Below are 144,179 nucleotides of genomic sequence, written 5' to 3'. Positions count from 1 at the left end.
TTCAGACTCATATCTCTAAGTGCTTCTTGGACACCACCTCTTGGATGTATCCCCTCACTTGTATCATCACAACCTATTCCTCTTCCAGTGCTCCTTTATCTCAGTTAATGACACCCCCAGCTACCTAGTCACCCTAGCCGGAAACCTAGGAATTATCCTTGATGACTTCTCCCTCACTTTCTACATCAAACCAAAAAACTGAGTCTTTTGCATTTCACTTCCAAAATATCCTAAATCTGTTGCTTCTCTCATCTGTACTTCTATTATCTTGATCAAGGCACCATTTTCTTTAACCTGGACTGTTTCAAAAGCCTCCTTCTGAAGCTTCTATTTGGCATAAGTATTACTCCCTTTCAAATCTCTCTACATTCAGATACAGTACTTTTCATATCACAAGTTTGATGGTCACTACATGTTTTAATCCTTTAATGATATATTAGGGTTAACCCAGAGCAACAGAACCAGTAGGAGATAAGATTTATTGTAAGGAATTGGTTTACATGGGTTGAGGCCAGCTGGACAAGTCCAAACTCCATAGGGCAGGCTGTTATAAAGTGCAGGGTGGAATTCTCAGGTATAGCCTGAAGCTACTTACTGTCAATAAGCAGAATTTCTTCTTCAAAGACTTGGTTCTGCTTCTGTGGCCTTCAACTGAACCAAGCCCACTCAGATTGTCTAGGGTAATCTCCCTTACTTAAATCAACTGATTATGAACTTTAATCTCATTTACAAAATACCTTCACAGTCTAATCTAACAACACCTAGGCTATGTTTGAGTGAATAACTGGGGACTATTAGCCTTGCCAAGTTGACTCATCAAAAAGACCATCACAAAAGATTTCCTGTGCCATTCAGATAAACCTCATATTTCTTTAAAATACCTGTTTGTAATGCCTGTCCATCCTGGCATTCATCTTTCTGTCCAAGTCTGGCCTCGCTGCCTTCCCTCACTGGAACTCTAGGGTTTAGTAAAGTTGAGATCCTTTCATTTCCAGAATGTGCCTCAGCTCAGTTCAGCCGCTCAGTCGTGTCCGACTGTTTGTGACCCCATGAATCGCAGCACACCAGGCCTCCCTGTCCATCACCAACTCCTGGAGTTTACCCAAACTCATGTACATCAAGTCGGTGATGCCATCCACCCATCTCATCCTCGGTCATCCCCTTCTCCTCCTGCCCCCAATCCCTCCCAGCATCACAGTCTTTTCCAATGAGTCAACTCTTCGCATGAGGTGGCCAAAGTACTGGAGTTTCAGCTTCAGTATCAGTCCTCCCAATGAACACCCAGGACTGATCTCCTTTAGGATGGACTGGTTGGATCTCCTAGCAGTCCAAGGGACTCTCAAGAGTCTTCTCCAACACCACAGTTCAAAAGCATCCATTCTTCGGCACTCTGCCTTCTTCATAGTCCAACTCTCACATCCATACATGACCACTGGAAAAACCATAGCTTTGACTAGATGGATCTTTGTTGGCAAAGTAATGTCTCTGCTTTTGAATATACTATCTAGGTTGGTCACAACTTTTCTTCCAAGGAGTAAGCATCTGTTAATTTCATGGCTGCAATCACCATCTGCAGTGATTTTGGAGCCCCCCAAAATAAAATCAGCCACTGTTTGCGCTGTTTCTCCATCTATTTCCCATGAAGTGATGGGACCAGATGCCATGATCTTAGTTCTCTGAATGTTGAGCTTTAAGCCAACTTTTTCTCTCTCCTCTTTCACTTTCATCAAGAGGTTTTTTAGTTCCTCTTCACTTTCTGCCATAAGGGTGGTGTCATCTGCATGTCTGAGGTTATTGATATTTCTCCCAGCAGTCTTGAGTCCAGCTTGTGCTTCTTCCAGCTTATTCCAACCCAACCTCCAGATGTTCAGGATGGTTTTAGAAAAGGCAGAGGAACCAGAGATCAAATTACCAACATCCACTGGATCATAAAAAAGCAAGAGAGTTCCAGAAAAACATCTCTTTCTGCTCTATTGACTATGCCAAAGCCTTTGACTGTGTGAATCACAGTAGACTGTAGAAAATTCTTCAAGAGATGGGAATATCAGACCACCTGACCTGCCTCTTGAGAAACCTGTATGAAGTTCAGGAAGCAACAGTTAGAATGGACATGGAACAACAGACTGGTTCCAAATAGGAAAAGAAGTACATCAAGGCTATATATTGTCACCCTGCTTATTTAACTTCTATGCAGAGTACATCATGAGAAACGCTGGGCTGGAAGAATATGCCTATTCTCTATCTAAAATGCTCCTTCTCTCTGGTTCTCTACTTTACCTAGCTAACTCTCAGCTCATTCATTCTTTAGGAACCTCTCCTCACCTTTAGTCTGAATTAGGACATGTTGTTCAAAGCTCCCTTAATATCCTGTATTTCTTTTATCATGACATTCATCACATTTTATTGCAGTTTCTTGTTTATTGTCTGTCACCTTTGCTACAGAGTAAAATGTCTCATCTCTGTATTCCAAGCATTTAACAGAAGTGCCTAACATATAATAGGTGGTTCTCAAATACTTGTTGAATAACTAGAAGAATGAATAAATATGGCTTTATTTCTTTATTAGAAGTCTGGTTAAATTTACGACTATAAGCTGTCCATACATTAATTAGGAGTGTAAAATGTATTCCAAATCAAACATATCTGACTTTAATTTTTCACTATTATCAGTCATCCAGATACCTTCTGTTAGACTGGGTAAAAGAAGGGTAGTTGCTAAAAGTTCCTCTTTTTATAAGTACTTATACCCTTATAAGAGACATGAGCTATTCATTTGTTCATTTATTCAATATATATTGAGTAGTTTCCACTCACTGTTACAGGTTCTAAGCATACCGTGGTGAGCAAGACAAATATGTAGCTTACATAGGAAGTGGAGACAAGTAGTAAACCAAGTAACCAAGTAGTAAACCAATAAGCTAATTTTAGGCAGTGATAAAGAAAGTAGTATAAACAGTGTAATATGGCAGTGACTAGGACACAGAGGTGGGATTGAAGTTGAGGGTTAGGGAAAGCCTCATTTTATCCATCAATAAAATGAAGGTAGTATAACTGGTAAGAAAATACATTTCCCATTAAAGTGAGTATGTGCATATTATGTATCTGTATATTCACTTGTTCAGTTTTAAAAGTAACCTTTCTTTCTATGGATACATAAACTGAGGCTCAGGGAATTAAGTAAATCAGCTGAGGTCACATACAGCTACTAAGGGCAGAGCTGGAATTCAGCTATTGGCCCAGTCAATCTGAAACCCATGCTGTCTCCACTGTGTCAGACCACCACCCAGAAAGAAGGCCTCACGAGGAAAAGGACTGCTTGTGTCAATGTTAGGTTCAAGTAATCTATTCTAATATTTTTTGAGGATTTTTAAAACCTATATACTATATCAATAATAAAAATACATGATACATAATATAATACATACATTATATATGATGCTTTCTGTTTTTCAGGCCTCTTTTATTTTCATTATTATCCTGTGACCACTACTAATTAAGATAAAGAGTCCATGTAGATCATTTGAGAGTTGAGAAAACTGAAATAGGAAATTTAAGTGATTTTGCCGTGATTACACAGCTCTTTAATGGATATAGACTAGATTCAGTTCTCTTGATTTTTAGTCAGGTATTGTCTGGTATTTTTTTTCCAGTATGTCTATGAAAAACTTATTTTCTTTTTAAGTACTGAATTTAAGAGGTTAAGTATTAAGTCCAAATCAAACCTGAGAATTAATTTTAATTTTTCAGGCAAAGTGCCAAAGGTTTGTTCATTAGTACTGGCAGCTTCACTGTTAAGAAACAAAAAAGAAAAGAGAATAACAGGGAATAAGAAAAAAAATGTTATGTATCTCATTAAATACTTGAGTCTGTCCTTTTTTTTCTAATTTTATGCAAGTGAAAAAAGGACACCCAACTGCAAAGTCTCTGAGATGCTATTCAAATTCAAGTACTTCTGAAATACAAGTATGTGATAACTTATTATCTGCAGCCTATGAGAAAGTCATTTTTGCTTGTTGCATTATTCTTGATGACATATATGTTTTGTTTTATAATTATCAAGGGATTAATAATAAAAATGGGAAAAAACTTTTTTATGTGTTTGCCAAAAGAGACTGTATTCCCCTATTTTCCAAAAGTCAGCTGGGCCTTATCAGCTTTGCAAAATGATGAATGAACGCCTTGTTCATTATTATTGCTTAAGTCATTCTTATTTATGCCAGTAATTCAAGGATTATGTTTTGATTGTTCTTGAGAGATGAAAACACTTTCTTGCTGATGAATAAACACTGCCACTTTTAAAATATTTGTATGCAAAATGTCTTTAAAGCCATTATGAAATGTTTTGCAAAAGCATTAGGAAACTGTTTTTTGAAAGGCACTTTTTTCCCCCTACCTTCTCTTTCATGCTAAGCAGTCCAGTTGAAAGGCCTTTCAGAGTTAACTTGTTTAAGCAATACCAGTGTTTTAGCGTAATGAATAACTTCTTATAGAAGACAATCACACACAGTTCAGCTTGCCGGTATTTCTATTTTTGTGCACCACTAATGCAGGGATTCTGTGGTAGACTCTTTCTTTGAGAAAGCTGAAGCGATCAAAACCCTGATTAACCTCTGATATTCACGTGGTGCTCTTGATCTTGAGGACTGCCGCAGTAACAAAGCGTTAATGGCAGCCATATGCTTAGGGTATTGTGGGTATGGGTGACCCAGATGTGAACTTGGGGGTGACTGATGCTAGCAGCTATTTGTTTCAGGTTTGGTGTGGAGATTACTGATGAAGAGTTTGAGTTGCTACTTGACAGAATCCCCCTTGATGAAGATGGAAATGTCAGATACCTCCAATTCATGGCCATGTTTGATTTGTGATACTCCTCTTTCACATTTTATAATTCCTTAGTAGTTTTCCATTCTTGACATATTTAACTCAGAGAATGGACCCCCAAAAGGATTAGGATTATTTAAAAATTCTCTTGATGGATTTGTATCTCATTTATTAATATTTTACAAGTGAAAAAGTTTTTCAAAATAGTGATGTTAACAAAAAAATCTTTTAACATTGGTTCATGGCAGTTCATTTAAAAATATTTAATGCCTCAACATCTGAAAAATGGACATTGAGAAGGGATAGTGTGACTCAGATGACTAAGAAAGAGGAATGTAAACTGTGGAGTTGGGAAGAGACTTGTAAGTGGCAAAAGTCAAGTCCTGGAGAGGGACTTTCTCAAATTGCACTAAAGAGCCTCCCACCCCCTGCACTGACTGACCTTTTGCCCCCTCTCATGCCTCCCAAATATTGTCCATTTACAGGAATTCTTACCACTTCCTTCCAGTGGGGTCCAGCTTGGACAGTAAAGTATAAGGTTATTATCAGTGATTGTGTTAAAAGCAGAACAAGGATGCTTTCTAAAATATTCCCAGCCTTGGAACTTTCCTGGTGGTCCAGTGGTTAAGACTTCATCTTCCAGTGCAGGGGATGGGGTTTGATCCCTGGTTGGGGAGCTAAGATCCCAGACACATTATAGCCAAAAAATCAAAACATAAAACAGAAGTACTATTGTAATAAATTCAATGAGGACTTTTTAAATGGCCTACATAAAAAAAAAATTCTTTAGAAAAGTAAAATATACCAGTCTAAATTCCCTCTCATGGAACCCAAGGTTTTACTGTTTTCTAAAATCTTTTATTTCACAGAGTAGTTGAAGGCTGAAGTATTAAAAGTCCTGATTAGTATTGACCATTATTTCTCAAATACTGTAGGGATATTGCAGTCCCAGGCATCTGCTGTTTTTGGCTGAGGTCATTGAAAGGTGGTCTCCTTCTTCCTAAACATGATTCTTTTCTCTAAGGCAGTTTCAGGAAATAACTATCTTCACCCCATACATCTCCTACACGGTCCTCCAAATCACAAAACCGTACTCTTTAACCATGAAACTCATTCGTCATTTCCTGTTAGCTCTTGATAGCAGAGTAGACTTGATTTGACTTGAAGGGCATAACGAGACACATCCCTCCAAAATTATTTTCCATCATACCTATCATAGGGCCTTAAATTTTCACCTTTAAGGGATCGAGTCAGAAGGTGCTGGTCTGCAGAAGAAGCTGTTAAGATACTAATATCTCTGAGAGAGGTGACACTTTGTCAGTTTTTAAAGTTTAATATTTCCCAAAGTGTATCAGGGGAACACTAGTTTCATAGGATGGTCAAAGCTCTCACCCTTAGAAAGGTTCTCATGGCCAAATAAGTTTGAGAAACTTATTAAATGAAGTTTCTAATTAAAGTTGAATGAATTTGTTTACTGAAATAAAATGAATGCTTCATGTAAGTGTCATGAATCTCCAAGAGGGGAAAAAACAGATCCTAAGACAAGTTGTTTATGTCAGTGATGAGCCCAAGAAGTACTAGTAAGGTATCAGGGAAGTGAGACAGGGAAGGGAAGAAACCCATATAGGATTCATTAATGAGCAAGTTATTGGTGTGGGTGTCTGGGGCTTTGTCCCACCAAGGACCTCTGGGAAACTATATAGAGCTTCCTCAGAGCTGTGCCAGCTTAGGACTAGCAAACTGGAGTAGATCTCCATCAACTACCATGTGCCATTGCTTGAGGCCTACTTTTGGCAGCATAAATACCCTCAGTCAGTTCAGTGCAGTCACTCAGTCATGTCCAACTCTCTGCGACCCTGTGAATCGCAGCATGCCAGGCCTCCCTGTCCATCACCAACTCCTGGAGTTCACTCAGACTCACGTCCATCGAGTCAGTGATGCTATCTAGCCATCTCATCCTCTGTTGTTCCCTTCTCCTCCTGTCCCCAATCCCTCCCAGCAACAGAATCTTTTCTAATGAGTCAGCTCTTCGTAAGAGGTGGCCAAAGTACTGGAGTTTCAGCTTTAGCATCATTCCTTCCAAAGAAATCCCAGGGCTGATTTCCTTCAGAATGGATCTCCTTGCAGCCCAAGGGACTCTCAAGAGTCTTCTCCAACACCACAGTTTAAAAGTATCAATTCTTCGGCACTCAGCTTTCTTCACAGTCCAACTCTCACATCCATACATGACCACTGGAAAAACCATAGCCTTGACTAGATGGACCTTTGTTGGCAAAGTAATGTCTCTGCTTTTCAATATGCTATCTAGGTTGGTCATAACTTTCCTTCCAAGGAGTAAGCATCTTTTAATTTCAAGGCTGCAATCACCATCTGCAGTGATTTTGGATCCCGCAAAAATAAAGTCTGACACTGTTTCCACCGTTTCCCCATCTATTTCCCATGAAGTGATGGGACCGGATGCCATGATCTTCATTCTCTGAATGTTGAGCTTTAAGCCAACTTTTTCACTCTCCTCTTTAACTGTCATCAAGAGGCTTTTTAGTTCCTCTTCACTTTCTGCCATAAGAGTGGTGTCATCTACATATCTGAGGTTATTGATATTTCTCCCGGCAATCTTGATTCCAGCTTGCGCTTCTTCCAGCTCAGCGTTTCTCATGATGTACTCTGCATAGAAGTCAAATAAGCAGGATGACAATATACAGCCTTGACGTACTCCTTTTCCTATTTGGAACCAGTCTGTTGTTCCATGTCCAGTTCTAACTGTTACTTCCTGACCTGCATATAGGTTTCTCAAGAGGCAGGTCAGGTGGTCTGGTATTCCCATCTCTTGAAGAATTTTCCACAATTTATGTGATCCACACAGTCAAAGGCTTTGGCATAGTCCATAATGCAGAAATAGATGTTTTCTTGGAACTCTCGTGCTTTTTCCATGATCCAGAGGATGTTGGCAATTTGATCTTTGATTCCTCTGCCTTTTCTAAAACCAGCTTGAACATCCAGAAGTTCACAGTTCACGTATTGCTGAAGCCTGGCTTGGAGAATTTTGAGCATTACTGTACTAGCATGTGAGATGAGTGCAATTGTGTAGTAGTTTGAGCATTCTTTGGCATTGCCTTTCTTTGGGATTGGAATGAAAACTGACCTTTTCCAGTCCTGTGGTCACTGCTGAGTGTTCCAAGTTTGCTGGCATATTGAGTGCAGCACTTTCACAGCATCATCTTTCAGGATTTGAAATAGCTCAATAGGAATTCCATCACCTCCACTAGCTTTGTTCGTAGTGGTGGTTTCTAAGGCCCACTTGACTTCACATTCCAGGATGTCTGGCTCTAGGTGAGTGATCACACCATCATGATTATCTGGGTCATGAAGATCTTTTTTGTACAGTTCTTCTGTGTATTCTTGCCACCTCTTCTTAATATCTTCTGTTTCTGTTAGGTCCATACCATTTCTGTCCTTTATCGAGCCCATCTTTGCATGAAATGTTCCCTTAGTATCTCTAATTTTCCTGAAGAGATCGCTAGTCTTTCCCATTCTGTTCTTTTCCTCTATATCTTTGCATTGATCACTGACGAAGGCTTTCTTATCTCTTGTTGCTGTTCTTTGGAACTCTGCATTCAGATGCTTATATCTTTCCTTTTCTCCTTTGCTTTTCGCCTCTCGTCTTTTCACAGCTATTTGTAAGGCCTTCCCAGACAGCCATTTTGCTTTTTTGCATTTCTTTTCCATGGGGATGGTCTTGATCCCTGTCTCCTGTACAATGTCATGAACCTCCGTCCATAGTTCATCAGGCACTCTATCTATCAGATCTAGACCCTTAAATCTATTTCTCACTTCCACTGTATAATCATAAGGGATTTGATTTAGGTCATACCTGAATTGTCTAGTGGTTTTCCCCACTTTCTTCAATTTAAGTCTGAATTTGGCAATAAGGAGTTCATGATCTGAGCCACAGTCAGCTCCTGGTCTTGTTTTTGCTGACTGTATAGAGCTTCTCCATCTTTGGCTGCAAAGAATATAATCAATCTGATTTCAGTGTTGACCATCTGGTGATGTCCATGTGTAGAGTCTACAGTCTTCTCTTGTGTTGTTGGAAGAGGTGTTTGCTAGGACCAGTGCATTTTCTTGGCAAAACTCTATTAGTCTTTGCCCTGCTTCATTCTGTATTTCAAGGCCAAATTTGCCTGTTACTCTAGGTGTTTCTTGACTTCTTACTTTTGCATTCTAGTCCCCTATAATGAAAAGGACATCTTTTGGGGGTGTTAGTTCTAAAAGGTCTTGTAGGTCTTCATAGAACCGTTCAACTTCAGCTTCTTCAGCGTTACTGGTTCGGGCATAGCCTTGGATTACTGTGATATTGAATGGTTTGCCTTGGAAACAAACAGAGATCATTCTGTCGTTTTTGAGATTGCATCCAAGTACTGCATTTCGGACTCTTTTGTTGACCGTGATGGCTACTCCATTTCTTCTGAGGGATCCTGCCCGCAGTAGTAGATGTAATGGTCATCTGAGTTAAATTCACCCATTCCAGTCCATTTTAGTTCACTGATTCCTAGCATGTCGACGTTCAGTCTCGCCATCTCTTGTTTGACCACTTCCAAATTGCCTTGATTCATGGACCTGACATTCCAGGTTCCTATGCAATGTTGCTGTTTATAGCATTGGACATTGCTTCTATCACCAGTCATATCCACAATTGGGTATTATTTTTGCTTTGGCTCCATCCCTTCATTCTTTCTGGAGTTATTTCTCCACTGATCTCCAGTGGCATATTGGGCACCTACTGACCTGGAGAGTTCCTCTTTTGGTATCCTATCATTTTGCCTTTTCCTACTGTTCATGGGGTTCTCAAGGCAAGAATACTGATGTGGGTTGCCATTCCCTTCTCCAGTGGACCACATTCTGTCAGACCTCTCCACCATGACCCGCCCGTCTTGGGTGGCCTCACGGGCATGCCTTAGTTTCATTGAGTTAGACAAGGCTGTGGTCCTAGTGTGATTAGATTGACTAGTTTTCTGTGAGTATGGTTTCAGTGTGTCTGCCTTCTGATGCCCTCTTGCAACACCTACCATCTTACTTGGGTTTCTCTTACCTTGGACGTGGGGTACCTCTTCACAGCTGCTCCAGCAAAGCGCAGCCACTACTCCTTACCTTGGACGAGGGGTATCTCCTCACTGCTGCCCCTCCTGACCTTAAACATGGAATAGCTCCTCTAGGCCTTCCTGCACCTGCGCAGCCACTGCTCCCTGGACGTGGGGTAGCTCCTCTCGGCTGCTCCTGTGCTATCGCAGCCTGGCACTCTCCACCACTGCCCCTGACCTCGGACGTGGGGTAGCTCCTCTTGGCCGCCGCACCTTGGGCATGGGGTCCTCCCGGCTTCTGCCCCTGACCTCGGACGTAGGGTAGCTCCTCTCGGCCGTGCTATGTGCGCTGGTCACAGCCGCCCGCGCTATAAATACCCTGCCTCCCTCCAGATTCTGGTAGACCTTGTTGCCTGTCAGAGAATATCCTAGGCTGAGTCCTAGGTGCTTTTTAGTAAAAAGCCCTCAGTGTCAAAGGGTTCTGGGCTGGGAGGAGATATGGATAGGCCTTATCTAAAGGCAGCATCTGCTACAATGTGATTTTAGTATACAGCATTTTCCAAACAAACTTGACTTTCTTTCATGGAGCATCTTAGAGGCTAGTTTTTCACATAGCATAATTTGGAAGAGCTACCTTAGTTAGGTAAATTAACCTGCTAAGTAGTCTTTACCTTAGAAAGTTAAGATCAGGTGCCTGAGAAAATGAAGTGAAGAAGGCAGAGCATTTTAAAAAGTTCGGAACCTATAGAGAAAGACTCAAGCAGGGTAGTCCGGGTGGGGGGCTGGGGGATGGGGTTCCTGAACACGCAGAGGCCAGAGGAATGGTGGGAGGTGGTGAAGGAGGGAACTAGAAAGGTAATAAAGATATAGCTGATGTCAGTCTGGCCTATTCCCTTCACTTTTAAGTGAATCAGTCAGTTTCGTCACTCAGTTATGTTCGACTCTTTGTGACCCCATGAACTGCAGCACACCAGGCTTCCCTGTCCATCACCACCTCCTGGAGCTTGCTCAAACTCATGTCTATCAAATTGGTGATACCATACAACCATCTCATTCTCTGTTGTCCGCTTCTCCTCCTGCCTTCAATCTTTCACAGCATCTGGGTCTTTTCAAATGAGTCAGTTCTTTGCATTGGGTGGCCAAAGTACTGGAGTTTCAGCTTCAGCATCAGTGCTTCCAATGAATATTCAGGACTGATTTCCTTTAGGATGGACTGGTTGGATCTCCTTGCTGTCCAAGGAACTCTCAAGAGTCTTCTCCAACACCACAGTTAAGAAGCATCAGTTCTTTGGCACTCAGCTTTCTTTTATAATAGTCCAGCTCTCACATCCATATACGACTACTGTAAAAACCATAGCTTTAACTAGATGGACCTTTATTGGCAAAGTATGTCTCTACTTTTTAATATGCTGTCTAGGTTGGTCATAGCTTTTCTTCCAAGGAGCAAGTGTCTTTTAATTTCATGGCAGCAGCCACCATCTGCAGTGATTTTGGAGCCCAGGAAAATAAAGTCTCTCACTGTTTCCATTGTTTCCCCATCAATTTCCCATGAAGTGATGGGACCAGATGCCGTGATCTTTGTTTTTTGAATGTTATTTGAAGCCAGCTTTTTCACTCTCCTCTTTCACTTTCACCAAGATGCTCTTTAGTTCTCTTCACTTTCTGCCATAAGTGTGGTATCATCTGCATATCTGAGGTTATTGATGTTTCTCCTGGTAATCTTGATTCCAGCTTATGCTTTATCCAGCCCTGCATTTCACATGATGTGCTCTGCATATAAGTTAAATAAGCTGGATGACAATATACAGCCTTGATAGACTCCTTTCCTAATTTTGAACCTGTTCATTGTTCCATGTCTGGTTCTAACTGTTGCTTCTTGACCTGTGTACAGATTTTTCAGGAGGCATGTCAGGTGGTCTGGTATTCCCATCTCTTGAAGAATTTTCTACCGTTTGTTGTGATCTACACAGTCAAAGGCTTTGGCGTAATCAATAAAGCAGAAGTATATGTTTTTCTGAAATTCTCATGCTTTTTCTATGATCCAGTGGCAGTGGTGGTGGTGGTTTAGTTGCTAAGTTGTGTCTGACTCTTGCGACCCCATGGACTATAGTCCTCCAGGCTGTGTCCACGGGATTCTCCAGGCAAGAATACTGGAGTAGGTTGCCATTTCCTTCTCCAGGGGATCTAACCAACCCAGGAATCGAACCGAGGTCTCCTGCATTGCAGGCAGACTCTTTACCGACTGAGCTACAGGGGAAGCCTCTATGATCCAATGGATGTTGGCAATTTGATCTCTGGTTCCTCTGCCTTTTCTAAATCCAGCTTGAACACCTGGAAGTTCACAGTTCATGTAGGGTTGAAGCCTGGCTTGGAAAATTTGGAGCATACTTTGTTAGTGTGTGAGATGAGTGCAGTTTTGCAGTAGTTTGAACATTCTTTGGCATTGCCTTTCTTTGGGACTGGAATGAAAACTGACCTTTTCCAGTCCTGTGGCCACTGCTGAGTTTTCTGAATTTGCTGGCATGTTGAATACAGCACTTTAATAGCATCATATTTTAGGATTTGAAATAGCTGGAATTCCAGCTGTAACTGTATTTCTGTCACTTCCACTAGCCTTGTTTGTAGTGATGCTTCCTAAGGCCCACTTGGCTTTGCATTCCAAGATGTCTGGCTCTAGGCCAGTGATCACACCATCATGATTATCTGGGACATGAAGATCTTTTTTGTATAGTTTCTCTGTGTCTTCTTGCCACCTCTTCTTAATATTCTATTTCTGTTAGGTCCATGCCATTTCTGTCCTTTATTGTGCCCATCTTTGCATGAAAAGTTCCCTTGGTACCTCTGATTTTCTTGAAGAGATCGTTAGTCTTTCTCATTCTATTGTTTTCCTCTATTTCTTTGCAGTAATCACTGAGGAAGGGTTTGTTATTTCTCCTTGCTGTTCTTGGGAACGCTGCGTTCAAATGGGTATATCTTTCCTTTTCTCCTTTGCCTTCTCTTCTTTTCTCAGCTATTTGTAAGTCCTCCTCAGACAACCATTTTGCCTTTTTGCATTTCTTTTTCCTGGGGATAGTCTTGATCACTGCCTCCGGTACAGAGTCACAAACCTCCATTCATAGTTTTTCAGGCATTCTGTCTATCAGATCTAATCCCTTGAATCTATTTGTCACTTCTACTGTATAATTTTAAGGGGTTTGATTTAGATCATACCTGAATGGTCTAGTAGTTTTTCCTACCTCTTCAATTTAAGTCTGAATTTGACAATAAGGAGTTCATGATCTGAGCCACAGTCAGCTCCTAGTCTTGTTTTTGCTGACTTGTATAGAGCTTCTGGATCTTCAGCTGCAAAGAGTATAATCAATCTGATTTTGGTATTGACCATCTGGTGATGTCCTTATGTAGAGTCTTCTCTTGTGTTGTTGGAAGAGGGTGTTTGCTATGACCAGTGCGTTCTCTTGGCAGAACTCTGTTAGCCTTTGCCTTGTTTCATTTTGTACTTCAAGGCCAAATTTGCCCGTTTCTCCAGGTATCTCTTGACTTCCTACTTTTTCATTCCAGTCCCCTGTGATGAAAAGGACAACTTTTTTGAGTGTTAGTTCTAGAAGGTCTTGTAGGTCTTCATAGAACCATTCAACTTTGGGTTCTTCAGCACTACTAGTTGGGGCATAGACTTGGATTACTGTGATATTGAATGGTTTGCCTTGGAAACGAACAGAGTGGATATATAAGTGTTAATGACCGGAGACAGCCATCTAATTTTTTTTTTTTATTGGAGGACAATTGCTTTACAGTGTTGTGTGTTGGTTCAACACTTTACAACATTGCAATTCGGTCATAACTGTACATATATATTCCCTCCCTCTTGAGCCTGTCCCCCAACCCCAGTTCTTTACGTTCTTACATATATCAAGTAGCAGACTGTAGCTTCATTATTGATATCAACAAATGTTTCTACTAACCTGGTATTTGGCATTTCTTATCTCATTATTATTCCCATCTCACATGTGAGAAAACAGATGTGTAGAAAGATTAAGTAATTGTTTCAGATTATTAACTAGTGTTTATAACATGCCCCACATCGTGCAAAGAGCTATGCATGCATTATTTCATTTAATGGTACAAACCATTTTCCTAAATTCTGCTTAAATTCACTGATTGCTTGCCAAATGTCCACCTCATCTGCCAGACAGGATGATCAGACTTATTTCTTAATGTTGTTGGATAAGGGTCCCTGGACTAGCTTTCAGGAGACTTAGGTGACAGGAACTTTCATTTAATAACTCTGTGACATTGGTCAAGTCTTTAATGTCCCCTTGCTGTGGTTTTCTCATCTGTAAAATGAAAAGTTTAGCTCAGAACGTCTCCAAAGTCCTTTCTAGATCTAAAGTTCTGCCTGAAGCAGTTTAATTATTTTTTCTTCTTAATCATATTTATTCAAAAATTCTTTATATTGTATATAAAATATACACACATAGATTTCAATTTTTTTAAAAGACTTTATAGATAAATCTTCATGTGTTCCCATGTAGTGGTCTGGGGTACTTGTTCTAAAATTTTTTTCCTCTTAAGATAAACACCCCCAAAACTGCATTTAAATTAGAAAGAAGACAAGGATGAAGCAGTTTATATTCTTATAAATATTAATGGAGATTTGAAGGGGTTATTTAATATACTGAAATGACATTCTAGTAGAAATGTGTTTTCCTGGCAAATAGAAAGAACTAACAAAATATAACATTGAGATAGAAATATTTTAAAATCACCAAATCAAAATCAATACCATAAACATGTGTTGAATATTTTCTGTGTTTTCAGTCAGTCAAGTACTCCTGAATGGGGAAAACAAATATTTCTTTCAAAAAAATTATTTCCTTGCTAATTTTGTCATAAAGTTGGCATGCAATTGAGAACTTAATTTTTAAAAATGTTTTCATATGTGGAGGAAAGGAACAGAACTGTCAATGATTTAGGAGAATGAAGAACTGTAGAAAACAGTATATAGAACAACCAAGAGTATTAGAAATATAAAAATCCATGTCACTTTAGATTATTCTTTTTAACTTTTTTGTATGCCCTACCTTTAGTGCCCCAGTTTTTAAGGGCATACAGAAATACTCAAACTTCTTAAAGAACCCAATTAAAATTAATATGTTTCAGTCAAAATAGACTGGAAAAAAAATGTGGCCAAAAAATGACCAAGTCCATTAAAAACCAACAGTAGACTTTGTGATGTGCTCATACCAGTGTAGTTTCCAAGGAACCAGTGGAGTTGTTTCTCTGGGTTTGTGACTTAACTCATTCGTTTTACAGGCAGCCGTCCCACTAAGATACCATCTCCAAGGGCAGGAATCTCCTTTCAAAGTGTATATATATGGAATTAGGGACCAACCTAAGAGCCCTGTGGAAGATAGGGCTGTTCAGACTTTACCAAAGCCTCCACTGATTCTGGGAGCCTTTGCAATTGCCATGTTGTCAGTCATCCAAACGTTGGCTGTTTGTAAGACAAATTGCTCCTTTTGGATTAAGAAGAACCCTGTATTAGCTTCCTGGAGCTTCCCTAACAAAGTACCACAAACTGGGTGGCTTTAAATAATAGAAATTTATTCTCTCATCATTCTGAAGGCTAGATTTCTGAAATCAAGGTTTCAGCAGGGCCCTGCTCTCTCTGAGACTCTAGATAGAATCCAGCTTTGCCGCTTTCTAGTTTCTGGTGGTGACTGGCGCTCCTTGACATTCCTCATCTTGCAACTGCATTATTCTAGTCTCTGCCTCTGTCACGGGATGCTTTCCCTGCGTGCCTCTGTCTCTTAACTTTTCCTCTTATAAGCCAGTCATATTCTATTAAGGGCCATCCCTATTCCTGTATGACCTCACTGTAACTAATTATATCTCCAACTACTATATTTCCAAATAAAGCTCCATTCTGAGGTACTAGTGGTAAGGACTTCAGCATATCGTTTTGGTGACGATTCAGCACATGACAAATCCTGTTATAGACCTAATGTGCTTGGTGTCTTACAAATATTGCTGGGGAAGGCTCAAATAAGGCTCAGTTCCCATGTGTTCTGTTAGATGGCAACAACTATAGCTATCATTTAATGCCTACTACTTGTCAGGCACTAAATATTAATTCATTTTAGACTTCCCTGGTGGTCCAGTGCAGGGGGCTCTGGTTCGATCCCTCACCAGAGAACTAAGATCCCATATGCCTTGCGGCCAAAAAAAGAAAATTAACTCATTTCATTCTTATAATAACTGTATTAGGTATTTTACACTTAAAAAGCCTGGGGCATAGGAAGTCCGTTGCTCACTGTTACCCAGTTAGCAGTGGTGGAGCCAGTGTACTAACCAGCCTGACTGATTTCTAATACTACCCTGCCTCTGTGGACAATAAGTAGGAGTAATTATATTTGCACTAATCAGTAAGGTTATATGTAGCTGTCGAGTACATAAAATAAAAGATTTGAGATTGCAAAGAAATAATGTTTTCTGGCCACTGGTTATCATGACTTAGATCCAACTGACAACTTAGATCAAACTGAAATTTTCTTTAACTGTAAAATATCAGATTTCTAAGACTTAGCATTAAAAAAGAATGTTAAAATATCTCATTAGTGATTTTTATATTAATTGTGTGTTGAAATGATAATTATTTGGATACATTGAGTTACATAAACTAAATTTACCTGGGAAGCCCAGGTAAAACAAATTATTAAAATTAATTATACTTTTTAAAAAACTTTAAAATGTACAGTTAGAAATGTTTAAGTTGCTGTTTGTAAAATTTAAATCTCTAAATAAAATAACTTGGCAACTCCCTCCCCTAAAAGAGAGAAATGTTTAAATTACTTATGTGGCTTGCAATGTATTCCTATTGGACAGTGCTGAATTAGACAGCATACCTTTCCAATTAGAGTAGGCAGCATAATGAGAAGAAGGAGTTTTTTCGGTCATTGGTTGTCTTCAAGTAAACCAGTTCTTAACATCTCTGTGCCTTAGTTTCTCCATCTGTAAAATGTGATAGGAAACTTAAATTTTTCTCACCAATTTAATTAACAAATTGAGCAAAAGTTATTATGAATCATTTTGCTTGACGTTTACAGAAAGTAAACATCTGGGAAGGCAGGAACGATCTGAATAAACAGCTAATCTTGGTTAAATATGGATTTGAAGTATTTATTTATTATTTTCTTTTAACAAATTGATATGCAGCTTTAACTCCAGATACACAAACTATCTCTGTGGTGGAGCATCACTGTCATTTCTGGTTTTACAATTTTATTTTAATGATCATTTAACACATAGGTCTTTGAGGTGGCAAGGGCAGGTATTGTTATTTCCGTTTTACAGATTTAATAAGAGATTCAGAGAGGTTAAGATGCAGGGCTGTCACTCTTAGCTCTGAGGCTGATACTTTTCTGATTATACTCTCCAGATAATAAAAATCATACTTAAATTTTAGGAGTGGTAGTGTTCAGCAATGATTCCTCTCAGGAATGCAAGAGGGAAATAGGTAAATCAGTTGAGGTTAAAGCTTTTATGCTTTTATATGACATGATGAATTAATTAGTGTGACCAATTTTGACATAAATCAAAATCCCAGAACTTTCAGTCTGAAGTTTGCTGTGACTAAATTTGCCACAATGGCACCTTCACATGAATAAGTTAAAAAATGCAACCACTTAAGGAGAATAAGTTCAGACATTCCAAGTAACCTATGATTTTTGGCCTCTTATTGTTATTATTTAAATTAAAAAAGCAATACATTCTTATTATAAATATCCAAATATTACAGAAGTGTATTATATAAAGTCAAAAGAAAATTTGGAAATGCCCTCACCATATTCCCCCAAATCCAGCTTCAAAAATGACAGGCTGATTATAAATTTTAACATTAAAGAAAGCAACTTGTTAAATAGGCTGATGGTTCTAAAATTTTTCATAAATTGTCATAGTGTTCAATGTAAACCTTTACACGGATGAGATAATATTATTAAAAAATTTTCCATGTATACAGTTTGTTGTTTGTCCTTTATAACCATGTATTGGTTAAATACATATATCTCATATTCATCAAAGATGGCAGTTCTGCTAAAATTATATATAATTTCCAAGATTTTTTTCAAGCATTAAAAAAAATTGATTTGGAGCAATTATGTTCTCCAGAGATACATGTTATAAAAATCAGATTTTTTATGTCACAACTTCGTTGTGTGCTGAGCAGTTTATTATGTAGCTTAGAAAGATTATGTAATACATAAAATTATAGATGTTATTGGTACTGTTAAGATTTGTTTTAGATGGCAGAGAAATGGTATTGCTTTAAAGTGTTAATAATCCATGGAAAAGAAATAATTAGGTCAGAATGATGGTTAGAGTGTAATTTCTTTACCATCATTAGTTTATTCACCACAAATCATTTATATGTTTAAAGTAAACATGTTTATTCTATACATATAATTATGTAAAAATCATAAATGTATTTCTTCATAAAAGTCATTTTCCTTGTATAAGGGGAATTGTCTGTGGGTAAATACATTTGACCCTTAGGGGAGTCCCACAGTATATATAACGAGTCATAAGATTTTCTCTGATGGAAAGTATTTGAGTTGGGAGAGTATTTGAGTCACATCAAATGGGGAAGCCACTGGTATCTCAATATCATTAAGGAGATTTTAGAAATTTATTGACAAATTCTCTAATTCTCAACGTGTTATCTGAGAGCAAGAGGACAGTATTTGCAAGTCAAATGATAGAAGAATCTATTGTCAGACAATTAAAACATCTTCACTGAGACCTACCGAACTAACCTTTGTGTGGTCTTGTTCTCAGATGGAAATGGTTCCTAGAGACAGTTGACAGCATGAATTTTGAGAGAACACTAAATGTGTGTGGGAACTTGCAAAAACAAATCTAAAAAAAAAAGATTTAGGATCAGGGTTTTCTGTGCTACTTTTTTACCATGATGGGGTGGGAGTGGGAGCTGGGGCCAGGGGTTGGGGAGGCTCTAGAGGGAAAGGTGACGTTAGAGATGCTGGTAAAAGTTAGTCCTGGTCAAGCCTGGGGTGAACAATGACACAGTGTTGTTGTGGGCTGCCTCCACGACTTAGATATTCTTCCCATGTCAGTATAATCACTACTGGGAGGTAGCTCGATTAAGGATTACCATATCATTAATAGTATCCATGACTTTTGTTCAAAGGCTACTTGTGCAATGTTGCCTTGTGGATGAAGCGCCGTAATCCTCTGAGCCGCAGCTGTAGAGAGGGAGGCTCCTTAGAGCCGCCCACACTGACTTCCCTGTCCTCTCGGATCAGTTCTCAAAAACAGACAGAAACAACAGTCAACTCAAAGCCAGAAAAAAGAAACATCCATTCTACATTTCCACATTCATCCCCAAGCTTCAATCCCTGCCAATGTCTCCCATTCATCTCTTCTCTAACATCCAGATCACCACTCGGATGGTGGCCAGATTAAAGGGGAACAATGCAGTTTTAAATGTAAAGTTTGCATCTAATTTTTTTTTTCTTTGCATGAGAAAAAGCACATTGATTCTATGTGTCTGTCTAATGCTTAGCCTGTAGTTTGTCAGGTCTTATTTTCTTTGGCAACATGAGGCATGCTTGTGTCTCTCAACTGTCTAGGGCTTCTCAGTTTATTTAGTGAAGACACTTAACTTTGAAATTTGTGTTTGAGTAGAAAATTATATACATAGTTCATAAACAATGAAGCTTTACTTCATTAATATTATTGCTGCTAAGAAAACTTCTATTCCCGCTGGATCTGAGCACTGAGAAAAATCTGAAAACTTAGTGGTGGTTTAAAACCTAAGCAAACACATCAAGATATTGGGGATTGGGCAGGAGAAAATAACTGAGTGAATCACATTTGGTAAAACTCCAGGTGGTAGAAGACAAGAATGAATGTAAGCTTTAGAGCACATTTCCATTCACTCCCTTAGAAAAGGAAAAGGAGGATAAAAAAACCTTTATTTGGCATAGGAAAATATAAAAAGTAAAATGAAGCCTAGATTTAAATATCTTATACCTTAGTAATTACACCTTTATTCCAAACTAAAAGGAAGTTATACCTTGATTTAACTTATATACCATTATTTAGAAAAGAATTTTTGTCTTAATATTTTTGTCTCATTGCTTCATTTAAAAATCACATAATATTATTTTTTATAAAAAAAAAATAAAACAACTCTTTTATCTATCCTTAGTTGCTTTCCTCCTCCAAGAGATCTTCCAACCCAGGGATCAAACCTGGATCTCCTGAGTCTCCTACATTGCAGGCAGATTCTTTACCACTGAGCCACTGGGGAAGCCCCATAGAAATATTTCGATTATTGCCTTTGGATCAAAAGGTCTTAAATTATATCTGGTTGCCAAAAAGTTATGTTTCTATAAAGTACATGGAAAAATGTACTTTTTAATATCTTGCTTAATGGTAACATCCTCTTCCCATCTGTTCCTTTTTCTCTGGCATTGATATCCAAACTATGCTGTATGAGGTTATCAACATGTCTTTTCTAAGAGGCGTTTATTGGAATGGAAATTACCTAAGCCATGCTACCTGAAACACAATTAAGTACAGGAAATTTTACCTCTTCAACAGATGGAAAAATGAAGGACTAGTTTAGGCACTTTTCTAAGCTAAGAGCATCCATTCAACAAACTTATTCCCATTTGTCAGGAAAGACTTGACAGTGCTCATCAGAGATTTTAATTTAGATCTTTGTGCCATGAATTTATATTCTGAAGGGATGTTGTTTATGTATGCACGTGCTTCAGTTGTGTTGGACTTTGTGAGCCAATGGACTGTAGTCCGCCAGGCTCCTCTGTTCATGGGATTCTCCAGGCAAGAATACTGGCCTGGGTTGCCATGCCCTCCTCTAGGGAAATCTTCCAGACCCAGGGATTGAACACATATCTTGTATATTTCTCCTGCATTTCAGGCAGATTCTTCACCCACTGGGCAACCTGGGAAGTATTGTTTATATATAATGCTGCTTAATGCTGTATATAGTATTTGGACTACTTCCCTGGTGGCTAAGAGCTTAAAGCGTCTGCCTGCAATGAGGGAGACCCAGGTTCGATCCCTGGGTCGGGAAGATCCCCTGGAGAAGGAAATGGCAACCCACTCCAGTATTCTTGCCTGGAAAATTTCATGGACAGAGCAGCCTTGTAGGCTACAGTCCATCGGGTCGCAAAGAGTCGGACATGACTGAGCGACTTCACTCGGTATTTGAACAAAAACCAGGGAGATTGTACTCCTTACTATGAAAAACAATCTACCTCTGATCTTTGGTCAAGATACTACCCAATTCTAGTAAATAAACTGATAGTTTTTGAGGCATGGACCACCATTTCCATCCCCAGCACCTGTCTTTGTTGAACACCAGGAGCAAAACTAGACATTTCTCAACTAAAGAGTTATTTTTAAAAAGAGCAGGATTCCTCATGTAGATTATAAATATCTGAACTTTTAAAAAAATAGTTTTAAATATTTGGAAAACACTTGTAGGTAAAGGTAAGAACTAGCTGGAAGAAGAAAAGGAGAGCAGTCTTCCAAGGAAAAGACTTTAATATATGGAAACATTATTGTACTAAAATGTGGTACCTGTTTCTGTGAATGTAAATTGTGCATTGGTGTTTCATTCACTAAATGTTGTAAAGAAGTTTACAGATTAGGCAGAATTTTTTAGTAGTAGGAAAAATTCATAAGATTAGTAAAAGTGAAGGTGAAGTCGTGTCCAACTCTTTGCAACCCCGTGGACTGTAGCCCACCAGGCTCCTCCGTCCATGCGATTCTCCAGGCAAGAATACTGGAGTGGGTTGTCGTTTCCTTCTCTGAAGAAGATAAGACTGATACTTATCTTCTTTGGAGAAGATGATTCATACTCTGCTAAAATATAATACCTTTTGCAGTACAACAAAGTTGCTGCTCAGTGTTGTGGGGTTATATTTATTCAATTAGCACTAAGACATTCTTTGTCTTTTTCTCTCTCATTTTGACAGGCGTAGAGTGAAGTTTCTGGAGGCTTACATAATGTGTGATAACATCATTGCTCTGATGGCTTCTGAAAAGTGTGCTTGTATATTGTTTTTAAAATTTCTCAGTTTTAATATTGATAAATACTGATAACTATGATGAATGCAGGCATTCTGGACTGCATTCTCAATACATAATTATATATAAATAGTAGTTATTTAAATATAATAATTAATATTGTTATATTAATAATAAATATAATATATACCATATATATTTATATATGTATGTAAACTCTTACATAACTCAACCTCACTAACTTTAAAAGTGTGAAGAGTTCTTGGACCAAAATGTTTGAAAACTGCTGCTCTAAACCGTAAGCGGAAGGAAGTGCTCTTGCCTAAATCTAGAAGCTTCTGAACAGCTCTGTTAATAGAAATGTGTAAGAGTTCCCTCAGGAGATAGCTTGCTTTGTTCAGATGGGAAAAGTGTCAGGACTGGATGCTCTTGTGATCTTGTACATGTCAATTAAGTCAACTGAAAAATGGAATGGATGAATTCATGAGCCAGTGTTCATTGAGAGTCTTCTAGGTGCTGGGCACTGGCTCCCAGACAGTGGGGGCACGTGTGTAAGCAGCTCTGTCACTGCCATCTAGATGCTCACAGTCAAGTGGAGGGAACAAACCAATGAAGAGACAATGGTGATAGAGAATGGCAGTTGTATATGAAGTACTACAGAAATGCAGAGGGGTACCTAATCCAGGAACAAGGACAGGGGTGAGCGCTTTAAACTGGGCTTTGACGGACAGGTAAGAATGAGCCAGAAGAAAAGGTGAACAAGCACAGACATTAACATATGCAAAGACGTGAAGCAGTGTTTTTTTTCAAATGGCTTGGACTGCATTAGTAGGTCATGAAATCATTTTAATGTGTCTTGAGCAGCATTTAAAAATTAACAAAATAGAATAGATGTCAGACTACACCTCATATAAGGTGGTAAATATTCTTTCATGAAACATTTTCCCTATTGTATGTATGTATGTATGTGTATGGGGGAGGAGAAGACGCTGTACTGGACTAAATGTGAATATGTATTTTTTTTTTAATATTCCCTAATCTTCTCTTTTCTAGGCTAAATGATGTCAGCTCCTTAAACTTTCCCTCAGGACTTTCATTAATTGCTTTTTGTGTGCTTCTCCATATCAATTTTTACATCTTTCTTTTTTAAAAATTCTAAATTGGAGGATATTGTTGGTTGAAATAAAAGCTTTTAGAAAACCACCAGTATAGAGGTATAAGATGGAGCATTGTGTGTTCAAAAAACTACAAGCAATAATTCAATATGGGTATAATATGAGGTGCACAAAGTTAGTGCTACTGAAAAGATAAACAGGAATCAGATCATAGAGAGCTTTAATGACTTGCTATTGTAGTTTGAATATTATCCTGAAGGCAATTACTGAAAGAATTTCAGGAAGAAGGGTGACGAGATCAAGATGTATTGGTTGAACAAAAATCATTCTAGAAGCTATGAGAAAGATGGATTGAAGTGACAGTAATAAAATCTGATGCAAGGAGATCTCTTTTATTAATGCTGTTTAAAAAATTATGTGACTATTCCTCATATAACATTCTATTCTAGTTTATAGATACATTATACATTAGACTATAAGTGACATGAAGGCAGAATCTTTTTTAAGTGTTAGCATCCTCAAAACTGAGAACAATAGTCCTGTGTATCAGATGCTCAATAAATCTTTACTGAATGAATGATAAATGTATCTTCTTATATCCCAAGAAGATATTAATTATAGGAGATTATTTTAAAAGTTCTTCTGCTTCTTACACTTTCTCCATTGTCTCCCTTTTTTTCTTTTCCTTGCCATTTTATTTTTTATTATCTTGATCTTTCTTTCATGTTAGAGACTTTCCTAAATGTTTAATGGTCTATGTTCATTTATATTTGAAAGTAAAGATGACCTAGTGGGGTAGGATTGGGAGGTGGCAGGGAGACTCAAAAGGAAGGGGACATATATATACTTACGGCTGATTAATGCTGTTGTACACCAGAAACTAACACAACATTGTAAACAAATTAAACTCCAATTTTTAAAAAAGTAAGGCATTCAAGTCAATCAGTCTAATGCTCCCTATAGGCGGTGGAAGGATAGTGATTGTTGAAGATCCAGTCATTTCATTGGGTGACCACCCTACCCCCACCCCCAATTCTCTTGTGAGTGTCACTTTCTCCTGTATTGGCAGGCATGTTCTTTACCACTGTGCCACCTGGGAATCCCTTTGTGAATGTCACTTTCTTAATGGAGAATCTTCTCATCTTCTGCCTTGGAAATATATAACCCTAGCTACCAGTATTCCAGGGGCCAAATGGAATAAAGCACTTGGGAGTTAAACTATTAAGTGGGTAAACTTCCACTTAATTCTTGTATGGAACCTGACCTTGGGCCCTATTCACCTCTTATCTTTGAGTCTAGAACCTTTGCTGGTTCAATTTCTCTAAAGATCAATCTTTTTCTTCTCTTGTTTACAATGCTCAGATAATTAGATTAAATATGGCTACTTGGTTTGTGTCTTTTGATGTATGATTTTATTTTTAAAATCAGGTAAATTGAGGTATAATTTACATGCAGTAAGATTTACCTCCTTTCGGTGTATTGTTCAATGAATTCTGATAAATGGATACCACCATCATAATTAAGACCCACACATTTATTCTCAGTCTTTCTGGTCAGTCCCTTCCTCAGCCCCAGGCAACCACCAATCTGTTCTCCGTTCCCATATTTTACCTGTTCTAGAATTTGTCTGTATGATTTTAGCAGCAAGAATATATTGGAATAAAAAATAAGATGGGATGATTAAATACATGAGGAGCAGTGTTACTTAATGTCCTATTAAGGACATCACAGCGTCCTGGGTGTGAGTCATTGTGCAACTTTTGGTATGTCTGTCCAGTTAGTTCTTGTTGATAAGCTGTATGGATTTCAGAGAGATCTAGGAATTTAGGAACTTCAAGGTGTATCTTGCGGGAGGACTTTAGATTCTCAGAATGTCAAAGTAAATAAATAGCTGTCTTTTGACCTGCCTGTTTAGGAGCTTCCCAGCCACACTCTGTAATTTCCTAGCCCCTTTAGGTTGTTTCAGTGTGGACGGGTTAGGTGTAGTGACCAGAATGATCGCATACTGAATTTTCAACTATAAGGAAGAAGTCTAAACAAGCCAGAAGCAGAAGGACTTTATGAGCACTTCATTCCCACAGGGTAGCATTTAGTAACCCATTAGGATTAGCTTGATAGGCATAGCAGATATCCCAGGCTATCTGTACCAAGGAGGTCTATCAAAAGTGTTACAAATGGATAACCAGTTCTGTGCCAAGTCCCTTTTGATTTCAACAGCACCATGTATTTTTAGTTTTATCATAGTACTTTGTAGACTTTAATGATCTAAAGTAACTAATAACTTGAAATCTTCAAGGAAACTTCATTTGTCTCATTATCCAAATCATTTTGCAGCATTAGGAAGTACGTTAGTTTATTCCCAGAAAATTTATCTTATCTGTCTGAAGACAATGTACTTACTCAGTATGCATACTGCTTTTCTTTATATTTTTCTTTTGTGTTAATCTCAGGAGGAAACTCATATTCTTAGGATGTTAGCACTAAGAGGAGCCTTAGAGGTCATATTGTCCATCTTCTTTCTGGTACAGGGAAAGTATCTGAGACTCAAAAAAAGATGACTTCCTAAGGCCTCTGGGGGAAAAATTAATTTCAAGAGTTAATTTTTATGTGAGTGTAACTACTTTTCTTAGTCATGTAACATTTCTAAGCCTAAATTACCAATACATCTGCTCTAAAGCCCAAACCACCAACCTGTGTTTATTCCACCAGGCTATAAAGCATGTACTTTATGGTATTTCTTCACTGAGGACATTGCTATACACACATTATCTGTCCTATAGTACAACCACGTCACCTTTATCATGGTTATAAAATCATCAAGCCTGTCTCATCTAAAATATTCATTCAATGCTTAACTGCACATAGTACTAAGATAGACACTGTATTATGTCCATTAAAGAACGCTAGAGTACCTAGCACAGGTAGGCCTCAGTATTGATGAATCTAAGTCTGAATGTACATAATTTAGATTAAAAAGTCACATAAGACACTAGATAATATACTCAACTTATATATATCCAGCAAGTACTCTATTTTAAGAATTTTAAACTTCAACTTGTTTGAGAATTTTGTGTCTTGACAGAATGTTCTTCTGATTAGATCAGCATTTCAGGAACTCCTAGATGAACTTAACTTTAACCTTGTGATAATTCTCCAATCTTTGGGAAAGATAAATCAGATTTAGGAAATGAACATTTACTATGTATGCTTACCATTGGCTGCCTCACTAGGCAGCAGCCATTAAGTATAGTTCTATAAATCCTATTATTGAGATCACTTCCAAGATAGCAGCTGTAGTCATCGTTACCATCGTTGCCATGGCTACTGAGCATCACTGTATCCTCTCTGCTGAGGCCTCACAGACATGCTGCTGACAGCATTAGGAATTTTATTTCCTTGCTCTCCTCTTTCCTCTCATTTCCTGCAGAAACGATTCCATTGGCTCCTCTTTTTGTGGTAGACAGTATGTTGAGTTGAGATTCTATGCAAGGAGAAGAAACTTGACTCCTGTGTGTTAAGCACAAAAGAAGCTTTTTTCCATCCTGAAAAAGAAGAATGTAGACAGGCAGCTCAAAGCTGATATGGCAGCTCCCAGGTACTCTTAAGGACCCAGGCTGCTCTACCATTTTAACCTTGTTTTTCATCTTTTAAAGTCACCTCATAGGTCTAATGGCTGTTGAAGCTTTGGTCTTTATGTTCTCAGGTGAGGCCTGAAGAAGGGGAAAAAGCAGAAAGGCAAAAAGAGGATTCCTTTCAGATAAGTCTGTTTACCTTAAGCATCATTCCCAGAAATTTCACATAATATTTCTGCTTATAAAAATTTAGTTAGTTGGTTCAGTTGTTCAGTCATGTCCAGCTCTTTGTGACCCCATGAACTTCAGCACGCCAGGCCTCCCTGTCCATCACCAACTCCCAGAGTCCACCCAAACCCATGTCTATTGAGTTGGTGATGCCATCCAGCCATCTCATCTTCTGTCATCCCCTTCTCCTTCCGCCTTCAATCTTTCCCAGCTTAAGGGTCTTTTCTAATGAGTCAGTTCTTCACATCAGGTGGCCAGAGGATTGGAGTTTCTGCTTCAGCATCAGTCCTTCAAATGAATACTCAGGATTTATCTCCTTTAGGATGGCCTGGTTGGATCTCCTTGCAGTCCAAGGGACTCTTAAGACTCTTCTCCAACACCACAGTTCAAAAGCATCAGTTCTTCGGCGCTCAGCTTTCGTTATAGTCCAACTCTCACATACATACATGACTACTGGAAAAACTATAGTTTTGACTAGAAGGACCTTTGTTGGCAAAGTAATGTCTCTGCTTTTTAATATGCTGTCTAGGTTGGTCATAGCTTTTCTTCCAAGGAGCAAGTGTATCTTAATTTCATGGATGAAGTCACCTTCTGCAGTGATTTGGGAACCCCCCCAAAATAAAGTCTGTCACTGTTTCCATTGTTTCCCCATCTCTTTGCCATGAAGTGATGGGACCAGATGCTATAATCTTGGTTTTCTGAATGTTGAGTTTGAAGCCAGCTTTTCCACTCTCCTCTTTCACTTTCATCAAGAGGCTCTTTAGTTCTCCTTTGCTTTCTGCCATAAGGGTGGTATCATCTGCATATCTGAGGTTATTGATTTTTCTCCCGGCAATCTTGATCCAGCTTATGTTTCATCCAGCCCAGCATTTCTCATGATGTACTCTGCATATAAGTTAAATAAGCAGGGTGACAATATATAGCCTTGATGTACTCCGTTCCCAATTTGGAACCAGTCTGTTGTTCCATGTCCAGTACTAACTGTTGCTCCTTGACCTGCATACAGATTTCTCAGGAGGTAGGTCAGGTGGTCTGGTATTCCCATCTCTTTCAGAATTTTCCACAGTTTTTTGTGATCCACACAGTCAGAGGCTTTGGCATAGTCAATAAAGCAGAAGTTGATGTTTTCCTGAAATTCTCCTGCTTTTTTGATGATGCAGTGGTTGTTGGCAATTTGATCTCTGGTTCCTCTACCTTTTCTAAATCCAGCTTGAACACCTGGAAGTTCACAGTTCACGTACTGTTGAAGCCTGGCTTGGAGAATTTGTAGCACTACTTTACTAGCATGTGAGATGAGTGCAATTGTGTGGTAGTTTGAGCATTCTTTGGTATTGCCTTTCTTTGGGATTGGAATGAAAACTGACCTTTTCCAGTCCTGTGGCCACTGCTGAGTTTTTCAAATTTGCTGGCATATTGAGTGCAGCACTTTCACAACAACATTTTTAGGATTTGAAATAGCTCAACTGGAATTCCATCTCCTCCACTAGCTTTGTTCATAGTGATGCTTCCTAAGGCCCACTTGACTTTGCATTCCAGGATGTCTGGCTCTAGGTCAGTGATTACCCCATCATGATTATCTGGATCATGAAGATATTTTTTGTACAGTTCTTCTGTGTATTCTTGCCACCTCTTCTTAATATCTTCTGCTTCTGTTAGGTCCATGCCATTTCTGTTCTTTATTGTGCCCATCTTTGTATGCAATATTCCCTTGGTATCAGTAATTTTCTTGAAGAGATCTCTAGTCTTTCCCATTTTATTGTTTTCCTCTATTTCTTTGCGTTGATCACCCAGGAATGCTTTCTTATCTCGCCTTGCTATTCTTTGGAACTCTGCATTCGAATGGGTATATCTTTCCTTTTCTCCTTTGCCTTTAGCTTCTCTTCTTTTCACAGCTATTTGTAAGGCCTCCTCAGACAACCTTTTGCCTTTTTGCATTTCTTTTTCTTGAGAATGGTCTTGATCACTGCCTCCTGTACAATGTCACGAATCACGAATGTCCATAGTTCTTCAGACATTCTGTCTATCAGATCTAATCCCATGAATCTGTTTGTCACTTCCACTGTATAATCGTGAGGTATTTAATTTAGGTCATATCTGAATGGTCTAGTGGTTTTCCCTACTTTCCTCAATTTAAGTCTGAATTTGACAATAAGGAGTTCGTGATCTGAGCCACAGTCAGCTCCCGGTCTTGTTTTTGCTGACTGTATAGAGTTTCTCCATCTTTGGCTGCAATGAATATAATCAATCTGATTTTGGTATTGACCATCTGGTGATGTCCTTATGTAGAGTCTTCTCTTGTGTTGTTGGAAGAGGGTGTTTTGTATGACCAGTGCGTTCTCTTGGCAGAACTCTATTAGCCTTTGCCCTGCTTCATTCTGTATTCCAAGGCCCAATTTGCCTGTTACTCCAGGTATTTCTTTTCTTCCTACTTTTGCATTCCAGTCCCCTATAATGAAAAGGACATCTTTTGGGGGTGTTCTAGAAGTTCTTGTAGGTCTTCATAGAACCGTTCAATTTCAGCTTCTTCAACATTACTGGTCAGGGCATAGACTTGGATTACTGTGATATTGTATGGTTTGCCTTGGAAGTGAACAGAGATTATTCTGTTGCTTTTCAGATTGCATCCAAGTACTGCATTTCAGACTCTTTTGTTGACTGTGATGGCTACTCCATTTCTTCTAAGGGATTCTGGCCCACAGTAGTAGATGTAATGTTCATCTGAGTTAAATTCACCCATTCCAGTCCATTTTAGTTCTCTGATTCCTAAAATGTCGATGTTCACTCTTGGCATTTCTTGTTTGACCACTTCCAATTTGCCTTGGTTCATGGACCTAACAGTCTAGGCTCCTATGCAATATTGCTCTTTACAACTTCGGACTTTACTTCCATCCACAGTCACATCCACAACTGGGTGTTGTTTTGTCTTTGGCTCCATCTCTTCATTCTTTCTGGAGTTATTTCTCCACTGATCTCCAGTAGCATGTTGGGCACCTATAGACCTGGGGAGTTCATCTTTCAGTGTCCTATCTTTTTGCCTTTTCATACTGTTCATGGGGTTCTCAAGGCAAGAATAGTGAAGTGGTTTGCTATTCCCTTCTCCTAAAAATTTAGGCATATGGGTAAACCCAGCTCCAAGGGTGACTGGGAAATGTAGTCTTTTATTCTGAGTAGCAATATGCCTAGCTAAGCAAGGGAGACAGGTGGAAGGGCAGATGGATGTTGTAGTAACTAAGTGTCTACAACATATTATTTAGTAAAATAGTCTATCTGTATTCATGAAGGTTTTACTGTTTATAGTAACTAACATTTTACAGAAATAGTAACTGTGGACACATGATTGAGGCAACTAGCTCAGTAGACAGTCATCTGAATGTCCTCAGAGGAACTCAGAGATTGTTCTTATGTCACAGTCACAATATTTGCTCTTTATTAGAATGCTTTCCGTTATAGCAATTAAAACAATGTTTAACATAAAATCTCAAAAAGATATCCACTCTATATATTTAACGGAATCTTAAGGAATGTAATAGACTGAAGAGAAAATTGAGAAATCCAAAATACAGTAGAAGGCTATAAAAATAATTATTGGCTTCTTATGAAAGAATCACTTCAAGTATGATGGCTTTCTATAACCACCTACCAAATAAGCTTTTGTTAATTCTTAGTGAGGTTGAAAAAATTCTAGTACCAAGTTATATTCTACTTCCTACCTCTTTAAATAGGTTTGGAGAAGGCAATGACAACCCACTCCAGTACTCTTGCCTGGAAAATCCCATGGACGGAGGAGCCTGGTGGACTGCAGTCCATGGAGTTGCTAAGAGTTGGACACGGCTGAGCAATTTCACTTTCACTTTTCACTTTCATGCATTGGAGAAGGAAATGGCAACCCACTCCAGTGTTCTTGCCTGGAGAATCCCAGGGATGGGGGAGCCTGGTGGGCTGCCGTCTGTGGGGTCGCACAGAGTCGGACACGACTGAAGCGACTTAGCAGCAGCAATAATCATAGATCTTTCAAGATAATTTTCCTTGATGTTTTGTGCTGCCATTTACCAGCTGTCTGATTTTTGAAAGCAGATCTATTGAGGTATAATTTACATACATAAAATTTGCTCATTGTCAGTGTACAATTCAGTGATTTTAGTTAATTTTTGTAGTTATGGAACCTTCACCACTATCCAATTTTATAACATTTCCATTTGCTTTCTGTAAATTTATTCTTTCTAGACATTTGCTATAGATGAAATCATGTAGTATGTACCTTGTATCTAGCTTCTTTCCTTTATCATGTTTTCAAGGTTTGTCCATGTTGTAGCATGTATCAGAAATTCATTCTACTTAATTGCCAAATAGTATTCCATTGTATGGATATAACACATTCCATTTATTTGTTCTTCAGTTGATGGGCATTTAGAATGTTTCCAGCTTTTGACTGTCATGAGTAATGGTGTGGTGAATATTTGTGCACATATCTTTAGGTAGATAGGCAGCTTCATTTCTCTGGCAGATTCTTAGGAGTGAGGTAACTGGAATGTATCCTAGATTTATGTTTAACTTTTTAAGAAATGGACAAACTGTATTCCAAAATAGCTGTACCACTTTATATTCTGACTAACTGAAACTGAGAGTTTCAGTTTCAACATTTCCTCACCAATACTTATTATCTTTTTTATTATAGCCATCCTAGTAGGTACCTCAGTTCAGTCACTCAGTCGTGTCCAGCTCTTTGTGACCCCATGAACTGCAGCACGCCAGGCCTCCCTGTCCATCACCAACTCCCAGAGTCCACCCAAACCCACGTCTGTTGAGTCAGTGATGCCATCCAGCCATCTCATCCTCTATCATCCCCTTCTCCTTCTGCCTTCAATCTTTCCCAGCATCAGGGTCTTTTCAAATGAGTTAGCTCTTCACATCAGGTGGCCAAAGTATTGGAGTTTCAGCTTCAACATCAATCCTCCCAATGAACACCCAGGACTGATCTCCTCTAGGATGGACTGGTTGGATCTCCTTGCAGTCCAAGGGACTCTCAAGAGTCTTCTCCAACACCACAGTTCAAAAGCATCAATTCTTCAGCGCTCAGCTTTCTTTATAGTCCAACTCTCACATCCATACATGACCACTGGAAAAACCATAGCCTTGACTAGATGGACCTTTGTTGACAAAGTAATGTCTCTGCTTTTTAATATGCTATCTAGGTTAGCATAACTTTCCTTCTAAGGAGTAAGCGCCTTTTAATTTCATGGCTGCAATCACCAGTGGTATCTTATTATATTTTTATTTCCTTAATGACTAATGGTTTTGGCCATCTTTTAATGTGCTTATTGTGCATAGTTATATCTTTTTTTGGAGAAATATCTATTGAGATGTTTTGCTTATTTAAAAATTTGGTCACTCGTCAAGCACTGTCTATATATTGATCATTATAAATGCTTTCTATATATTCTGATATATCTCTTATGAGATATATGATTTCTACATATTTTATCCCAGTCTGTGTTTTTTACTTTCTAAAAGATGTCTTTTAAAGTGTAAAATTTTAAAATTTTGATGATGTCCAACTTACCCATGTTTCTTTTCTAGCTTATGCTTTTGATGTTGAGTTGTGGAAATTTGAGCAAGTTGCCTAATTTCTTCAGGCCACAGTTCCTTTGTTGATAAATTTGGAAGAATGATTCTTACCTCAAGGGTAACTCCAATTTAAATCTGATTTCCCTGTATCTGTTGAGAAAAATGGAACCCATAAGCAGAGACTGCAAATTCAGAGAAATTCTGTTCTGGGCATTTATTCTGTTCTTTTTCTGACTTATTGGAAAGGAGGAGCTTGGTATATGTAAAGGCTGTTGAACATATCTGCTGATCAGTTTTGCTCTGATTTTCTGATTCAAGAGATTAGGTTTACAGATGGAGGAGAATGAGCAAGATAAATAAAGGGAACCAAAATACACAGGGGTTAAATGATTGATGAAGTTGCCTGGGAAGGGCAGAGCAGGACGATGAAAGGATTATGAAGGGGCCTGAGAAACTTCGGGGTAATAGATATGGTAATAATCTTGATTGTGATGATGGTTTCATAAGTGTAAACATACGTCAGAACTTACCAAATTATACACTTCAAACCTGCTCTGTTTATTGTATATCAATTACCTTAACAAAGCTTTTTTAAAAAGCTGGTTTTCATAGCCATGAGGATGGCTATTATAGGGAAAAAACCCTGAAAACGACAAGTGTTGAGGAGAAAGTATACAAATCAGAACAGTTGTGCATTGCTGTTGGGAATATAATATGGTGTAGCCACTGTGAAAAAGGTTGGTTCCTCAAAACATTAAACATATAGAGAATCAACATACGTTCCAGCAATTCTCCTCTTGGGTATATACACAAAAGAAGTGAAGGTAGGGAATCAAATAGATATTTATACATCAATGTTCATAGCAGCATTATTCACAATAGTCCAAGTGGAAACAACCCAAGTATCTGTCAGCAGATGAATGGATAAACAGAATGTGGTACACATACAATGGGATATTTATTATTCAGCCTTAAAAAGAAATAAAATTCTGATATATGCTGCATCATGGATGAACTGTAAAGACATTGTACCAGGGGAAATAAGCTAGACGCAAAAGGACAATTATTACATGTGTATGCCCGTGGCAGATTCATGTTAATGTATGTAAAAAAAAAAAAGACAATTATTGTATGATTCCACTTATATGTGGAACCTAGAACAGGCAAGTCACAGAGATAGAAAATAGAAATTACCAAGGCCTGGGAGTAGGAAGGAATGCAGAGTTATGATGAGTCAGTGCAGCGTTTCTGTTTGGGGAGATGTAACATAAATAGATATTTCCATTTCTGGAAATGGATCATGGTGACGGTTGCCCAGCAATATGAATGTACTTCAGTTCAGTCAGTTCATTCACTCAGTCGTGTCCAACTCTTTGTGACCACATGAACTGCAGCATGCCAGGCTTCCCTGTCCATCACCACCAACTTCCAGAGTTTACCCAAACTCATGTCCATCAAGTCGGTGATGCCATCCAAGCATCTCATCCTCTGTCATCCCCTTCTCCTCCTGCCCTCAATCTTTCCCAGCATCAGGGTCTTTTCAAATGAGTCAGCTCTTCACATCAGGTGGCCAAAATATTGGAGTTTCAGCTTCAGCATCAGTCCTCCCAATGAACACCCAGGACTGATCTCCTTTAGGATAGACTGGTTGGATCTCCTTGCAGTCCAAGGGACCCTCAAGACGCTTCTCCAACACCTCAGTTCAAAAGCATCAATTCTTCAGCGCTCAGCTTTCTTTATAGTCCAACTCTCACATCCATACATGACTACTGGAAAAACCATAGCCTTGACTAGATGGACCTTTGTTGACAAAGTAATGTCTCTGTTTTTTAATATGCTGTCTAGGTTGGTCATAACTTTCCTTCCAAGGAATAAGTGTCTTTTAATTTCATGGCTGCTGTCACCATCTGCAGTGATTTTGGAGCCCCCAAAAATAAAGTCAGCCACTGTTTCCACTGTTTCCCCATCTATTTCCCATGAAGTGATGGGACTGGATGCCATGATCTTAGTTTTCTGAATGTTGACCTTTAAGCCAGCATTTTAACTCTCCTCTTTCACTGTCATCAAGAGGCGCTTTATTTCTTCTTCACTTTCTGCCATAAAGGTGGTGTCATCTGCACACTTGAGGTTATTGACATTTCTCCAGGCAATCTTGATTCCAGCTTGTGCTTCCTCCAGCCCAGTCTCGTGATGACTCTGCATATAAGTTAAATAAGCAGGGTGACAGTATACAACCTTGACATACTTCTTTTCCTATTTGGAACCAGTCTGCTGTCCCATGTCTAGTTCTAACTATTGCTTCCTGACCTGCATACAGGTTTCTCAAGAGGCAGGTCAGGTGGTCTGGTATTCCCATCTCCTTCAGAATTTTCCACAGTTTATTGTGGTCCACACAGTCAAAGGCTTTGGCATAGTCCATAGAGCAGAAATAGATGTTATTCTGGAACTCTCTTGCTTTTTCGATGATCCAGCGGATGTTGGCAATTTGATCTCTGGTTCCTCTGCCTTTTTGAAAACCAGCTTGAACATAAGGAATTTCGCGGTTCATGTATTACTGAAGCCTGGCTTGGAGAATTTTGAGCATTATTTAACTAGCATGTGAGATGAGTGCAATTGTGCAGTAATTTGAGTATTCTCTGGCATTGCTTTTCTTTGGGATTGGAATGAAAACTGACCTTTTCCAGTCCTGTGGCCACTGCTCAGTTTTCCAAATTTGCTGGGATATTGAGTGCAGCACTTTCACAGCATCATTTTTCAGGATTTGAAATAGCTCCACTGGAATTCCATCACCTCCACTAGCTTTGTTCATAGTGATGCTTTCTAAGGCCCACTTGACTTTGCATTCCAGGATGACTGGCTCTAGGTGAGTGATCACACCATCGTGGTTGTCTTGGTCATGAAGCTCTTTTTGTACAGTTCTTTTGTGTATTCTTGCCACCTCTTCTTTATATCTTCTGCTTCTGTTAGGTTCATACCATTTCTGTCCTTTATCGAGCCCATCTTTGCATGAAATGTTCCCTTGGTATCTCTAATTTTCTTGAAGAGATCTCTGGTCTTTCCCATTCTATTGTTTTCCTCTATTTCTTTGCATTGATCGCTGAAGAAGGCTTTCTTATCTCTCCTTGGTATTCTCTGAAACTGCATTCAGATGCTTATATCTTTCCTTTTCTCCTTTGCTTTTCGCTTCTCTTCTTTTCACAGATATTTCTAAGGCCTCCTCAGGCAGCCATTTTGCTTTTTTGCAATTTCATTTCCATGGGGATGGTCTTGATCCCTGTCTCCTGTACAATGTCACGAACCTCCGTCCATATTTCATCAGGCACTCTATCTATCGGATCTAGTCCCTTAAATCTATTTCTCACTTCCACTGTGTAATGACACTTAAATATGGTTAAAATGGCAAGCTTTGTATTATAAAGATTTTACCACAATAAAAAATGCAAAAAAGAGAGAATGCATGAAGTAATACATAAATTTAAGTGGTAATAACAATAAACAATGCATAATGAGAAGTTGATAAATCAACTCCAGGGATTAAGTTAGAAGTAGGCAGAGTCTGCTTCCTTCCTGGCTCCTATATCCTACCACTCACACCTATCAATTATTATAAATTTATTCTCCCACTTTTTCACCCCCCCTTGTTTTTAGGCACAGAAAATTATAAAGTGTAAAATGAATTGAATGCATTCAGCCTGGGGAAAAGAAGATTTGGAGGAGGTCATGGCAGCTGTGTCTATATCTACAGGGCTGTCAGGTAGAGGCAAGAGGGGGTTTATTCTGTGTGTTCCAGAGTCAGAAATAGGATTTCATGGGAAGCAAATATTTCCTGCCTCTGAAAAAGGAATGACATTTTAATAAATGAAACAGTCTGTCAGTGGAGAATACTCCTTAGAATGCTGGAAATGGGCAGAGGGAGGCTGGGGAGGATGCAGCGGGGATGGCTGCATTTGATAGGATGTTGGACCAGGTGGTCTCTGTATTAGCATCACAACAGGAAAAAGGAACTTTTGGCTGGGATTTTGAAGACTGGTTAATGAGGGAACTGTTTTCACAGACATGAACAAGGTTGAGGGAGCCTGTTAGGGATGTTGAGGTACCCAACAAGTAACAATCACAGGAAGTCTTCACCATTAGGCCTGAAGTAGCAAAGGGGGCAGTGCTGTTCAAAGGAAAGAAGTGTGTCTCTCTACTTACTACGTAAAGTGTTTAAGATTAGTGCCTAGCACATAAAAGTGCTATGTATAGATTTTTGTTATTATTACTAGGAACTATTAAATACTAGATAATACAGAAGAGAATAAAGCAGAAGATGCAAAGAGAATGGTGATTACGAGCATGATAGCAGTGGTAGGATTGAATCAGGAAGTCTGGTGAGCAGAATGGCTAATATTGGAGAAGAACCACAGGTTCTGGGGAAAGGGAAGATAGTAGCCACCTGCACCTCCTAGCATGTCAGTCTTCAGGGCAAATCAAATGACCTTTCAGAAAGTGCACTGTTATGGCCTGTGTAATGAGAAATATAAGGCTGAGCAAGTTAGAGTCCATTTTGCAGTAGTAAAATTATTAGTATGGATTCTAATAGTTGGTAATCATTTAAAGGCAAAAAGCAGAAAGAAATGATGCATAAAAGAGTCAGAAACAGAGTATCCAAGAACTCAGGCTCTGGAATCAGACCAGAACAAGTTCACGTCCGGCTCTGCATTTACTGTTGTCCAACCTGGGACCAGTTACTTCCTCTTGTTGATGACCAGCTTCCTCCTTTGGGAAATGGAAATAATGATAACTACCTCGTAGTTAGACATTTTGAGTCTGAAATGAAATTGCCTATGGTAATTGCTTAACACAATTCCCAGGACTTTCTAAGGCACCAGTGCACATTGTTGCTTTTGCTTACTGCTGTTATTACAGAAAAAGAGAATGAAAACCTGTGCAGAACTTGAGAAGGGGGAGTGCAGTAGAATATTGACACCTTCTTGCTTTTAGTTGCTCTGTAGGAGATCAGGGCTTGAGCTGTTGTTCAGTCATTAAGTCGTGTCCAACTGTGTGCAACACCACGGACTGCAGCATGTCAAGCTTCCCTGTCCAGGGCTTATAAAAGACAGGTTTCGAGTATCTTTGCCAGCGCAGAGTCACCCTAACGAGCAGCATCTGGTGGTGCCCTCACTGAACCAGAGCATCTGCTCGTGATCAACAAAAAGCTCTTGTAGCACTCAGTGAAAAACACAAAATATTTAATGATGAAATTTAGTATGTGAGTTATATTTAGTTTTGAATGATTATTTTGACATTTCAAGCTAGCAGACAGCGTAAATGGGTACTGATGGTGAATATTAATTGGAAAATTGATACTTCCAAAATTTTGTGATTTGTCTTCAGCTAATTCCTTCCTGAGCACAATCTATTCCCTGAACAGTCTTGTGGCACTGATTTTTAAAACAAGTCTCTTTTGGTGATACCTGCTAATTTCTGCCCTGCAATTTATTTCCAGTAAATCACACTTCATAGATTAAAAGAGAATAAGAAAATGATGGAGGGACTTCCTTGGTGGTCCAATGGTGAAGACTTTGCCTTCCAGTGCAGGGAGTGAGGAGGATCTGATCCCTGGTTAGGGAGCTGGGACCCCACATGCCTCCCAGCCAAAAAGCTAAAACATGAAACAGAAGCAATGTTGTAACAGATTCAATAAAGACTTAAAAAGGGTCCACATTTTGAAAATCCTTAAAAAAAAAAAAAAGAAAATGATGGAAATTTTCCTCTTCTCCCCTTACCCTGTAAAACATGTGGAGGTTTAAATTTTTCACCTGGAACTTTTTATAGTTACTACTCATTTGTAAATTACTTGCAGCATATAAATTAATAGATGAATGTCATTTTTTAAAAAATGACATGTTCTATCTTCTTATACCAGAAATAATAAATTGCTCTTTTCTTTAAAAAAAAAATTTTTCCTTGTTTGTTTTGTTTTTGGTTGCGCTGCATCTTTGTTGCTGTGCAGGCTCTTCTCTGGTTGTGGCAAGTGGGGCCTACTCTGTAGTTGCTGCGCTTGGGCTTCTCATTGCAGTGGCGTCCTTTGTTGCAGAGCACGGTCTCTAAGGCGCACAGGCTTCAACAGCTGCAGTATGTAGACTCAGTAGTTGCAGTTCCTGGGCTCTAGAGCACACGCTCAATGGTTGTGGCACAGCAGCTTAGTTGCTTCCTGGATCAGGGATCAAACCCACGTCCCTTGCACTGGCTGGTGGATTCTTTACCACTGAGCCACCAGGGAAGCCCCATTCTTTTCTTAAGTAGGTATTTTTGTAAAATTCACTGGAGTAAATCTCTATTTTTACTCATTATGTTCTCTGCTGCTGCTGCTAAGTCTCTTCAGTTGCGTCTGACTTTGTGCAACCCCATAGACAGCAGCCCACCAGGCTCCTCTGTCCCTGGAGTGGGTTGCCATTTCCTTCTCTATATGTTATTAAAATTCTCATTAGTCTGGAATAATGGGAAAGAAGACTCATCTATTCAACATGGAGAAAAACTTAAATGTGCCTCTTCAATACTTCAAATACATCACTATCTGTATGTGAATGAAAATCTAACTAGGAATAAACTATTAATACTTTAAAAATTCTGGTTCAAAGCAGTCATATATTACATTGAGATGTGTGGTGTACCATAAACAAAATAGAACTTTTAACGTATAAAAATTAATGATGGGATTCAGAGGATTGAGACTACATCCGAAGACTTAGTGATTATTTGAGGCTTTGGTTTATAACTGTTATTGGCTTTAGACCACTTATCCTCTTACTCTCAGGTATTTTGAGGTTTTTATTCTTTAGGCAGTTTGGTGTTTAGTGTCAAAATACCTACAACTTTGAAAATAATAGAGAATACATTATGTTCAGCAATGTAAAAAAGTCCTCTATATTTTTTCCTTTTCACCTTTTGAATTTAGTAGTTTGTTTAGTACTTGGGTGTTAATCTATCGTATTTTAGGGGCCAAGAATAACTGAATAGGTAAAATAAAATCTTGCTATTATATTTGAAGACATTTATCTTTGATTCTTCTTTATTTTATTTTTTTCCTTTCTCCCCAACTTGAGGAAAACTTACTTCTTTGTAGTTCAAGAAAAATTTCTAATTCATCTCAAGAGACAGCTACATTCTATAAAATGCAGTGTTTCCCAAGTCACATCATTTACTTAGCATCCCTTACCATTTGAGTAGACAGATTCCTCTCCGGGGACCTTTGCCTGCCATATATCTTTTGCAAAGTAAGCAGGCGTCTCTCCTTTAGGAGAACTCACTGGCATGGAGTTTCTGGCCTCAATATGTGTGGCTTCTTGTCTGAATCCCCCACGCTGACTTCTCCTATTCTCCCCCTCCAGAGGTCATGGCCGACACAGCATCCCCGCTGTGCTGGGTCAGCAGGAACACAAGGTGACCATTTTCTTTCTTCACTATTTGCCTAAACTTAGAGAAAATAATATCACTATTGATTTCACCCTCGGGTTTCCTCTAAAAACTGTGTTACTATACACAGTAATTGTTTGTTTTCACACCATAGACATGTCTGAAAGATAAAGATGAATTCTCTGCTTCTCTGAGCAGGATGTTGTTGAATAAATGAGCACAATACAGAATGGCTGATAAATTCTCCTTATTTCTTCCAAGAGTCGCATTGAGACTATTTCCAGCATGTGCAAGATCAAGCATCCATTAGACCCTTTCTATTTCTCGTAAGTTTTGTGTGGGTTTCCCTAGAACTTTAGAAGTGCTGTGTCCTCTTTCAAAAATTAAATTAAATTAACTAAATAGGGAAAGAAAAAGCGCTGCATTTTCTTGGGTTTCCCCCGAGGTTTCTTTTATCTGTTTAACCAGGGATTTTTCACATATTGACATAAGCATTCATTTGCTAATTTCTTGGACACTAAACTGTGTGGAGCCTTCCCCAGAATCTTGAATGAAGCTGTAACACTTGGGTCCTCGGGGCTGCATAAGTCCTGCATCATTCCCTGCACACATATGGTTTTTCCCTCTATCTCCTTAGATAAAAGTCAGTGCTGATCGCCTTAAGGAAAAGAATGAGTTAAATGGACCAATATTCTAGGCCTAGATGCGGAAAAAAAAAAAACAAAAAAAAAACACCAGCCTTTTCAGAAGGCCCTTAGCACCTGCAGCAGCAAGGTCATTTGCACATACATAAATAAATAAATTAACAATGAATAAATAATTTAATCCTGGCCACACAATGCCACCTTGCAGATTCGATCCTTTGCAGCTCCCAGTGAATTTGTCCATTTCTAATTCTTTTTGATGAAGTCCTCAGATACTTGCTGACTGTCAGGTTCATTTTTGTATTGTTTTCGCTTGATTACTTCTGTATGACCTGAGGTCGCCCTTAAAATCCACATCTCCCGTGAAGACTCCAAAAGGCCTTCTTTCTAACACCCTCCTAAACAAGGATGGAAAGTGCATGTCGTTTCTCCACACAAAAGCATGGGAGGTTTTTCGTCACTAGCCTCCTAAAGCAGCCCAAGTGCAAAAATAGCTCATTAAGGGGTACCATGTTTTTGAGGCCTGTTTATCCATGCACTTGGGTGTGCCTGTGGCAGGTCTCCCAGGTCCTGGAGGAGTTGGACCACCTCCCTTCTAACCCTGGTAGGCATCCTGTTGGTGATGGCACCAGGTCATGGTGCCTTCCCATCCAAACTTTTGCCGCAGGCTCTTTGATCTGAGGTCTTTCTGGTAAAAGCTAGGCCTTCATGGGAAGTGGAGAAGGGACGGGGAATTACTTGTTTCTCTTTTTTTAAGCTAGTTTACTTATTTTCTAATTTAAGCTAATTACTTAAGTTTTAAGCTAATTACTTGTTTTCTCTTTTAAGCCGAATGTCGCCAGTGCGCACATTCAGTTTAGGCTGTAAGCCCACCAGCAGGAGTGTCCTAACTCTCAAGTTTCCGTGATGCCCACATCTGGGCTGGGTCTGAACCCTGTGTTAGCTAAGTCTCCTTACACAGCATCACCACTGCCCACTCGCTCGGCATTCTCCCCACTACCAAGAGGTCAGCTTCTTTAGTGGGGGAGGAAAAGGAGATTGAGACCCTGTGTTGGCTGAATACAGTAGCCTGCAGTGAATGGGAACACCTTCCTCACTTGTTTTTATTGAAAAATGCTGCTGCTGCTGCTGCTGCTGCTAAGTCGCTTCAGTCGTGTCCAACTCTGTGCAACCCCAGGGATGGCAGCCCACCAGGCTCCCCCATCCCTGGGATTCTCCAGGCAAGAACACTGGAGTGGGTTGCCATTTCCTTCTCCAGTGCATGAAAGTGAAAAGTGAAAGTGAAGTCACTCAGTCGTGTCCGACCCTCAGCGACCCCACGGACTACAGCCTACCAGGCTCCTCTGTCCATGGGATTTTCTAGGCAAAAGTACTGGAGTGGGGTGCCATTGCCTTCTCCAATTGAAAAATGCACAGACTGTTAAAATTTCAAGAGTTCTGATAAAGTTTTCCATGATTTTTGACAAGTCGTATGGATTTTCAAAAATATATCTTTGTAATTTTTTTCTCCTTCTTCTGAACCATGGAATAAAAACTTGCTATATTTTATGGAGTCTTACACTTTTTACTGTTTAGTAAAGGTGAGTCTCTGGAGTATTTAAAGAAGATGCTAATGAAAATTGTAGTACCATGTGAAAGTTTAAAAAAGTAGGCTCCAATACAACATGGAAATCTATTGGACAATTAAGTTTTATCATCTGCATATGATAAAATTTGGGGCATGGATTTTCGTATATTTTAGTGCATTTCGGCAATTTTCCAGAAGGACGATTTACCTAGGCTGAACTATCAAAGCCCTCCAAGAATTTGGTTCCACTGTCTGAATACTATTAATAAAAAGGTAGTCTTGGTCTGAGATGATGTCAGGATTCCTTGTCAATGAAACCCCTTGGCTCAGGAATTTCTGGAAGGGGAACTTTCTGACCGGAGTCATACTTTCTCTGCTGATGGCCTTCCAGTTCAAACAAACCTTCAGGCAGCAGGAACCAAAAGTCATGAATTACATCAGTCTGTGTAGTTTCTGAGCCATTAAAAAAAAAAAACAAAAACCACAACCTTTCATCCCCTGAAAGATCGATCATTGAATGGTAATGACAAATAGGAAATATAACCTCAAATGCTTACATTACCAGTTTGTGTTCAGTGTGCATGTTTCTCCCACAATTATGCTGAACACTCTGAGACACTGGGGCCATGACAATTTCACATCACTAAAGAAAGAGACAGGGTTTTATGAATGATTATACCTTTCTTTTAAGGGGAGAGTTACCCAGTCTTTTTGATGAAAAATCTCTGTTGGCTGTTTCTGAGCTTTGTGAAAAGCAATTTATGAAAAGTCAGATGAATCTACACTCCCAGAAAGAAGACTATAGCAGAGACCCCCAGAAATGGTAAAACTGCTACAAACACATCACATGTTAAGTCCTAATAGCACTTCTAGCTTTTCCTTATTTTGGAAGTTATAAAACATTTCTAATTTACAGAAAAATAGAATGATATAGCAAGCACTTATCTACCTACTACTCAGATTCAGCAGACGTTAAAATTTTGCCATATTTGCTTCATCTCTTCAAAAAAAATTTACAGATGCAACCAAACCTCTTTTGGTCTCCCTTCCTAGATCATATTCCCTTCTGAGCCTCCTCAAGATAATTCTAGTTTTTAAAGAAACCTCACTTCCATTCTCTTCTTTTTTTTATGAGAGTGTGCTTTTTTTGGCTGCACTGGATTTTTGTTGCTGAGTGCAAGCTTTCTCTAGCTGCAGCTAGTAGAGGCCACTCTTTGCCGTGTGCAGGCTTCTCCCTGCAGTGGCCCTCTCTTGTGGAGCGTGGGCTCTAGCCCTGCAGACTTCAGTAGCTGCAGCACACAGGCTCAGTAGTTGTGGCATGTGGGCCTAGTTGCTCTGCAGCACATGGGATCCTCCTGGACCAGGGATTGAACCTGTGTCCCCTGCATCCACTGAGGGAAGTCCCCATTCTCTTTATTTTCATAATTTACCCACTAGACTCAAAGTATAATTTCAGTTTTGTAAATATACTGTGTATACACATGTACACAGAGCAGAGAGTGAAGAATGTAAATGAAAAGGTCAATGGTTGATTTTTACCAAATGTGAGATTTTTCTTCTGTGTCCTGTTGACCTTAAACAAATGGACTTTCAGTTAGTTATTCTCCAGCAAAAATGGACTTATTTGGGATCAACAAAGAATTGCATTTCTAGGTCTGTAACCGTGGTGAGCCAGGAGCAAGCACCTGCACAGCAAGGAGAGGAGAAGAGGAGAAAAGTAAGTTGGAGTGAGGAAGGGGACTATCACAAGCAGAGTCTGTTGGAGAAATTGAGAGGTCCAAGTATAGTGGCTCTTCACTGGGTGAGTTGTGACAGTCTCCTATTGGCTAAGCTCTTGTCAGGCAAGAAATGGAGTCTTTTTCCTACTGGGCTCTGCTGACTTCCTAGGGCATGAGAGCTCCCGCTTCTGGCCTCATGACTCTAATTGAGGTTTCTGTTTATTAATTTTTACAGTGCTAGGTGGCAGTAGTGGTAAAGAACCTGCCTGCCAATGCAGGATACCTAAGAGATGCGAATTCGATTCCTGGGTTGGGAAGATCTCCTGAAGGAGGGCATGACAGTCCACTCCAGTATTCTTCCCTGGAGAATCCCATGGATAAAGGACCTGGCAGGCTACAGTCCATAGTGTCTCAAAGAGTCAGGCACAACTGAAGCAACTTAGCACGCATAGTACTTTTATTTAATTTTTACATGTTATCATACGTCATATGTTTAAGTAATGACAAGTAATTATAGAGTAATAATTAGGTATCATCCCTATAGCTCAGACAGTAAAGAATCTGCCTGCAATGCAGGAGACCCAGGTTCGATCGCTGGGTTGGGAAGATCCTCTGGAGAAGGGAATGGCAATCTACTCCAGTATTCTTGCCTGGAGAATCCCATGGACAGAGGACCTGGCAGGCCACAGTCCATGGGTCACAAAGAGTTGGACACAACTGAGCGACTAACACTAATTAGGTAGTAAGTAATGTAAAATGTTATGAAATAATATCCTTTACTATTTCTAAAAATAAAAGTATTATATCATATGGAAAAGTATGTCAAGGCTCTTTCTAACTCCTAAGACTGTGATAAGCTTTCCTGTACCTACTCCTAACTTCTTGATTGCTTCCTCAGCCATAAATCAGTATCAAAACTATCAGGCACAGATTTAAACCAACAAATAGATATCAAACTTGTTTCTAGGAGATGATCATTATTAGCTTGAGATTCTATAAACCTCTTTTATCAACAAATATGATAAGCAGCTAAACCTGAGTCTGATGATAAAGGACAATATCCAGACATTTTTAAGAATGGGGCCAAGAGCAAATGGGAAGTTCTCAGAAAAATGTTACGAAACTAGAACTGGAAGATACTGAAAAGAAATATGCCAAGATCTGTGTCTGCAAGGAAGGTTTATTAGTGAGGACTGTTACAAGTGCTCTGAGAAGTCAGTCTTTGATACATGTACTTGATAAAATAGATGGCTGTTTCACTGAAGCAGAGGAGGAAAGAGCTTCTAGCCTAATGTCATTAAGAGCTTCTAGCCTAATGTCACCTTTGTATGAAGTTAAGAAGGGTGTCTCCCACCTCCTAGGGGGACAGAGCTCCATGTTAGAATACAGTATTTAGACTGAAGGCTGGCTTTGAGCCCTCACAGATCACTGTTTTCTGGTGCCTTTGTGCAGTGCCAGTGTGTCCAGTCATATACAGCAATCCTGAGGTCTAGCATCTTTTAGGGTCCTTCTGTGTCATTTCCTCTTTTCTTTGGTTCTTTGGAAATGGCCCATATGGTGCTCTGGCTCCATACAGTGAAATGTAGATCTGAGACTTGGGTGTGTCCTCTGGGAAAAGCAGGTTGATCTGTTCTTACAACCTGCTTTGGTTCTGCTGTTTACACTGATCAGACTTGGTTAAAGGAAATTTTTCCAGTTCAGTCTAGCTCACTCAAGCTCTGCTTTAGCAGTTAGGGTAGAATCTTATGCAGTTTGGATGTGTTTATTTGCTCTGTTCCATCATTTTTGTTTACATCTTCCTCAGAAACCCTTGGAAACGAGTGTCTAAGGCAGGATTAGGGTTCTCTTATTTCTCATATCATATGTTAGTCACACCTCAGTATCTCAACATTTGTCACAGTCAGTGAAGACCTATTTAGACAAAACTTACATCAGGACCTTTTACTCAACAGAAGGAATATTTATCTCATTTACTCTTATAGTGAACAATAAAATGGCCTTGTGGGGCTGAGTAAGGCAATGTCCTGGCCCATCCCTATGTGGGAAGAAAGGAGGGCAAGTGAGGATAGACTCTGAGCTCCCTCTAGAAGCCAACACTTTCCTCTGAACTTCCAGGTCCTTTTCTGGATCTTATTTCCATAGTGATAGGAAGCAGTAAGCATGTCCGTGGACCAAAATCCTGCCTGACCAGTAGAGGATCACTCAGTATAGGCATCTTTCCTAGGTATAGGGTAGTCAGCAGTGAGGGAATAAATGACTGGGATAACCACTGGGTGTAATATTTAACTGGTGGCTGGTATAGTCACTATTTTAGCACATGAGAGGAGCCTGGAAGAGACATCTTTATCAGAGATTTTATCAGTTACTGAGCCTTGTATTAGGAGAGAGCTATTTACCTGGTAAGTGTGGGACTTATTAAACTTATAAGTTTAAGGGCTATTGTTTCTTCTTGTGAATTTATTACTTGTCTTTATATTAAGTCCTTATAGTATATATTGCTAAGTGAATTTCTGTCATCATGGGACTTTTTGCTTTGTTGTTCTGTGTTTCCTCAAGCTAACTATCATTGAAGGTTATGTTGATGGCTTGTTAATGCTGAACAATTAATGCTGCTAATCAAGTCCTATCTTCCAGGCTAAGGTTCAGAGAACAAAATGGAAAGTAGTACCAATGTCACTTGTGATTTCTCCCAAATAGGAAATACTCTTGTTTGTCACACCACTCCTGTCCTCATAGGGAGTGACTTCTTATTCCAACCCTAAAGCTCAGGATGGAACTCTTGGTTCCCCTTACTTTTCCCAATTAATAAGAGCTATATTTCATAGATTCTTTCACTATTCTGTGGTTTACAGCCCAGTGTTTTTTTATATTCTTTAAAAAGTGAAGTCACTCAGTCATGTCTCACTCTTTTGCAACCCCATGAACTGTAGACCCCCAGGCTCCTCCATCCATAGGGTTTTCCAGGCAAGAATACTGGAGTGGGTTGCCATTTCCTTCTCCAGGGGATCTTTCTGACCCAGGGTCGAACTCCGGCCTCCTGAGTTGCAGGCAGGTGCTTTACTGTCTGAGCCACCAGGGGATTCTTAAATTAGTACTCTTTAAGCTGTTCCTCAAAGAGAAGTTTTTCACTGATTGTTAAAATTTATATACATTTAAAAATTTAAGCACAGTAGTTTTAAAGCCAACTGTCTAAAACTTTGTTCTGACATATGAAAAAGTTGGTAAAGGGCCCAGAGCAGTTTGGGGTCTTGGGGACCCAGGGGTACATTGGGTTGTTAGGGAAAGTAAGGAGACCCTGAGAGTTGGGCTTGTAGAGCTGGATTTGGATTAAGTGTTAATTTGTATCGGTACTTTATTATACAGCTGACTTTGGCTGTTTCCACCTCTCGTTAAAAGAATTTTATTATTATTTTTTGCTTCCTTTTCTCTTTGTTTGGGTTTCCCCTTGGTATTGTTCAGTTTATGCTTAAAGTAGTGTTTTTTGGAGGGGGAGGGTAGCTGGTAATAGCGGCCTTAGAAATCTCATGAGCTCCCCCTGCTGTTTTGCAACTGACAATACAAGCCCTTTTTAGCTTGAATTCTGAGAAACAAGCAAGTAAAACCCTGTGGGTTTGCTTGATCTAAAAGGCAGGCTTCTGCTGCTGCTGCTGCTGCTGCTAAGTCACTTCAGTCTGTCCAACTCTGTGCGACCCCATAGATGGCAGCCCACTAGGCTCCCGCATCCTTGGGATTCTCTAGGCAAGAATACTGGAGCGGGTTGCCATTTCCTTCTCCAATGCATGAAAGTGAAAAGTGAACGTGAAGTCTCTCAGTCGTGTCCGACTCTTAGCGACCCGATGGACTGCAGCCTACCAGGTTCCTCCATCCATGGGATTTTCCAGGCAAGAGTACTGGAGTGGGGTGCCATTGCCTTCTCCAAAAAGGCAGGCTTATACTTGCTAACTCTCTTCCTGAAAGTTTAAAAAATCAGAAAGGAAAGGAAGACTCATCAAGTGTTTTATTTGTGCTAATACTTAAGCTAATGCAAGGGGGATGTACCCCTCCTTTGCTCTAAGAAGCCAGTCTATACCACTTTTGAAAAACTGCCAATGAAGAATGAAGAAATGCATCATGAAATTATTTAAGGTCTGAAATGGACTGACCAAAATCTGGAAGGTGGACTTTTAGTTAAGTTTTGATCTGTAATGGTTTTGAAAAAAAATATGCTTTGATAATAATGAATTAACATAGTTTCTGTTTTTTTCCCCCCAAATACTTCCCAAAACTTTACATGTAGTTTGATATAAATTTATGTCTCTTTAATTAGTATAAATTTTCATGTTAAAGATAATATCACACAGAAATCACATTTATAAATATTTTCATAATTGGACAAGTAGGGTATCATACAGCATCATATATTGAAATATCAGAAGATATGCATTCATTAGATTATAAATATATATTGAAACAGCTACTAGTCACTATCCCCAGTGTAGGTTGCAGAGGTTTCTGCCTTTGTGTAACATAGTCTATTAAGTAGGTATTTGTGAGAAAAAAAACCATTCAGATAAATATATAGTTAAATGCTACTATTTGTTGGATATGACATCAAAAGCACAGACGACAAAAGAAAAAGAGAGATAAATTGGACTTAATAAAAATTTAAAACTTTTGTGCCTGAAAGGATACATCAAGAGTGAAAAAACAGCCCAAGGAATGGAGGGAACCATTTGTAAACAGTGTGTCTGATAAAAGATCAACAGCTAAGTATACGAAGAAGTCCTACAGCTCAACAACATAAAAGCCAAACAACCCAATTTAAAAATGGGTGAAGAACCTGATAGATCTTTTCCCAAAGATATACAAACTGCCAATGGACACAGAGAAAGATGCTCGGAATCACTAATCATTAGTTCAGTTCAGTTCAGTTCAGTTCAGTCGCTCAGTCGCTCAGTCGTGTCCGACTCTTTGCGACCCCATGAATCGCAGCACTCCAGGCCTCCCTGTCCATCACCAACTCCCGGAGCTCACTCAGACTCACGTCCATCGAGTCTGTGATGCCATCCAGCCATCTCATCTCTGTTGTCCCCTTTTCCTCCTGCCCCCAATCCCTCCAAGCATCAGAGTCTTTTCCAATGAGTCAACTCTTCGCATGAGGCGGCCAAAGTACTGGAGTTTCAGCTTTAGCATCAGTCCTTCCAAAGAAATCCCAGGGCTGATCTGCTTCAGAATGGACTGGTTGGATCTCCTTGCAGTCCAAGGGACTCTCAAGAGTCTTCTCCAACACCACGGTTCAAAAGCATCAATTCTTCAGCGCTCAGCTTTCTTCACAGTCCAACTCTCACATCCATACATGACTATTGGAAAAAACATAGCCTTGACTAGATGGACCTTTGTTGACAAAGTAATGTCTCTGCTTTTGAATATGCTCTCTAGGTTGGTCATAACTTTCCTTCCAAGAAGTAAGCGTCTTTTAATTTCATGGCTGCAGTCACCATCCGCAGTGATTTTGGAGTCCAGAAAAATAGTCTGACAGTTTTTCCACTGTTTCCTCATCTATTTGCCATGAAGTGATGGGACCAGATGCCATGATCTTCGTTTTCTGAATGTTGAGCTTTAAGCCAACTTTTTCACTCTCCTCTTTCACTTTCATCAAGAGGCTTTTTTGTTCCTCTTCACTTTCTGCCCTAAGGGTGGTGTCATCTGCATATCTGAGGTTATTGATATTTCTCCCGGAAATCTTGATTTCAGCTTGTGCTTCTTCCAGCCCAGCATTTCTCATGATGTACTCTGCATATAAGTTAAATAGGCAGGGTGACGATATACAGCCTTGACGTACTCCTTTTCCTATTTGGAACCAGTCTGTTGTTCCATGTCCAGTTCTAACTGTTGCTTCCTGACCTGCATACAGATTTCTCAAGAGGCAGGTCAGGTGGTCTGGTATTCCCATCTCTTGAAGAATTTTCCACAGTTTATTGTGATCCACATAATCAAAGGCTTTGGCATAGTCAAAGAGCAGAAATAGATGTTTTTCTGGAACTCTTGCTTTTTCCATGATCCAGCGGATGTTGGCAATTTGATCTCTGGTTCCTCTGCCTTTTCTGAAACCAACTTGAACATCTGGAAATTTACGGTTCACGTATTGCTGAAGCCTGGCTTGGAGAATTTTGAGCATTACTGTACTAGCATGTGAGATGAGTGCAATTGTGCAGTAGTTTGAGCATTCTTTGGCATTGCCTTTCTTTGGGATTGGAATGAAAACTGACCTTTTCCAGTCCTGTGGTCACTGCTGAGTTTTCTGAATTTGCTGGCATGTTGAGTGCAGCACTTTCACAGCATCATCTTTCAGGATTTGAAATAGCTCAACTGGAATTCCATCACCTCCACTAGCTTTGTTCGTAGTGGTGGTTTCTAAGGCCCACTTGACTTCACATTCCAAGATGTCTGGCTCTAGGTAAGTGATCACACCATCGTGATTATCTTGGTCATGGAGAAATTTTTGGACAGTTCTTCTGTGTATTCTTGCCACCTCTTCTTAATATCTTCTGTTTCTGTTAGGTCCATACCATTTCTGTCCTTTATCGAGCCCATCTTTGCATGAAATATTCCCTTGGTGTCTCTAATTTTCTTGAAGAGATCTCTAGTCTTTCCCATTCTATTGTTTTCCTCTATTTCTTTGCATTGATCACTGATGAAGGCTTTCTTATCTCTCCTTAGTATTCTCTGAAACTCTGCATTCAGATGCTTATATCTTTCCTTTTCTCCTTTGCTTTTCGCTTCTCTTCTTTTCACAGCTATTTTTAAGGCCTCCCCAGACAGCCATTTTGCTTTTTTGCATTTCATTTCCATGGGGATGGTCTTGATCCCTGTCTCCTGTACAATGTCACGAACCTCAGTCTATAGTTGATCAGGCACTCTTATCTATCAGATCTAGTCCCTTAAATCTATTTCTCACTTCCACTGTATAATCATAAGGGATTTGATTTAGGTCATACCTGAATGGTCTAGTGGTTTTCCCTACTTTCTTCAATCTAAGTCTGAATTTGGCAATAAGGAGTTCATGATCTGAGCCACAGTCAGCTCCCAGTCTTGTTTTTGATGACTCTATAGAGCTTCTTCATCTTTGGCTGCAAAGAATGTAATCAATCTGATTTTGGTGTGACCATCTGGTGATGTCCATGTGTAGAGTGTTCTCTTGTGTTGTTGGAAGAGGGTGTTTGGTATGACCAGTGCGTTCTCTTGGCAAAACTCTATTAGCCTTTGCCCTGCTTTATTCTGTATTCCAAGGCCAAATCTGCCTGTTTTGGTGTTTCTTGACTTCCTACTTTTGCATTCCAGTCCCCTATAATGAAAAGGACATCTTTTTTGCGTGTTAGTTCCAGAAAGTCTTGTAGGTCTTCATAGAACTGTTCAACTTCAACTTCTTCAGTGTTACCGGAGAAGGGAATGGCAAATCACTTCAGTATTCTTGCCTTGAGAACCCCATGAACAGTATGAAAAGGCAAAATGATAGGATACTGCAAGAGGAAATCCCCAGGTCGGTAGGTGCCCAATATGCTACTGGAGATCAGTGGAGAAATAACTCCAGAAAGAATGAAGGGTTGGAGCCAAAGCAAAAACAATACCCAGCTGCGGATGTGACTGGAGATAGAAGCAAGATCCGATGGTGTAAAGAGCAATATTGCATAGGAACCTGGAATGTTAGGTCCATGAGTCAAGGCAAATTGCAAGTGGTCAAACGAGATGTCAAGACTGAATGTCGACATTCTAGGAATCGGCAAACTAAAATGGACTGGAATGGGTGAATTTAACTCAGATGACCATTGTGTTTACTACTGCGGGCAGGAATCCCTTAGAAGAAATGGAGTAGCCATCATGGTCAACAAAAGAGTTCGAAATGCAGTACTTGGATGCAGTCTCAGAAACGACAAAATGATCTCCGTTCGTTTCCAAGGCAAACCATTCAATATCACTAATCATTAGAGTAATGCAAATTAAAACCACAATGAGACATTGCTCCACACTTATTAGTGTGGTTTTGGAGCTTCCCTAGTGGCTCAGTTAGTAAAGAAACTGCCTTCAGTTCAGGAGACCCAGGTTCGATCCCTGGGTCAGGAAGATCCCCTGGAGAAGGAAATGGCAAACCACTCAGTATCCTCGCCTGGAAAATCCCATGGACAGAGGAGACTGGCAGGCTATAGTCCATGGGGTCGCAAAGAGTCGAGCGCGACTGAGTGCCTAACACTTCGCTTTCATTAGGTTGATTATTATTTAAAAAAAAAAAAAAAACTTCCCAAGTATTGGGAAGAATGGAAGCCTTGTGCATTGCTGATGAAAATGTGAAATGATGCAGCTACCAAGGAAAGCAAAAGTAGTGTTATCAAATTATAGCAATTCCACTTTTAAGTACATACTCAAAAGAATTGGAAACGGAGATTTGAACAGATACTTGTATACCCAGATTCATAGCAGCATTATTCACAATAGCCAAAATATGGAAGCGACCCAAGTATCAGATGAATGGATAAACCAAATGGTATGTATGTGTAATGGAATAATATTCAGCCTTGAAAAGGAAGGATATTTCTGACACATGCTGCAACATAAATGAACCTTGAAGATATAATGCTAAATGAAGTGTCAGACCCAAAAGGACAAATTTTGACTGATTCCACTTACATGAGATGCTGAAAGAGTCAAATTCGTAGAGACAGGAAGTAAAATGGTAGTTTCTAAGCAGTGGGGTGAGAGGGAATGAGGAATTATTTCATGGGTACAAAGTTTCAGTAAGGGAAAATGAAAAATTTCTGGAAATGGATGGTCAATGGAGTTGCACAGCATTGCTAGTGTATTGAATGCCATAGAACTGTACACTTAAGAATGGTTAATTTGATAAACTTTGTATTTTACCACAATTTAAAATAATTACCATAAGTAATTTGAAGGGAGAAAAGCAACAGGTTTCTACTTCCATATATTTAGTGGGTAAGTGAGGATGGTCCAGGATGGCATTGCTGAAGGCTGACAATGAAAGCGTGAAGCATGGGGAAGACTGTTTGAAGGCCTTACACTGAGGAGAGCTTGAGCACTTTTGAGGAACTGAGGGAAGACCAGGGTGGTTGGCATGTAGAGACCCAAGTGAGAACAGAGGCAGTGAGGTTGGAGGGGTGGGCAAGAGTTGGCAACACAGAGACTTGCCAGCTGTGCTGAGGAGTTTGGGTTTTGCTGCAGGAATGAGAGGTTATAGAAGTAATGAATGGAGAAGGAAAATACGATCTCAGTTCATTTTAAAAGCTCATGCAAATTGCTGTGTGGAAAGAGATTTTGAGGAGCCCGAAGTGTAGCCTGGGAGACCAGTTAGGAACCTGTGACGATATTGCAGCTGAAAAATAGTGGCTTGGACTATGAGAGTGTCAGAGAGGACATGGAGAAAGATGGAAGAATTTAAGATTTTGATGCCAGGTTGCATGTTTAGGCGACAGAGAGAGGAAAGTGCCTAGTTAAATGATATGTTGTTGCCATGTTAGGCATAAATGACTGTGTGGCTCAGTCTGATCTGAAAAACAGAATTTATTATTTCACCCTGGGAAAAATGAATTACTAAGGTACTTTTAATTCTTCAAAGAATAACGCTACAAAAATTTTGACTATTGGAATGCCTATTCTAAGCTTTCCATTACCATGATCAAACTTAGTTTCTGATCACCTGGATCATAGGATATGATGATGACAGTGATGGATAATTTATTGTGTTGTTTCAAATCCCCTTAGAGACAAAAGTGCCTTCAGAAGATAAAAGGTGACATAAAAACTACATTGCAGAATTTTAAATTAGGTCACTGGAAGAGTTTTAATTTTAAAGGCATTTTCCCCCTTCAATATGATTGAAAGTAGTATTTGGGAAATGGAAGAGGGTGGTGTATTTAAGTGGAGGAAGAGAGGCTGTCCCTCCATTCCATGAAGCTTTGTAGGTGGGGTGTCAGCCAGTAGGCTGGACTGGAAACTTCCAGCTCAGTGGGGCAGGGAGGCTTCTGCCTGAAGCAGTGAGAGCTTTAGTCACTTTTCTCAGAAGAACTGATTAGCTCAAGGAGCAATTAGAGCCCAAAGGAGGGTGCGTGTAAACACAGGAGCATCTCCATGGCTGGCAGCTGAGAGCAGAATGCAGTGGAGAGCCCTGCAGACAGCCAGAGCTGGGAATAGTTCTGAAGGGACTAACAGTGAAATGTGAGCCATTTTTTTAAAGTGCTTATTTTTATTAGAGGTCAAACCTGAGTCTGGTGTAGTTAGTCTCTGGATCCAGCTGCAGGAGAGAGAAGCCAGGAAGCCCATGGGCTGCACAGGAGTCCACTACCAGCAATATCCAGTCCGGGCAGAACTACAGCTCAGACAGCCTGGGCTTCCTGACAGGGAAGAAAATGGGAAGGATGGAGGGAGAAGCTAGAGCTTAAAAGAGATTTAAAAGGCATCAAATATTTTTGAAGAAGCAAGACAAAAACTATATTGTCCGGGGATGCACATTTGGGTGGTAAAACTTTTTTTTTTAACCCAAAGAAGTGATTTCTGTAAAAGTCAGGATAATGGTTACTTATTTGGGGAAAAAGGGATTGTGATTGTGATGGAGCTACATGGAGATGGCAAAATTCTGTTTCCGGACCTGTGTCGTATTATTAATACAAGGGTATTCACCTTAAATCACTAAAGTAATATTTTCTCTATGTAGTTTTCTGTATATTTAATTTTACAATAAAAAGATTTTAAAAACATGTTCAATTCTTATTATTTTCTCTAATCTGTTCTCTAACATTCATAATCCTTTCATCATAATTTAGCAAGGCAACTCATCCATGTTTGCATCAGACCTTCATTCTTGTGCATAAATAATTTACATTCCTGAAATCCCTGTTATTGATTTCCATGTCAAACACTGTCTGCAGAAAGATCAGTTCCAGTGGCTACCTACAAACTATTTATTACCTGTGGTGAGATCTTTGTGTTGCTTTCACTACTGCAGATAATACTTGTTTCAAGTTTGGAGATTGGTGTTTAGTTCATGAAAATGCTATTGTTTTAATTTAATAGTATATTTTAATAGGACTAGTAAGAGATTCCATTCTGTGTGGCTCTATTCAATTTAACAAGAAAAGAGCCTAATCTTAGAGCTTAAGTTACTCTGAGGAAGTATTACCACTTGTCTTTTATAGACATTTCTTGAGTCCCTATTCTGGGCTATCCTCCACTAGGTTCTGGTGCTAAAAAAGGTGAGTATAACCTAGTGCTCTTTTAGAAGCTTCAGAAACAAGTAGGCCACTGGAAATAATGCGGCATTATGAAATGCAAATAAGCTTATCCTGGGCTCCAGCTCTTTATAGAGGAGCCCTATGTAAGTGCCACACACTCTGGTCTCTCTGGTCTTACTCCCCTGCAGTTCCTTCTCCACCCTGAAACCAGAGCCGTCTTTCCCAAAAGGCACATCTGACCGGGTCTTAAAACAATTCACTGGCCATATGGGCCACTGTGAATTCTCGAAAGTTTCTCATTTGTGCTTCCGAGCTTCACACAGATGTTCTCTCTACCTGGAGCCCCCTTCCTTCCTTTTTGCCCCCAGTTCACCTGGTTAATTCCTACACTTCCTTCGGGCATCAGCTGAAATATTACCACGTGGGAGGCTCTGCTCTAGATCACCCGCTTCCCCAGCACCCTGAGTGTTTCTCCTTAGCATTTATCATACTTTGATAACTGCTTGCCTAATTTCTTTTCCATTAGACTGTGTAACTGCTGCCAGGACATCACTTGCCTTACTCCTTGTTTCCTCAGTCCCTGGCATGTATAGGCATTTAATAGGTATTTGTCAAATAAATGATGGGGTTTTGTACAAGTGTAATGAGTAACACAGAGAAGTGCCTAATGAGATTGGGATAGGGAGATGGGGTATCAGAAAAAGTTTTCATCTTAGAAGGGAAGGTGGAATTTTCTAGGTAAAGAAGGGACATGAGGAGGCTGGGATGGCGGTGGAATGAGTTTCTAGAAGAAAGAGGAAAGAGCAAATGCAAAGGCAGAAGAGAGCCTGGCAAGTTTAGGAAATTACAAGCATTTTGGAAGACAGTTAAAAGAGGTCAGATGGAGGTTATTTAGACCCAGTAACCCTTACTAACCCTTGGAAAGACTTCATTTCCTGGAAGGAGGTTGTACAGAGAGTGGTGACATAACATCACACAAAGTGAAATATGTGCAGCCCTGCTGAACAGAGAATCAGCTTCTTACAGTTTCTCATTCTTTTTCTCTCTTAGGTGAGGTTATTTGAGGAATGCTTTCAGAAAAAAAAAGTTTCAAGAATTTGATCCCGCTCACACTGCATTTGGCAGCAAGGCAGACTCGAAAGTGATTTTGACTGGCTCAGGCAGCAAGCTGAACAAACATGAGTGAAGAGTGCTGGGCGGACATGTGGCTACTAAAGGAGACAGAGGGTGAGTCAGATCTAGAGAGTAAGAGACTCCTGGTAGATACTTCCATTTACACAAAAGACAATGTACCATTTTTTTAAAAAACGAACTTAAAAGTATTCAGTTTGTGTGTGTACATGGACTATCTTTTAAAGGATGTATAAAACTGAAAATAGTGATTATTGCCTAGGAAGGGCACTGAGGATGGGACAGAGGTGGAAGGGAGACTTTTGACTGCATATCCTTTTGTACTTCTAACATTTTGTGCTATATAAATGTATTATCTGTTTTAAATTTATTTAAAAGTTAGTGTGTACATAGAAACATTTTAACGAAACATCAAAAAATGTGCTTATATTGCATGGTGGGATTGTAGATCGATTTTTAAAAACATACTTTAAAAAATAATTTTATTTATTTGTTTCTGACGGTTGGGTCTTCACTGTTGCTCGAGCTTTTCTCTAGTTGTGGTGGAGCGGGGGCTACTCTAGTTGTGGTGAGGGGGCTTCTCATTGCGGTGGCTTCTCTTGCTGTGGAGCATGGGCCCTGTGGCGTGTAGAATACAGTAGTTGTGACACATGGGCTCAGTAACTGGGATTCCTGGACTCTAGAGCATTCACATGCTAGCAAAGTAATGCTCAAAGTTCTCCAAGCCAGGCTTCAGCAGTACGTGAACCAAGAAATTCCAGATGTTCAAGCTGGATTTAGAAAAGGCAGAGGAACCAGAGATCAAATTGCCAACATCCACTGGATCATTGAAAAAGCAAGAGAATTCCAGAAAAATGTGTATTTCTGCCTTATTGACTATGCCAAAGCCTTTGACTGTGTGGATCACAACAAACTGTGGAAAATTCTTTAAGAGGTGGGAATACCAGACCACCTGACCTGCCTCTTGAGAAATCTGCATGCAGGTCAAGAAGCAGCAGTTAGAACTGGACATGGAACAACAGACTGGTTCCAAATTGGGAAAGGAGTACATCAAGGCTGTATATTATCACCCTGCTTATTTAACTTATATGCAGAATACATCATGAGAAATGCTGGGCTGGAGGAAGCATAAGCTGGAATCAAGATTGCCGGGAGAAATATCAATAACCTCAGATATGCAGATGACACCACCCTTAGGGCAGAAAGTGAAGAGGAACTAAAAAGCCTCTTGATGAAAGTGAAAGAGGAGAGTGAAAAAGTTGGCTTAAAACTCAGCATTCAGAAAATGAAGATCATGACATCTGGTCCCATCACTTCATGGCAAATGGATGGGGAAACAATGAAAACGGTGAGAGACTTTATTTTTCTGGGCTCCAAAATCACTGCATATGGTGACTGCAGCCATGAAATTAAAAGATGCTTACTCCTTGGAAGAAAAGTTATGACCAACCTAGACAGTATATTAAAATGGTGAGTCACTTTTAATATACACTTTTAAATACAGCCAACAAAGGTCTGTCTAGTCAAAGCTTTGATTTTTCCGGTAGTCATGTATGGATGTGAGAGTTGGACTATAAAGAAAGCTGAGTGCAGAAGAATTGATGCTTTTGAACTGTGGTGTTGGTGAAGACTCTTGAGAGTCCCTTGGACTGCAAGGAGATCCAACCAGTCCATCCTAAAGGAAATCAGTCCTGAATATTCATTGGAAGGACTGATGTTGATGCTGATACTCCAATACTTTGGCCACCTGACACAAAGAACTGACTCATTGGAAAAGACCCTGATGGTGGGAAAGATTGAAGGCAGGAGGAGAAGGGGGTGACAGAGGATAAGATGGTTGGATGGCATCACCAACTCAATGGACATGAGTTTGAGTAAACTCCGGGAGTTGGTGATGGACAGGGAGGCCTGGCATGCTGCAGTCCACAGGATCACAAAGAATCAGACACAACTGAGCAACTGAACTGAGAGTACAGGCTCAATAGTTGTGGTGCATGAGCTTAGTTGCTCTGCGACATGTGAAATCTTCCCAGACCAGGGATTGAACCTGTGTCTCCCGTACTGACAAATGGATTTTTCACCACTGAGCCACCAGGGAAGCCCTATAGGTATTTTCTATCCTCTTTATACTTTCCGATGTGCTTCTGTTTTCTCTAATAAGCATGTGTTATTTTGGCACTTAGCTTTAAAGTTATGTTATTTTTTAAAATCTGCATTTTAGAGACCATAAATTGGGACATCCAACTGTCCAGCTTTGAGGTCATGGAGGACTATACAAGAAGAGAATTTTATACAAGAAATGAGGAGTATTCCTAAACTTAGCTGTAAATCATACAGTTCCAAGAAAGTGTGAAAATGTTCGTGACTGTGAGGGTTATTGCATAGAAGAAAGCAAACTGGGAAGCAAACCTATTACAGCTCAAATCCTTGCTCTGCTGCAAAATTATTATGTGACTTTTGACAAATTCCAAATTAGACCTCATGGGGGCAGGAGGAGAAGGGGACGACAAAGGATGAGATGGCTGGATGGCATCACTGACTCGATGGACATGAATCTAAGTGAACTCCAGGAGTTGGTGATGGACAGGGAGGCCTGGCGTGCTGAGATTCATGGGGTCGCAAAGAGTCGGACACGACTGAGCGACTGAACTGAACTGAACATTGAGGATGATATTTCCTACTGCAGAGGTGTTTGTGGAGAATAAATGGAGTAACTCTGTAAAAGTCCCTAACACGGGGCCATGCAGGGGAGACATCAAGGAGCACCTTTGGGGTACTTAGCTCCTTCTTTATTTCCATTAGCCTGACTAAGCCCACCTCAACAGTGTGTTTGCAGCTTTAAACCAAATCCCCTAGCACTGTTCCAACCAGGTGTCTGCTCTGAAGTCAGTTTAGACCTTTTGGAGCTGTCACTGTACCTGATTCCCTAGCAAATTCCTTCCTAAAAAAAGATCTCTTTCTACCTTTCTTCCATTCTTGATGTCTTTTCTGATGCAGAAAAGATTAAGACTGGTTTAAAAAAAAAAGGAGGGGGGCAATGAATTGACAAGATAAACTCTTATTTCAAGAATTAAATAGCTCAGCAGTTTCAAAAGAAATTGATTTAGTTTATACAGCAGCCTCATGCAGATCTGAGTCATGCTAGCTAAGTTACTGGTTACAGACTATTGGCCAGACTCTACTGTTAATGCATTTAATTATCCTATCCACCCTATGGGTGGGTACCATCATTCCATTTACTGATGGGAACTGAAGCCCAGAGCTGTTCAATAATTTTCAAGGCCATACAAACAAGGTGGCAGAACCAGGCCTCAGCAGTTTAGCTCCAGAGCCCATGTTCTCAATCACCTTGCCTCTTGATAATATTTAATGTCAAATAATGATATCACTTGATTGTAAAAGTCCAGGGAAAAGAAAAAGGCCAGAATATATATTTCATGTACAGTTGATCCTGAACAACTTGGAGGTTAGGGGCACTGACCCTCAATGCAGTTGAAAATCCACATCCAACTTTATAGTTGGCTCTTCATTTCTTCAGTCCCACAATCCTTGAATTCAGCTAGCTGCAGATCGGGTCGTACTCGACTATGCATTTATTGGGGGGTAGGGGGGTGGGAATCCACGTGCAAGTGGACCTGCACAGTTCAAACCTGTGTTCAATATTTTCAGTATTTTACACTTAGAATTTCTGGAGCCATTTCAGAGACAGGTTTGTATGAATGGGCATAATACTGCTGCAATGATGTACTTCCCTTCACCTGAAAATGAAGATCAGCTTTTCAGAGCAGAGTCAGGTTCAGGGTCCTGACCAGTCACCTAAGAGAAAAGGTATTCTGAACTTTCCTTTGCCTTTGAAATACAGCACTCATGATAGCCCAATGTAAAAGAGAGCTCTGGACAGCCGAGGAATGAAAGAAGTCAGTGTGCCTGATGTTGAGTGTGGGGTAGTTAGTGTCAAGCAGTGAGGTCTGAGAAGTACACAGAGGCCACAATGGGAAGGCCTGACAAGGTACTTGGACTTTTTCCTAAGAGTGAGGGCAGGCATTGAATAATTCTAAACTGGGGATTTTAGATTGGTGTTTTCGGAAAACACTCTGGCTAGAATGCTGAAAATCAATTAGAAGAAAGCAGAAATGGAGGCTGGGAGATTGGTGGGAAGTTGAAAAGGGTCATTGACAGCCTGGTTTTTGGCTGTGGCTGAAGGGATAGAAATGAATGGATCAAGATATAGGAGGTAAAATTCACAAGACTTGATGTCTGTTTGGATGTGTAATTAGGAGAAGGGTGAGAAACTGGTAAAGGCATAGTGGTGAGTCAAGGGGAGACAGCTTGTGAGTCTATCTGGAGGAGAGGATAGATCCAGACACAAGGCCTTAGTGGTGTCCCTTGCATTGCATGGCATGGTTTTGTCTAGATTAAGAGCCTCAAAAGAAACCTGGAGGATAACTGTATCCTACCCCGTAAGAGAAAAAACAGTTGGTGATCCGAGCAGAAGGAGGGTGGTTTGAGAAAAAAGGGGAGAAGCAAAGGGAGGAAGCATTTATGTTTTGATGTATTTAAACATTGGGGAGGAAGAATTTATTTGTCCAGTACTTTTCTCTACTCCAGGGTGACTGGAAGAGCCTACAGAGGGCTTTTTGGAAACTTGAGTGTTGATAGTAGGGCTGGCTTTCCTTCCCAGAATTCAGATCAGTTCTTAAGTTCTACAGCTTCCTCCTTAGTGGAGATGAGGTTTATCACGTCCTGTCAAAGTATGACTGGGGGTTATATGGAAAAATAGACTACAGATTTGTTTTGGAAGAAGCTTGCAAACCATGGCAAACACCTGATGCCCAAAAAACCACCATCAGGTGCAACATAAACGCCGCCTATATTCTCTTTACCCACATGACTTGGTTCTTCTTGTCACAGAAAGTCATTTGATGCTTCTTGGAAATTACTGTTTCCTAAATTCTCTCATGTACAAAGCATATTCAGCTTTTTGGTGTCTCTTTTGATAATATACATTTGAAAAGATTTGAAAGTGTTGTCTCACTGATAAATGTTCTCTTCATGATGCCAGGGAAACAGGTAGCACAATGTTACTTTCAGTAGTTTCAGCACTTTTCCATTTTTTCTGTAGTATTCTAAGAAATTCTTAGCTTAATTTCTCCCTCTGAAATGAATGATGTAGCAGTGAAATTCCTTCCCTTGCAGCCTCCCTTCACCACATATGTTTGGACCACCATCAGCCTAGGGCTCAGAGTCATGATAGATATTATTCAGTTATAATTTGACAGTATCTTCATTGCTCTTGTCTTTTCGACTGAGCTATTATGTAATTCAGAGATGGTTCAATTGCATCCTTGTCTACGTCTTTAGTGTACATCACAGTAGAAAGGGTTTGTGAAATCAGGACTTTTTCAAGCTTTTATTGCTTGTGGCCAGAATATAAATTTGACTCCCTCCAATCTGACTTTTTCCAGTTTTTCCAAGTACCCAGAAGTGACTCCCCCAGACTTCCTGCCAGTACTGCTGGACAGGTTACAACTGTTACTGTTGCTGCCATGTAGGTGGCACACGATACATGGGAAAGTAGAGAGATGATTGTAACTCGCAGTTGTAAGGCTTGTGTGCGTCCTCTCCACATGCGTGCACGCATGCTCGGTCGTGTCTCTTTGCAACCCCATGGACTGTAGCCCACCAGGTTCCTCTCCATGGCTACCCCTTACAGAAGTTTTTCTTCACTAACTACACTTCCCGTTATATTTAGAAAGAATCACAAGGCTAGATCACAGATTTATATAGTCTGACGTAAATATAGAATAGAAATCATGTTAATGTAAAAACATTAAGTTCTGTTCTTACTGGGTAGAAATGAAAGTGTTTTACTGTGGAAATGTCCACTGATAAGCCTACAACAGCAGCCATCGAGGAGGCCTACTTTTGTTCCATCAAACATTGCATAAAGGCTCCTAGCAATATTGTAGCAAGAAAGTTTCATCATATTTATAAAGCTTTAACTAGAATTGTTATTGACTCCTGCTTTTAAGCTAAATGTAGTAAATGAGGTCAGGTGGGCACAGCAAAAATACTGAAGTTCCCAGTTCCCTTGAGGTTCTTTTCCCTTGCACCTTCTCTTTATAGCTCAGCCCAGAGTTCCTGCCCAAGTCTCCCACCCCATGGTGTGGTTTGGGCAACTTTCCTGTTATCTCCCACACCTCCAATCAACATAATGCTGTCTGCTGCCTCTCTTTTGCTTTGCTGCAGCTCTTCCCACTGTATAGAGGATTTGCTAGTGATAATAATGGGACAGATTTGCAGACCTTCATAAAGATTGCTTCTTATCTTCCTAGTGATCCAGAAACAGTCGAGTCCCTCAGGCTCTAACTTAGCCATTCTCTTCCATGGTCTGCTCTTTGCTCTGGTCCCAGTTCGTCCCTTCCACACTCACTTGTGGACACAGCAGCCACCTGTGCGCCCACTCCTAAGCCTTCACTGCTTGCTGCACGCAGGCATATATGTGTATCCGCCTTCCTGACTGCACACATATAGGCACCCAGGTTCTGCTGTTTTAGAGCATACAATAAATAAAAGTCTTTTTCCCCCTCCTACCTGTGTTCATTTAGGATGTAGATACAGGTGTCAGGTAGAGGAAAAACATGTCTATTTTGTGACTGATTAGAGGACGTGACATCCATGTGTGAAGCGTGGGCTTGCAGCACTTCACTTTAGAATGAAACTCACCCATCAAAGGCATAGGAAGAGCTCAAAACCTTCCAGCCAGCTCAGATGGGAATGTTTGCTTGCTTCCTCTGGGCAGGTTGGCACCCAAAGAGAAAGGGGCTGAGGTGAGGTGGTTGGATCCACATTCTAAACTCTCCAATGGGCTAGCTGAAGAATGTGAAAGGACCGCTGAGAGGTGTTGAGAGTGTTACCCCAGTAATATCTTTCCACGTGGGACGCACACACAAAGGGAGATCCTTCTTACACCAGACTGTAGGTACATGGACAATCAGATATGGAGAGCTGAGCAATCAGAAAACCACAGAGGATGAGAAATAAAGGTCAAGTGAGAAAGCGAGTGAGAGTGAGGGGTCCGGACCCAGGGAGCTAAGGGTCTGCAGCAGTACTTTCACCTGCATCTGGGGGTGAGTCTGGAGCCAGGAGTGGAGCAAACAGGTGACAGATATGGCAGATAAATGCCTAGAATAGGAAACAATGGGGGAAATGCTGAGAAGAACATAAAGTTGCCAAAGTAAGTGTATTTAAGGAATATTGAATCAGTTTATTTATTTACTCCACAATCCAGAAAAGAATCTGTAACAGCCAGAGTTTGTATATTAATAGTCATTAGAATGTGTACTTTGAGAGAGAATATAGAAATGTGTGTAAAAAGCTGTCACAAAGTAACATAAAGCCAGATTTCTGTGTTGGAAAGAGTGTAAGAGATAGTGTTCCAATGTTATTAGGGGGCTCTGACAACCAGTCACGGGCTTCCCTGGTGGCTCAGATGGTTGAGAATCTGCCTGCCATGCAGGAGACCAGGTTTCAGTCAAAACTCAGAATAGGGCTCAGAGCCTTCAGATGAACTATGGAATGGAAGTTGAGCTCCACCCCCACTTGCCCTAAATGAAGAATGTTACTCTTGTATCAGAATAAGCCTTGGGGTTTAAGAGCCCTGGGATTCAAGATTTTTTTCATGGTTTGCCTTGATGTTTTATTTTTTAGTTTGAGGTGGTCCCGAGATCTGACTCTTTGCAGAAGGGAGAGAGAAACAGCTAATTGTCATAATAGCTAGCATTTAGTGAACATTCACTGTGGGCCACACACTATGTTGAGGGCTTCAGTTCAGTTCAGTCGCTCAGTCATGTCCGACTCTTTGGGACCCCATGAATCGCAGCACGCCAGGCCTCCCTGTCCATCACCAACTCCCGGAGTTCACTCAGACTCACGTCCATCAAGTCAGTGATGCCATCCAGCCATCTCATCCTCGGTCATCCCCTTCTCCTCCTGCCCCCAACCCCTCCCAGCATCAAAGTCTTCTTCAATGAGTCAACTCTTTGCATGAGGTGGCCAAAGTACTGGAGTTTCAGCTTTAGCATCATTCCTTCCAAAGAAATCCCTGGGTTGATCTCCTTCAGAACGGACTGGTTGGATCTCCTTGTAGTCCAAGGGACTCTCAAGAGTCTTCTCCAACACCACAGTTCAAAAGCATCAATTCTTCGGCGCTCAGCTTTCTTCACAGTCCAACTCTCACATCCATACACGACCACAGGAAAAACCATAGCCTTGACTAGACGGACCTTAGTCGGCAAAGTAATGTCTCTGCTTTTGAATATGCTATCTAGGTTGCTCATAACTTTTCTTCCAAGGAGTAAGCGTCTTTTAATTTCATGGCTGCAATCGCCATCTGCAGTGATTTTGGAGCCCCAAAAAATAAAGTCTGACACTGTTTCCATGTTTCCCCATCTATTTCCCGCGAAGTGATGGGACACATTGACTGCGGGCCACACACTATGTTGAGGGCTTGGAGCAATCCCATGAGGCTATACGCACATTTAATATCTCTACTTTTATAGATGAGGAAACAGATGCAGAGAGACTTAGCAGTTTGCCCAAAAGTGTAAGCAGCAGAGCTGGAATGCAAATCCAGGTAGTCTGAACAACTAATGGTGCAAAAAGGAGAGTGGAATAGACTCAGCCCTGTCTTGCATCTTGCCTGTGTGAAAGGGGCAGAACTCTTATCAGGCTAATTTTGAATTCAAATCCTGGCTTGGGTGGCTACATTTAGCTGAGCCTTTGGGAGGAGTTGACTGCCTTAATCAAGCAGGCCAAGCATGTCTTTTGCTGCCAGAGCACAAGGTAGAATTTCTAGGCAAAGGCAGGGACATTGCCCTGTCTGACAGAGAGTGTGTAGATTGTTCCAGAGATTTCTGGGTGGATGTACGAGTACTTTCTGGTCTCTGCTAAAGCACAGAGGGGCCTTTGGGCCAGAAACATGAGGCCTAGGGGAGGTGTAGAATCCGAGAACTTCAGCACTACGATCTTGTTACTGAGTCCAAGCTCACTGCACGATAGGCCAGTTAACCAAGAAATGGGGTGTTGAGGCAAGGAATATGACTATATTTGGCCAGCAGAGGGAGAAAATGGCAGACTAATGTCTCAAAATAACCATCTTATTGGGATCTGAATGCCAGGTTCTTTTATAGATCAGAGGGGAGGGTGAAGAAGTAAAGTAAAAAAGGCCATTAATCCTGCAAATATCTCCTGGAATGGCCTGTTCCAGGGATGGACCATGTTAATTTCTTCCTTCCTGTAGCCATCCACAGGTAGACGGGGTCCTGAACAAAGGCATTTTGGTTTAACACTCAGGCAGAGGGGCAGGGTTCCCCTAGGCAGGGCGTTATATGTGGACAGTATCCTTTTAGTGAACAAAAGCAACGGGAAGCAGAGGTTAAAGAATAAGAGACAGATCCAAGATGGAGTCAGTTCTTCCCTGAAACAGCATCATTCCACAGGTATTTGTTGAGCTCCTACTACCTGCCCCATCTCACCTTCCTTTTCTTGGTGTGTTACTCTGTATGATACCCATTACCATGTTCCTAGGCATCCCATGCCTTTGTGGAGTCAGGTGGGCACTAGCATGGCCGCTTTTCCACCTTTCTTGCCTGGTCTCTAGCAGGCCAGGCTGCTGGGCCCCCAGTGGTACTCTGCCGTGTTTGTTCAATAACGCTTGGAAGCACAAGTGAGCTCTGTATTACTGCCCTTTCTACTGGGGTGGCTGGAGGGCCTCGAAGGGCCTAGTTGTAGCCCTACAGAGCCCCAGGGACTGACCCAAAGAACCAGCCATAAGCTTTGTTCCTCAAGCCTCTGGAGAAAACCTTTGATTTCATGGGGATGATTATTTTTATTCTTGCCCACTCAAGGATGAAGCCCAAGAAACAAGAGGTTGCCCCTTTCAGAAGCACCACAATGGGTCACCTCCAGCCAAACTCAACTGTTTTTTTGTTATTTCTGGGTTTGGTTGAGCCTCTCTTGGAAACCATTACTATACAACTTACTTAAAAGAAAGAGTGGAGGGATTGGGTATAAGAGACTCAGACAGAGGGGGGAGTAGGCAGGGGGTTTGGGACAGAGGCTGGAAGTAATGTGTCATCACGGAAAGTACAGGAGAACACATTAAAGTCCCAATCTGATTTAAATTGATTCCATTTTGTAGTGACATTTTTAATCTTTTGCAAAGTTTGACTCTTGGCCAAGCCTAGAGAATTGGAACTTTGGATGAAGGTTTCAGAAAAAGACACCACATACACACACAGAGAGAGAAAGGGAGAGGGAGAGAAAGGGGAGGGAGACTTTTATCCTAAAGTCATTGTAAATCCAAAGCAGGGTTTTATCCTCCACAGTTAAATGAGAAAGGAAAAAAAAAAAAATCAAGAATACCAACATTTGAGGTACAAAGACTGTCATGGGCCAGTGGAAGTTTGCAAAATTATATGTAAATGACCAAAGTTTTTTTACTGTGGTGGCCTGTGCTTTCCCAAAGCTAATCCCAAAGAGAAAATCTACTTAGCAAAAGAAAGTTTTGTCTAATTTGGTTAACAGTTGAGAAGTGACAAAAATGCTGAATCTATTAATAATTTATATTTCCAGGGTAACACTATATCTTCAGTGCTTCACTACCAAAGGGAATTCAGATTGGTTTAATGCTCAGAGAAAAAAGCCTGAAAGGCCTTCTTCATATTCTGTATCCAGCGCTGATAAAAACGGGTGTAAGACATGTGTTCCAATAATAGGCACCATGCATTCTCCCATTGCTGCATAATTCGTTTTCACCCCATATTGCTCAATGTATATTTGTTACCCAAATGGCCTCCTTGTCTTACACTGACTTTTGTTTCGTAAGGGAAGAGATACTAGTTTGCATCTTACATTTTCTAGATAAGCATTATACTGACATGTAGTCTAAGAATGCCTGACTTGAAGGACCTATTCTAATGTTCATAGATTCTTCCTGCCCCCAAAACGTAGGTATTTAAGTTTCACTTTATAGACAACATAATGAAGTGTGTATGTGTGTGCGTGTGTGTGCTAGTCCTCCTGTCTCTGTGTAATCAAGTTTGATGGTTTATAAATTGTGGTCATCCTATTCCATGACCTTAGTAAACAGTCTAGGTCAGAGCTGCCTTAAACCCTCTCCACAGAAATGGAATAAGTTAATTATTGTAGTCCAGCTAATCTGAGCTATGACAAATCATTCTAGTTCAGCTGAATGGCCTCAGGAAACAGGAACATCTGCTACATAATTTCGAGTTATTTATCTACAGGGCATCACAAGGAATGGGAACAAAAAAAAAATCAATGGAGGAAAATTTTTAAATTCTCACAAACACAACTTTAATGGGTTAAATACCTTGTACATCTTACCTGTTAACCTAAAACAACAATGAGGCTCATTTTGTTCTTTGGGTCCTAGAAAAACCTAATTTCAGTTTGCTCTATTGTAAATGTACCGCTGTTTTGTGGGGAAGGCAGATCCAACTGTCAGTGAAAACTACAAGCCCCTTAAAGATCGCTAGCCAACTCTTCTCTAAACCCCAAACGTTCCTATCTTCTGGGTGAAGCAAGAAAATTTAAATCCCCCTCCCCCGGGAAAAGGCGGAGAAGCCTTTCTCACCAGGAACCCAGCGTCTCAGTCCCGCCCCAGTGGCTGGATGTAAGTATGGGCAGAGAGAACAATCCTTTAGGGGAGTGCGTCTCCCCACCCAGTCGCTGCTGCCAGCCTCTCTCCAGGTCGCCTAGCGCCCCGAAGCTGAGCTGATCTGTGCGCTAAAGGCAACTTCAGCTTTCTGAGCCCTCGGGCGCTCAGAAAGACAGTTGTCCGTCCGAAGATGTTCATCGGATGTTGTTTTTAAGCCGCACTTGGAAGCCTCCTCCTCTGTATATTTTTAACCAGACAGGTGGAGGCTGTAAACCAATCGTTGCATCCCAGGGGCCCGGGTTTCCCCGCGCTCTGGGTCCTCAGACAGCTGGTGCGCGCACCCGTGCGCGCGCGTCCGGGGCCTTCTCCGGATTAGGGAAGGGCTCCCAGGTGGGAGCTGGCGAAAGTTTGCCACAGCCGGCTTGGAGAGGGTCCTTCAATTTGTATTTGTTGAGAGCCGCAGGCCCTGGGCCTCCCGTCCGCCCTTCTCCCAGGCAAATACCCAAGGTGCGCGTGAGGAGGAGGCGGGTCTGGAGCCCGGGTGGAACTGCGAAGCCAGCCTGGAAGCGACTCCTCCACTTGGCCCGCCCGCCTCCTCCGGCCCTGCGCGGCGACCCATCCCTTTCCCCACCCAAATAACTGAGGGTCGTCACCTCAGCCAGCATCGGCCTTGTGCCTGAGACCCCTCGGAGGGGATGGGTTTTAGAAGAGCAAAGGTAACAAGGAATCCGTCTCTCTGGAACTTTCAGAAAGCGTTTATTGCCAGGGGGAAGGTCCTTCAGAAGACGAATTCGCTTTTGACCTTACCCAACTCAGCCTTTTATTTTATTTTTTTTCCAGCACAATATTTACACTTGTACAATATACAGTATTTCTCCCAAGCAGTGCCCAGAGCGCAGAGCAGTCTGCGGGATTTGTCGGCGTCAGAGCACCGGAGGGTGCTGGGGCGCGTGCAGGTTTAGGGCGCTGGGGTGCGCGTGGCCGATGAGGTTCAGGTAGTGGCGGTCCAGGCCCTGCCCGGGCGCCAGGAAGGCGCTGTGCTGCTGCGCGGGGCTCGGGAGAGGCACGGGCGCGCTAGACAGGTAGGGCAGCGCGGGGCTGCGGGACGCGCCGTGAGGCCAGGCGAAGGGCCCCGGCGCCGCGCCCTGCGGGAACACGGACGCCTCACCCGGGCTGTGGCCCGCGAACTCGGGCCCGGCTGGGTGCAGCTGGTAAGAGAAATCCGGCTCTGGGAGCGAACCCAGTGGCTGGAAGGCGGGCTCGGTGCCCAAGCGGGCCTTGGACTGCAAGAAGGCGAGGATGCGCGCGTACTTGGTGTCCTTGGTCTCCATCCGCTCCACGGTGGTGAGGTAATGCACTAGGTTCTTCATGCACTCGTGGTAGCCGTAGTGGAAGTAGTTGGCAAACTCTGCTAGCAACTCTGCTGGAGGGGCAAGGAAAACGCAGAAAGGGAAAACTGTGAGTGGCCCCTTCCTGACCGGGAGCCTACGGCAGATGCCAAGCCCCTCCCATCACGTTTTCTGGCCGGTTTCCATTCAAGGCCCGCCCCTCTCTTTCCAGCCTGGAGACTGGAAAAAACGCAAGCCAACGACCTCCATTTCCTTAGGAGTCTGACCTCACCCCTCCCCACCTGAGAAGAGGCCTCAGAACCTGTATCCCCAGACGCCTGTTCTCCAGTCCCCCTTAGCTTTCTCGGGACTCGGGGCCCCGCCCCTGCAGCATCCAGAGAGGAGACCTTGAGAGACCGCTTTACTCCCGCGGCCACCCGCAGGGCTCTGTGTGGCGCACACTCCCTGCCCACCTTTTTCCCTTCCCCGGGGAAAATCGGCGGAGTGCAGGGCTCTCAGGTACTGCACGGTCATCTCGAGGATCTCCGCCTTCTCCAGCTTCCCGGAACTCTGGAAAAGGAGGAAAAGTCTCCTGGAAGCGGCCCAGACGGTGCGGGCTAACCGGGTAGGCTGGGTGCACCGTTTTAACCCGAGGGGACCATCCAGCCGAACGGGGGGCGCCGCTGTGGATCTGCGCCAGGGCCGCCTGGGGCTCAACTCCGCGCTCAGGGCCCCGGGCAGGAAGCCCGCACCTACGGCCCTCTCCAGCTCCAGACTCTCGGCATCAGAGCATACCCAGCGCCAGCACCTGTTTTCTCAGCTGACAACATTACCTGCTTCGCCAGGGCCATGGGCACCGTCTTGCCCAGCTCGTTCAAACAGCGGTTAATCCGGTCTCTTCTCCTCTTTTCTATCACTTTGTGGGAAACGGGGGTTCTCTGAGAACAGAGGTTTGTTTGTCCGTTTAGGATGTCTTTGCCCAGAGAATCATCAAAGGCACGGCTGGCACAGCCGTCTGCCACCCCTCAGTGCTGCCCAGGGAGTCGCCCCAGGCCCCTGTCCCCCCACACTGGGTCACGTGAGCTCTGTCCTCTCGCACCTGTGCTGATGCACTCCGCTTCTAACCTCTGCGGGGTCACACCACCTTGCTGAGCACCAGGGCCATGGGGAGGTGGCCACCAGCTTCCACATGTGGCCTCCACCCCGACCGCGGAGTCCCCTCTAGCTATCCTCATTCCCTTCCCAAACCACTCAGGATTCCTCTCCAGGAGAAGTCCTGTGTGACCATGTCCCGGCTCCTCGGTCCAGCCAGGTGGTGGCTCTGGGAGTTAGACACCCCCACCCAGAAGGCGCAAGAGCCATCTGGACTCAGCCGACTCACTTTGCGTTCCTTGAGCTTGTCTGACATTCTGATCAATACGCGCTCTCGGGAGAGGCGGTGGCGCAAGGCACCCGTCCGCTTTTCCCCTCGTGTGCCTCCTCGAGTGTCCCAGGTAGACTGTAGCCTCCCGACTACGAGGGTCTGCCTTATAAAGCGGTCATCTAGGGCTCCAAGTGCATTCACGACTTGAATTATTCCATAGGATTAGGGGAGCTGCGTTTGGGGGATGCATGCATTCAAGATCAGTTTTTTTTTTTAAGTTAAGAAAAAAAAAATTAGCAGCCAAGGGGGGCGAGTTGGGGGCAGATCAGCTTTGTTAATCCACGTGGCCCTTCAAAGGACACGTGACCAGCGGGGGGAATAATATTTGCATGGCAACAGCCCGGGTGGGAAAGAGGCGGTAAACTGGCGCCGGCGGGTGAGCGAGCGCAGAGGCGCAGCGGCTGTGGGCACCGGGGGGCGAGGACCCTCACAAAACAGTGTCGCCTCCTTTAGTCCCACCGCTGAGTCTCACACGATTGCCTGTTTACAAATCCCAGCAAGCCCACAGTCCCAGCGCCGAGTGCGTTTTAAAGCCTGTCCAGAGTCATTAAAGTAATTAAGTAAGCCTTTAATAGGCTGTTCCGCCGGGTTCAAGGGAGAGCTCTTGGAGACGGAGGCGCCCTGTTTGTTCCCAGGCTTTTCTCACACGACTTGGTGACACGTCCATCTCCCCCCTTTTTGTTTACCCCGCTTTATTTGTCCGGACATCCCGGCAGGTGTGGAGCTGCCGCTGGCACACGAGGCCCTCGCCTCGCCTCACCCCTCCCGCCGGTCTTTGGCACGCGACGCTCCCCCCACTGCCTGACCACATCGCTGCCTTTCTTTTCTCCTCCCTCTGGCTCTCTCCTCGCGGGGGGAAGAGGCTCAATTTGTAGCCTATTATCCTATACGGAAAGTGTCCATTGAAAAGTATGAATAGTTTCATTGGGCTAAATTTTAATAATGCCAGAGGGTGGGGGAGGAAAGACAGGCAGGCGTGTGTGTGTGTGTGTGTGTGCGTGTGTATGTGCATGTGTGTGTGTGTGTGTGTGTGTGTGTGTGAGGGGGGTGGTGGGAGGATTGGGGGCAACACGGGGAAGAGTGGGCTGAGAAGAAAAGGGGGAATGCAGCTGGCCCCGGCGAGCATTATGCGACGTCACCTGCGAGAGGGGGCGCCTACAGACCCCTATTCATTTGCCTAATTTTGGTCAATTTAACAAACTTCAGGAGAAATTATTGTGGCTTTGTCAGGGAGGGTGAAGCCTTCTGATCGAATTAACAGCATGTTTTGATCCGGTAAATGTCATTAGAAAGGGAGAAACAATCGCGCTTAGAGGGCTCTAAGTAATGCGCCCAAGTGGAGACGCCAAAGCGCACGGCTCACAAAGGGAGCAAGTCGCTGCCACAGGGAACTTTTGTACCCGCCCATAGCCCAAGTTTTGACACAAAAAGGCATTATTTCATACTTGAATACGTTTAATCCAACGATTGTCTATTTTCTGCAAACATATTTTCACAGCATTGTTAACTTTTTATGTCCCCCTTTCGCGGGCGCCTTTTCTTAACGTTTGGGGGCGGGAGAGCGCAGACACTTTGGGCATCAATATTTGTCACTGAAAAGGGCTCCGTGAAGTTAGGGAAGTTGATCTCTTTTTTATGGTTTTAGAGAGCGAATATATCGGGGGAGGAGGAGGGAGGGAAGGCACAGACCGAAACGAGGGAGGAAATTTGCTGGATGGGCCCGTGGGGAAGGAGGGGGGTGGCTGTGGCTGGGAACTCGCCCTGCCTGCGCCTCTGCGGGCAGCCGGGCCCAGCAGCCGGGGGCCTCCTCCCCCGCCGCCAGGCCCCGGCTCACACGAGCTGCCTAGGAACCCACCCGCACTCTGGGGGCTCCCGGCTTGAGAGCCGTGGGTGGGGTGGGGGGTGAGCTTTCTTGCAGATGGAAACTATAAAAATGGTTTTTGTTTTATGACCTGCTCTAGAGCCAGAGAGCTCTCCCTTTTTTTCCCTAATCTGTTCCAGTTGAGAACAACTGAGACCTCTCCTTACACATCTTTCCCTCCCTTTCTGCTCCCCACCTTTCTGCCTAAGTTCTCTCTAGACTGTGGCAGGGCTGGGCTCTCCCTTTGGGTGTCGTTAGTCCTCAGCAGAGGTGGCTGGGGGGGAAGACCTGCTCTCCAGTGGCACCTGGGGAGCCCCTAGGGCGCAGAGGCTGGTCTGGGGAGCTGTGCCTCCAGGAAGCCAGCAGCCCACCTGCTGCAGCCTGGAAGGTGTGGAGCTGGGTTTGCACGGAGCACCCCAAGGGTGTCCCTCTCCGTCTTGCTTTTAGTCTCCTCATGACGTTTCTTTTCTACTTCAGGACAGATTGGACACGACCCGTACCCTCCCGCAGGTTGCTCAGCCGGCACCAGTGTCCTCGCAGGGGTTGTCGATTTCACTATATTCAGTGGCACACAAAGGGATTAAACACGAACCCTTATCATCCAAATTAACTAACGTGAATGGGTAAAAGGGAGCGCGCACACTTCTCACCCCCACTCCCTTTTTAAGCCAACGGACTAGGAGTTGATCCTCTTACTGCTGGTGTTAACCGCCAGCTGCAGGCACCTTCCACGGGCCAAATTTCATTCTGTGCAAACTGTTTAATTTCTCGTCTTTGCTTGGAAGCCAAGGTCCAGAGCTTGCTGAGGGCTGCAGGTCCCCTTGTCTGGGTTCGGGGCCCAAGCGAAGGTGGGTAGGTGAGTGGAAGTGGGGTGGAAGGGGAGCCCTCCTTAGCAGGTCCTCGTGGCTACAGTCCTTTCTAGGAGACTGGGAAGCCCTCCTTTCATTCACGTGAGGGAAAGGATATGTTTTATTTTTTGGCTTTACTCACCCTGCCAGAAACAGGGTGCTGGGACCCTCATAGTCACCTTCCCTTTACCCCTCCTCCCCAGGATGGTGATAGAGTAAGTGTCCCCTGATGATGACATAGTTTCCCCTCAAAATGAAAGTGGAATAATGAGGGCTATGGTCCCTGGAGCCAAAGAGTTACTCAGATTCCAGCTCCACCGCCTACCACCTGGGTGAGACTTTGGGCTGGTCACTGAATCTTGCCATGCCTCAGTTTCCTCTTCGGTGAATTGGAGATAATTACTGTATCTACTAGGTCACAAGTGGTCACTGGGATGAAGGATGTAAATATAGGCAAGACACCTAAAAGAAGGCTTCCTTACTTGATTCATGCTTTTACTTTGCCTGGAATCATTTCTGCAGTGGTTCTCACGTGGTGGTGTTTTGTGGGATTTGTGCTGTTGTGTGATATTCTCATTCATTTCATAGTGTATCTCATCACTAAGAAAGCTTCACTTTCCCTGTAAAAGCCCCAGTAATTTTACCTGAGATTTGTTAAGTCGACCAAAATTAGGCAAATGGTGGGGGGCTTTAGATGCCCCCCTTCTCAGGTAACATCTGCTAGTGCTTGGTGGCCAGCTTTGTGTCCCAGGAATGTGAGGCTGAAAGAGGCTCCCAGCGCAGAAGCCCCTCAACTCAACAGCATGGTCATTTCAAGTGAGTTAAACATTAGCACCAAAATCAAAGCAAAGCTAGGAAGTAAGACTAGAAATTAGACGATGCTAATTCTATATTAGTCTGTGCTTAGACTCCTGGCCCGAAGACCTTTGTTGGAGAATAGAGAAATCATAAATAGAAAATGTTTATTATTATTAATATTATTAGCTATATAGATTTGACATACGGCTTCCAAACACTGAAAAATGGATCCTTTTTTGTTTCTTTCCAGCTCTAGAAACTGCAGATTTGCAAGCTTGGGAAGGGGAAGGGCTACTGAATGGAAAGAAAAAAAAATCTAGTGGGTGTTTGGAAATGTCAGCTGAATTGCTCTAAGACTGTTCTGGGGGATTTCAAATCTCTCCCTCCTGTCTTAATCCATAGATTTGTAGATTCATTAGTGGGACTGGGGATTTTATCAAGTGGGGAAAGATGAAGAGTTGTCAGAGAGTGAAGAAAACACAATGGCAGCTGACTCTCCTGTACTTCTTTTTTTAAATGTTATTTATTTATTTTAATTGGAGGATAATTACAATATTGTGTTGATTTTCGCCATACACCAGTATGAATCAGCCATAGGGATACATGTGTACCCGCCATCCTGAATCTCCCTCCCACCTCCCTCCCCAAGCTATCAGAGCACCAGCTTTGGGTGCCCTGCCTCATACATCAAGCTCACGCTGGTTATCTATTTTACATATGGTAATATGTATGTTTCAATGCTATTCTCTCAAAGCATCCCACCCTCTCCTTCCCCCACTGAATCCAAAGTCTGTTCTTTATGTCTGTGTTGCCTTGGCTACCCTTGTAGGATCGTCAGTACCATCTTTCTCTATTCTGTATGTATGCATTAATATATGGTATTTGTTTTTCTCTTTCTGACTTACTTCACTCTGTGTGATAGGCTCTAGGTTCATCTGCCTCTTTAGAACTGACTCAAATACATTCCTTTTTATAGCTGAGTAATATTCCACTGTGTATATGTACCACAACTTCCTTATCCATTCATCTGCCAGTGGACATCGAGGTTGCTTCCATGTCCTAGCTCTTGTAAATAGTGCTGCATTGAACATTGGGGTACATGTGTCTTTTTCAATTCTGGTTTCCTTGGGGGTATATGTCCAGTAGTGGGATTGCTGGGTCCTATGGTGGTTTTATTCCTAGTTTTTAAAGCAATCTCCATACTGTTCTCCATAGTGTCTCCTGTACTTCCAAAGTCTCAGGAGTACAAGGGCTGAAGGACAAACCCACCTTGGGCTCTATTTCTGAAGTGAGTAGGCTCTCAGAATGTGGGACCACAGGCTGTTCTCCAAAAGAAACCCAGAAGAGCATCAAGTCCCACACCTATTTTCCTACCGAAGAACCTGAGATGCCACAAGGGGCCCTGGAAACGACCATCGCACACAGCAAGCTGATGTCCAAGCTTGTGTAGATTTGCTGTGTGACTCCAGGGTCCATGGCCTCAGTTTTCTCCTCTGTTCCCGTGAGGAGAGTCCCGGCAGGGATGCTGTGATTCAGGACTGGCAGACCCCTTGTCAGGCACCTGCTGCCTCCAGCTGGTGTGACCACTGTCAGAGGCATCAGCTCTGTCCTTGGGCCTCTGTCCACGTGCTCCTGTTTCTCCCAGGTCCAGTGATAACAGCATGTTGTGGGCCCCGATGAGAGTCAGAAGCTGCGAGCACCACACAGAGAAGGACATGGTTCGGGGGTGTGTTCTCTAGTAAAGAAGGAAAGGCCTGTGCTTGTGTAAGACCCGGTACAATAGCCTCAACACAACAGTCACTCTCCGTGCCCAGCAGCACACATCCTGTTGGGTGGGTGACTTCTCTGGACTTTTCCTTACTCAGCATTCCTAATTCTTCTCTTCTCTGCAATCATGAGTAGTAATCTTATCTCAAAAAGACGCCAACAGGAAGTATGTGGCAGGGGCTTGTTAGAGCAGCCAGGTGACCAGTTGGAGGCGGTGGGGGTGATGGGAATGGGAAAAACAAGTGGTCTCTTCAACCATGAGGATATGCATTGAACTGTTGGCTTTTATCTGAACCCCAGTTTAAAGGAGACCAGAGACATGGGAAAGCTGTTGTTCCTAATAGAGTCATTGCCTGGACTTCGGTCTTTACTCCTTTGTTTTTCACCTTGATACAATTTAGTTCTTTGCTTTCTAGCTCTATTTTTAGATATAGTACCTGGCAGTTTTTGCTGAATAAGGTAGAAGCTCTGAAAGCACAGTGAGACATCAGCCCCCTAGTCTATCCAGTGGCTCAAATGCTTTCAACTTCTCTATCCTTAAGGGAGGTCTTGAAGCATTACACACATGCCTCTAGATGCCTTCAGAAGTTGGTTTTACTGTGTTTTAAGTAAAAAGGAAGTTCTCTAATCACTTGGTGCTCAAATGCGGCCCTCAGACCAGCGTAGTAGTAGTCACCTGCAAGTCCATCAGAAATGCAGAACCTCAGGCCCCTCCCCTGACCAGCAGAATCCAAATCTGCATTTGAACAAGATCCCCAGTTGGTTTCTGTGGACTTCAGAAGCACCACTCAGCTGAAGTTGGAGGCTACCATTTGGCTCCCCTGGTGGCTCAGATGATAAAGAATCTGCCTGCAATTCAGGAGACCCCAGGTTCAATCCCTGGGTTGGGAAGATCCCCTGGAGAAGGAACTGGCAACCCACTCCAGTATTCTTGCCTGGAGAATTCCATAAACAGAAGAGCTTGGAGGGCTAAAGTCCATGGGGTCATGAGGAGTCAGACACAACTGAGCCACTAATACCACACACATTTGGTATTTAACAGCTGAAGGCTACCAGCAAATCCCAGGTAGGAACAGATCCCCTGGAATGAAAACAGCTGAGGGAGAGGGGACTTTTAGGCTATCCTAACTGCACAGATGGAAAGGCTTCTTATGAACCAGGAACCTTTGCAGCACTGCTTGTTCAAAGTATTCTATGGGTGTTTACAATATTTTTCTTAGTCTGCTATGTGTAATGATTTATTTCCTGCATGTCTCTCTAGAATTTGCCAGTTGTAGATGCTCAATGTAGTTTGGATGAAGGAAGGAAAACTGGGAGAGGAGCTTTGGGGAATATTTTGGCAGTTTGTCACAGGGCCCCATAACCTCATAGTTTACCATTTATTTTTGGACTTTTACAAGAACCAGCTAGGGGAAGTGTAATACAACTGTTGAGTGAGAACACTGTTAGGGAGATTGCTATATGAAGGAATTGCTTTCCATATTTTGACATTAACATCGCTTAGAAAGTTTATTAAAGATATTGTGGTGGTTTAGTCACCAAGTTGTATCCGACTCTTGTGACCCCTTGGACCACAGCCTGCTAGGCTCTTCTGTCCATGGGATTTCCTAGGCAAGAATACTGGAGTGAGTTGCCATCTCCTTCTCCAGGGCATCTTCCCAACCCAGGGGTTAAACCCAGGTCTCCTGCATTGCAGGCAGATTCTTTACTGACTGAGCTATGATAGCTCTCTGTTAAATAAAAGATAAAAATTTTAAAAAGATAAATAAAAATAAAGATACTGTGAATGGTGTCAATTGTGGGCTTTAATTTTTCCAGGCAACTGGCTTTTCTCTTGGGGCTGATAATTCCAGCTTTTTGTTCTGTGTTGACTTGAGCAACATTCAGAAGTCATCACAGGGAGCTTCAGCTTAGTGTATGAAGGGGAGTTCTTTCTGTAGCTTAAAGATTTCACCTGCTTATAGGGCAACTTTGCACACCAAATTAAGAGGTATATGTTGCTGACAATCAGAAATTATTGTCGATTGCAGCAAGTAACATAGAAGTTTGGGTGAAGATAGATTTAGAAAGAGGAGAAAATTGAAGGAGTGTTAACAGATTCTGTTGTGGGGGCAATAATCTGCCTCCACCCCACCGCCTTCTCATTCATCCACCGCTGGAATCAGCATTTACTGTGTGCTCGGCACAGTGCAGGCCAACCCAGGAGTCACTGAGAATAAACACAGAACTTTTGGAGAAGTTCTCACAAGTGAAAAGAAGACCCTGACTAAGGGGAGAGTTCCTGATGGCAGATCCCATCCTTCATTTTCCTGTTTGTTGGTCCACTTCTCTAAATTTCCACCTTACTGCTTGTGGTTACAGTTCTGTTTGTTTCTTTATGCTAATCGTACTGATTCAACATTAATTTGAGGAGTTATAAATGCCCTCCTTTTTAAAACGTCATTGCCGCTGAGACCATTAAGGGTCTCTCATTAGCGTGAATTGATATAACTGGATTTTTATTTCTCTCTAACACCAAACTAAAGAAGGCTGTCAAGAAAACAAATTTTGAATGAGATGGAGGTGGTTTAGGAAGAGCGGATGTCTGCTACCACAAACTTGGGGATCTAAACCAACAAAGATTTATTCTCTCACAATCTGGAGGATGGAAGTCTGAAATTAGTAGTACTGGGCAGGGTCACACTCCCTCTGGAGGGGCTAGAGGAGAATCTGTTTCTTACCTTTGCAGCTTCGTGGCTGCCTACAGCCCTTGGCTTGTGGTCACATGACTACAGTCCCCACTGCTGTGGTCACTTTGATGTTTCCTCTTCTCTGTGTCAAATCTCCTTTTGCACCTCTCTTATAAAAGGATGCTTATATGTCCTTAGTGCATTCCTGACTTAAGCATTGCCCCCTTATCCATCTAACCCACAAAAAAAACAGCCAGATAAACATTTAAAAATGTAATTATGAATTCTGTTCTTGTCACTCGTGTACTAAACCTAGCATGATCCTTCAAGTTTGTGTAAATATGTATTTTCCATTTACTAGATTAATTTAATTTGGACAGTTAGATATACAACAGCTTAAATAGAGGACTGATGTTCTTCCAAACTCAAAATTACCAAAGAAAGAATAGGACAATACTATGTAGCTACCAGAATATGCCTGATCAATAGTGGGTCATTCATTCCCATTTATATTATATGTATGTTATTTGTTTGATTTGTATCTTATGTATGATGGAAAGATTGCAAATATACCTAAATCTAATCAATAAAAACAGAACCTTCAAAACAAAAAAAGATGCTTATGGTTGCATTTAAGGCCTATCTGGATAATCGCCCCATCTCAAAATGCTTAATTTAATCAAATCTGCAAAGTCCCTTTTTTGGCCTTTATACACTTATAGGTTCCAGGAATTAGGACATGGGTGCATTTTGGGGGCTGAAGCCTCCCATACCTGGTGAAGTGCCATGGTGGGATCTGAGACAGTATCTGTGTGCTGACGCTCTGAGAACGAGGCCACTGTAGGGCAGAGACATGTGCATAGGAGGTGGGGGGGGAACAAGCTGAAGAAAAGCATGCTGTTTCCAGACATGGCAGAACTGTCCTTCTCCTCCCTCTCTTTTCCCTTCCCATTTCCTCTTCTTCTTGTTTGTCCTTTCTTAGCCCTCATGCACCGCAGCACCCCTTGCTCCCAGGCCTCAGAATGGAAGCTGTTGTGATACATTTATGCTGCGTTATGAGCTAGATCAGCCAGAGTTAACTAAACTCCGACCCTCATTACTGTTTACACACACATGTGTACACACACGGCGGCTTTGTCTCACAAGTGTGTAATTCAGACCCAGTCTCTTCCCTGCTGTTCTCCAATATACCCTTCTAGTTTGCCACTGGTCTTTTGAAAATGCCATGCTCATGCTCATCAAATTGATCTGGATACAAATTCTGTTTACAAATGGCCTTGGGGAAGTTGCTGTGCCTTAGCTTCCATGTCTATAAAGCAGAGATGATGGTATCTACCTCCTAAGCCTATTGAGATGACTCAGTGAGGGAATGTTTGTGAAGTGCCTGGCATGATGTTCAGACTGTAGGAGGGACACAGGGACTGAGATTCACATGCATTGATCTGGTCGAGCACCTGGTCTATTCCTCAAACAGTGTTGGATCCTCATGTTGCAATGGGAAACAGAACCCAGATGCTGCTTTTCAGGAGTTTCTCAAGTGAGACAGACAGAGGAAGGAAATCAGATATATGCAGGCAGCAGTGGGGTGATGGCAGGAGGAAATCAGAGAGGCCTTCCTGGAGGAGATGATGTGTGAACTGCATCCTGAAAGATGAGTGCATTAGTTTCCTCTGGCTGCCTTAGCAAATTGCCACAGACCTAGTAGCTTAAAACAATGGAAATTTACTTTCTCCCAGTTTTGGAGACTAGAAGTCCAAAATACAGGTGTTGGCAGAGCCATGTGCCCTCTAAAGGCCCTAGGCGAGGTTTCCTTCCTTGTCTCCTCCAGCTTTTGGTGGCCTTGGCACGTCTTGGTCTGTGGCAGCAAGACTCCAACCTCTGCCTCCACGTGCCTTCATGAGGACGTCTCTGTGTGCCTCCTCCCCCTTTTATGAGGACGTTTGTCATTGGACTTAGGGCCCACCTGAGTAATCCAGAAGGGTCTTATCCTGAGATCCTTAATTACATGTGCAAAGACCCTTTTCCCACATAAGGTCACATCCACAGGTTCCACATAAGCTTTCAGGACATAAGCTTTCAGGAGATTATCATCCAGCCCACCACAATGAGTGAGAGGTAGCCAAGTGAAGACAGGTGGGAGGGATGCCCTCAATGAAGGGATTGGGACAAGGAAGGACATGAGGGCATGAAATGGCATCTGGTTTTGAGGAACCACAACATAGTCTAGATCATGAAGTGTGAGAAGTGTGGTGGAGGATGAGTGGCAAGGCAGTCATGGGTTGAGGGGACAAATCTGACACCCAGGAGTTACACATTGTTTTGTATCACAGTGGTTCAGATAAAGATGCTGAAGTCCTGCACAGGGGTTAGAGATGAGCTGGACTTGTGTGAGAGAGAAAACCCACAGGCCTGGGAAAGGATTAAGCACAGTGGGAGAAAAACAGAGAAGAGAATTGCTGGGTTTCTGCTTTGAGAATGGACTATGTGGTGACCCCATTAATTGAGGTCAGTTAACATTAAGGAGGAATAGAAGGTAATTTGTGGGGGGTGCAGATATGTGTATAGGGCAGGGCATATGGGAGAAGATGATTAGTTTAATTTGGGACATATCAATTTTAAAGTTCATGTAGATATCCTATAAGTGGATGTCCAGAGACAGTTGAGATAGGAAAGGGACAGAGATAAAACTGGTACATTGGCCTGCAGGGACAGATAGACCATGGCCATGGATGAAATGACTTCAGAAGAGCTTAAAGGAGGGACTTTCCCGGTGGTCCAGTGGTAAAGGATCTGCCTTGCAGTGCAGGAGACACGGGTTGGATTGCCTGGTCTGGGAAGATTCCACCTGCCTCTGAGCAGCTAAGCCCGCGCGCCACAACTTTTGAGCCTGCGCACCTAGAGCTCATGCTTAGCAATAAAGACCCAGCGCAGCCAAAATAAATAATTTATTTTACAAAAAGGGCTTAGAAGAGAAGGGCCAATAGGGTGGCAAGTACAGAATCTTGGGAGAAGCTGATAGGTGAGGAGTGGGTGACGGACAAGAACTTGGAAGGGGTCATCAGAAGAGAAGGAGAGCTCAGAGGCTCCTGGGATTCCTCGAAGTGAAGGTATGGATGATTCTAGACAGAGAGGATGCTCACCAGGATCTGACGTAGGAGAGATGCAGAAAATGTCTGTAGGACTCGAAAGGCCCATTGGGATTGAATATGGAGGTCATCGGGCTTCCCGGTTGGCACTCACGGTGAAGAACGTTCCTGCCAATGCAGGAGATATAGGAGATGCAGGATGCTACCTCAATGACTGGTTCAGACTGCAGACTAGAAAAGGCAGTCCTCCCAGGACACCACCAGCTGGAGTTAAATGAGGTGTATCTTTTACCAGAGGTCTGCAGACGGCTCAGGTCTGGGGCCTTGTGGGGGTCAGTGGCAGTGCTGTCCTGCTCTTGGTTCTCCCAGGCTAGTGACAATGCAGGTCAACATGTAGGCGGCATCCCTTACCTCTCAGGCACTGAACTCCCAGCTATCAGTGTTTTGCAGATTTTTGTTCCCTGAATTCTCTCAACAATAAGATGGGTATTATGTTCATTTTATATATAAGAAAATCAAGGCTTGGGGAATTCAAGGACGCTTGACTGAAGGTCCCATCATCACGAGGTGGCAGAGCTGGACACAAACAGGCAGATCCCGCTTCACCAGGGCCCTCTCCTGCCGGATGCCTGGCCTTGCTCTAGCCTTGATCCTGTTGAGATCAGAAGTCATGGGAGAGACTTATAAGGCCCAAGGAGCTCTAGCCACCTTCCAGGGGCCAGATGTAGCTGCTGCTTCACAAAGCAGGGGAGCAGTTTCCAGTATTCCAGGTGTTCCCCTCTCAGGGTCCCCAGAGGTACACGCTCCCCATAAGTCATCAGGTTTCTGAACTCAGCTCTCGCTTTTGCTCCCCACATTTCCGACACTCCAATGGTAAAGCAGTGGCTTCCAGACTCTTACACAGCAGGAGTCTTTGGACAACGTGCAATGGGATAAAGTCCCATTCCAGACTTATTTTAAAAAATCCTTGTGGATGTGGTCCTCAGATCCGTATCTTTAAAAACAACAACCAACCTCCCCAACAAACTCAGTTAGTTTGATGCACTGTTCACTGGTCCATGGTCTGGCAGTTATTAGATGCATTGCTGAACAATGGCTTGTCAATAATGCAAAGTTATGTTGTGGCTATCTGTGGATATTGGATTTTAGCAGATGAATAGGTTAGTGAGCATAGTTTTAAAAAGTCGTTTATGTCATTAGTTCTGATCTATTTATTCATAAGACAATCTGTGGCCTATTTTCTCTGTATTAGGATGTCTTAACTCCCTCATCATCCTATCGGCTTAAGTACAGTCTGTGGATTCACTTTAAAATGTGCCTGGTTCTCAAGGCTCATGTTGAGAAAAATGAAAGATATTAGCATTATAGATCTGGAAGCAGAGTAACCTGTGCAGAAACTCTCCAGGATTTGGGCAGGTTTAGTGGATGGTGCTAGTGGTAAAGAACCCATCTGCCAGTGCTGGAGACATAAGAGACGTAGGTTCATTCCCTGCATCAGGAAGATCCCCTGGAGGAGGGCATGGCAACCCACTCCAGTATTCTTGCCTGGAGAATCCCATGGACAGAGGAGCCTGGCAGGCTACCCTCCTTGGGGTCTCAAAGAGTGGAACACTGAAGCGACTGTAGCACTCATGCAGCAGCGGCGGATCAAGGGTAGGTTGGTGCCCTCTAGTGGTTGGAACTTTTCAACAACTTCTAAGACGAGGGCTGATCCACTTGAGAGGCTTCTTTAAAAAGAAACTAAATTCACCCTTCCACTTGCTGTTTGAAGATCAGCTGTGTCTTGCCAGCGAACCTCACCTCTCTAGCTGCAGTATTTTAATAAGCCAATTGGAAGACTGGACAAAAATTATCAGGGAACAGGAATCAGCACGTCCAGAGGGCTGCCCAGGAGACGAGTCCTATGTGAAGTCCAGGCAAGGGGGCACACAGGTGTGTCTCCTCTGAGAGATCTCTGTGAGCTCTCTGACCCTGGAACCTTGGCTTATTCATCTCTGTGTCCCTAACATTTGGCACAGTGCCTGGCATGGGGAAAGTACCCAGTAAATATTTGTTGGAAGGAGGGAGGGCAAAGGAAGGAAGGCAGGACATGGACTAGCCTATGGTGGCTCAGAGAGTAAAGCATCTACCTGCAATGTGGGAGACCTGGGTTTGATCCCTGGGTCAGAAAGATCCCCTGGAGAAGGGAATGGCAATCCACTCTGGTACTGTTGCCTGGAAAATCCCATGGACAGAGGAGCCTGGTAGGCTATAGTCCATGGGGTTGCAAAGGGTCAGACATGACTGAGAGACTTCACTATGTTTGCTCAGAGATGGCAGGTCCAGGTTAGGAATTGGAAAGTGGGGCTTGGTAATGTAGCCTTTCTCTCAGGAACCTGACCAAGACTGTGGAGGTCTCACGCTGCCCTCTAAGGACGAATGAACGCATGGATTCTGACACCCAAGGCTTAGAACCCTCCTGAATTCTTTGACTCCCAAGATAAGCGGGTGTTCCTTCCATTTATGAGAGTGGGGCAGGGATCAGTGTAACAGCGTTTCTGTGAGGTGTAGGTTGTAGAAGGTGAGTTCTCCTGCACAGGGCCTTTTATTCCTTCCCTGCCCATACCCACGTGAAGGTTTTGGCATAGTTAATGGAAAGAACTCTGGTCACCAGGAGAGCTGGTCCTGGTTCACTGAGGTTTGACCTTAACAAGTTCTTTCACTGTGGCTTCCTTTCCTGCCAACTGGGAGGCTCTCCAGGGATCAGTGTGGTCACAACCAGGGCCTTTTCTGTGACAGTGAACCTCTTGTATATTTCTGTAGCTGATGGGACCCCCAGCATGCCTGGGGAAAAAACCACTGGGGGAATGATACACACAAAAGAAAGTTTAAAAAGGGTAGGGCTATGGGACTAGCATTCAAAGAAAAGCAAAGGAGAGAGACAAAGAAAAAGAAAGAAGAAAACAAACCTAAGATTAGCAGATTTCATTCCAAAAATACTTGCCAAGCACCTGTTTTCAACTGTGTGATGATTAATTTTATGTGTCAACTTGACTAGGCCACAGCACCCAGATACCAGGTCGTAAACCAGGCCAGATGTTGCTGTGAAGTTATTTTTTATAAGGTTAACATTAACTTAATAGACTTTGAGTAAAGCAGATTATCCTCTATGATGTGAGTGGGCCTCATCGAATCAGTTGACAGCTTTGAGAGAAAAAAGACTGAGGTCCCTGAGGAAGAGGAAAGCCAGCCCCAGACTGCCTTTAGGGGAGAGCTGCAACATTACCTCTTCCCTGGACCCACCCTGCAGATTGTGGGCTTGTCAGCCACCATGATTGCATTAACTAATTCTATATAATTTTAAAAAAATTCTGTCTTCCTCTGACTTTCTCACTTTCTTATATACATTATTCACACACACACACACACACACACACAAATGCACACCCCCCCCTATTGATTCTGTCTCTCTGGAGTACCCTGGGTAGTATCCCTGGCATTGTATTTGTTGCTGGATAGAGTGGTCAACAGACCTGAGAGACTTGGCCACCTGTGTCTCTTACACTAAGAAGTGAGAGGTTTGATGGTGGAGACACAGGGGTGGGGTGTTGGAGAGCAGGGTATGGTCAGAAAGGACCATGAGGAAGAAGCTGGCTTTTTGCTGCACCTTGGAGGATGACTCACGCTGGCTGGAGGCCCAAGTGCAGAAGTGATTCAGGAGTTGTGTGAGGAGGGCATGGTGGTGTGAGAGAGCTGACGGGGAAGGTGTGCAGGACCCAAGAAATCCCTTCTCCTATACTCCCCTTTGGCCAATAGCTACTTTTCTCTGTTTGGTTGTCACTTCCTCAGGGCAGCCCTTCCAGCTTTCCTGTTTGGTTGAAACCCCCTACTAAGTGGTCCCATAGGATCATGTGCTTGTGACACACCATCGGGTAGTTATGTAACACCTATCTGAGAGATTATTCAATAAAATCTGTAATTTGAGTGTTTGACAGATTGGAGGAGCTTGCAACAGGTGTCAGGCTATTGCTGAAACCCATGAAAGAAGTCACGGGGGGCAGGGGTGGTGGCTGCGGGGATGTTGGGAATGGATGGACTAAAGAGATGTCAAGGAACAGGGTCTGCCCCTTCAGGGTTTTTATAGCCCATCTTTTTCTTATTTATCACGATTTCCCAAGAATTTAGTGGGGTTTCTGGCACACAGTATGTACTTAATCATGTTGGTTAAAGAATGAAAGAATGCCTAAGGGTCCTTTGCCTGGCATACAGTGGATGCTTCATGAGTATTTGTCTACAGGGGTGGACAAGTGTGTTGCATCTCTGGTGTTGTATCTCAACCAAGAGTCATAGCTGCTGGAACATTGCTTTGAGTGTTAAGCCAGCATGCTGCCTTCCATATCTTGCAGTCAGTTCTAAGGCTGCTGCAGGAGCCAGCATATTGCATGGACACAAGTGATGTCATTTTGTTCATTAGAGGTTTGGGAAGTTCCTTGTTTTCCTTCCTATTAAACAGAAAGCCACACTTTCTTTGGGAATGTGGCTGAGACTATGCGTTTCCTTAGATGTGGTCCCGCAGTTGACTCCTGCAGCTCATCGGTCTGCAGTATGGGCCAGGAATGGTGTTAGGTACTGTACACACCTTATTTTATTTCATACTTGAAATCCTTCCGAGTGTTATGATCTTCACTTTCTAGAGGAGGAAACTTGGCTGATGATTTTGTCACAGTCACCCAGTAGAGTGGTGGAGAGGGGAAGGGCACCCTACAGGCCTGGCATCCTCCTCTCTCTGCCATTGGCTGTCTGCCCAGCAGAGTCCCTTGGAGTGCCTTGATCTTGCTGCCCAGGTGATTATATTAGCACCTCTGGGGGCAGGGGCCAGGTTTTAGGGTTTTTCAAAGCTTCCAGGTGTTTGCAGGGGGCGTGCCACGGTTGGGCAGAACTGCTCCTCAGCCTCTGCTGCGCCATCTCCCTTCTCCAGATTTCCCGCCACATCCTCCACGTGTGTGTCCCAGACTTGGGACTTTCAGTACAGCACTTTGCTCTCTCCCCAGATTCCTACCTCCTCTCAAGGACTCGGTTTTAGAATCCCTTCCCCGAAGGAGCACGGAAATCCTGAGTCTCCACTGACTCCTGCTTTGCTCTCACTCCTTCTCATAGTCACTGAGTTTAGTGGAGTCCCTCTTGACACCTCTTCAGAAGGTCTTCCCCCCACCACCGCCCTATCCTTGCAGCCACCACCGTTGTCACCCACTTTCTCTCATGGGCTTCAGCATGAGAGCTAACCTTTCACAGCTAACCTTTCACCTGCCACCAGCGAGCTCCTCCAATCCATTCTACATGTATTATATTGCTTGGTTGATCTTACTCAGATGCTAAAAAGCCTTCAGTTGCTTTCCACTGGCTTTGCATCCCATCTCTTCAGTATGTCACGTCTCACCCAAAGACACAAGCCTTCTTCTACTTTGTTAAGGAGCCAGCTGTTCCGTTTTAAAGTACTTGTGGCTTTTCCTCAGAGCGCTAAGCACCCTCGAGCTGACCTGCCTCTGCACGGGCAGTTTCTTACGCTTAAAATGCTCTCTTTCCCTGGGAGAAGTGGATGTATCCTTCCCCACCCTGTTCAGAGGTACCTTCTTCCAGGAGCCTCCCTAGATTATGTCTGCCCCAGACTGGTTTAGGTGCTCTTTCTGTGTGCCACAATTATAGCACTTTATGTCATATTTTCCTATTTGGTTGTCTGTCTGCCCCACTAGACTGAGGGGCCCTTAAGGTTAGCCTTTATCTGACTCATATTTGAACCTCCAGCCCCAAGCATGTGGCCCAGCATGGCACAGTCATTCAGCATGTCTTTGCCAAGTGAGATTATACAAAGCCTGGACCCTTAACGCCAGGTTTCCAGAACATAATGCCAGCAAGTTGGGTATGGGCAGTAAGTAGGATGGTTTAGGAACAGGAAAAGGCTGGGAACTATCAGAAGAGAGTTTAGTAATCCTGGGTGAGAAACTGCAAGCCTAGAATAAGAGCTTTGGATATAAAAATAAGAAGGAAGGTGTGATTCTAAGAGAAGCAAGAAAGGGAAAGCAAAACTTGTGACCACGTATTATTTTTTGGTAAAGGCTGGGACATTTTTAGAGAACATCCTGCATGCATTCAGGAAGCTTCTACACACAACATGATATCAGGGGAATGTGGTTATAGATTCTTGGACTATTTTTACTGAGGAGTTAAAGTTCTGTATCTGAAACTTCAGTGACACTGCTGTAGAAGGTATTTATTATACTGTGGCCAACAAGGCCTCCTATACTGGGGGGAAATCTCCACATTATGAATTCTCCTATCAAGAGTAGAAACCAGAATTCAATGTCTCAGTTTCCCTTGAAATCAGGGCATAGGCGTTGACCTGGACTGCACCAGTCAGACTTTGTTCTTGGCTCCATGGCCCCCTATACTAATCCTCTGCCTCTCCTGGAACTACTGTAAGCCTGCCAATAACCTTTTCTGTTTAAACGCTTTAGTGGATTTGGTTGCTTGCAATTAAAAAACGTGACTGCTAAGACTGCTAACATATGATAAAAGTCCTAAGATGTTTAGAAGAATGGTGTGATCAAAATTGAAATTGAAGGTGTGATCAAAATTGAAATAGTGTAACACGCAAATGGAGAAGGCAATGGCACCCCACTCCAGTACTCTTGCCTGGAAAATCCCATGGACGGAGGAGCCTGGTAGGCTGCAATCCATGGGGTTGCTAAGAGTCAGACACAGCTGAGCAACTTCACTTTTCACTTTCATGCATTGGAGAAGGAAATGGCAACCCACTCCAGTGTTCTTGCCTGGAGAATCCCAGGGACGGGGGAGCCTGGTGGGCTGCCGTCTATGGGGTCGCATAGAGTCGGACACGACTGAAATGACTTAGCAGCAGTAGCACCAGCAACAAACAAAAAGAAAGAAGAGAGCTCATTCTTACTATCAGACAAGATGGAATTCAGCACCCCCTCAAAAAAAATAAACCTATTAAGTAAGAGTACTTTGTAATGCTAATAGGTATAATTATAAGAAACTATAATAGTAATGGGGATTTTTGCACTGGGTAACATAGCAACTCCATTCATAAAGCCAATTACAAGCAATATAAGAAGGCTGCTTTTTCTACTTCTAGTCCATAACACTAAATCTAACTGCTAGATATTGATAGAACTCTGTCCTAGAACTAGAGAATGTACCTTCTTCACAAGTGCCTGTATAATACTTGTGAATTCCATATATTCCAAGAGTATAAATAGTGCATAGAATATTCAGTGATCATCATGCAATAAGACCAGATCTGAATAATAAAGCCAGAAACAAAATGTCCCTTCCACTAGGAAATTAAAAATCTCTCAGTTTCCATGCTGAAATATTTGCAGAGGAAATGATAAGATGTCTGGAATTTGGGATAAGGTGAGCCCAGATTTATCATATATTGATAATTATTGGAGGTAGGTGATGAGTACCTAGTAATTCATTATACTATTCTCTGTATTTTGTGTATGTTTTGAATTTTCTGTTAAAATTTTTTTAAATCCCTTTATTAAATATTTTGATATGAAGAAGATATGGAAATAAAAATCATGAAATTTCTAGAAAACAGCAATAATGAAACAGATATCTATAGAATACAGATAAAGCTGAGTTCATGGGAAAGTTTATAAAAGTACCTAAATCCTTCCAAAAAGAGAGAAAGAAGTGAATTATGTATCCAACTCAAAAAAAAACATTTTGAGGACAATAAAATAAGCCAAAGAAAAGCAGAAGGAAGAAATGAAAAAGATAAAAAGCAGAAATTAATGAATTAGAAAATAAAAAATGGTTGTGCCACATCCCCAAACTGCTTCTTTGGTAAAATGTAAGTCATTAGAATCAATCTAAGAATAATCAAAATAACCTAATAATAATCAAAATAATCTAATTTTTGATTGGAATCACAGAATAATCATTAGAATAAAATCATTCAAACCAATTTGGTCACAAGCTTGTTGAAAATAATCATAATCTTTTTACTCGGAAGACATTTGCAGTTGAGCAATTGGACCATAAGCTTAATTACCTAAGTGCGATTTGCGAAGGCAGATCTGATTCAGCACTCATGCGGAAGAGTATTTGCGGAGGAATTTCGAAAAGATGAACTGAAGCAGTGGCATCATAACTGATTTTCACAGATAATCTCTGCCTGAAATTGAAATGTGCTGTGTGGAGAGCATTTTCTTCATGATGATTACCTTGGCCTGGGTGACCTCTCTCAACATTTGCGCCTGGTTTCAGCCAGCACTTCTCCAGTGTGTCACAACCAGATGTAAGCAGTGATTAGAGTCTTCTCCACATTCGGAGTCGACAGCCATCTCAAATGCTTTTCTGAACAAAGTTCTAGCCAGAAATCGAGCCAGTTAATTTGGGCCTCTCATTCCCTTCATCTCCGACCACCTCCACCCCTTCGTTCTCCCTTCTTTCTCCCCTGTCCTTCCTCAGAAGTCAGGTCCTTGGGAAAAGTCGCTGCAACCCTATTCTTTCTCCTCCGTGTCTTCCATTCCGCCCTGCTGGTGCTTGTCGGGTCGTCCCTGCCCAGCCCCGGTCTGAGGAGACCTCTTCCGGTCGAGTTGCTTGTTCGCTCATATCCCACGGCTTGCCGACCTCAGGGCCGTGAGCCACACTGGCTATCTCTGCAGTTCTGTTTCCACATCACCAGAGACGTGACGCATAAACACAGGCACTATGCTCTAGGAACTGAGCCAGGCCCCGGGGCACAGTGAAGAACCGAGTAGCCGGGGTACCTGCTCACGCAGCCTGCACCTGCCGCCAGAAAACCGCCCTCACAGGATGACTTCCCTCAGTCTTCTGAGGCCAATGCTGTGAAGAAAAGCACCACCACCCATCCCTGACCACTAGCTCGTGTCTCCTCCACATTCTCCAGGCTGGTGAGCCCCTTCTCGTCTTTGTGGCTATTCCTTTCCAGCCCAGACTCTGTGATGCATCATCTCAAACCCCCTCTATCCACTCTCTCAACACCCTTGTCCCTCTTCTTTGGCAGATCAGCAAGCGCGATGTCCGTTCAGCTTTTATATCCTCCTCCTTAAACCCAGGACCCGGGTAACGCTGAATAAATCCCGAATCAGCACTCCCCTTTGATGGCCTCCAACCCTAACTGCGCCCTCAAGCCTGCTTAGCAAAGCTGCCCTCGTTCCCCAGCCCTTCGTCAGCCCGGATTCGCTCCACACGGTCTTGGCGCCATCTGACACGCTGGTCTCTGGAGACGTCTGCTGTCTCACTTCACAAAGAAAACGGTGACCGCTCACAGGTACTCCTCCCCTTCCACACGCTACCCTCTCCCTCTCTACACACCCAATTCTATTCATTCTTCCTCCTCTCCCCACCTCTCCCACAAGGAGTCCCTTCTTCTATCAGAGATGAATTTCTCCTTTTTTTTTTTCAAGCCTTCCTGCCTCCGCCCTCTTTATCTGTTATGCCAACCTCCTAAGAGGATCCAGAAAGATCTTTCTGTCCCACAAATCAAATAGCATTGCTTTCCTCTTCAGAATTTGCCAGCGCTCCACACTGACTCTAGGACAAAGGACAAAGGCCTTTCCGAGGCACCCAAGGCCTTCACAGAGGTCCCCGCTGGGTGGTGCCCGGTCTCTCTGTCTGCGCTCCTGTGTGCCTTCTGAGACGCACCCAGGAAACGCTTGGCATTCTTCTCTCACTGTCCTGTGATCGTACCTCCAACATGGTAATTATCTCTACTGAGCTGCACGTCCGACAGTAAAAACCTTAAGAGCAGATACCACATCTGTTCCCATTCCTCTCCGGGTTTCTAAGGCAGTGCTTGGCGCCTAGCTACTGCTCAGTAGGTATTGGCTGGGATTATCTTGACCCCTGACCCCCTTAATAGCTGTCCCCTTTTTTTCTGTTGCAAACACAGCTTCCATGTCAGTGCTGCAGAGAGGCTGTCTCATATCACAGATCTGTGCCTCTCTCTTCTCTGTCATCTACTTTCTTCCCTCTGGTGTCTTTGTTGAGAGAAAACTCTCCTCTCTCATGTCCTGTCTTGAGTTTTCCTTCATTTTCTGTCCTCTTGACACCTACCTGTGAAAATGGCTCTGAAACCCTCTGGCCAGGCCCCAGCTCTCGTGATGAGTCAGAAAATGAATCTGACACCAGGAAGGTGAAGCTGTCTGCCCTGGCTCTGTCCTCCTCACTGGCTTTTACCTCAGCTGTTGTTTTCCAGTTCCAACTCTTGTGCTATTTCCTTTTCCAGTCTTGATTTCAAGTTCCTTCTTTGGACATTTAATTACTGGGAAGACAAGGGGGAAGGAACGTATTTCTGCCAAAAATGAAATTATGATGAAATCATGGTGTCATTCCTGTCAGTGGCGTGGCATCCACAGGGAAATGGTGGGATGTCCCTTCAGCCCATTCCTCTTTACCCTCATATCTGATCTTCTCTCTGGACCTCGGTGCCCTCTTGCATACCTCACCCCCCTGCCCAAGTTTCCACCAGCCTCTTACTTTTGATCTCCACTGGTTAGTGGCAGATTTTTTGATTCCCAAACTGGGATATTTGACAAAGGATACGTTCTTTTTTTTTTTTTTTTCTTTTAAAAAAGATTTATCTATTTTTTGGCTGTGCTGGGTCTTTGTTATTGCACACAAGCTTTCTCTAGTTGCGGCGAGCGAGGGCTGCTTTCTAGCAGTGGTGCATGGGCTTTTCAGTGCAAAGGCCTCTCTTGTTGCTGAACTCAGGCTCTAAGTCATGTGGGCTCAGGAGTTGTGGCTCAGAGGCTTAGTTACTCCACAGCATATGGGATCTTCCTGGACGAGGGATCGAACCAGTGTGCCTTTCATTGCAAGGCAGATTCTTAACCACTGGACCACCAGGGAGCCCAGAGATTTTCTTATTTGTGGATTTATGTGCTTGATAAGCCTTAAGAAGTGTTACAATTGCATTGCCTTTAAGTGATCTCTGTGCCAATTTTATTGAAAATTTCACTAAATTGGAATTGTTCTAGAAAATAGAGACTGAAAGGTTGCTGAGACAAATGAAGCTATTGCAGAAAAATAAAGAGAATAAGAAAAGGGAGGAAATTATATACTCTATTTTAGCCAGGTGTTTCAGTAAGAGACTTTACAGAGCTTAATTTAACCCAAACTGCTTTAATTTAACTAAAACATCCCTGGTGGTCCGGTGGCTAAAACTATGTGCTCCCAATGCAGAGGGCACAGGTTTGATTCCTGGTCAGGGAACTAGATTCTGCATGCTGCAGCTAAAAGATCCCACATGCCGCAATGAAGACCAAAGACCTGGCATGCAGCAGCTGCAATCTGGGGCAGCCAAATGAATAAATAATAGATATTAAAACAAAACCTACTTTTGTATTAGTCAAGTGCATTGATCTGTATGATTTATCTCTTAAAAATATTTTCAAATAAATTATAAGAAAGAGAAATGACAAGGGACATGAGAGAGGAATACATAACGTAATTGTCTTTGACCATAAATGCCTGGGCAGTAAGGGCAAAGACACTGTTAAAATTGTGTCCTCCCAAATGATGTCGTCTAACCCCTGAGTCCTGACGTTATTTGGAAGCAAGGTCACTGCGATGTAATGAGTTAACATGACTTCAGGCTGGTGGGTCCTTCATTATGACTACTGTCCTTATAAGAAGATTGTGTGAAGACATAGAGAGGATGATGTATAACAGCAGAGGCGGAGGTTGGAGTCACACCGCCACAGCCCCAAGATCACCCAGGACAGTGGGTAAGACAAGGAAGGCAGGGAGAAAGGCATAGAGGAGGTTAGAGCACAGCCTTGCTGACACCTCGAAGGTGGACTTCTAGCCTCCAGAACTCAGACAGTTAATTTCTGTTGTGGGCTTCCAGGGTGGCTCAATAGTAAAGAATCCGCTTGCCAATGCAGGAGATACAGGATAAGCAGGTTCAACCTTTGGATCGAGAAAATCCCTGGAGAAGGAAATGGCAACCTACTCCAGTATTCTTGCCTGGAGAATCCCATGGACAGAGGAGCCTGGAGGGCCACAGTCCACGGAGGGTCACAAAGAGTTGGATACAACTTGGCAGCTAATCAGCAGCAGCCAGGAATAGCCACATTTTACTGTTTTATATAGTATTTTTAATTCTCTGTTCACAGATGAGGAAACTGGAGCAGAGATGTTTAAGCAGCTTGCTGCCGTCATGTAGCAGTAAAGAGTAGAGCCTGGATTTTCAAACGCAGGCAGTCTGGTTCTGTAATCTCTGTTAGTTGCTGTTTAGCGGCTGCAAGAATTTCACCTGAGACTCCTACAGGTCTGTGTGAGATGGGAAGGGCCTGCCAGTGCTTCAGAAACCAAGTCCCAGGCTGAGATTTAAATTGTGCAACTCAACACTCACATTCGGAAGGGGGACCCCTGGTCCCAGACCTGGGGGCCTGGGGGCCTGGGGGCCCTGGTGTCTGTGCAGCCTGGAGGGCTGCATGGATTGGTCCTCCTGGAGGAGAGGCAGGAAGGAGACTGCAGTGCCGTGTCCTGAGAACCTCTGCTGTGACATCTCGGCTCTTGGTCATTCTTGGTTTCACTTTCAGTGATGTGATTATATCTGGTCATGCGATCACTTCTGGTGATGGGGGTCAGCCACACTGTTCAGACTCCACTTCAAACCACTCTAAGTGGCATTGCTGACCTGCTTGGCCCTTATGTAATCCATCTCGGGCCTCTGTTCCTGGTCTTGCCGAGCGGTCACAGAGGGTCACCTCAGATACCATGGCCCCCAACTCCAGCCCCAGCTTCGGAAACTCACAAGAACACAGAAGCCTGCAGCCATGGGGTCACAGAGCTGGGTTTTCGCTCATTCACCCTAGTTCAGTGTTGCCCAGTAGCCTATGTCCTACGGACAAAGTAGCGACTAAGCCAGAGACACCCTTCAGAGGCCTGTAAAAGATGCATTCTGACTCGACATTTTTGATGGTTTCAAGTGAAATACCTTCCAGGGCTTCAGGTTTGCTGGTGAAGTGTTATGTTATGAAATATCAGTGCAGGTTATGTGAGAGTGGTAATGTGATCAAGAAGTGTTCCAGAACATACAAGGGAAAATGCACCCTGGCAATGTTGAAATGTTTAATAAGCAAGTACGTCCTGTTCCTGGGTGGCTCTAACTAGCTCGACTCAGATTTTATCCAATGGCTAAGTTGAGATCTGCCAAAGAAAACCGCCAGTTGGTTTTCCTTGGCACCATCACAGGGAAGGTGTGGTGGCGCCTGTCAGTCCTGCCTGCTTCTCAAAACAAGGACAGACCAGTGAACCCCTGGGACACACAGGTGTTCTTATCTCTGAACAGGGAAGCCCCACCCCTTCCCTGTGACGCTGTATAGAGGGCAATGCTCGGAGGAGACCTCTGGGTGGCTGCTGGTGGCGTGGGGTGACTGAGTCTCACACCTGAGCTTGTCACACCACTGGTACACTGTGGCCTGGGCTCACCTCATCCAGGTGGCACAGCCTTCTCAGAGGGAACTGGGCGGTTCTCATCACCTGGATGCATTAATTTTCTATTACTACTGTGACAGATCACCACAAGCTTAGGGGACTAAAACAACACAGACTCATTCTCTATAGTTCTGGAGGTCAGAAGGCTGAAATCATTTTCACCAAGCTAATGTCAAGGTCTGGGTCTTCCTGAAGATTCCAGGGAACAATCTGTCTCCTCACCTTTTTCAGCTTCTAGTTGTTGTTGTTCAGTCCCGTCTGACTCTTTGTGACCCCATGGACTGCAGCAAGCCAGGCTTCCCTGTCCTTCACCATCTCCCCAAGCTTGCTCAAACTCATATCCATCGAGTCGGTGATGCCATCCAACCATCTCGTCCTCTGTCATCTCCTTCTCTTTCTGCCTTCAACCTTTCCCAGCATCAGGGTTTTTTCCTAATGAGTCAGCTCTTCGAATCAGTCCTGCAGCTTCAGCATCAGTCTTGCCAATGAATATTCAGAATTGATTTTCTTTAGGATTGACTAGTTTGATCTCCTTGCAGTCCAAGGGACTCTCAACAGTCTTCTCCAACACAACAGTTCAAAAAAGGTGTTGACAAAAAATTAGAAAACATCAATTCTTTGGCATTCAGCTTCCTTTATGGTCTCTCACATACACATATGACTACTGGAAAAACCATAGCTTTGACTAGACGGACCTTTGTTGGCAAAATAATGTCTCTGCTTTTTAAAATGCTGTCTAAGTTGGTCATAGCTTTTCTTCTAAGGAGCAAGTGTCTTTTAATTTCATGGCTGCAGTCACCATCTGCAGTGATTTTGGAGCCCAGAAAAATAAAGTCTGACACTGTTTCTCGATCTGTTTGGCAGGAAGTAATGGCACTGGATACCATGGTCTTTGTTTTTTTAATATTGCGTTTTAAACCAGGCTTTTCACTCTCCTCTTTCACTTTCATCAAGAGGCTCTTTTGTTCCTCTTTGCTTCCTGCTGTAAGGGTGGTGTCATCTGCATATCTGAGGTTATTGATGTTTCTCCCAGCAATCTTGATTCCAGCTTGTGCTTCATCCAGCCCTGCATTTTGCATGATGTGCTCCGCATTTAAATTAAATAAGCAGGGTGACAATATACAGTCTTGATGTACTGCTTTCCCAATTTGGAACCAGTTCGTTGTTCCATGTCCAGTTCTAACTGTTGCTTCCTAACCTGCATACAAATTTCTCAAGAGGCAGGTCAGGTGGTCTGGTATTCCCATCTCTTGAAGAATGTTCCACAGTTTGTTGTGATCCGCACAGTCAAAGGCTTTATTGTAGTCAATGAAACAGAGTGAAGTGAGTGTGAGTGAAGTCGCTCAGTCGTGTCCAACTCTTTGCGACCCCATGGACTGTAGCCTACCAGGCTCCTCCATCCATGGGATTCTCCGGGCAAGAGTACTGGAGTGGGTTACCATTTCCTTCTCCAGGAGATCTTCCCAACCCAGGGATCAAACCCAGGTCTCCTGCTTTGTGGGCAGATGCTTTACCATCTGAGCCACCAGGGAAGACTATGAAACAGAATGAGATGTTTTTCTGGAACGCTCTTGTTTTTTCTATGATTCAGTGGGTTGGCAGTGTGATCTCTGATTCCTCTGCCTTTTCTAAATCCAGCTTGAACATCTGGAAGTTCTCACCTCACATACTGTTGAAACCTAGCTTGGAGAATTTTGAGCATGCTTTGCTAGCATGTGAGATGAGTACAATTGTGCGGTAGTTTGAGCATTCTTTGGCATTGCCTTTCTTTGGGATTAGAATGAAAACTGAACTTTTCCAGTCCTGTGGCCACTGCTGAGTTTTCCAGATTGCTGGCACACTGAGTGCAGCATCATCTTTTAGGATTTGAAATGGCTCAACTGGATATCCATCACCTCCACTAGCTTTGTTCATAGTGTTGCTTCCTAAGGCCACTTCAGCTTCTAGGGGCCACTGTATTTCTGGACTTGGGTCCCCTTCCTCTGACCTCACTCACTGCCATTGAAGTGCCTTGTCCTCTTGTGCAGTCAGATCTCCCTCTGCTTTCCTCTTACAAGGATACTTGTGACCCTACAGGTAGGGTCCACCCAGATAACCTAGACATCAATTTTGGCATCCAATCTGGAGCTCAGTCGGGGAGAGTCCCAGAGTGTAGGGGTGTCCCCTGACATGATCAGATGCTCTGAGGTTTTTCTCCACACAAGCGTCTTTCAAGAGCATGGAGAGTTGGTGAATTCCTTTAGAGGCTAGATTGCCTGAGACCCTTGCCTGGAAAGGCCGAGCCCCAGTCATGCCCTGTCCCCCACCCCAGCAGTTATTCATAGAACTCTGAGATGGGAGTAGAGGCAGGAGAGGGACTGCCCTAGCATCTGTCGAGGCACTCTTTGCCTTGAGAATGTTCTTCTTTTCCTCCTGCCTGGACTTCCCTGGACTTGCTACCCCAAAAAATTATTTTGAGGAAGAGAAAAAATAGCATCTGACATCGCAACACCTGCGCCAGACTCTGGCTAAGTCCCTTGGCCTACACTACAAGGCTGCTCCACCTTGTCCCTCTGATGGACTTTTGTTTCCATCTGGGGAACATTCAGTTCTCATCTTGGGATTTTCCGTTTAGGAAATCCCATCTGCAAGGTGCCACTTGGAATAAAGTTATGGCTGAATGGGGCTTGGAAGTGGCCTCTTTGAGCTGTGTGCTGTTTTTTTTCTGGGAAAGCCTTCTGTCTTCTGGCAAGGGCTCTGGTTTGTTTTCAGTTCATGCATGAGTGTTTTTTGATCAAATATGAAAGTACTCCTTTAATTTCATCTGATAGCCCCTCTTCCCCCACTTCCCACCAAGGAAAAACTAAGGCAGACTGGTCGACCTATAGCTATAAACCTATGACCAAAAAGAAGGAGTGAGAGTCTGTTATAATCTTGACTGGCTGACGCACATTATTGAAAATGAGGGAGGGTGGTCTTTGAATGGTATTCTCCATCTAGAGCTGTTTTGTCACAGGGATAGAAAGACTGGGAACTCCTTCCACTCCATGTGGGCCAGCCACTCTGGGCTCCCTGAGAACCAGCTCTGGGTTTCTTGTCTTTCAAGAACTGAGCCAATCTGTTTGGAAGCCTCTGTCTGGAAGTGGAATTTCTAGACTATACCTCCTCTGATTCTGTATCACCATAGCTTATCTGTTGTGTGTGTGTGTGTGTGTGTGTGTGTTTAGCCACACCACAAGGCATATGGGATCTTAGTTTCCCAACCAGGGATCAAACCCATGCCCCCTGCAGTACAAGGGCAGGTTCTTAACCACTGGACCACCAGGAAGATCCCTTGTCATTTGTGGTTTTGTGTATATTGTTTTGGGGTGAGCCATCCTGGCTTGTGCAGAATGGGAAAACTCTGTGCACTCATTTTGAGCCACCTTGAGTGTGCTGTCGGGGAGAGAGAATGAAATCTTTGGGCTACACCCTGTGTGATCTTTGCGAGACCACGATTGCTGTTTGTATGTGTGTGTGTGTGAGTACTTGCACTGGCCATTGAGACATCTTTGCTGAATAACAGGGATTTGCTTTCTTCTTCCATAGTTTTCTTGGGATACTGCTTTTGATAACAGCTTGTTAAGTTTCTTTACCTTTCAAGTGATCTATTCTATATTTGCCTTAGAAATCTTTTATTGTCACTTAAGCTAAGTGAGTAACTATTGTCTCAACAGTGACCTTTGTATGTCCTGATAAAATATTAGTCATAATTCTGGACATTTTAAAATGTTGCATGGTACAGTAATAACGAAGTTTCTTTTGTCAGTTACATTGTGATGAAATGTCAACTGTGACTTTTCAAGTCTTTCCAGGATTTATAGACAGTTACTGTTATACCCTCTGATGCTTTTGCCAAAGTCTTCATTTTCAAGAAGATTTATGCAAAGAACCTTTCAACAAATACTGGTCTCTGATAACTTTCATATATCAGAGAATTGGATAAGAAATTTTAAAGAATCTTAATGGAACATCTAATGGCTTCATAAAAAGTTAACAAAAGGATTAGTTACTGAGTGAACTGGTAAATAATGTTTATGGCTTTCCAGACATAGGGAAACAATTCTCAAGCCACTGATGACTTAGACCAGTTGGGTAAATTACACCTCTGTTCAGTTCAGTCACTCAGTTGTGTCTGACTCTTTGCGACAGCATGAATCACAGCACGCCAGGCCTCCCTGTCCATCACCAGCTCCCGGAGTTCACCCAAACTCATGTGCATCAAGTCAGTGATGCCATCCAGCCATCTCATCCTCTGTCGTCCCCTTCTCCTCCTGCCTCCAATCTCTCCCAGCATCAGGGTCTTTTCCAATGAGTCAACCCTTCGCATGAGGTGGCCAAAGTACTGGAGTTTCAGCTTTCGCATCATTCCTTCCAAAGAACACCCAGGGCTGATCCACTTTAGAATGAACTGGTTGGATCTGCTTGCAGAACCGGTTGGATCTCAAGAGTCTTTTCCAACACCACAGTTCAAAAGCATCAATTCTTCGGTGCTCAGCTTTCTTCACAGTCCAACTCTCACATCCATACATGACCACTGGAAAAATCATAGCCTTGACTACACAGACCCTTGTTGGCAAAGTAATGTCTCTGCTTTTGAATATGCTATCCAGGTTGTTCATAACTTTCCTTCCAAGGAGTAAGTGTATTTTAACTTCATGGCTGCAATCACCATCTGCAGTGATTTTGGAGCCCAAAAAAATAAAGTCTGACACTGTTTCCACTGTTTCCCCATCTATTTCCCATGAAGTGATGGGACCAGATGCCATGATCTTCGTTTTCTGAATGTTGAGCTTTAAGCCAACTTTTTCACTCTCCTCTCTCACTTTCATCAAGAGGCTTTTTAGTTTCTCTTCACTTTCTGCCCTAAGGGTGGTGTCATCTGCATATCTGAGGTTAATGACGTTTCTCCCGGCAGTCTTGATGCCAGCTTGTGCTTCATCCAGCCCAGCATTTCTCATGATGTACTCTGTGTATAAGTTAAATAAACAGGGTGACAAACAGCCTTGACGTACTCCTTTTCCTATTTGGAACCAGTCCGTTGTTCCATGTCCAGTTCTAACTGTTGCTTCCTGACCTGCATATAGGTTTCTCAAGAGGCAGGTCAGGTAGTCTGGTATTCCCATCTCTTTCAGAATTTTCCACAGTTTATTGTGATCCACACAGTCAAAGGCTTTGGCATAGTCCATAAAGCAGAAATAGATGTTTTTCTGGAACTCTCTTGCTTTTTTGATGGTCCAGCGGATGTTGGCAATTTGATCTCTGGTTCCTCTGCCTTTTCTAAAACCAGCTTGAACATCTGGAAGTTCACACTTCCTGTATTGCTGAAGCCTGGCTTGGAGAATTTTGAGCATTAAATGTATTTTGAGTATTAAATGTATTTAATGCAGACTTTGTCATTTGCTTTAGGTCTGCTGCTAAAAGCACATGTCCAATGCATGTGTGACAGCTGGATATAAATGATAAAATGTAGGGTCTGTAAAACATTTCCTCATTAACATACTTCTGAGCTTGTTTTTGAGACCTGATCGGTTCTCCTCTATTGTGGATTAACTAGGCAGATATAAAGGAAGTCTTCTGGCAAGATGACATTTGAGTGGAGACTTGAAGGAGGACGTGTGAGTCAGGTGGTTTATGGGAGGCGGTCATTCCAGGCAGAGGAGCAGCTGAGGCTAGAGGGTGACTGCTGGGTTCAGTCAGGATGGAGGCCATCAGTTTGGTTGGAAAACAGTCAAGGAGGAAGAGAGAGAAAGAGAGCTGAGGCTGGTCATGTTGATGTCTTTTCAGTATGCAAAAGCTCAGGGAAAACATTCAGTGACAATTAATTTTCAAGTTCAAAAACTGTATTAGAAAAGCTTCAGATGGAATCTTTCGTTACTTGACTCAGGATTCTGGAGGATGGGTCTTTGTCCTTGATCAAATTCTGTATCCAGGAAACAAATAGCTTCCTAAGAGGTGTCTCTTCCCTCTTCTGGGGACCACCTCTCTCTCCTGCTCTCTCGAGGACATCTGGGGGCTGCTTGTGATTAATGCATGCGCAGAGTAAAGAATTCTAACATATACCACAGCTTGACATAGTGTTCTATGACTTTTGGTTACATTAATGTGGAAACCAGACTCTCTACCATTGAATATGTATACTACACATTTCTGGCTATTCAGGTCAGCTTTTCAGTGGACTAGTTTTGACTGTGCAACCAACTAGCTTTGTGATCTTGATCCAGCCACTTAAGTCAGTCTGAATTTGTTGGTCTGAAAGTAGGTGGGTATGGATTAGATAATGTGTAAATTCCCTTTCCATCTGAAAAGGCTGTGCTCTACCTTCTCTTAGCAAACAACATTCTCAGAGGTCAAACCAGCCACAACCACCCCCCACCCCCTTAGGCCTATGTGTGAGACACGAATAATTCATTAGTGAGCTTGTAAAATAGAAGTGGAGGACCCTTCAGCCCTTTCCCCCACGCCCCACATAACTAGTGCTCAGGAACCAGAAAGTTACCAAGGACAGATTCTAATTTTCTTCCACCTTCAGCATCTACCCACAAGAGGTCTAAATAATGGTCCACTCTATGATTATGTATGTTAAGTATGTAAAGTTAAGTATGTAAAGCTGGAAGGAGACCTAAAGATCCTGTAGTTCAACCTCTTCATTTGACAGCTAAGGAAACTGAGGCTCAGAGAGGTCAGTAACTTGCCCTCGATGGGTGCACTCAGTGGGGCAGAGCAGAGACCAGAATCTGTCCCCCAAATCCCTGGCAAGGAGCTCTCGCTCTTGTTCCCTCTGTTTTTGCTCACTCTCCCTGCCCCCAAATTACGAGGTGCCTGAAAATACTTTGGTGAGGGATTGTGACAAAGAACTTTGAAAGTAAGAGTTTTCTTTTCTTTTGTTTCAAAACACATGGACCCAATGCAGTGGAAAGGGTGACCAATGACAATTTCCTTAGAAATGCCAGATTTTAAAAATGTGGTGAGCCTCTGATCGGTAGCATTCCATCTTAAGTGATAACAATTTACAGATACTCAAAAAAGGAAAGACTCAAAAGAATATTCTTAACCTCAAAGGGCGCAAAGTTTCACTTATGCATCATGGTGGCTATAGTTAATAATTTCTGTTTTGTATACTTGAAATCTGCTAAGAGAGCATATATAAATTGTTTTCACTATATACCCACCACCACCCTCCTGACCCCCTCACCACCACCCCCCTAAAAAAAAGCCCCAAAGAAAATGGTAGCGATGAGGAAAATGATTAATTTCCTATGCGAGAACAATCAAATTAAGAAAGAAAACAGAAAAAAAAAAAAAAAGAAGAAGAACACCTCTTTGCGGCAGGCCTTTCCCAATGTTCATTGTTCATCTACATTATACATTAACCAGACCTCAAAGCAGGGAGATGAAATTAACCTTTGAGAGAAAGTGGGCCTCTTTCTTCAGACACTGGCACTGTAGTTCTATGATTAATATATTCTTTTTCATCTCATACAAGGGATTGCATTCATCGAAGACTTGTCTATACGTGCATAATTGGAGAAAAAATCTTTGATTAACTATGTACACAATGCTAACCTGTCAATATGATACATAATTTCTTTGTCTCAAAAATGCACAAATGTGCTGTATAATACCTAATCAGCACAGCAGTGCTCAGAGCGCCTGAGACTCTGTTTCCCAGGTTGCAGTCTTCAGTTTGGCTCAAATGAAATTCTCTTTTCTCTCATCTTGAATGTTAGTTGAATTTTTTTTGTCAACAGTAGCTATATGGAGACAATGGATAAATTAATTAGCTTGATTGGGTGATCATTTCATGAGGTATATGTTTCAAAAGATCAAGTTGTACACTTTAAACATATTCAATGTTTATATGTCAGTCATACCTCAGCAAAGCTGTTAAAAAAAAGACTACAGTAAGTCTCCTATATACGAACCTTAGGTTGCAGACTTTCAGAGATGCAAATGTGCTTTTGTATGCCTAATCACAGAAGTTAGCCCGTGTGTCTGGCATACACTATCACAGGCATGCATTCTCTACAAGTGGTTGTGCTTTTGTGTACCTTACTGTACACTACTATATAAAGTCCAGTAGTACAGTATCTTTATCTGAAGCCCAGGATGTCTGGAAGCAAGGGAAGAAGCAGTGGTGATGTAACTGGTGCTGCTAAGAAGCACCAAGTGGCAACGATGGAAACAAAGTAAAAATAATTGAGAGAGAGGAGTGAGGCGAAAAGATGGTAGACATTGTTCTTTCTTATACCATGAATTGTTCAACCATGGGCATGATTCTAAAGAACAAAAAATTATTATTATTATTATTATATATAATATTAAAATTTATTATTCACGATGCATAAGTGAAACTTTGTGCCCTTTGAGGTTAAGAATATTCTTTCGAGTCTTTCCTTTTCTGAGTATCTGCACCTGGTGGTACAGTGGTTGGGAATCCACCTGCCAATGCAGAGGCCATGGGTTTGATCCCTGATATGCGAGGAGTCTACAGGCTGAGGGGCAGCTAAGCCCTTGCACCACAACTACTGAGCCCACGCTCTAGAGCCCGTGAGCCAGAGCTACTGAAACCCGTGCACCTAGAGCTGTGCTTTGCAACAAGAGAAGCCACTCTACTGCAGTAAGAAGTCTGGGCACCACAGTGAAGAGCAGCCCCTGCTCGCTGCAACTAGGGAAAGCCTGCACACACCAGTGAAAACCCAGCACGACCAACACTAACTTTTTAAGAATATAAAGAACAAGGACAAGATCAAGGAACATGTGAAGTCTGCTGTGCTGATGACATCGACAATAATACCAAAGAAGTGTGGAAAAGTGATGGGGAACTGGAGAAACTTCTCAGTGTGTGGACGTGGAATCACAGCATCAGCGTCCCATTCAGCTTAATGCTGAGTCAAGAGAAAGCTAAAAGCCTTTATGAAGACTTAAAAAAGAAACGCAGTTAAGAATCAGAGGGCGAGTCTTTTAATGCCAGTCAAGGCTGGTTTCATTGGTTCAAGATCAGAGCCAAGTTTCACGATGTAAAAGTAAGTGGAGAAGCAGCAAGTGCAGATGGGGTAGCTGCCTGGGAATTTCCTGCAACCCTTGAAATTATTGATGAAGTCAGGTTTTTAATATGGATGAGATAGGACTGTACTGGAAGCGGATGCCAGACTGAAGTTACATCAGTAAGGAGGAAAAATTGATTGATGCCAGGCTATAAAGCAGCAAGTGAAAGCGAAAGTCACTCAATCTGTCTGATCCTTTGCGACCCCATGGACTATGGTCCATGGGATTAGGCTAATCCTGTTGTTTGGTGACAATACTTTCAGTAATATGAAGCTGAAACTTCCCTTAGTTTATCGTTCACAGAACCCAAGAACCCTTAGAAACACAGCCAGGGGCTCTCTTCCTGCTGTGTAGAAGGACAACCCCAAACCTGAGTTACACAGGCCATTGTCTAGGACTGGGTTTCCCACCACTTTATCCCAGAGGTAGAGAAATATTGCTTGGAGAAGGACATCCCATTCAATGTTCTTTTGCTGCTTGACAGTACTCCAGGCTACCCCGCATTCATGGATGACTTTCATCCCAATGTCAAAGTAATGCCTCTGCCACTGACTACTACATCGCTCATCCAACCTATGGACCAGGGAGTTATAGTGGCTTTCAAGAAGATTTCTTTATGGGACTTCCCTGCTGGTCCAGTGGCTAAGGCTCCATACTCCCAATGCAGGGAGCCCATGTTTAATCCTGGTCAGGGAACGAGATCCCACACACCTCAACTGAAGAGTTTGCATGCAACAACTCAAAGGGCCCACATGCCACAGTGAAAACTGAAGATCCCAAGTGCTGCAACTAAGACCTGGTACAGTCAAATAAATATATAAAAGTAATAAATAAATATTTAAAAGGGAATATTATTTATGCCACACTTTTTGTCAGGCATAAAGGCCAGTGACAAACCAGGAGCAACCTTGAGACAATTTCAGGACTCTAAGATCTACAAGGCCATAAAAAACATTGACTTTGCTGGGTGTAATGTCCCAGCCATCACCACGAATGGCATTTGAAAGAACCTTTGCCTGCAGTTTGTTCGTGACTTTCGTGGATTTGAGAAGGTGGATGAGGAGTCCCAGGAGTTCTTCAGCACCTGAGTGACCCTCAGCAAGAAGCTGGAGCTGGATCTTCAAGAGGACAATTCACTGAACTCCTTGCTGTGCACAACAGGAGCTTACTAACAAAGACCTGATGGAATTAGAGGCGCAGAGAAAGGATGAAGAGAGATAAGAGGAAGAAGTAACTGAAGAACCCAAGAGATTCATGACGCAGGAAATGGCAAGGAGGTTTTCTTTATTTGAGGAGGCACTGTTAGTTTTTGAGGCATAGGACCCAAATGTAGAATGGCCCAGGAAGTTTGTAGCAGCTGTTCAGAAGGCAGTCCAGTTTTACCATGTTATCTAAGATAAGGAAAAAAGAGCTAATACCCAGACATTCCACTTGAGCTAAAAGATGATGCTAAAATCCTAAAAGATGATGCTGTGAAAGTGCCGTACTCAATATGCCAGCAAATTTGGAAAACTCAGCAGTGGCCACAGGATTCGAAAAGGTCAGTTTTTATTCCAATCCCAAAGAAAGGCAATGCCAAAGAATGTTCAAACTATTGCACAATTGCACTCATCTCACACGTTAGCAAAGTAATGCTCAATATTCTTCAAGCCAGGCTTCAACAGTACATGAACCATGAATTTCCAGATGTTCAACCTGGATTTAGAAAAGGCAGAGGAACTAGAGATCAAATTGCCAACATCTGTTGGATCATTGAAAAAGCAAGAGAGTTCCAGAAAAACATCTCAGTTCAGTTCAGTTCAGTCGCTCAGTCACGTCTCACTCTTTGCAACCCCATGAACTGCAGTACGCCAGGCCTCCCTGTCCATCACCAACTCCTGGAGTTTACCCAAACTCATGTCCATTGAGTCGGTGATGCCATCTACTGTCTCATCCTCTGTCTTCCCCTTCTCCTCCTGCCTTCAATCTTTCCCAACATCAGGGTCTTTTCAAATGAGTCAGCTCTTTGCATCAGGTAGCCAAAATGTTGGAGCTGGAGCTTCAGCTTCAGTGTCAGTCCTCCCAATCAATATTCAGTACTGATTTCCTTTATGATTGACTGGTTTACTTGCTATCCAGGGGACTCTCAAGAGTCTTCTCCAACACCACAGTTCAAAAGCATCAATTTTTCTGCACTCAGCTTTCTTTACAGTCCAACTCTCACATCCATACATGACTACTGGAAAAACCATAGGCTTGACTAGATGGACCTTTGTTGACAAAGTGATGTCTCTGCTTTTTAATATGCTGTCTAGATTGGTTATAACTTTCCATCCAAGGAGTAAGTGTCTTTTAATTTCATGGCTGCAGTCACCATCTGCAGTGATTTTGGAGCCCCAAAACATCTACTTCTGCTTTATTGACTATAGCAAAGCCTTTGATTGTGTGGATCACAACAAACTGTGGAAAATTTCTCAAGAGATGGGAAAACCAGACCACCTGACCTGCCTCTTGAGAAATCTGCATGCAGGTCAAGAAGCAGCAGTTAGAACTGGACATGGAACAACAGACTGGTTCCAAATCTGGAAAGGAGTACGTCAAGGCTGTATATTGTCACCCTGCTTATTTAGCTTATATGCAGAGTATATAATGAAAAATGATGGGCTGGATGAAGCACAAGCTGGAATCAAGATTGCCGGGAGAAATATCAATAATCTCAGATATACAGATGACACCACCCTTGTGGCAGAAAGTGAAGAACAACTAAAGAGTCTCTTGACGAAAGTGAAAGAGGAGAGTGAAAAAGTTGGCTTAAAGCTCAACATTCCGGAAACTAAGATCATGGCATCTAGTCCCATCGCTTCATGGCAAATAGATGGGGAAACAGTGGAAACAATGACAGACTATATTTTCTTGGGCTCCACGATCACTGCAGATGGTGACTGCAGCCATGAAATTAAAAGACACTTGCTCCTTGGAAGAACAGTTATAACCAACCTAGATAGCATATTAAAAAGCAGAGACATTACTTTGCCAACAAAGGTCCATCTAGTCAAGGCTATGGTTTTTCTAGTAGTCAAGTATGGATGTGAGAGTTGGACTATAAAGAAAGCTGAGCGCTGAAGAATTGATGCTATTGAATTATGGTGTTGGAGAGGACTCTTGAGAGTCCCTTGGACTGCAAGGACATCCAACCAGTCCATCCTAAAGGAGATCAGTCCTGGGTGTTCATTGGAAGGACTGATGCTGAAGTTGAAACTCCAATACTTTGGCCGCCTGATGAGAACTGACTGATTGGAAAAGACCCTGATGCTGAAAAGACTGAAGGCAGGAGGAGAAGGGGACGACAGAATGAGATGGCTGGAGGGCATCACTGACTCAATGGACATGAGTTGAATAAACTCCGGGAGTTGGTGATGGACAGGGAGGCCTGGCGTGCTGCAGTCCATGGGATCCAAAGAGTGGGACATAACTGAGCGACTGAACTGAACTGAACCAAATCCAGACATCACTGGATTGTTTTTGTTTGTTTGTTTTAAAGAGAGGAGATAAAGTTGAATTCAGCAAGGAACCAGAAACTGTGCCATCTGCATCAAGCAAGAGTGACATTGCAGTGCCCTCCGTCTCCTACTGATGAACAGCCTTCAGGTCTGTCACCTCCCACCTCCTCTCCGTCCTCCAGTGAGTAATTCTTATTGCCTGTTCACTTGATGCCAGCCCCTGTATGCCAGCTGTTGTTCTACCATACTTTTCAAGGTATTGTTCTGTAAGATTAAAAATGTTTTATTTTTTGTGTTTGTTTTATGTATTATTTGTGTCTAAAGTATTATAAGCCTATTACAGTACAGTACTGAATAGCCTATTGTATTAGTTGGGTACCTAGGCTAACTTTGTTGGACTTAGGAAGGTACCCTCACGATGGAACCCTTTGTATGTAGTGAAGAAGTGAAGTGTAAGTCGCTCAGTGGTATCCGGGTCTCTGCGACCCCATGGACTGGGGCTCGCCAGGCTCCTCTGTCCATGGGATTCTCCAGGCAAGAATACTGGATCGGGTTGCCATTTCCTTCTCCAGGAGATCTTTCCGACTCAGGGATCGAACCCAGGTCTCCTGCATTGCAGGCAGACGCTTTGCTGTCTGAGCCACCAGGGAAGTTCTCTCTTTTATGTAGGGGACTTAAGTGTATTCTTGGGTCTTTCTGTATAGTTCAGTCAGTAAAGCATCTGCCCGCAATACGGGATACTTGAATTCAGTTTCTGGGTTAGGAAGTTCCCCTGGAGAAGGAAGTGGCAACCCACTCCAGTTTTCTCGCCTGGAGAGTCCCATGAACAGAGGAGCCTGGCGGGCTTCAGTTCAAGGGATCCCTAGAGTAGGACACGACTTCGTGCTGTCTTCCTTTAACTGTATCTTTAACCCCTCATTGTTGTATTTCACTCTCCTACCGCTAGGTGTCGCCCTCCTAGCAAATTGTACTTAGAGCGCTGCTTCCTTGCACTTTTTTGGAATAAAGGTAAAGGGCTGAACAAATCTGATGCTTTCCTGTCTCATGAGGAGAGGCAGAAAGAAGGGGAGGGAAAGACTGAAGTAACCTTGTGTTCTGGCAGAACCATCTATTAATACAGAGAAGAGTTATCATTGAGGGGTCTGACTCTCATTGGAATCAGCAGATTAAATGTGAAAGGAACCCTGTCAAAACCTAATTTCCACCACGTGAAAATGAATGTGGCCAAGAATAGATATGGAGCAGGATTAACTGCAGAATAGCCCCTGGAGAGAGGGCAAGCTGGCACACATCTTGCAAGGAGCTGCTCTATACCCACACTTGAGCCCGGTCAGTGGAAGGCCTTTGCAGGTAATTGAGAGAAACAGACCATATGTGTCTTTTTGGATGGTCTTCTACCTAAACACGCTTCTCAGGTTGCTGCTGCTGCTGCTGCTAAGTCGCTTCAGTCGTGTCCGACTCTGCGCGACCCCAGAGACGGCAGCCCACCAGGCTTCCCTGTCCCTGGGATTCTCCAGGCAAGAATACTGGAGTGGGTTGCCATTTCCTTCTCCAATGCATGAAAGTGAAAAGTGAAAGTGAAGTCGCTCAGTTGTGTCTGACTCCAGCCTACCAGGCTCCTCCATCCATGGGACCTTCCCGGCAAGAGTACTGGAGTGGGTTGCCATTGCCTTCTCAGGTTGCACTAGTGGTTTAAAAAAAAAAAAAAAATCCACCTGCCAATGCAGGGGATATGAGAGATGCAGGTTTGATCCCTGGGTCAGGAAGATCCCCTGGAGGAGGAAATGGCAACCCACTCCAGTATTCTTGCCTGGAGAATCCCATGGACAGAGGAGCCTGGTGGGCTACAGTCCATGGGGTCACAAAGAGTTGGACAGGACTGAACACGCGTGCTCACAGGAGAGCTGCAGCCCCTGCTACCAAGCCACAGTTAATCCCAGGTCAGCTGGCTGGATCACTGAGGTCCTGGACATCTCTCTGCATGTGGACTTGGAGGGCACTTAGGATGTACTTGGTGATAACAGAACAAGCTCAAGATGGAAAGAAACTGCATTCAACCAGTCAGAATGCCACTGCAAGAGAAACCATCTCCTGGCGTTTTCCAACCCAGCCAGCATCCTTCAGCATTCCCACAGCCACCCCTAAGCTCTAGCAAGTTCCTCAAGGACACCTGGCTGGAGCAGGATCCACACCACCACTGTCAGAGAGGAAAGGACGCCTTCTGGAGCCGCTGCTTGTCAGTGCAGCAGCTCAGTCCAGGCTTTGGGCGTGTGGCTTAGCCTCCCCGAGGCTCCTGTGCTGTAGCGTTTGGTTTCCTGTAAAGTGTGGTACTGCATCTGTCTTCACAGCGCTGTAGTGAGGGTGCGCTGATGCAGTGCGAGAAGTGTCTGGTGCAGAATCTGGCCTCTAGTATAAATGCTTAATCCGTGATGTCTAGTGTGAAGGGGCTCTTTGGACAAGTCGCTTCTTGTCCTACCCTTGCACCTCTTCAGTGGTTAGAATAACTTTTCTAAACCCCTTTCTTAGCCATAATGGAACTGCTGAAATCTGCATGGATAAGAACTGATTCTATCAAGTCAGGCCAGGTATATGGTTTCCACTCTGTGCTAGACAGCACTCCCCATCCCTGGAACTCAGAGTTTAGTGGGACATGCACACACACACTCACACACACATGAAGACAAACTTATTTAAGAGGTGTAGCTGCTGGGGAGTTTCATAGGAGGGTCTCAAAGAAAGATCAAGAGTACCGGATGAATAAGGGGCGTGTGTGAGACAGAGGGAACAGGAGGTGCAAGTGTGCACACCTGAAGCACAGCTAAAGGAGGCTGAGAGTTGAGAGTCTGGGGGATATTGGGAGAAGGGACCCTCAGGTTAGTCTGGAGGGCAGACACTGAAAGGCTTTGTTTACCCCTCTGGAGAGTTTGATCTTTTGAAAGCTTTTAAGCAAATTGATCTCAAGAAGACTGACTCTTAGACAAAAGAGAGGTTGGGAGGGTTGGAGTCTGGAGGCAGGGAGGCTGGCTGCAGGATTTTTGCAGTGAGCCAGCAGGGAGGAGGAAGCCTGAAATGGAGGGAGGTGCAGCTGAGTGGTTTTTCTGACTCAGCATCCTTGGGCTTGGACGCCAGTTGGCTGAGGATGAAGGGGAGGAAAGAGGAAGGTTGACTCTGAGCTCCCAGCTTAGGGGACCACACAGGTGCTTCTGAGGGAGACGAGAGGTCCTAGTGGAGGCAAGTGACCCAAGATTGCTTGTGGACAAGTCCTACTTCTTCCACCCCTTGCTTCCTTCCTTCTCTCTGCATGTCCTTAGACTAACGCTCCGCCTACCTACCCACTTACCACTCCTCTATGCCTCACATTTACTCCCCAGGAGGGGACTTGATGGGCTCAGTGAGTCACAGTGAAACTAGGGTAAGATTTTTGGAGGAGTCCACCCCATAGACCCTGGCCAGCCCAGGGTTTGGCTGCGCTTGAGTCAGGTATTTACCCTGGTCCAGCCAGCTGTAGCTGGTCTTGGGGGTCAGGGGTCAGAGCCACAGGGCACACGGCATGGCCAGCCATGGGTAAAGAACTCCTAGGAATGGCTGTGAATGTGACAGGCCCCCCAATACAACACAGTGTTGCACAATATAATCTGTACATTATATATTTGTTAAAATAGGTGCCTGTTACTTTTTTAATTGAAAGAGAGGGAGAGTCAAAAATAATTTCATACAGAAAGAAAAATATTTTCTAAGAAGGATAATATTCTGGTGTATCCCAGCTGATTATATGTGAGCAGAGGTTAAGTCATCCACACTGGCTGCCAATCAAGGAGCAAAGGGCAAGACCTGAGTGAATGGACTTAATGAACTTGGTCTTTGGAAAGAGATAGAGAGATATATATATATAGAGAGAGAGAGAGAGACAGAGATAGAAAGAGAGGAGCCCTAGGTAGGGTGAAACGAGGGCTGGAGCATAAATTTACTTCTGTGTTCCTCTTTTGCCTGAGGCAGCCCTGAAGGCTTGAATCCCGGGGAAAATGTGGTTTCATTGTCCCTAACAGAGGCCGTATCAACTCGATTTGCTATTAAAAACAAAACAATAAAAAAGCTTTCTATGGAGACTTACACCTCATATCTCCCCTGACCACAAAGGATCCTTTTGCTTGAAAGGATCAACCTCTGTTATTTTTCATTCTTATCACTGTCTAAACATGACTTTCCATGGCAGCAATCAATGAATGTGTGTGTCTTTGTTCTTTTTATTCCTGCGCATTTTCCCTGTGTTGACACTATCGTATATTTATTGTTTTAATGGCTCTATATTCTTTCAGATGAATGTATAACAGTACCCCAAAGGTTAGGCATTTGGATTGTTTACAGGGTTGTTTTTTTTTTTTTTTGCTATTATGAAACATATACCTTGAAATAATTACAAATTTGACTTTTCTTTTTTTTCGCCAGTAGTAACAACTATCTTTATTCTTTTCAAGACCAATTTTATATTATGTTTTTTCTTCCTATTTACAAAACATGTTCATTGTAGATGTTTTAGTAAAAACAATAAGCTACTTGGGGTGTTTATGACCTACAAGGAATGTAATCACAGGCTCCCCTTTTATTTTTCTAGTTAAAGGAGGCCTTGCTGACAGCAGTTGGTCCTCCCTGCCCCTCAGTTGCCTAGTCATCCCAGGGGTCCAGAAGACTCCGTTCATATTCCACATGCAAGCTGGAAAAGACGCTGGAGCATCTAGACAGCCTTCCAGATCCTGGGTGACCCGCTGGCCTTGTTCTCTTACCAGCCACAGTGCCCTTCTGGAAGACTGGTATGCCTCTTACGCACTAGATTGCCACATAGGCAACAGTGATGATTACAGTTGGATTTCTAAGACTAATATAGTTTTATTTTTTCTTAAGCTTATGCTCATACACTTAACCATTGCTTCCAAAAGAGGGTGCTAAGTCTGGAAGAGACCCCCGCCCCAGCCACAACCTCAAAACAAACAAACAACAAATCTCTAGTGGTTTACCTTCTGGGCTGAACCCCGTCGCTAGTGGGGAAAGACATGGGTGGGAGCACTCCACTTGGAAAGTGTCCATAGGGACAAGAGGAATTTCCCCAAATCCCATAATGATATCAGGTAATCAGGGTGATCACTTGTGCCTTCATCATCTTAAGCCTGGGAGGGTGGGTCTGGCTCCATCCTGTCCTGAGGCAGCTAAGGAGAAGGTGTCCTTGACAAGGTGTGCCCGGGGTGGCTTCTCCACTTTGGACTCTGGAATGGGGCCCTCACGCCAGCGCCTGAAGGGAAGGCTAATTCTCAGCTGAGGCATGACCAGCTGTGAGGCCCTCATGACCTAGAGGCCAAGTTTCTTTGCACTAGAAATTCATCTCCTGCAGTTAACATGTACCTAGCTATTTCTGCCAGGACCAAGCCAGTGCCAGGGCTTAGTTTGGCACTTTCTTCTCAGTGACCTGGAAGGACTTTCCCCCTGCCCCCAGACCCGCCCTGTCCCTGGGGCATGACTGCTCCTTGCCTGCAGGACAAGGTAGGCCCCTCTTCCTCTAGACTGTGGTTGTTCTAAGAGGAGCCTACTCATTAGTTTTTAACTTCTGTTTATTACTTATTCACTTATTTTTCTGCTCCCAGTCTTAGTGGTGGCATCCGGATGTGGCGTGTGGCATCTACTTCCCTGAATAGGGATCAGACCTGGGCCCCTGCAGTGGGAGGAGGGCTGAGTCTTTAGCCACTGTGCCACCAGGGAAGTCCCAAGCCTACACAATCTGCTTGTGAAACCAACCAGACAGAGAAAGACAGCTACTGTATACTTAACACACATTATAAATGAACTGTATTTCAATTAAACAAAACAAAACTTTGGGCCTAAACAGGGCTGTTCCCAGCTGTGAGCTCATAGTGCCTGTGACTGGCTCATGTTTGTGGTCCCGTGGGGCTTCGGTTTCAGAAAGAGGAAAACAAACACCATATATATTAAGGCATATATGTGGAATCTAGAAAAGTACTGCAGACAAATCTATTCGCAGGGCAGGAATAGAGATGCAGAGGCAGAGAAGGGACGTGGGGACCCAGTGGGTTAAGCAGTTGATTTCTAATGTTGTGTTAATTTCTGCTGTACAGCTGCATGGCTCAATTACACACATATATACATTCTTTTTTATATTTTTTTCCCATTATGGTTTATCCCAGGAGGCTGGATACAGTTCCCTGTGCTATCCAGTGGGACTTCTGTGTTCCTCCATTCTAAATGTGATAGCTTCCATGTACCAGCCCTTCACCCTGAGCCCATCCCTCGCCTTCTCCTCCCCTCTTGGCAACCACAAGTCGGCTCTCTGTGTCTATGAGCCTGTTTCTGTTTTGTAGATAGGTTCATTCATGCCATGTTTTAGTTTCCACATATAAGTGATACCGTGCGGGTTTTGCCTCTCTCTTTCTGACTTACTTCCCTGAGTGTGATCATCTCCAGTTGCATCCATGTTGCTGCAAATGGCATCATTCTTCTTTATGGCTGAGGAGTATTCCATTGTATATACGTACCACACCTCCTTTATCCATCCACCTGTCAATGGACATTTAGGTCATTTCCGTGTCTCGGGTGTCATAAATTGGACGGCTGTGAACTTAAGAGGCGCATGTGTTTTTTGAATTACAGTTTTGTTCGGATATATGCCCAGGAATGGGATTGCTGGATCAGATGGTAATTTTATATTTAGCTCTCTGAGGAATCGCCATACTGTTTTCCATTGTGGCTGCACAGGGCCGAAAGTTTTGAAGGCAAGGGCTATGCCTCGCTCTCTGCCTGTTCCCACAGGTCCCATATCCCCAGGCAAGGGCCCCACTGCTCTGTTTATACTGATGGGTATTGTACTATCCTAGGAATGCTGAGAAAGGACAGATGAGCGAGAAAGAGGGAGAACTAGGAGCTTATTCCTCTTGATCCTCCCTCTGGGTCCTGCATGCCCTGACCTGGGAGCTTCCTGCTATCTGGCATTCTCTGAGTTTTAGATATCCTTTGTTAGGTACATTGATTCCTCAGACCTACTGGGAAATACTTTGTATCTTTATAATGCCCATTCATCTGCCTCTCCTCTCCTCCTTCACAATCTGTGTTTTAGGAAATATAGGCTTATTTGTGTTCAGTTGCTCAGTCCTGTCAGACTCTTTGCCACCCCATGGACTGCAGCATACCAGGCTTCCCTGTCCTTCACTACCTCCCTGAGTTTGCTCAAACTCATGTCCACTGAGTCGATGATGCCATTCAACTATCTCATCCTCTGTCGTCCCCTTTTCCTCCTGCACTCAATCTTTCCCGGCATCAGGATCTTTTCTTACTACTAATGTTTTGAGAGAACCGAGTATCATTTTAAAAGCACCCTACTATGTTCCATGTTTTGTGGCAAAATGAAGGTTTAAAATAAAACAAAGATTCTCTTTTATACAACACTATGTATAAGGCAAGAAGAATACTTCATTTGGGAATTTTAGCTTTAAGCCACAGAAAGTGACTCAGGTTTATTTTTAGCAGTAAGGGACATTCTGAAAAAGGGTACTTGGTGGTTGATAGATTTAGCAGGTGGGCTGGAGAGTCAGGCTTGGAGATGGAACAGCCAGGGGCACCTGCTGAAGTGGCCACTGTGATGGAACCTGTGATGGCCACTGGGAGGAAGGCTGCTGGAGGGTGCGTCTGGAACATGAGCACCATCTGTATGGATGCTGCCTCGTGCCTGTTTGTTCACCTCACTAGCTTCTAGTGGAAAGCTGAGACTGGGACCCTCTGATGGGCAGAGACCAGGGCATTGCCTGGCCTTCTAGGGAGTCTGGGGAAGTGAGTCTCTGGCATTTCCTTCCTTTGCCATGTAAGGCAAACTTTTGCCTCAATAAAAGGTTCTGAAAAGCAAATGCTTAGATGCTGGGCAGCCAAGCAGAAAAACTAATTTCCTTACAAAATTTCTCAGAAAGTTGGGACAGCAGACAATCGTACTACTAGTAGTAGTGGTGAACAAAATCTATCAACTTAGGTCCAGGTTTGATCAGCATTGTTTTTCTTGCTTAAGAGAATCCTAGCCTGAGAGAAACTGTCATGACCGCCGTCGAGGAATTCATAGCAGCGTCTTGGAATTGTCTTTTCCTTCGGTGAGTGTGTTGAACTCCAGAGCCCCACTGTGGCCTACTGAGGACTGACGAGGGGTTTGGCATTTCCCAGACAGACAGGAGTGTGTTGAGTACACCTTCCCAGGGCAGGGCTTGTAAACCACACTGGCAAATTCTCCTTGTGAGATTTCCTTGCAGCATGAAAAGTGGTTCTTTGTCCTTCCTCTTGTGTAAACTCCCTTTAGAGTCTCTGTAATCAAAGTGCATAAAGGGAGAATAGAAGCTGTTCAACAGTGTGTATTTCGCCAGGTTTCTAGGTGGGTTGTCTTGCCAGAAGGATTTCCAGCTGGGACTTCCCCAGAACAGGCAGTTCCAGCCAAAGCTGACACTGGATCCACCTTCCCAAACCTTTCCATTAAAATGCTCCTGAGGGCTGAAAGCCAGAGAACAAATAATCCAAAAGGGAAGGAGAGTGTAGCCAGAGGAAAGGCTAAAATTTCTTTGAATTTAAGTTTGCACCACTAGACTTAAATCATGCAGGTTTTGATAGCTCACTAGAGTATAAACTAAAAAGCTCTCCCCATGTGTAAACAGGTGCTAGCCTGAGCAGGAAAAATTTGTTGTTCTTGGAAACTATTGCATGCCTTTCAGTCCAGGCATGCTCATGGGAGAGCTGGGGTCTGCCTGGGGGCCTGGTCTCCGTGTCACCTCCCAACCAAGAGAGAGATGATGACAAGAACTGGTCTAGACTGGCACAGTGCAACGTGAGTGAATTCTTTTCTCTTTTTTAATTGTGGTAAAATATACACAACATAAAAATGACTATTTTAATCATTTTTTAAAGTGTGGCATTAAGTAGCTTCACATTACTGTGCAACCATCCCCGTCATCCAGAACAACTTCATCGTCTCCAAGTGAAACTCTTGTGCCCAGTACATCTTAACTCCTCAGCCCCCTCCCCCAGCCCCTGGTAACCTGATTCCACCTACTTTCTGTCTCTAGGAACCTGACCATTCTAGGTACCTGATATGTGGACAATATTTGTCCCCTTGGACTGATTCTTGGTGGCACCAGAAATTGAATGGGCTGGATTCTGTGAAATGCACTGTTAATTACTGACTGCTATTGGCCAGCGGTGATCAGATCTTGTGGGCAGGAATGGATGTTTTCTTCTGAACAAATGGATGCTCCTACCATGTCTGCCTCTTTTGTGCCCCCATGGACCCCATGTAGCCCCCCAGGCTCCTCTGTCTATGGGATTTTCCAGACAAGACTACTGCAGTGGGTTGCCCTTTCCTTCTCCCGGGGATCTTCCCCACCCAGGGATGCAACCTATGTCTCTGGCTTGTCAGATGGATTCTTTACCACTGAGCCACCTGGGAAGCCCTGCTCCTACTGTTAGTCATCCTGAAAAAAAGTTTAATCCCAGAGGAGGAAAAGAGGGTGACTGAGACTGGGGCAAGTGGATTTTTTTTCCCTCTGGGTCTTGATGGCCAGGTGTGGAGCTTCCTGAAGATTCTTATTGGTGGGCTGTGGGCGGTGGGTGGTAGTGTGGCGCCCTGTGCCCAAGGAAGCCTACTGAGGGCAGAATGGTGACCGTGCAGGTGAACAAGCCTGTAGGGGAGAATGCTAAGCCCTTCCAGGGCAGGCATGTCACCTCATTATGGCCCTTCAGTTACTCCAAGGCTCTAGCAATACCTGGTTCACAGTCAGCACACCATCTCAGTTGAGCTGTGGGGAGTGAGAGGGGACTGTCCTTCCCATGAGGCTGAGTGTGGATGGCAGTGGTGGCTGCTAGCTAAGGACAGCTGGGCCCAAAGGAGCAGATATCTCTCGGAGCTGCAGAAGAGGTCAAAGGCACCATCATGGCAACAACTTGGAGAAGGGAGCAGGCATCAAAAGCAAAGTAATATATGCTAGAGCATGTGAGGCATCGCCCCTGGGAGTTCTTAGAAGTTCCAGCGAGCAGCCTGCTGTGAGTACACAGCATGGTGATTTGGTATTTTTTGTTGTTGTTTAGTGACTAAGTCATGTCAGTCTCTTTGCAACCCCATGGACTGTAGCCCACCAGGCTCCTGTGTCCAGGGGATTCTCCAGGCAAGAATACTGGAGTGAGTTGCCATTTCCTTCTCCAGGGAATCTTCCCGACCCAGGGATGGAAACCGTGTCTCTTGTGTCTCGAGCATTACCAAGTGGATTCTTTACTGCTGAGCCACCAGGGAAGCCCAATTTGGTTTTAAAAGAGATTGTAATTTCCTTTTTAGACTTGGGCATAGGAGACCAAAGGTACCAAGTGAAGTACATTTGACTTAATCTAACAATGGGATTAAAAGTTCCTTTCCATGAACCAAAGCTGAAGCTCATGGAAGACAAACAGTCTGTGGCCCTCTACCCACCCACCTAGAGTGCTGCAGTTGGAGACCCAGAGCTCTGGGCTGATCACAAACTGCAGATTTGATCTTGTGCTCCAATGGGAGAAAGTTTGAGTTTAAAGTGTGCCATATTTTCCATTTTTATGTAGCTTAAGTCAGAGTAGGTATCTTGAGTCCCTGTTCTCCTGCATGCCTAGGGCACCACAAGCAATAGGTCAGGAGCTGCTTGAGGGGAGATATAGGGACCTAAGTAGGTAGTGAATATTAAATCTATATAATGGAAGATAAAACTGTAAAAACTAGGTTTCACTATCCACGGAATCTGATGGGTTTGAAGGTAAGATGCCCACGAGGAGTTCATAGCTTCAATATTCTCCATGGTGCAATTACAGAGAGATTTCCAATTCCGAGTTGTAAAGTCCTAAAGATAATAATAGCCTTCTTCCTACTTTTCTTTATTATCCAAACCATGTTCCCAGCTATCAGCTTCTTTTCTGTCTTTACCCTATGCCTGTGGGAGAGGTTGACATAAACTATTATTCCTCTTTTACAAGTGAAGAAATTAAAGTTCAGAGAGACCTAAAATTAGTCTGTGGCTAAGGCAAGGTGAGAGCTTATGTCCCCTGCTTTTCCTCCAGAGTTGTGCATTTCCTTCTAAAGCTGTATTTATTATTTTTTTCTTTCCAGTTTTATTCAGATGTAATTCACATATAGCATTGGGTTAGTTTAAGGTGAATAGCATAACAACCTGACTTGCATACATCTTGAAGTGATTACCACAATAAATTCAGTGAACATCCATCATCTCATATAAGATTAAAGAAAAAGAAAAAAAAATTTTCTTGTTATGAGAACTCTTAGGATTTACTCTCAACAATTTTTGTATATAACATATAGCAGTGTTGATTTGGTAGCACAATGGTAAACAATTCACCTGCCAGTGCAGGAGACAGTAGATGTGGGCTTGATCCCTGGGTCGGGAAGATCCCCTGGAGGAGGAGATGGCAACCCACTCTAGTGTTCTGGTCTGGGAAATCCCGTGGACAGAGGAGACTGGTGGCTACAGTCTGTGGGGTCACAAAGAGTCCAACATGACTGAGCATACACTCACTCAGTGTTAATTACATTTACCATTTGTAGATTATGTCCCTGCTCTTCCTCCAAGGTTGTCCTTCTCCTTTGACACCAACACATATCAAACATTTCTAGATGTGAATGTCTTTGCCAACCTCATCGACAGCCTCAAAATCTTTATAAAGCCCACTGGTGTTCTGGTGTCCATCTGTGTCCCGAATCAACACACCTGAGTGCTGTCTCAGAACCATCTTCCAAGAAGCTTCTCTAACCACTTCAGCCCAGGCTGATCCTCATCTTTGAAAAACTTACACTGCACTTAGAATCAGCACCACAACGCGGAGCATGTACATACTTTCTGGATTGTTTGCTGCTTGCCAATATCAGGGGGAGTTTGCTGAAGAACAGGCAGCCAGCTGCATCCCATACTTCTTTGGTGTCATCTGTGGCCTCTAAAAACAGGCCAGGACAATTATCTAATACAACTTGCTGAGTGATGTTTGGACACTGTGGTGTACACGTGCTGGGTGATCGATCATCTTTGAGCAGGATGGCTCCACTGCTCGTTCCAACCCTTCTCTGTCCCTTCATTTCTCTTTCTATACAGTAGTTATCACTACTGCTGTATGGTACTATTTATCTATTTATTTATGTGTTTTTGGTTGTCTCCCCAATGAGAGTGTAAAATCTAAGAGAGCAAAGCCCTTCTTGCTCCTCCAACTCCTAAAACATGTTGCGGTAGGTACTCAATAAATATTTGTTGAATAAATAAATGAAAGTCTAAATTGATGCACCGTTTGGGGTGATCACCAGCCCTCTTGCATTAGAATCACTCAAGATGCTTGTTAGAAATGCAGGTTCTTGGCCTTATCTCAGAAAAAAACAAATTAGAATTTATGGAGATGAGATCCTGGACATAGCGATGTTGGTTTTCATGTGCATTGAAGTTGAGAAGCAGCACTCATTTTTTCGATGAGAAAAACTGAGCCTCTGAGATATCAAGGGATTTGTTCAAGGTCACCATATAGATTATAACCAAGCTGTTAGTAGAACTCAGACTTCACACACTCAATCCAGAGCTCTAACCACACCAGGCTCCCTAATTTATAGAAACCATAACTTTTGCAGAATGATTACTCTATCATTTATATGATACCATTTGACATCAACCAGGCTTTTGTCCTCCAGGTTTGAGACTGGAAAAGTCCACTGGGAATCAGACCAACCCAAGAACTAAGTCTTAAGAGATACTGAGTTTCCCTGAAACAATTGAGCCAGATCACCCTAGGGTGATGTTCATTGCTGATAAACCCCTACTACACATCACTCTTATGAGCATCTGTTCAAAATTTATCTCATGTAAGGAGAGCCCTCATGTGAGAGATTAAGACCAAGACAAACCAGCATAAAGAAGCAACATGAAAACAGCAGAGACATTCCAAAAAGGACGCTTTAAAGAAACCATCAGGGATGGTTAGAATCTTCAGCAATACAAAAAAAGATATTTCAACCTTGATTCAGTAGCTGAATGATATAAAACAGGAACTTTTGAAGAAAAAGGAGCTTTAAGCATTCAGAAGCATGATAATAGAAATTTTATAAATTGAAAGGTAAAACTGAAGAACTCTTCCAAAATATAGAGCAAAAACCCAAAAGTGATGTGAAAGAGAAAATGTAAAAAATAGAGGATTCATCCAGGAAGTCTCATTATTTATATAATAAGAGATTGAGAAAGAGCGAACTGAGAAAGTGGAGTGGAAGAAATCATTAACAAAATAATCCCAAACAAATTTTCAGGTTAGAGTGGTGTGTTTCCAGGGTGACATGCAGGAAGGAGAGCAGACACAAATCAAGGTGTGTGATGGTTAAACTTTAGAACTCCTGGGATAAAGGGAAGATTTTAGGATGATTAAAGGATAGACATGTCAGATTAAAATGTCATTAGGTTTCTCAGCAGTAATACCAGAGGCTAGAAGAAAATAAAGCAATGCCTTCAAAACTCTGAAGAAAAAGGATTCCTACCTTAGAATTCTATATGTAGGCACAGCATCATTTATGTATGAATTTGAATAAGGATGTTTTTGGAAAGGCAATGTTTCAAAACTTGTGTATCCCACATGTCTTTGATTTCTAAAGGAAAGCTTCTAAAGGATACATTTTGCCAAAGCAAGGGAATAAACCAAGAAAAAAGACACAAGATCGAGGAACAGGAGATCCATCACAAGAGTGAAATGAAGGGAACCCCCCGGAGGGTGATGAAGGAAAATCCCTGAATAGTGGTTCCATCCTAGTTGTTGGAAATAGACAGTCCAGACTGGAGCCTGTCAGAGAGCCTAAGAGATATTTCTTCAAGAAGGTCAAATCAGTGAAATATGTGTTGCTCCCAATGTCTTGAGAAGATAGATGTTTGTGTAATTCAGTAAGACTTTGTGTTTGAATTTTTGATAAGCACTAATCACCATCATTATCATAACAAAATTATTATCCAGGGGAAAGTTATTTAGGATAGAAAAAGCCAGTGTAGTTTACTACAAGACTTTGCTCAGAGTAGCTGACTCGATGGACGTGAGTTTGAGTGAACTCCGGGAGTTGGTGATGGACAGGGAGGCCTGGCGTGCTGCAATTCATGGGGTCACAAAGAGTCGGACAAGACTGAGCGACTGAACTGGACTGAAAGATCTAACAAAAACTATGATATAACTGTTGCAAAGATAAGAGGATGGGAAGGGGGTGCACGTGTTTCATGGGGGTCTGGGGAGAAGAGAGAGCCAAATCCCTACCTAGCTCGAAAAGTGCTAAGTCAATAGCCGATGTTTAAAAGTGAAAAATCAAGGAAACTGTGTAGGAGGGAAAATAATATTTCCTCTGCTTTTCTGAGTTCTTAGCTAAGACCTCGGAGAAGGCAATGGCAACCCACTCTAGTACTCTTGCCTGGCAAATCCCATGGACGGAGGAGCCTGGTAGGCTGCAGTCCGTGGGGCCACTAGGAGTCGGACACGACTGGGCGACTTCACTTTCGCTTTTCACTTTCATGCACTGGAGAAGGAAATGGCAACCCACTCCAGTGTTCTTGCCTGGAGAATCCCAGGGACCGGGGAGCCTGGTGGGCTGCCGTCTCTGGGGTTGCACAGAGTTGGACACAACTGAAGCGACTTAGCAACAGCAGCAGCTAAGACCTCTGTAATAAAAGACTGATGAATGAGAGAAAAACAGACGTTTATTAACGTGTACCTCATGTATCCCTAGGGTTTCCCAGGCAGCTCAGTTGGTAAAGAATCTGCTTACCAGTGCAGGAGACACAAGAGGTGTAGATTTGATCCCTGGGTTGGGAAAATCCCCTGCAGTCGCAAATGGCAACCCACTCCAGTATTCTTGCCTGGGAAGTCCCATGGACAGAGGGGTCATATGGGGTCACAGAGATTTGGAACCGACTTAGCAGCAGCAGCAGCACTTTGTGTATGCCTGGAAGACATTCAGGGAAACTGAGAAACTCCCCAAGATGCCTTAAAATTCAAACTTATCTGCCATCTTCACAGGAAAAGGAGAAGGCGGGTATGCTGGCCCCTTCGGGGAGAGGAAATGATTTTTAGGATGGTTAATGGGCCTTTACAAGAGTAGACAGGAGGGGTGATAGTTTGTGATGATAGTTATGTGTCTGGGTGTGGTGTCAACTTGTAGTCTCCTCTCAGGTGACAAGAGTCCCTCTTTCCTGACTGATGAAACTCCTGGAGAGGGGATCCATGACCACTGGCTCCTTTTGGAGGTTCTGTCTTTAGGCGGATAAGGAGAGTTCAGAGAAAGCTGCTCCCTGCACTGCTGTTTCTCCAGTGTCCAGAGCTCAAAGCAGCAATATACCAAAGCAACATATTTTAGGATGTCTTACAAGCTACCCTTCAAGAACAGTAAGTGAGCATTTTCTTTAGCAACAAAGAGATCAATACCAAAAGCATCAACTCAGACACCTGAGGATTGTTCTTCTGGAGAAGGGGTAGTGGGGGAACTACTATTTGTCAAAACACTGTAGAACTATTTTACTCTTTAAAATCCATGCTGGTATAACTTTAATACAACGTTTAAACATATAAATAAATGGCAAAAGGCCCACATAGCCTGCTTCTCTGAACTAATAAAGGAAACTAAGGGGTAAATATTCTAAAGCACAATTCCAACCAACATCATTTGAGACACCTTGAACTCAGAGCCAGAAAGTTCCATTTTTAAATGTGAAGAGATGCTCAGCCCCGATGTGATAGACGCAGAGAGAGTGGAAAGCAGCGCCTGCCCAGAGGTGGGAGAGGACACAGCCAGAGTCGCAATTCCATTTTCTCTGATGATTGGACAGCTGTAACCTGCAACTTCAAATTTTTAATGTTTTTATGCCGTGATGCTGAGAAGGAAATCTTAAGGACTATAGAAAGATGATTGGATGTCAAAAGATGAGCTGATTTTTCTTAAAAGCAGTTTAGACTAAAGTGTTTACACTGTCTGATGTGGAACCAAGCCAAAAATAACATGAGGGAAATAGGAGCACAGGAGTGGCAACTTGAAATTCAAAGTTGTTGACCAATCAGTCACTTGTCCTATTGATTGAACTCTGGTTGCCTGTCCTCTAGCCTTATCCTATTGTTGATACACTCAGGTGAGAAAGCATTCAAAAGAAATTAAAGAAGGAGTAAATAAATCTGGTGGGAGAAACTCACAGGGGTGGGTGCAATGGAGAGCAAACATATTACATTTCAGATCCCAGTGAGTCTAAAGAATTAACTGCCAAATAACAGAATGTACACCTGAGCCTCTGTGAGAGCCAACTGAAAATGTTTTCAAAGAAACAGGGAATGAAGTCAGATAATACAATTAACTCCCAAGCTGGCTTTCTTCTTTTCTTCCCTCCTCCTTTCCATTCTGTTTTTTTCTTTTTTCCCCTAAATCCTATTTTGGTTTCAGGGCTTCAATGTCATGGTGTAATCAAGCTTTGGTAACCACCAGCCGTAATTGGAGCTGGCTGGTCAATAAAACAAAAGTCATCAAAACTACTCATCTGTATTGCTAAAATCTAAAACACTGAAGAGATTAAAAGCAAAGATAACCCTTTACTTAATTACACAATCTCAAGGAATGATTTTCGCCTTTGGATATTATCATTATGGGTGTTTAATTTGTGAAAGCCAAATGTATAATTTATGCAAAAGCCATCATAATAGTTTCTTGGAATAGAAACTATAATTTTCTGTGTTTTACTGACAATCTATTTTTTAATATTTATTTTGAAATTTACAAATAGTGAAAAATTTTTTGATGTAAGATGGTAAAGCATCTTGCTTATAATGTGGGAGACCTGGGTTCAATCCCTGGGTCAAGAAGATCCTCTGGAGAAGGAAATGGCAACCCACTCCAGTACTCTTGCCTGGAAAATCCCATGGACAGAGGAGCATGGTTGGCTACAGTCCACAGGATCTCAAAGAGTCGGACATGACTGAGCAAGTTCACTTTCACTTTCCATAAGTTTTAACACATGTATAGATTTATATGACCCCACAACAATCAGGATACAGAACAGCCCCATCATCCCAGACTGCCCCTTGCTGCCTTCCACATAATCCCTGGAAAATCACTAATCTGTTCTCCGCTCCTAAATTTTTGCCTTTTCCAGAATGTCATAAAATGAAACCCTTCAGAATGCATGCAGCTTTTTGTGCCTAGCTTCCTTTGTTTAGCATAATGTATTTGAGATCTATCCAAAATATTGTGTATCATATGTGTGTGGAGGCATGTGTGTATCTACTTGTGTGTATAAAGTTTCTGTTTTGAAATAGAATCACAGGAAGTTGCAGAGATAGTGCCAAGGGGTTCCCTGTGCCCTTGACCAGCTTCTCCCAGTGGCTCCATCCTACACAACTATAGTACAAGAAGCAGGACATTGGCATTAATACGACGTTTGCCATTTTATCACATGCACCGAGACCTGTGAGCACTACCTCAGAGAACTATCCCAGCCCCACAGACATCTCTATAGTGTGGCTCCTTCATAGTTAGTCCCTTCCCCTCCTCTGTCCCACCTTTCCCTACCCATGGCAACCACTAATCTATTCTCCATCTCTCCGATTTTGTCATTTCAAGAAGGTACATAAATTGAGTCATACAGTAAGTCAGAAAGAGAAAAACAAATATAGAAAAGTGATACAGAGGAACCTACTTGCAGGACAGGAATAGAGATGCAGATGTAGAAAATGGGCTTGTGGACACACCAGTGGCTTATATACACTACCGTGTGTGAAATAGCTAGCTAGCTGGAAGTTGCCGTGTAGCGCGGAGAGCTCAGCTCAGTGCCGTGAGGGGTGGGTTGGGGACAGTGGGAGGGAGGCTCAAGAGAGAGAGGATACATGTATATGTTGTATGCAAATAGCTGATTCACCATTGCTGTACAACAGAAACTAGCACAACATTTTAAAGCAAAATATACTCCAGTTTGGAGGAAATGGCAACCCACTCCAGTATTCTTGCCTGGAGAATCCCATGGACAGAGGAGCTTGGCGGGCTGCAGTGCATGGGGTCGCAGAAGAGTCAGACATGACTGAAGTGACTAAACAGCAACAACATACTCCAATTAAAAAATAAATTAAATCATATAGTATATGACCTTTGGAGATTAGTCTTCCCCACCCCCCCCCCCACCCTCAGCACAAAGCCCTGGAGAAGTTGTATTTATCAAAAGTTAATTCAGTTTGATTACTAGGGTATATTCTATTGCATGAATTCATGAGAGTTTGGTATGGTATTTATGAGAGCTTATTTGATATTTATGAGGGTTTATTTAACCATTCACTTGTTGATAAGACATTTGGGTTGTTTCCAATGTTGGGCAATTATGAATAAATCTTCTATAAATATTTGCATACAGATTTTTATGTAAGCTAAGTTTTTCTTTCTCTTGGGTAATATCCAGGAATGATGCATAGTAAGTGAATGTTGATCCTTATAAGAAACTGCTAAGTTGTTTTCCAGTGAGGCTGCACCATTTTCATTCCCATCAGCAACGTATCAGGGTTCCAATTAGTTCCTCCTCATTCCTGCCAGCACTTGGTATTTTTTACTGTGGTTATTAGCCATTTTAATAGATGTGAAATGATATCTCATTGCTTTTATTTTGCATTTTCCAGGATAGATTTTGAATTTAAAAAAAAAGAAAGCCCAGTTTGAAGAAATATTACTTTGATTTCCCTACTTTATGTATTTGTATTATCACTTGGGCTTCCCAGGTAGCGCTAGCGCTGAAGAACCTGACTGCCAATGCAGGAGACATAAGAGACACAGGTTATTTAATTTTAAGAGAACGGAGAATGCTTGACCTCTTGAGGAATCCTCAGAGGAATCTATTTGTTAAAAAGGAATCAACAGGGTTTAGAGGAAAGAGCACAGGAACGGGAATTTGGAAGTCCTCTTCCGGAAACAATCAGTTGTACCTGGTCCTTACTGTGTGACCCTGAGCAAGCCTCTGAAACCTCATTAAGGCTGTGTCTCCTCCTCTGGGAGAAGAGGGTTTGGACTCACTTCAGTCACATCTCCTGGCACGTCATCCACAGAACACAGAATCTATGGGATTAAGATGAATGGAAGAAGAGATGGTTCTGTATTCAAATTAACATGGGAAACACTGATTTAGAATTCAAGAGGGTTCACTGACAGAGGACTTTCCAAGTCTTTAATTTGCTACCATATATTTTTAATCCCTATGAGAGGGCTGTCATACGCTGTGTCTTCCCTTGAGCACAGGACTCTCATTGAGTAATATATGCAAGTATGTTCCTCTTTGTTTTTCCTTGAATGCACTTTGGGAAATGCTCTGGACTGAAGTATTATTAATGTCCCTTCCAAATCTAACTTTTCAATGTTTTGAGTCTTTTTGTAAACAATTCAAATACTTCCTGGTGTATTTGTTTGGAAAGTTTGCATTTCACCTGTCAAGTTTTGTACAGACCAGCACCATGGTACTATTCAGTGACACAATCATAGCAAAATAACAACAAGCTTGTTTCTTGGGCTTTTGTATTTAAGGTCAGCCTGGTTTAAACCCATATGGAGATCAAGCAGTTCTCAGAACTTGGCAGGGTAGGGAGAGCTGTGAGAGATGGAGGTGCAGGTGAAGAGCAGGCTTGGAGAAGGACCCGGATGTGAGCAGTCACAGCCTGAGTGTACAGAGTGAGGCCAGAGCCATACAGAAGATCAGAGGGTCAAAGGTGTTGTCTGCTGGGCAACCAGGAGTTCAGGAAACACCTAGCCATGTTAATGCGAAGTCGTGGGTAACAGGACAGACAAGGAGTAAAGAACTAATAAGTTAGTAGGTGCCCGAGGGCACATGGGTCATTCTCCAGGAAGACCCTAAGACACTAAGAAGGAGCTTTTAATACTGAAGCTATCTTACCAGCTAAGAAGCCCCATTTCCTGCTGGGACGGTGGCCAAGACCTCGGAGAGGCTCCCCGGCCTACAGGTCCTGGCAGGTAGCTGTGAAGTTCTGGGGAGCTGGGGCCAGGCTCACAGATGGTGACTCTAGAAGAGCACTTGGGGGGTTGCACAGAGCAGCAGGAAACCCCCCTCACCTCTCTCCAGCTCCGTCCCCTCTGGTACACCCACTGGAAAATTTGTCTCCCTCTGTGAGCCCCAAGAGTTTAGAATGAAGAGATTAACTGACCAGAAGTGAAAGCTTGAGGCAATTTACTACAGTGAAAAGTACACAGATTAAGAGTCAAGAGGCCAAGATCAGCTCTTTGACCTGAGCTGTGGACTTTGGTTTCCTCACTTGTGAGTCAAAGTTTTCTTCCAGCTCACAAGTACCAAGGTTCCAGTTTGGGAGGGGAAAGCCACACTCCATCCTGATGAGGAGGTGAGAGGGGCCTCCCCTCTCCTAGTCCACGGCAGCTGCCCTCACCCACATCTGGGAACGGCACGCTCACAGCACTGTTCACAGGCTTGTTCTTGGGGAGACTGCTGCAGCTGCCAGCTTCACAGGGGAGAAACCTCAGCCCGGAGCCAAGAGGGGCCAGACCCAGGAGGACATCTGAAGTCAGGCAGCCGTGTGTCCTGTTGGTCAGTGCAGGACTCAGGGCAAATGGGGGCCCAGTCAGGAGACACCAGACACAAACAGAAAGCCCTGTGTGGTGGGGAGCCAAGACCACACACGCCCCCCGCCCCCGACTCTCACCGCACTGCAGGGGACAAATGACTTGGGGTGGAGCCTTCCTTCCAGAAGGCTCAGACAGAGGAACTACTTTCCGATAATTGGAAGGAGGAAAGTGTGTTTTGAAATTAAAATGGGCACAGTAGGTACAAGTCATAGCTAATTTGAGGAATGTACCTCCCTCCTGAGAGACTAAATGCAACTGTCAGAAGAAGGCAGTTCTGGTAATGAGGTAAACTTGGCCAACCAGCAGCACTGGCTGTGGGTGGAGAGTTGGGTTTGGAGAAAGTCCTCCACAGGCCCCACCCTCTGCCCTCTCCTCTTACAGAACTGAGCTCCTTCCCAGCCTCCTGGAAGCCTGCAGAAGACAAGACAGAAGCCCACTGGTGGGTGACCACAATTCCAGGCTGCTGAGTTTGCCAGACTTCAAAGAGACTGGGGCTCCCTTGCATTAGGGGAGAGGCTGGGTTTCCCCAGAGAAGGTTCTGGTACCTGTACTGAATGAGACGTACGTGTAGGGGCAGAGAAGTACGGTGGCAACCCAGGGAGAAATGTCTTAAGAAGAAGCCACAGTGTCTTAGAAATGCTCATATTGAACATTACTACGGACTCCTCTGTAGGCCAGAGACCTTCCCAGGAGCAAGGCGGTGCCCCTTCACAGTCAGCGGAGTCTATAGCAGTCCTGCCACTTGTGTTGAAGGTGATGGGGTACATTCAAATAATCATGTGAGGGCCCTAGTTTCCAGCCCAAATTCTTTGTGACTTTGTGTATGGCTATTTTTCCTAATGTCAAAAGCAACTAGAACTTCAACACGTTGCTTAAAAATAGAATTATCTGTGTATCCCTGTGAGTCTTCCCTCATGGGTCTTTTCTACTTTCTTCTCTCATAGCGTTTGGTGACTTACTCTGTAAAGGTTGTTAACTTTATTACTTAACACATGCCAAGTTCAGGCTCCCAACAAAATAAACTTCTAGTGTATTAGTAAGTAGATGATTGTGAATTCTTATTATTTCCTGGTGGAGCCTGAAAAGTAGTCAGAACAGAGCCTCAGGATTATTCCCCTCTTGACTTTCAGGTAATGCATGCAAGAAAGTCCCCACTGAGTTTTTTCCCATCATTCATCTCCCTTCATCCAAGCTGAGGAAAAGAGACATCCCCCAGGCAAAGGTCTTGTCCAAGGTGACTTTGAAAAGTTGTTCTGAAGCTCCTCTGGTTCCCCAGCATTCCTGTTGGAAGATAAGCCATCACCTTTGTTAAGTCATGATGTTAATGACAATGGCATCAGCTATTATCATTAACAGTAGCTGGGGTGAAAGAGAGGCTTCAGGGCAGGGTGCTGGAAGTGCAGACTAGATCCACCAGCCCTCCGCCTCTTCTTTCTCCTTGAATTTCCTTTTAACTGTCATCATTCTTGGAAGCACGGAGTCCAAGAGAAGTTTAGAGGTTTCCCCAACTCTCTGGTTTTAGATTTAGAGGTTTTAGAAGTTTCTCAGCTCTCTGAATTTGGATAAAATTAAATCAAACTTCTGGCTGAACCAGCCTGGTTTTATCAGTCTCCAAAGAATAAAGGATTCCATCACCACCCAGAGAGACCTGAACTCCAGACTCTGTTGTTTTGGTTGACTCTCTTTCAAGGCTTGTCTTTCTGATAAACAATTCCGAGTGTTCCTCAAATCCGGTGTTTTCTATGGCTATCAGGTGGAATTTACCTCTAAATGAAAGTCTTCACCTTGCATTGAAGTTGTAGACTTAAAAAAATATTCACAATCTAAAAGTTGAGAGTTATGCTTTATTTGGTGAGAAATTTTAGGACTTCAAGCCGAGGAAGCAGCATCTCAAATAACCCTGAGAGAACTGTCCCAAGGAGGGGTGGAGAGCCAGATTATATAGAAGTTGTGCAACAAAGAACAGGTAGTCTGAATGTCAAAAGATCATTTTTAATGAAAGGGAAACCAGATATCTCAATTTAAGGAATTTATCACTTTTCTCTGTATGTGTGTGTGCTCTGTCACATCCAACTCTTTATGACCCCATGGACTGTAGTCTTCCAGGCTCCTCTGTCCATGAAATTTTCCAGGCAAGAATACTGGAGTGGGTTGCCATTTCCTACTCCAGGGGATCTTCCTGACCCAGGGATCAAACCCACATCTCTTATATCTCCTGCTTTAGCAGGAGGATTCTTTATCACTGCACCATCTGGGAAGCCCCATTCTTTGTATCTGAAGATGCCAGAATCTGGGGTCTCTGCTATCATTCCTTTCGCAGGAATATGCGCTGCAGCTATCTGGGGCCAGTACCCTGTGTTTTCACATCCGGAGTTTGCTCAGGGCTCACCGTAGGCAGTGGCTGCAGTCTGATGGCTGCTACATGGCAGGTAATCTTTCCTTCCTGAGCTCCTCAGGGCTCGCCAGCTCATTATGGAGCACAGCAATTGCTCGTTACTGTGACATCCTTGTTTACTGATATGGCAGGAAACATTTCATTCCTCAAAGTCTACAGAGTTTTGTTTTATAAAGTGATAGTTGCACCATCTTTGAGGACCATTGGATCTATTGATCGTCTCTTATTCATGTTATAGATTTTTATCTTTCTTCTTAAGGGAAGACCGAAGACCATGGGACATATAACCAGAAGAAAAGTTCTGCCTGAGAAGTGGAGAAGTAGGAATATTTCTCCTCAGTGACTAAAGCAAAAATAGCAAATTCCACATTTCGTGGGTCCAGGGTCACAGGGTGCTGGGAGGTTGATGTGATTCTGCCATTACCAAGAGTATAATCTAGACTTTCCTGGTTCTCAGTCTCCTCCTTCATACAGAGTCCTTCCACATCCCAGGAGTCCCCAGGGAGGCCAGGATAGGCCCACAGCTGTCCCAACCCTGAGTCACCCTGAGAGCAGGACAACTTCCTGGGAAAGCCCTCCAGCCAGGGCCCCTGCATGCCAAACAGGCTCATTTCAGAGAGAGTCCCGCTGCCCACCTTCACCTCATCCAAGTCTGGGTGTTCAAGTCCTGCTGAGCCCCCAGCTCATCCATTGTGCCAGTCAGCGTTCTGAGCAGCTCTGTCTTCAAGATGGATGAGAGCTGACTCTATTTTAAGGAACCTGAAATGAGTCATCGAGTCAAAGAATAGGATACAAATGACCCTTCTGTAGCAACATGATTAAAAATAGGCAAGAGAACTTTCTCAACTCTTGAGACATTAATGGATGTAGATGTAAAAATAATAGACCTGACGTCCCTCATCTTCCCATTGGTGAAGTGTGTGGGCAGACAGGGCTACTTTTTGCCACTTAAACAGAGAGAATATGGCCTGTACATGGGACAGGAGCACGTCCAGGTTAGCCATGCCCCCAAAGCAAGGTTGAGGCATATTTGTATGGTATGGACGTGAATTTGAGTGAACTCCGGGAGTTGGTGATGGACAAGGAGGCCTGGCGTGCTGTGATTCATGGGGTCGCAAAGAGTTGGACACAACTGAGCGACTGAACTGAACTGACACACTGCCTAGCTCACTTACCCAAGTCTGAGTGTGCTTTCTTCTTTGGGTTTGGTGGCTGGATTTTTGTATGAACAACAAGTGTGCATGTAAGAATTCTCCCTCTCAGCATGCACCCTCTAGGTCAAGGGACAGCAAACTTCTGTAAAGAATCAGATAGTATATATTTTAGGCTTTGTGGGCCATACATTTTCTGTAGCACCTACCCAACTCTGCTGGTATAGTGCATGGGGAAGCAGCCACATGTAGCATGCAAACAAATGGGCTTGTATGTGGTTCCAGGAAACGTTTGTTTGCAAATACAGATGGGCCTGCAGGCTATAGGTTGGCAACCCCTGCTCTGGAGTCAAAAAGGTGAGGAAATGCACTTTCCTGAATGTGCTTTCCTTCACTCTTTTCAGGTGATGCCTGAGAATTATGTATTTGTTAATTTGTGTATCCAAGGACTTCCCTGGTTGTCCAGTTGTTAGGGTTTTGTGCTTCCACTGTGGGGGGGCATGAGTTTGATCCCTGGTCGGGGAAATAGGATCCCCCATGCCATGCAACAGAGCTAAAAACCCCCAAAATTCATGCCTCAATTTAGCAAATGCTTATTGACAGCCCACCGCTATGCCAGACTCCATTGTGTGAGTTTTGGATACAATGGAGAATAACATGTATGGAGCTCCCTGCCTCACAGAACTCAGATCGTAGCAAAGAGGGGCATGCTCTAGGGTGCGACGGGAGAGAAGGGTTTGAGGAGGATGATAGTGGTGGGGATGAGGTCAGGGAGATAATGGAAACTGGTCTTAATGCCTTATCTATCAGTTCAGTTCAGTCAGTCAGTCAGTCATGTCTGACTCTTTGCGACCCCATGGACTGCAGCACACCAGCATCACCAACTCCCGGAGTCTACTTGAACTCATGTCCATTGAGTCGGTGATGCCATCCAACCATCTCATCCTCTGTTGTCCCCTTCTCCTCCCGCCTTCAATCTTTCCCAGCATCAGGGTCTTTTCAAATGAATCAGTTCTTCACATCAGGTAGCCAAAGTATTGGAGTTTCAGCTTCAACATCAGTCCTTCCAATTTAGCTTTTCCTCTGTATGAAATAAGGAACCACTGGAGAATTTTGAACAGAGAAGCAACATGATCTAACTTAAACGTGTTGAAAATACATGTAAACTGTGTCGATGAGAGACTAAAGGATGGGTGCAGGGATACCTAACAGGAGGCTGTAACAGTTCCCCTGGAACGAGAGTTTGGGAACCTGAACCAGAGCATCACAGGAAAGGTGGCAAGAGCTGTTTAGATACATGGTATATTTTGAAGGTAGACCCGACATGATTTCCTAATGTCTGCAAGGTGTGTGTGAGATAAAGGAGTCAAGAATGTTTTTGGTAGTTGAAACATAGAGTTGCCATTAACTGGGATGGGGAATTCTCAGGGTGGAAGTAGTGTTAAACTTGTGAACTTTGAAATTTCTCTTTGACATCTGAGTCCCAGCTTACCATTTAGAAGAAGTCTGAGCTGGAGATATACATTTGAGTGTTGTCAGCATAAGAAAAACGCACCATATTTAAAGCTATGGATTGATGAAATCACCGAGGAAATGAGAATTTAGAGAAGAAAGGAGAACAAAGACCCTTGGGCAGTCAGGCATTGAGAAATGGGGGAAAGGAGGAGGAAACTTGAATTCAGAGTGCCAAATGACCTCACCACACTTGTCAGGGAAAGTATACATGAGAACATTGCACACTAAGTGACCATAATCTTTAAAAATTCTTGCTTTTTCATTCTATATCCAAGGAACTGCTCTGACTCTGTTGACTTATTTGTATTTCTCAAGTGGATTCAAGCAGGTTAGTGTTAGTAGTCTTATTATGTAGGGTTGTTTGTTTATTTGTTTTTTCCTAAGTAAAGAAAATAATTTGCTTGAGATTTTTTCAGACCACATTATAGATTCACCTAATTCAAGCTTGTTTCAGCAGTCTGCCGCGCACATATGCCCCTTTCTTTGTGCTCTGTGTCCAGTGTCTCAAGTGGTGCGTAACTGGTTTACTCTTTGCAAAATATAGTCTAAGCCAGCTCCTGGGTTGCCTCTACCAAGTAAATAAACCTCAGGTACTTAATTCCTATGAATCAATCCCTGCTTTTCAGTTCCTAATTCTGATATTCAGAGAATGGTAGGTTGTTCAAGATCTAAGAGACTGTCCACCATCTTGTGCTTGGCTTAAGTTGCAAAAATAACTTTGGGAGTTCCTGGTTTTGTATTTTACTTGAAAAATTTGGTTAACATAATTTTTAAAGTGAACAATCTTAAAGGTTTTTTGTTTTTGTTTTTTTTAAATCTGTGGATGCATCCAATATTACAAAGGACTTGTGAAACTTGTAACAATTCCCATCTTATTGTTGATGGATCTGAGGTTCAGATGGGAATGTCGTGCAGTAAGAGGAAGCTGGTCTCGTCCTTAGCTCAGTGCTCTTATCACAATGACACACCTTTTTCTAGAAGCATCATGACAGATTAAGGGCTCAGGCTAACATGCTAGCCAGATTGCCGTCTTAGCAAAGCCTATATCCTGACTCTTCTAGTTGTTTGTTTTCTTTGACCCCATTTCAAGTAGGACTAATACCCAGAACATTAATTGGACCACTCTATGGAGAAGGCAGTGGCACCCCACTCCAGTACTCTTGCCTGGAAAATCCCATGGACGGAGGAGCCTGGTGGGCTGCAGTCCGTGGGGTCACTAAGAGTCGGACCCAACTGAGTGACTTCACTTTCACTTTTCACTTTCATGCATTGGAGAAGGAAATGGCAACCCACTCCAGTGTTCTTGCCTGGAGAATCCCAGGGACAGGGGAGCCTGGTGGGGTGCCGTCCATGGGGTATCACAGAGTTGGACACGACTGAAGCGACTTAGCAGCAGCAGCATGGTTGATACAGGGCTTCCCAGGTAGCACTGTATGGTAAAGAAACTGCCTGCCAATGCAGAGACGCAGGAGACTTGTGTCTGATCCTTGGATCGAGAAGATCCCCTACAGAAGGAAATGGCAACCCACTCCAGTATTCTTGCCTGGAAAATTCCGTGGACAGAGGACTCTAGCGGGCTACAGTCCATGGGGCCACAGAGTCTGACACGACTGAGTGACTAAGCACACCATGGTTGGTATAGTTGAAGAAACACCCAAATTTAACAGTCCTTTCACAGATATGGCTCTTTGGGCAAGTCAGAAGCAAAATGTGATACAGCTTGGGCTCTCTTGAAAACCAGAGCTGTGAATCACTTTTAGGGTGGGAAAGCGTGGGCTCTGCCATCCCTTTGTGCCCTGTTTATTGACCTAGCCTCTAGGCTATCAGTTAGTTTGCAAGGTGGAAATTATCTCTTCAATCTACACCTACTGTGCACTTATGTAAAAAGTCAGATAATAAGCTACAGACACAAATTCACTATTCACAGGAAAGGCTGGGAACATTTCGCAGAAGACTGCTGGTTGCCTTGGCAACCTGACAGCCCCCTAGGACAAGGCTCCAAATAGACAGGAGGCTCAGACACCAAGGCCAAGGTCTGTAGGAAGATGGCTCTGTGTGCGTACACTCTCTGACAGCGTTTATCTCTGAAACACGAAAGCCCCAAGGCCTATGCTCAGGAAGGCAGCCTGACAGTCAACAGGAGACCAAGACTGATCTGATGTGATCTGCCTGAGCAGAAGAACACGTCTTCTTGTTTTCCCTTACACGGCTCCACCATTTGGATGACCCCAGAATAAAAATAGCAAATGGAGCCATAGCTCTTGTCCAGTTAGTTTACTACCATCCTGAAAAGTATGATTTAAAAAATGGAAGGTGATCCTTTTTTAACATTTAAAGAAGTATTTAATTCATTTATTTATTTGACTGTGCTGGGGTTTAGCTGGGGCATGCGGGATCTTCAGCTGTGGTGTGTGAACTCTTAATTGCAGCATTTGGGATGTAGTTCCTTGACCAGGGATGGAACCCAGGCCCCCTGCATCGGGAACACAGTCTTAGCCCCTGGGCCACCAGGGACGTCCCAGGAGGTGATCTTTTTAACAAACACATCAGAATTTACCTATCCATATAATGGCTTTCCTTCAATAGGGGAGAGCAAGGGCATGACTGTTGCCTAAAATATTAGTGGTGCTGAATGTATTCATTTTTAGAAAGTACTTTTGTGGACATTTGTTAAACATACTAAACAAACCCAACCTGATTAGCTTTGGGGAGGGGTCACGCTTCAAGTCTGTTAGTTCTTGACTGGAAAATGAACTGTATATTGACATGTCACTCCCTATTGCCCAACACATACTGGTGGTTCATGAAATCTGTGATGAGTGTTGTTCATAATCCACCTCCATCGCTGGATTGCCCCCAAATCAAATCCACCTTTAAAGACTCACCAGCACCTGTAAGTCAAAAGGACATTCAGCAGAGTCTAGCTGGGTTTCCAAAAAGGCGCTCCCAGAAAGCTGGGAACTTTGGATTTCCCAGGTGGGTAAAGAATCCACCTGCCAGTGCAGAGGATATGGGTTCGATCCCTGATCTGGGAAGTCTCCCTGGAGAAGGAAATGGCAACCCAGACCAGTATTCTTGCCTGAAAAATCCCCAAGGACAGAGGAGCCTGGTGGGCTCCAGTCCATGCGGTCACAAAGAGTTGGACATGACTAAGTAACTAAGCAACAACAGAAAGCTGTGAGCAAGGATGATAGCCCTGGAGCACATACATGGTATCCTCCTGAGACTCCTTTGAAGGAGGCCATGATCAGTTGGTGTTCGCTTGAAAGGGGGCAATGTTCACTAGGTGCAGTGATTTATACTGTATTAATTTCTGATGAACAGCAAAGTGATTCAGTTATACATGTGTGTATGTGTGTGTGTGTGTGTATACACATCCTTTTTTATATGTTTTGCATTATGATTTATCATAGTTCCCTGTGCCATACAGTAGGACCTTGTTGTTTATCCATTCTGTATATGCTAGTTTGCATTGGTGCGGTGGTTTTAAATCATGGCCACATACTCTTTGACACTTTGCCCATGAAAGATGGGGTTTGTGTTCTCTTGAAAGTGAGCAGTCTTATGACTTCTTTGACTAATAGGATTCAACGAAAGTGACACTGTGTGTGTGTGTCTTAATTATCCAGTCATGTCCAACTCTTTGCAACCCTATGGACTGTAGCTTTCCAGGCTCCTCTGTCCATGGAATTCTCCAGGCAAGAATACTGGAGTGGATGGCCATTCCCTTCTCCATGGAATCTTCCCAACCCTGGGGTTGAACCTGGGTCTCCTGCCTTGAGGGCAGATTCTTTACCATCTGAGCCACCAGGGAAGCCCCAGAAGTGATACTGTATGACTACTAAGGCCAGGTCATGCTGCTTCTGCCTTGTTAGCTGGATATTCATTTTTAGAGCCTTGAGATGCTTTCTTGCATGACTACCTTGATTCCACCCTGTTGTGGGGAAGCTCAATAAACATGGAGAGGTCAAATGTAGATGCACTGATCAACAGCCCAGGCTTCGAGGCATTCCAGCTCAGGCATCAGACATATGAATGAAGACATCTTCAGATGATTCTAGTGCCCAGCTGTTCAAGCTGCTCTCGGCTATTTGAGTCTCCCCAGCTGAGGCCTGAGACATTGTGGAGCAGGGACAGGCAGTCCCCACCACACTCTGTCTAAATTCCAGACCCAGAGAATTTGTGAGCATAACAAAATAGTGTGCTGCTAACTTTAGGATGGCTTGTGTAAAACGGTAGGTAGCTAGAGCACTTGGCTTGACAAACATTGAACAGTTATAAGTAAGTCATATTATTTTAAAAGCCTACCTCTCCTATCTGTTCTAGATCAACTGAACAAAGATTATAAAGAATAGTTTACTTTTTACCATTATTGTACCAGATAGTGAATCCAAGTTTTAGATCTCATGGTATTGGTGTCCCCTGTTAAGCCTGCCACAATTGAGGGGTGGGTCTTTCTGGGCCTTTGTTTCTTCATCTGTAAGATGAGCAATAGGTAATCTCCAGTGATTTCATGATTCTAAGGTTTCAGACATGAACTGGGTGCAAAAAGTATTATTCCCACACCAGTGTTGATAGGAGCATTATTCACACTAACCAAACAAAATAAAAGAAAACGTGGCGTAGACATACAACAGAATAGTATTCAGCCTGAAAAAGGAGTGTGTACTGACATAAGGTACCACGTGGATGAATCTTGAAAACATTACCTTCAGTGAAATAAGCTAGACAGAGAAGGAAAATATTATATGACTCCACTTAAATGAGATACCTAGAATAGGCAAATTCATAGACACAGAAAGTATTGCATTGGTCAAAAAATGTGTTCAAGGTTTTTGTAAGATATTATGGAAAAACCTGAATGAATTTTTTGGGCACTCCCAATAGAGTGGAGGTTATTCGGGGCTGAGAGGAGAGGGGACAGGGGAGTTAGCATTTATTGGGTACAGAGTTTCAGCATGGGAGGATGAAACAGTTCTGGACACGGAGAGTAGTGGTGATTGAGCAATACTGAACATGGACTTAATGCCACTGAATTATATATCAAAAAATGGTCCAAATGCAAATTTCTATGTTGTGTGTATTTCATGACAGTAAAAACATTTTTTAAAAAAGTTTATTCCCATAAACTTTGGTGCTGAAGCCCTAAATCTCTCATCTCTATGAAGAATGAAGATGTGTACTTCTGCTCACCTTCATATAGTTACCTTGGTGGGTTGGAAATGTTCTCAGCCTTCTTCGTGGTTCCAGGAAGCAACCCAGGTCTTCATCTCATCAACAGAGATTTCTGGATGCTAAAAAGAGCCTCCACAATTCAGTGGCCCATCACCCTCACTTGACAAGTGAGGAAGAGGAAATAAACCTCAAGGAACCACCTTCTGTGGGAATAAAAGTAATCCAGCTAGACATCTTAGAGTTGTAAATAAATTACATTTGGCCTTCTTCCATCCAGAATAATAAGTCTGCTTTTCTCTAAAAGTCCTATTTTTAACTTGCTTGTTGTTTTTCTGTTCATCTCTAGGCCAAGGAGGTTGTAGAACCCAGAACAGGACTTTGGCGAGATTATTCTCTTGAAGCGCTAATTTGAAATTTCCTTCTCAACATAGTCATCCAAGCAGCCACCATGAATTCACTAGAGTTAGCATGAAAGATGGAATCTATTTGCTGTTCCTGTTACAGTGTGCTTTATGGTGACATGGTGGGCACTGAACTTGAAGTCCAATGACCTGAATTTAAAGCTAGATTCTGCCGTGACCTAGGGCAGTCATTAAACCTCTCTGTTCTTCAATTTGCTTCATCCATAAATAAAGCAATTGGAGGAGATAAATGCTAAAATGCCCGTTAGCATCTGTGACTCTGTAATTACCTGGTTATACATTTATTTTTGTTTGTGCTTTGAAAATTAGGAAGTGACCTAAATACTTGAAAGCTATGCATCGATCACTTCTACTACGTTTTCCACGTGAAGATGGAAACTTGCCTGGGTTGGTGGATAGTCTCATTGCAGTGGATGCTTTGCTGCGTTTCCCAGTCTTCACTCCAGACAGAAGGGCTTGTTCCACGAGCAGCGGCGCTGGCGCCTGCAGACCACTCTCCAGCGTCAGCCCCTCTCAGGCTCTTGCTCCTGACTGAGCCCCACATTGCCTGATGCATCCTGCCTTCCTGGGTGCAGCTTGTGCCCAGTGCCTGACTCATGTGGGTTACAGAGGCCTCCACCCCAACCCAGGACAACCCAGGAAAGCTTTGATGAGATTCAGAACTCCTTGCAGGGTTGGCTGAGGCCTTTGAAGAAACTAAATCACAACCTGGTGTTTCCCTCTGACCAGACTTTCTTCCTTGTCTTCCCTCACCTGAGTCGAATCACAACCACATCACTTTGCTGTACACCCAAAACTAACCCTATATTATAAATCAACTATATATCAATTAAAAATAAATTAATTGTAAAAGCAAAATAAGTTACCCTAGAGTTAGGAACCTAGGGAACAACAGAGCAGTCCTACCTCTGGTGGTGGTGGTTTAGTTGCTCAGTCTTGTCCGACTGTTGCATCCCCATGGACTGTAGCCCATCAGGTGCCTCTGTCCATGGGATTCTCCAGGCAAGAATGCTGGAGTGGGTTGCCATTTCCTTCTCCAGGGGATCTGCCCGACCCAGGAATCAAACCCTGGTCTCCTGCATTGCAGGCAGATTCTTTACCAACTGAGCTAGAAGTGCTACCTCTAGCCCCTGCCCAATTCTGAAGACAGAAAGAGGACAAGACAGGAATCCCATTGGCCTTCTGCAGGTGGAGAGAGCAGGGCAGCCCCTATGGAGGGAGGCAGGCAGGAGAGGTCTCTCTCCACACACCTGGATTGTCATTTGCAGTTCCTACCTGGGTCAGGAAGATCCTCTGGAGAAGAGCATGGCAACCCATTCCAGTACTCTTGCCTGGAGAATTCCGTGGACAAAATAATCTGGTGTAGTCAGAGTGTCTGCGATCCAAAAATCTGCAAGCAATAAATGCTGGAGAGGGTGTGGAGAAAAGGGAACCCTCCTACACTGTTGGTGGGAATGCAAACTAGTACAACCACTATGGAAAACAGTGTGGAGATTCCTTAAAAAATTGCAAATAGAACTGCCATATGACCTAGCAATCCCACTGCTGGGCATACACACCGAGGAAACCAGAATTGAAAGAGACACATGTACCCCAATGTTCATCACAGCACTGTTTATAATAGCCAGGACATGGAAACAACCTAGATGTCCATCAGCAGATAATGGATAAGAAAGCTGTGGTACATATACACAATGGAGTATTACTCAGCCATTAAAAAGAATACATTTGAATCAGTTCTGATGAGATGGATGAAACTGGAGCCGATTATACAGAGTGAAGTAAGCCAGAAAGAAAAACACCGATACAGTATACTAACACATATATATGGAATTTAGAAAGATGGCAATGATGACCCTGTATGCAAGACAGCAAAAAAGACACAGATGTGTATAGCAGACTTTTGGACTCAGAGGGAGAGGGAGAGGGAGAGGGTGGGATGATTTGGGAAAATGGCACTGAAACATGTATACTATCATGTAAGAATCGAATTACCAGTCTATGTCCGATGCAGGATACAGCATGCTTGGGGCTGGTGCACGGGGATGACCCGGAGGGATGTTGTGGGGAGGGAGGTGGGAGGGGGGTTCATGTTTGGGATCGCATGTACACCCGTGGTGGATTCATGTCAATGTATGGCAAAACCAATACAATATTATAAAGTAAAAATAAAAAGTTAAAAAAATAAATAAATAACCTGGTGAGCTGCAGTCCATGGAGTTGCAAAGAGTCAGACACGACTGAGTGACTAACACACACACACACACACACACACACACACACACACACACACACACGTGTTGGGGCAGTGCCAAGCCTGGGACCAGGAGCGATCCCTGTTGAGCCCTGTGCTGCCTGGACACTCTCTCCCAGCCTGTCTACCCGTACTGTTGTTCTCTGCCTCTCTCAGAGACCATCAGCTGCAGAGAGAGATTTTCTGTTCTGAAAGGGGATACACCTGATGATCCCCACATCCCAGGGGAGCCCATCAGAGTGACTGTGTGGCCTGACGTCTGAGGGACAGTGACAGTAGACAAGGTTGTAGCTTCAGCCCCACTCCCGCCACACAGCGTCTTACGGAAACTGCAGACCTCATTTTGCCTCCATTTTCTCATCAGTCCATTGAGAATGATAACATTTGTCCTGCCTTCATAGAAAGCAGTTGTGAAAAACAAATGTGATCATCATTATAATAGCATTGCTTGGAGGTTACAAGTGTACTATCCAAAACCTATTTTAACATCTTCTGGAAACAGAGGTGGAGAATTGAGATTGTTGCTTGTTAATCCTTTTATTTCTTATCACAGATGACTCAGAACTTACCCATTTTGCTAAATGGCTTCATGTTTTTCTCATGTGTGAGGTTTTGTTGTGGATCTGTATTAGCTTAATAGTTATCTAATCCCCAGTCCAAAGATCTCAGATTAAAGGTCAATCAAATATGTTCAGCTTGCAAATAGAATGGATTTTGACTCCCATAATGTTGTGGTTGTTTTTTAAACTTGAATTAGCTGACAACACAAATCCAGGTTTCCAGCTTTGTTAAAAAAATATCAGAAGATCTGCCTTCTTTCCCATGTTGCAATGATGGCTGGTACAGAATAGCAGCTGCTCCTTAGACAGGTCATGTGAGCTCTGGTTTGCCACAGTCTCCGCCATTCCCTATTGCCAGTCCTGACCAACGCCCCCAAATGCACACTTTGTTAGCTGATGTGGATTGGAGACCTTGGTGCTCTTAACTGTTCAGGTTGGTTGAGGAACTGGAATTTGTGAGTCTAGAGGATTGATAGGCTGTTTGCAACCTTTACAACTCAGATCTGAGACATCCTCAGATGCATCTGGATACACTGGTTGTTTCTCCGTTCTGTTGGTTAATGGTGCCCTAATACATTCCTTATAGCCTTTCCCTGAATGTCTTTGAGACCAGTTCCATCTTGGGATAATCTTTAAAGTCTTGTTCTGTTTCCTCATTCCTATTGCTATAATTAACACCTTCATCTCATATTATAACTATATCACTAGAATTATATTTACAGTGCTATAAGGTATCTCAGCTTGTAAAGAATCCACCTGCAATGCAGGAGACCCTGGTTCAATTCCTGGGTTGGAAAGATCCCCTGGAGAGGGGATAGACTACCCACTCTAGTATTCTTGGGCTTCCCTGGTGGTTCAGACAGTAAAGAATCCACCTGCAGTGCAGGAGACCTGGGTTCAATCCCTGGGTCAGGAAGGTCCCCTGGAGGAGGGCATGGCATCCCACTCCAGTATTCTAGCCTGGAGAATCCCCATGGATGGAGAAGCCTGGTGGGCTACAGTCCATGGGGTCACAAAGAGTTGGACACAACTGAGCAACTAAGCATAGCACCTCTCATATTAATTATATCACTGGTCTTTTTGTCGCATTTCTTTCTTCTACAGTCTATGTGCTTTACTGGAACACAGTTAATCTTCCAACACAACATATATAATCAGCTCTCTCCTTCTTGTAAATCCTTACTGGTTCCTGCTTCCTGAAGGGTAAAGTCCGAGCTCCTTCTTAAAGAACCTCCCCCTCCCCTGTGGAACCTTAACCCACTGCTCTGCCCCACCGCCCACCGTACTTGTCCCTGGTTTCCACGTGCACCCTGGCCTGTCCCTGCAGGCTGGCCTCTACACTGTCCATCTCCTCAACTGGTACTTTGTTACCCATTCATCTCAAATCTTAAAATTTCAAAGACCAGTACATTTTTTTTAAAGTGTGGATAATGTGTGTTATTTTTATTTGGGTCAAATAAGAGATGCTTGAAGTCATAATGGTATACTTTATTACCATCTTGGTTTCGTAAAAAGAAAAACTGTCACATTTCAAAGGTAGGAAGAAGCCTCATCTCAAACCAAAATTTCTTTAAATTGAGTATATCTAGCTTTTGGAAACACTTATCCTTATTTTTCTTATTTTCCTCAGACTGGTGAAAAAATAAATCACCAGCATCTGTCCAGGGCTTGCTTTTGAAACCCACTTCCCTACTCATCTTTTTCTTTCTAGAAAATTCCCACCCACCCTCCAAGATCGAGTTTGAAGGCTGCTTCTTAAGTCGCTCCTGACTCCCCAGGTCAGAGATAGGCCCCGTCCTCTTGTTTATACCCTTTTACAGTGTAAAATACCTGGATTTTTAATGGCAGCTTCTTTGGCCTGTGGAAGAGGGCTTTAACACCACAAATCACTAAAGCCGCTTAAAAACCTTCTGAAACATAACCCCCTTCTCCCAAGTTTCCATTCCATATGGCAGCTGTGCCCCTTCAGTCTCTCTTCCTCTTTTAATAATTTACTAAAAATAATTGTGAATCATGGTAAATTTGACATCTTATGTTAATTTTAGGTATACAACATAATGACAATATTTATATATATTATGAGATAACCACCGCAATGTCTAATTAACATCCATCACCATACATAGGTATACTTTTTTTCCTGTGATGAGAAATGTTAAGATCTACTCTTAGCAACTTTCAAATGTGCGCTGTTATTAACGATCGTTATCATGCCGCACTTTGTATTCCTGTCTCTTATTTATTTTATATCTGAAAGTTTATACTTTTGGCCATCTTCACCTGCTTCCCCCACCCCTGCCTCTGGCAACCATCAGTCTGTTCGCTATCTATGAGCTGTTGTTTTTTTCCCGTAAATATCACATATAAATGATATCATATGGATTTGGCCCCTCAAATTTCACTTCACAAATGCCCTCAAGGTCCATCCTC

The 144,179-nt window shown here is 43.0% G+C and overlaps 1 protein-coding gene and 1 long non-coding RNA gene across 3 annotated transcripts; one reads left to right on the top strand and one right to left on the bottom strand.

Moving 5' to 3' along the window:
* Positions 1-68,737: 68,737 nt before the first annotated feature.
* Positions 68,738-70,550, bottom strand: HELT (helt bHLH transcription factor). 2 transcript variants are annotated; one of them, XM_069573367.1, is made up of 4 exons: positions 70,524-70,550; positions 69,976-70,080; positions 69,616-69,712; positions 68,738-69,237 (listed from the first exon to the last, which is right to left on the bottom strand). In XM_069573367.1, exons 1-4 carry the CDS (start codon positions 70,548-70,550, stop codon positions 68,738-68,740), a joined length of 729 nt encoding a protein of 242 aa, XP_069429468.1. The 2 variants fall into 2 exon arrangements, with proteins under 2 accessions (XP_069429468.1, XP_069429469.1); XM_069573368.1 differs by having other exon boundaries at positions 68,738-69,234.
* A 19,181-nt stretch (positions 70,551-89,731) lies between these two features.
* Positions 89,732-139,775, top strand: LOC138430895 (uncharacterized). Its single transcript, XR_011253443.1, has 5 exons — positions 89,732-90,518; positions 90,632-90,898; positions 107,660-107,766; positions 112,231-112,426; positions 138,860-139,775. It is a non-coding gene; the product is annotated as an uncharacterized lncRNA (long non-coding RNA).
* Positions 139,776-144,179: the final 4,404 nt, after the last annotated feature.

The sequence above is a fragment of the Ovis canadensis genome, chromosome 26, assembly GCF_042477335.2.
Source record: "Ovis canadensis isolate MfBH-ARS-UI-01 breed Bighorn chromosome 26, ARS-UI_OviCan_v2, whole genome shotgun sequence".
Lineage (NCBI taxonomy): Eukaryota > Metazoa > Chordata > Mammalia > Artiodactyla > Bovidae > Ovis > Ovis canadensis.
Note: the sequence above shows the minus strand (reverse complement) of the source record. Positions and strands in the feature narration are given on the sequence as shown.

What these genes read in the sequence shown, in the direction of transcription:
- HELT (XM_069573367.1), bottom strand. Translation starts at nt 70,550, where the DNA reads ATGTCAGACAAGCTCAAGGAACGCAAA. An exon ending in ACAAGCTCAAGGAACGCAAA is followed by an intron (nt 70,081 to 70,523) that starts GTGAGTCGGCTG and finishes CTCTGTTCTCAG; the next exon opens with AGAACCCCCGTTTCCCACAA. An exon ending in TCCCCGGGGAAGGGAAAAAG is followed by an intron (nt 69,238 to 69,615) that starts GTGGGCAGGGAG and finishes TTGCCCCTCCAG; the next exon opens with CAGAGTTGCTAGCAGAGTTT.